General features: G+C 41.2%; 4 protein-coding genes and 2 long non-coding RNA genes across 7 annotated transcripts; 4 read left to right on the top strand and 2 right to left on the bottom strand.

Annotated features, from left to right (window-relative positions):
- Nucleotides 1-8635: 8635 nt before the first annotated feature.
- Nucleotides 8636-29482, top strand: LOC145452485 (prostaglandin E2 receptor EP2 subtype-like). The gene is made up of 9 exons (XM_080330666.1): nucleotides 8636-9521; nucleotides 9891-9995; nucleotides 15736-15873; nucleotides 17063-17224; nucleotides 18249-18346; nucleotides 19288-19426; nucleotides 23368-23490; nucleotides 24231-24355; nucleotides 29086-29482. The coding sequence occupies exons 1-9, from the start codon at nucleotides 9246-9248 to the stop codon at nucleotides 29354-29356; spliced, it is 1437 nt and encodes a 478-aa protein (XP_080186792.1). The 5' UTR covers nucleotides 8636-9245; the 3' UTR covers nucleotides 29357-29482.
- A 1371-nt stretch (nucleotides 29483-30853) lies between these two features.
- Nucleotides 30854-65844, bottom strand: LOC145452483 (zinc finger SWIM domain-containing protein 4-like). Its single transcript, XM_080330665.1, has 21 exons — nucleotides 65082-65844; nucleotides 50491-50545; nucleotides 47682-47838; nucleotides 47418-47610; nucleotides 45981-46102; nucleotides 45274-45436; nucleotides 45065-45214; nucleotides 44360-44527; nucleotides 43628-43762; nucleotides 42894-43004; nucleotides 42562-42774; nucleotides 42091-42205; nucleotides 40995-41209; nucleotides 38716-38879; nucleotides 38348-38458; nucleotides 35866-36022; nucleotides 34292-34427; nucleotides 34081-34223; nucleotides 33279-33401; nucleotides 33058-33209; nucleotides 30854-32635 (listed from the first exon to the last, which is right to left on the bottom strand). Exons 1-21 carry the CDS (start codon nucleotides 65683-65685, stop codon nucleotides 32510-32512), a joined length of 3513 nt encoding a protein of 1170 aa, XP_080186791.1. The 5' UTR covers nucleotides 65686-65844; the 3' UTR covers nucleotides 30854-32509.
- Nucleotides 65845-77942: 12098 nt separating this feature from the next.
- LOC145452272 (baculoviral IAP repeat-containing protein 8-like) lies at nucleotides 77943-105188 on the top strand. 2 transcript variants are annotated; one of them, XM_080330488.1, is made up of 7 exons: nucleotides 77943-80379; nucleotides 90764-90826; nucleotides 95897-96053; nucleotides 101566-101734; nucleotides 103479-103558; nucleotides 104167-104315; nucleotides 104426-105188. In XM_080330488.1, exons 1-7 carry the CDS (start codon nucleotides 80313-80315, stop codon nucleotides 104623-104625), a joined length of 885 nt encoding a protein of 294 aa, XP_080186614.1. In that variant the 5' UTR covers nucleotides 77943-80312; the 3' UTR covers nucleotides 104626-105188. The 2 variants fall into 2 exon arrangements, with proteins under 2 accessions (XP_080186614.1, XP_080186613.1); XM_080330487.1 differs by having other exon boundaries at nucleotides 77951-80379; nucleotides 101566-101746.
- Nucleotides 81573-85033, bottom strand: LOC145452378 (uncharacterized). The gene is made up of 2 exons (XR_013919330.1): nucleotides 84333-85033; nucleotides 81573-82306 (listed from the first exon to the last, which is right to left on the bottom strand). It is a non-coding gene; the product is annotated as an uncharacterized LOC145452378 (long non-coding RNA).
- On the top strand, nucleotides 86065-87528 carry LOC145452853 (uncharacterized). Its single transcript, XR_013919561.1, has 2 exons — nucleotides 86065-86639; nucleotides 87258-87528. It is a non-coding gene; the product is annotated as an uncharacterized LOC145452853 (long non-coding RNA).
- Nucleotides 105189-110602: 5414 nt separating the features above from the next.
- LOC145452479 (uncharacterized) lies at nucleotides 110603-113742 on the top strand. Its single transcript, XM_080330661.1, has one exon. It carries the CDS (start codon nucleotides 112424-112426, stop codon nucleotides 113516-113518), a length of 1095 nt encoding a protein of 364 aa, XP_080186787.1. The 5' UTR covers nucleotides 110603-112423; the 3' UTR covers nucleotides 113519-113742.
- Nucleotides 113743-121896: the final 8154 nt, after the last annotated feature.

Here is a 121896-nt window from a genome sequence, read left to right as displayed (position 1 = left end):
GCAAATGATCCTTATTCAACCAATCAATGAAATTGATATCGTTGTTTGATGTAAAAAATCTGGCAGGCGTACGTTGTCCACCTGGATTTTGTATATGTTTATTGTACAGAGGTGGTAAAAGTAGTCACGAAAGCTACTCAAGTAGAAGTACAAGTAGCGACGACAAAATCTACTCGAGTACGAGTAGAAGTACTTCTTCCATAAGCAACTTTAAACTACTTGAGGTAGAAGTAGAATTGAATGACTTTAAATCTACTCAAGTAAGTAAGTAGTTGTGAAAACGGTCGTAATTCGTTCGCATTGACTGTCGAAAGCTGCAAATGGAGCTACGCGGAAGGTAAAGAGAGCTTGATTCATTGATGCATCTCAGGAGATGTCAATTTTTGACAGAATAAGCAGTTGTCCACATCATGAGATGTAAATGATAGTATTGATATGGAAATGCGATACTAATCCTTTGTTTACTTGAACACCCTGTTTTGGAGAATATATCATGGCATGGCGCCCTCCCCCATATTATAAAGCCCCTATTTTAGTCGAAAAGCAATACGGAATAGTTGTGTCGGTATCCGGCTTTAACACTTCGCGCGATTAGTTTACGTAATTAAAAATATGGCAGATCGTAAAAATGCCGTATAGTGAATAGCTTTATTTTCGTAACATATAAGGCATTATTACACTTGCTTTTATACTTCAACATATGTGCTCCAGACAAAAGAACTGAAATTATATAATTAAAACCCAACGTATAATACTCGTAATTGAAAGAAAAATACAAATGTTACTTCTAAAAAGCGGAAACGTTAAAAGAAGTCCTCCAAGTCCACTTTTCCATATTAGGACATGTCATAGGCTGTGCTGCTAAGTATGATAGCTAATTGCTAGATTGTCCAACAGTAGTTTCAAACGTTATTGGGGGGGGGGGGCATATATGCTGTGATGAAATATTTGATATAGGCGACAGTGCGATGTGAACGGAACCACGCAACGTGGCATCTAAATTATATTCAGCGATACCTTCATTAAAGATATTTGTCACTCCATATCTACTATTCGCGAAGCGCAACGAAAAATCCAGGCATTACATGACTTTTATGAAAATTCAATGTTGGTACTACATGAAAACAGCTCCGAAGTTCCTTAGGTTATCTTTCTCATCGGGGGATTAAACTACTTCTACTTCTCCTTCTACTTCTAAATAAAAGATCTACTTGAGTAAGTACCAGGAGTAGAGGAAAACTACTTGAGTACTTCGAAAAAGTAGAAGTCCTTCGTTACTGACCACCTCTGTTATTGTATCATAAAAACCAAATCCGTGCGATTGGGGTGTTGGCTACTGCTGCATAACTTGTTAATGGGGTAATACCGGTAGCAGCGTTTTACACTCTGCTCAATATCAATGTAGCAATACTCCGACACCGAATGCATTGTCCTGTCTGGCCTAGACCGTTCAGGCGTAAGCTTATATTTCCTTGCAAGTCCTCGGTGAAATTGTTGGCGCAGCGACGGAAGATATTGATTTTATTGAATTATTATATCATTTGATTGCCCCAGCTGATACATTTGGCGACGATTAAAACTTCAATATGTACTTCAGCACTGTGGCATTATGTGGCCCGAGTCGTCGCCAGGTATCCCGTACATTTTTCAGGCTATCACTGTACCGAAATGTAGGATTGGAATTAGCAATATGACGTCACATGACGTCATGAGGTTCACGTTCGCGTTCACTCAGAACCTTTCAAAAAGGTTCGCGTTCACACGAACCTGAATCTTTCAGAGGTTCAAACCATCCCTTTTAGAAACAACGTTATTCGCAAACAACGAAATTGGCAGAAATGCGATGATGGGCCTAATTAATTCAGTTATAAACCACTAAAACACTAGTTTCAACAACAATGAACGTAGGCATATTTCTATGATACTACCCTTGTTTTATAGTCTTGATGCAGCCTTGGCCTCTCGTACTCGTGAGAAATAAAATATATTTAGCTGTGAACGCGGACGATGGATTATGATTCATTTTTTCAAATAATCCTGGGGCCGGGTATGGGGTGATTTTGACAAGGAGAAGCTCTACAACGGTGTGACCAAAGATATATTTGAATTGTATTCTACATGTAACTATATAAGAATATTCATGTACCACACACAAACGGTTTCGCATTGGCGTTTTCGCCTCTGCGAATAACAATGTTTTGGCCGATTGTTCCAATTATTCAGAATTAGGTGTGCTATTTTTCGCCTTGCCGATATGTGGCGTAAAAACTCAACACTGCTGTGCCGTCCGATGGTTATAATTAGGACTATGAACATGTCCGACATGTACTGTCTTGAGGGATTATTTACGTCAAATTAATCTCAACTTTCGTTAGAAATGTGCTGGATAATTCGAGTAAATTTGCATTTCTTCAGAATTGCTTCGCGGGCCTGATTTAATCGTCTCGTGGGCCAGATGCGCCCCGCTTGCTGTATGTTTGGCACCCCTGGTCTATTCAATTGAAAGTTGGCGCTTTCAGCGAAATTTTGTTGACAGAATAAATATGGCAGGCAATGCATTATCGTGTTGTTGTTTGAATTGGAAAATTCGATGTTGTTCGACCATGGAAGCTTTCCATTCAAAGGCTATGATACCCGTCTCGGAGAGAATGTGTTATTGTTGTCACCATGATCTCAATTCGGAATCATAACATTATGAGAGTATACTCTCCCCATGCATCACCTTTATGCATCATCATCTCGGATATGTAGACGGCAATATAGTTATGGAAGAAGGCTTCACAGCGGGACTATAGCCGCTGAATGATCGAGTCTAGTAGGCTAATCTTCGGAGGCCCACGTTGAATGTCATGAGTCCAATTCGGAGAATTCCAAATCAAAACTAGAGCGGTTTTGTATCAAAATATATTACTTTAGGTATTCCGTTCATTATTAACGGAAAAGGTGTTGAGTTATCGTCTTCCAACAAGTCAGACTAGAACGCCGGAACATAAAATAGCTTGTTTGGCGCTTGGCGCATTGTTTTACGAATTGTGCGCAAATGTCTTATATCTTTAGGCGTTTATGCGGACTTACTTCTTGGGCCCGTGTCATTCACTGTGCACTGTGCAGACATTAGACTCATCTTCCGGAACACCCCGACAGCGTATGATAGACTCCTCAGGTCTGGTATTTATGTTCCTACTGACTTATATCAGTAAAGGCGACTGGACGTGGAGAGTGGACAGAGGCCAGGGGATTGAATTGAATGAATTCGCGGGATGTACTGTACACTACCGTACTCGCTTTATTATTGTGTACTGTTGCCATACGTCCTCCCTTTTCAGAGTTTTGAAAAGGTCCTCCGAGGACGACTAAATATCCTCCTTTTTGGAAACTCGTCCTCCTTTACAGCTTTTACAGATGCGATAATCGACAGGTTCAACTGACAATCAGCTTAGGGCTGTTCAAAAATTACTTTTTTTCCCCGATTCAAGCCGGTCACCTCTTAAATCGTCAGGTTGCAGTAGAAAACCTTGCTCACCAAATTTCACTCGATTCCAACCAGTAATGGCCTCCGCAGATCCAATTAAAATTTTTAATTTATTATGGAAAATTAAAAAAAAAATTTTCCAAATTTTTCTGCCAACCCCATGAAATTGTGGAGCTGTCTTCAAAGACGTTGCAAAACAAATTTGAGTCAATTCCGACCAGTAGAAGCGGAGTTATGTGAGTTTTTCGTTGACAAATCGCGGATTATCCACCGATCAAGGATAATCCGGGGAATATCATCGAAAAACTCACATAACTCCGCTTCTACTGGTCGGAATTGACTCAAATTTGTTTTGCAACGTCTTTGAAGACAGCTCAACAATTTCATGGGATTGGCAGAAAAATTTGGAAAATTTTTTTTTTAATTTTCCATAATAAATTAAAAATTTTAATTGGATCTGCGGAGGCCATTACTGGTTGGAATCGAGTGAAATTTGGTGAGCAAGGTTTTCTACTGCAACCTGACGATTTAAGAGGTGACCGGCTTGAATCGGGGAAAAAAAGTTATTTTTGAACAACCCTAATTCAGCATATATGACGGGGACTACGGACGTTCGAGCGGGTCATTCGGGAGTCGAATGACAGTGACGACCTTTTTTCTACAAAATCCAAGTAAAAATTGATAAATCGGGAGTCGAGTAACAGCGATGGCCTTTTTTTAGTCAACTCAACAATTTTTTTTAGCAAAAATAGCAAAATCGACTTTTCTGATTTCGCAAAAGTGTCCTCCTTTCCCGATTCCAAAATATAGTAACCCTATAGTATTGTGCAGTTTCATTTTAAATATTTACCAAGTCGAACGAACTGTCTCACTGTCGGTAAATGTTCCCTTGGTTATAAAGTTCCCTTCACGTGAGCAGAGTCTGATTTGCCAAGTTACACTTGGAACTCTGGTGCACCCACACTCAACAGGTCAAACTTGATAGGCACTATGATTGAATTTTACATCGATGTCTACGAAACTGTATCGATTGCATGCGAGAGAGCTCACTACATATCAGTCTAGTGTAGCTGCGTTAGGCCTCAATCCAGAACGATGCAACGCGTCACAATACCATCCGTACATCAGCACATAACTAGCAATAAACATTAAAAACGCGTGCATGTTTTGTATGAAGCGATCGGGGTCGTGTTCACAGTAAATTCGCACATTGCTATCACTTGCTATAGTATACGACTATACGTAATGTCTACCGGCGAGACACGACACTCGATGGCCGGGCAGCAATTGAAAAAACGCCGTGTCGAAGGCCTGAAGTAGCGCGGGGAAATCCGCCTTGAGTGACAAACTGTTTCGAATCAGGTAGCGCGTAGTACAGCGCCGGCGATTCTGCGCCTCATATTTAGAATCCGTAAGCTTCCGGCCATTCGTGTTATGAAGTTGTAGTAGATGCAAACTGCCGCTAGGAAAATTCGAGTTTTGTGTAGCTGAAGCACAGTATTCCTGATTATGGGTGTAAGTCAACCTTTGGTCTCCGCTCAATTTAATAATTACGGATAGTCATACACACAAAACATGTAGACCAAGTTAGGATTTGAGAAGTTTTTCAGTTTAATGCTACGAACGCTTAGCTAATTTCGCCAGAGAAGTTGCGATAATCTATTCCAAGTGAAGATCTGGTATACAGTCAAGGCTCGTGCATGTAGTTCTGCTATCAGCAAGATTCAGTCTCGACCAGGTTTCTGGTATATCATCGGTGACTTTTAACTATGACATCAAAAATGGAATGCAATAAGAAAAGGGTCGTGTGTCTGACTTCATTCTAGGCGAGGTGGTGTTTAAAATTGGATAATGTTCGGTGACTGATGAATTCCCTCAATATTACTTAGACTTAGAGCTGTGTTCGTGTTTGTGGTCTAATCATTGACTTTGAGAGGTCGATTCTTTTGTAAGGAATAAATCGGAAGCGATACACACTGACAAGAAATAAGATGGTTTCTAACAAATATGTAGCTCATGGTGTTACAGTATAATAACATAGAGCCGAGGGGTTCATCAATGTCTTCTTTTTGCTGCATTTGTCGATATTTTATGAATCATATTGACGATATGACGGTAGTTTTTTTTCAAATAAAGTAAGTCTATCAATGCCATTATTCTTTGGTATTTGACTAACGATCGAAATGGATACTAAACTAATGAGTCAGACTACCTTATGACATGGAGCTAGTCGCTGATAACGACCATTGGCAAATATATTTGAGGAAGAGTTGAAATATATCCTCCTGAAAATAACCGAAATAACCAATATTTTTCATCCATTGTTTTGATTGCGAAAACCTAAACTCATTGAATTGAGAGGGTCGTGTTTGATTATTCTGTGAGGAATTCGTACGGGGCTTTGTAAGACATATCTTTGTCACTGTTATCTGCCATATATATTTACATATGACCACGGATGATTCAGTGTCCTGGTACCTACGACCTTATATTGAGTGAATGGCAGACTGGAGCAGCATTTCTCATACAAAAAAGACTTCGGAATCGAGTGGGAAAGAATCGATATGGTATTGTGTATTAAAGGCCATCTGTGCGATATATTCTGTTATTCTAAGTACGCACACGATAAAATTTATTTTATTGAGATGATGATAAATGATCGAACATCTGCAATAACTGACTGTTCGTTGCTAGCCGAGTGATGCATTGGTATAAGTGTTCATGTGGTATATCCACCGAGACCATGCAGCCGATTTTACTTCGATGAATTGGTGGTCGTTGAAGGCTCATCACTATATATAGCTCGTGTCGATAGTGTAAGGATTTTAGGTGAATCTGTGTGCCAGCTTTGTACTCGTAGTCCTGAGCGTAGACATATCTATTCTTCGATGCTGATTTCATGTCAAAGGCGGATATAATGTTGATGCTTAAGTATGTACTGAACTGAATTAGTCCGGGTCATTCGTAACTGCAGATCATCGAATCGATCCCTTTGAGATGGTATAAATATCGCAGTTAAACCGCGGGCTGCACATATTGTTTCTTTATCGTTTCGACACCTATCTCGTTCAGAATCAGTAACCATGATGGCGGGACTTATAGGTCAACTTGAATATCGGGATACACATAACAATCGTGAATAACACTGGGCAACAATTTTGAACGAAAAATTTGTTGACTTCGATTTTGCACTTGATTTAGGCTAATTTTGGCGTGCTGATTCCAAAATGCCACTGGTTTTCTTTTATCACGTTAAGTTTTTGCTCTACGACATATGCCCAAAATATGCAAATTTTCACGAATTTAGCCATATTACTTTTCCATACCATATAAAAATCCACACTTTTACCATATAATAAGTTACCTAGCCCAGAGATCAATTGAATTATTAAGAAAAAAGGTATTAGTATCGATCTAGGCCGATGCTTTCTCCCATTTTTGATTAGAGGATGCAACCATCTGAGGATATTTCACGCACATATTTGATGCAAACTACAGAATATGGCAAGAAAAATAAACATTACATTTACTATCAGCTATAGGTCCAATACCCCATTCAGCTTATCCCGTGTCACTTTAAACTGCTATAGCCTATGATCGATAATTTGGATCAAGATGAAGATCTTAGGGATAGCAGGCCTGATGATGTAGATTTTGAAATCGAAGATGATTCAGAATGTAGAGTAGTCCATCAACACAAGTTATTGATCTGACATAAGCTTTGGGACTTGAAATAGATATTTTCGGAACTTTTAACATCCTCACGAAGTGAAAAAAGATTACTTGGCAAGGTAAAGAAAGTATCTCACTTTCGATCAGGAGAATCAGCCTTTCCTTCGTCGGCCTACTTTCGGTAGCTTTTTGTATTGCCGTGACACTGGTATTGGCATGATACTGTCACCATGGATTACTGGAGGAGTTAGGAATCCCGATTTAGAACTCAAGTGAATGGCAAATGGCTATAGGTAGCTCAAAAAGGATCCTAAAGTGTGGCATTCTCCAAAATGCCAACGTCTTGGGTGCAGTAACAATTGCACACTCAGTTATTCTTCCTGAATAATACAGAAACATTGAGAACAATACAGAAACATAGAATTGTTTTTCAGACAATAAGGATGCACAGCACATGCAACCCTGATACACATGTGCCACTGCAATATGTTTATGTCGGACGGCAGACATTCAAAAAAAAAAGTAAAATATTTTAAGAATTTCCATGAAAACCTTGACATAGTCAGACATGGTCAAGGTGAAAATGTCCCCCAACATCTGAAGATGATGGGGATAAGATACCAGAGTAGATTGGAGCTTACATATATTAGCTGACTATTGCTCGAGTATCAAACTAGACAACCTACAGAATTATGGGTTATTAGCGTAAATTTGAACCCTGAAACTAGCACTTTATTTGTCCTGTACAAGCAATATGATTTTAAATCAACGAAATAAAGCAGTGCAAATGTTTATTTGAAGTCTAATGATTTACTTTCGACTGGTTTTAGTTTTTGAAAAGTTTTATACAATAAACACAAAATATTAAAAGTAGTGCTATTATGTGGGTTTTAGGCAATGTGGGGGTGCCTAACCCAAAAACGTGACGTGATAGACAAAAACGGAAGTCATTTTTGAATTCAGCGCCCAAAAGTTAGTCGAAATCAATTGTCTGACCAAAGTCAACAAAAATTGTGTTGACCAGTGTAATTGATGTAAAAACATGAATATTTTTCCGGTTATCGAATAACTTTAATAACGATATTCTTTCGCAAAGACGGCATATGCATATTTTAGTGATTGTGGTGTTTTTGTCCCTTCTTTTAGCCCATCGGAGCTAATATAAAATGCATCACAGCAAACAAAATTAGAAACTATTCCAAATTCCAAACTGGCACTTCTTCGCGGGCCGCATAATTGATTTCGGTGGGCCGCATCTGTGCCGCAGGTCGCACGGTATGCACTGCTTAGTGCATACCTCTGGTGTATACTGTGTATAGGTAGAGGTAGACTTTGCAGTCGGGTAAGTGATTTCATTATCACTGGTATGATAATGCCTGGTCGGGAAGTCAGAGTGTGGACGTTTTTCTGGCACAGATAGAGTTTACCGTGCGGGTCATATACTCACCCATAGGATTCTTTCCGAAATTCTTCTCTGGTACTCTATTCTATAAGGGAGTGTCGATTTATCACGCTTTATCCGCTTGGTTTACGACTATCCGAGCGGGGCCTACGGTAGCGTAGGCCCCGATCCGAGTAATATTTTAAGGTGTCTACATTTAGTCGAGTTTTCAAATCCGTATGTTTTTTTGCTCACTTGGTCATGACAGTTTCATTAAGACATTGGCTTCTAATAACTATGTTGCTAAAATTTATACAGCAAAAAACATATATAGCATTGTCGTATATATCGTACCGAAACTAATTTATTACGTTCCAGTTAGATCGCAACATTTACCTTCGAGATTACCCGGCCGAGTTTGGTCCCGATGCAACACCTGCTTTCGCTCTGTTGATAGATCTACGGAATTCATTGAACATAAAACCTGATAATCCCCCCTCCTGGGCAAATGTGTGAAAATAATAATAATCCATGTAATACAGCTTGTAAACACATTGGCTTATAAGATTCGTACGTCTATTGATGGTTTTATAAGTGATTGTTCAGTTGTTCACTTGCGTTTGATACATTTGTACGTTTCTTGAGTAAGAGAATGATTGTACGGAAGGATATACACAATAAATTTTCGACCTAGCTCCGACAGTTAACGGGGACACCATAATGCAGATCTCCTATTCTCCGCAGGTCATAATGCGATATAACTTAGCGACGCCGCAAGACACGTTGGTGTCGTCACAATACACAGACGTCATAGAACCTACAGCCACCGAGTATGGATCGCAGAACAAGTCATTCGACGAATGCAGGATTCGTAACGACGAGGGCAATCCGATGGTTAACATGACTATTCCGTTTACGACGTTCAGTATTTGCGTGGCAGGAAACTTATTCGCCATCATTTTTCTCTGGCGCAGTAACCAGAGATCTGATAAAAAGGTAAGCTCAAATGGAATGACTGCTCGTCAATTGATCTACATCATCTTGCCCTTACACATATTTTTTGGATCTGAATTGGAAGATAAGAACAATGTAAAATAAAGTGTCTTCACTATGACGAATATACCTATATGGTGACCACGATGGCTACGAAGTGGATGAATGCTTCAGGTGTAGGCATCGCATTATCCACGATATCCCATTCATATGTTATTCATCATCAGCTGGATTTCTCAACCGGATATGTTTGTAATCTCCAGTCCGGCAAGTTTTCTCATCCTTTCTACTCCAATTCAAGCCCTATCAAACTCAATTCGTTTCATATATCGTTAACTTCCGTTTCGAAAACACATACTTTTGGTATTCCAGCATCACATTTTCTACACCTTGATCATGACGCTGGCGTGCTGTGATTTCGTCAGTGTTATCGTAACTTCGCCGGTCACGTTCGTGGCGTATATGAGCGGGAGATGCGTAAGTATAACCAATAACCATAACCTCGCCCTGTTTGATTTTTTTAGTATCTGAAAGTTTTCCGTATCGCTTGACTAATATAATGATATCAGGTACAGATAGATATGTCTGTTGTGTTTGTGTGTGACAATGGTATGGAAACTGCCACATAATAGTCTATCACGATTAGAGTGCCCGTGAAATGTAACGTAAGAATTACTAATACCATACAAGAGCTTCTTGGAGGTACAGAACTTCAATATACAATTGACTGAATAGTATATTCATATTGAAATAAACCCGAATATACAATTGAATAGTACCTTCATGTTGAAAAACTCGGGTTCATTTCAATATGAATACGGTATACAATGGTACCATACAGTAAAATATAATATATATGGCTGTCAATGAGCAAATATTTTAGATTCTGGAATCTAGAATTGTAAACGATATACTCGCTGATTTTTGTCAGCGTAAACCCATTTTTAGGTTATACCTGTAAACGCCTAGACAATTGTTGCTTTCGTAGTTACGATTATAGGATAGCTTTCTGAAATCAACCTTAATCGGGCATATATACCGGGTTATTAAAATCAAGACTACAGGATAATGCTACTTTGAAATTAGGATGTAACTTTGTCAAATTATTGCTAAATCCATGACGTGCTGAAAAGCTGTGTTATACTGTCTAATTGTAACCACCATCTAATTCTGTAATCTTTTATCAGAATTGCCTACGTTGCGCTTCAAGCCATGTTTAATTAGCGAGACTGCTTTTCACCAAGTGTGTCGTCATAAAGTAAATGTCATCCGAAATTTGCCAGAGCAAAAAGAGCTCTTCCGCCGTCATTGTTTACTCTTATGGTCGTGCATGGCTGGGCGCTTCGATTCAAGTATACCCGAATCCGAATCGGGTACCAACTGTAATGATTCGGTTGGAGTAGTGTTGACGACATTGTCGAGTATCGAAGTCATGCGCTGCTTGACCGTAAAAGTTATTTTGTCAACAAAATACATCGTTTCGATACTGCGGGAGCCCTGAAACGCCAATCGGTAGTATATCACGACATACAAAACGCGTAGCACACGTTTCGTGTCCATGATCGCTGATACGACATTTCTGTGGTACAGTGATCGACTCGCAGCATTGTCATTATGCACTACGAAGAGATGGGAAAAAACACAAAATTATTGTTGATGTTGTGAAACTGGCATAATTGTCTTGATAGCTACATAAAAGATACATACATTTGAACATTCCGAATAGTACATCCTGATATGACGTCGTAAGAAATGGTACTCTATTGCTTGACTTGACTGAATCGAATCACTCATCATTCCAAATCATTTTGTAGTGTATATTCAGCTATATTTCGTGTATTGTCACCTCGGAAAACCCACCTAGACTATACGTTTACTTTCTTACACACGCGAAGTCGGAATAATCAATGTCTGCATATCCGATAGGAATTCAAATTCAATTTTTCATCCTTAGTGCGGCATAATCAGGTTTGTTTCGACAACGTATAGAGCCTGCTTTTGTCCGTGCAAATGGATTAGCGACATACTTTCTATATAGATTCCGAAGCTGAATGCGAATGACACTCAGGTTGCGTTCAATACGGAAATCGTTCAATTCTACAAGATTATAGCAATCGTAAATGTTCTATTCCGTGGTATTATAGGATTTGCGGCATTCGCGAGAGATCGCGTACCTGATAACTTTCTCAGTAAAAGTGACAGTGGGATAGGTGCTAATCTGGTGAGATTTTCCTTTTCATACAGTCCTGAAACTGACGATATGTGGTGTTCTCAAGGTGAAATACACAAAGCCGCTCTATTTTCATAGGGCACTAAAGTTGATATACCGCATTCACTCTCTCTCACCCATAATGATATCGCAGAATAAGCAGATATTTTCCGATTACTGCTACCCTTATGCATTTTCCAAATACCCTAAGTATGCATTGCATAATTTACTATACAAATCACTGTATAGCTTCACAGACGATATAATGATTCGTCCAAGCTGGTATATTGGCCTATCTACAGGGGACATTGATCAATTCATGTAGTTGGTAATTCAAACAGTACTCTATGATAGTATTGTAAACATACATTGTCAGTTATACAACAATAAATGAATAAGCAATCGGTATGTACAGAAATGCTCTGCTCACCCGTCTTCAAATTGATTTCAACAATTTGTCGTCGTGTGCCCACAGTGGTAAGCCAAGTGATAAAGTTTGGTTTCTCATAGAATCAGAAGGATCGGACTAGTTAATTCGTACTCTATAGAAAACCGTCTGGAAAATAGTTCTTTAAGTTCAATTCAGAGATTTCCATAAAGACATAGCCTGTTTATTGCTGATTCAATATCTTCTAACCCAATTCAAAATATCTTTTGAAGTCTGACTTATGGTTAGAAGTAGGTTTTGCGTTTGCCAAGTTGATCGACTTGAAATCAATGTATTCACAACTGGGTAGGTCTCTATCGCAAAATCCACCGGTACCCACCACCTAGGCATGTGGCGTCAGATTCGTTTTGAAATCGTCGACGTGACAAACAAGAACGAGTGCGAATCCGTGTTGTTGTCATTTCATCGCAAATGATGCGTTGAAACCATTATGTGTTGCTTCAAAGCGAGAAATCCACTTTAAATGCGCCCAATACGAGTATGTATCATTCATATGGGGGGCATGCATATACAATAGAATATACATACATGTGGCACACTAAACACTATATAGGTTTATATGTATATCACGAGTCAAAATGTGATGTAAGTAACCTCAACGCAATCTTTATTATTTTTGATGACGGTCTATGCGGCCTTTGACACCAGACGCTTAGAATGGAGTTGGATTAAGGATGTCTGCGTATTCAGCTGTGGTACGTGACAAAACAAATGGCTTTACGATAATCGAATTATCATACGATCGCGGCGCGTTACCACAATCGCATTGTTTTCAGCTTAGAATTCCCACGTTTTTTCGAATATCTCTCTTTTAATGTTACCTTAGTTTTTAATTATGGGCTCGCATGATGGAGAATACCACTCCATTACCAGTAGAGGGGTCAGGTAGTTTGTATTGGGCAATTTGTCACGTGACGTGCGGCGCATATGGCGCGATATATCTCAAACATCACATCCTGTCGACAACTATACTTGGCAAATGCGTGAAAAGACGGCTCACGAAACTAAGAGAGATATAGCACGCAGCTGAATATCGGCAGAAATCTATTCGTTGCTAGACTATATTTTTCAAACAGCAGATAACAAGGTGTCGGGAATGACTTCTTAAGTACTCGTGCATTCACTGTAAATCGTAAGGCAACACGTTTCAAAATAGGATACAAGTTATCACGATTGCTATCCTTTGGTATCAACGTGCATGATTGACTTCAACTGTATTACAGGTCCCAATTTCTGACTAACACGAGCATTACTTTATGGGTACGGTTGCCTTGTTTTGGTTCATGTCAAGAGCATTTGCAACCGCGTAACGAGCGATTCATGAACGTCAGATTATATATCTACAGCGAGTATTGTTGCTAAATGTGGGGTCGTGTGATATAGCTCACGCTCGCTGGTGTCTTATATGAAAATTTAAGATCTATAATCTGTAATAACAAATCATTTGCGGTACGATTATCCCAAATTAATCTAAATCGCGCTGTAGCATAATAGTGTATGGTTTTTAGTGCTTGTGACTTCTTACGTTGCGAAGTCATGGCTTACCCCAGTAGCAACTTGAAATTATGGAGATCATGGTGACTTTTACTCAACGAGACTTTAAGCCTGACACTTATGGGAACACCATGCAATGCGGAAAATCGTGACTAAAGGAAGTTCTGAATAGCAGATATGCCAACGCACGATGACACCTTTGGTAATCCGTAATTGAGCCCTGTAGTACAGGCAGGATTGACTTCCTGACTGGTATGACCGCGCGAAAACGACCCTGGTCTGTAAATACATCAGCACAGTTGCGAGTTACGACTTACATAGCTTAACTAAGAATGGAAAAAATGATTCGAGTACTCCTTTCCGCATAGAGTATTATTTTGAATGATTCTAGTCGAGTTGAGTGAGAGACCATGCTTTCGAGCCCTGAAATTATAAGCTCCTTCCCACCAAGAGTTATATTATCGAATGTAAACATGGAATGGCAACGACCGATTTTGTTTCTTCGTTCCGCTTCGCTGAGGCTGCAGACTGGATGGATTCACGTCTGCGATTATATGATTTCTGGCGTTCCAAAATATATCATACGGAGCGCAGAATTTAGTGAATTTGGTCTTGAGCGAAAGCTGCAGTCGCACTGATTACGAGAATATATAGTAAAATAGGATAATGCCCTGGAACCACCCTGAATTCGCCGTCCAAGTCTGTAATATCGGCATTGTCCGAACAATTCGGGAGCCGCAATGGGGCACTGTTCTGCGGTCATTCGAATGTTCTGAAAAGTGCATATTTCAGATGTTGAGGTTGATTTTTTAGCATGTTCCGGAGCGCTGATCCTATTTTAATTTATAGTTTCGGAATCAGTGCGACAATAGCTTTCGCTCAAAACCAAATTCAGTAAATTCTGCGGTCTGTAATCTGTATGATATAATTTGGAATGCCAGAAGTCCTACAGTCGCAGACGCAAATCAAGCCAAAATCTAGCCCCAGCGAAGCGGAACGAAGCTGCAATCGTTGCCATTCCATGTTTAGATTCGATAGTTATATCATGAACAAGAAATCTGGGTGTCTATACTTCTTCCCACCTTGAGCCTGGTAGCCCCCGATCGATCGTATCACAGCATCCAGATATGTAGCAATGCATACATTGCAGTATATTGTTGCATAAAGCTATATGCATAATGGTGCACATGACATTTTGTGAAGTCTTGATCATCCCATGCACAATTTCACATCCTTGTTATAAGGCGCAAGGAAATAGGTAAGGTCAAACAAACTCTAACAACTACCAATTTATCTTTAATGGTGAACAACTGGAGTAATTTCCTTCGTGGTTGTATAAAAGGTACATATTCGAACTTTCCACATCATCCAGACTCTTAGGACATCTCAATGAGCGGTACTCGGATATCCAGCATGGAATCGAATCACAAAAGTAGTCGAGTGTTGGAAATCATATCACTCGATATAAACGCTGGGTATTGAATGGAGGTAGTGAATGGATTTAACAACCCCATTGATATTGGATAGCACGGGGCAACTTTAAGAGGTCTACAAGTCATTATGGAATTTACGAATGTCAACAATGATATTAATTGTGGAGCGATTTGGGTTATGTTTGTAGCGTCGCGTTTCAATTATAATTATCATTAAGCTGTATTGCGGTCCCGAAAACGTCATGATGCTATGTAGTAGCAGTGGATTGCACCATATACGCATAACTTCATACAATTATCGTTGAATCCCATGAGTTTTCGACCTGTGGTTCCGATTTCAAACGCCTTTTCAATGAGTTTAATTTCGACATCATCATGACCAATTAGGGGTCCCCTATGTTGAATAATTCATCGAAATCGATCGCATTCCCTTGCGCAACACTGTCACCGCACCGATTAAGGGGTCAATAAGAAGCGTCCAGGATTAGATGAGCTACACAAGTCATGCATCCGCGCGCTGCGATACCAGCAAACACTCACCTCTAAGCAAGAGGTGTGATTCACTTAAAGTGTATATCATTCCTGGTTACAGGCCGATGACTACATTTCTACCATTTCCGGATTATTTTACAGCTGGTGGAACTGGGCGGAGTGTCACTGTGCCGTTACTCCGGTTTTGCGATGATGTTTTTCGGTATCGGATCGGTGGCGATTGTGTTTGCAATGTCGCTGGAAAGATTCATAGCGATAAGGTTCACAATGTTTTATCAGGTAAGCGTCATTCGTAATTACAGAATTGGTAAAAGTATAGCTTTGCCACTCAATTACTGTATACGTAGAAGTAACCATTTCCAAGACGCGGCAAAATCACTTCGACAGACCGCACACATTTAACAGTTAATCGCAGGTGACTATACTTTAGTGATTGCAAGATCCATCTTTGCGGCTGACGTATGACTAATAACGCTATACAAATAGCTGCAGTCTTCGAAAATATATTCAGAAGGTACCATGGTGGCTATTCAGCATGGGTTTTATGACGTATTCACTTATAGAAGTAATGGAAGCTTATTCCAAAACTAATTTCTTTTACTTTTCAAAATCAAAATTTACAATGTAAGCAGTTTTTCCAGAAAAAAAATGTTCAAGCAGAAGAGGGAGTATAGTCTAAACTAAAGGTTTACCACTGGAGTGCATACTGTAAGTGGGCGCAAAACCTACTTGAGTACCTTGAAAAAAGCAGAAGTAGGCTACTTCGTTACTGACCACCTCTGCGTAGTTTGCATCAAAAACGCAAACCGACCGAGTGCGGGTGCATGGGGCTCAAACCCTACCAAAAACCCTGAATCCGATCCCATTTGAGAAGTTCCCAAGAACTAATATCATTTACGCAACAATTATAATTGCCGATATGATGGTGTGGTACCGTGTGCTCATTTCAACTGCTCTGTCTGCTGGCCCGGATCAGGAATTACTTCGTCCGTTGGAACACGCACGTTGTGGAATTTGTCAGGCGAATTATATACAAAAAATGCGAAGGAATCTCTGTATTTTCTTTCTCCATTCGCGCACAGCCTACTGCCTTCGCGCATTTACACCTTAGATATGTGATTACTTGCATTTTTCTCATATTTCCCGAACAATAGGGTTACTGGTGCTAATTAAGAACCTTTGATGTTGCTTTTCTGTTTTTCGCTATTTTGATTTGTTTTCATGTACCCTCCTAAAATGAAATCCACCCGCACGGGTAAACTCAACCCGGATTAAGAATCAGTACATGGCGATTGGTGATGCATGGATAGAGAAACTGAAGTAACTAATTTGGTGAAGATTCCCCGATGTAAACCAGCAGCCAATACACAATACACAACATATATGACTCGGTGACATGATAATCTTGAAGCGCAGTAACACTCATGATTTTTGTTCGCAATCACGTGACCTATTCGCTTCTTTGCAGCGTTCTATGACGACACACAAGACGCGGATGTTCTTAACGATCATCATTGTCGCTCTGTTAACGTTGTCGGCCCTGCCGCTGTTAGGGTTCGGGGACGTCGCGCAGCAATTCCCGGGGTCTTGGTGCTTTCTTAACTGGAAATCGACCAATATCAAACATCAGGTTAGCTATATAGTAAATAGTTACGATAAACCCATGTACTTTTTTGGGATTTGTATTGGGTCGCATTTAATCGTGACAGACACACAGTACTAGATGAAGAAGGAAGAATCGTTTTACTACTTTTGATTAGACTTATATATATAGACGTAGTTAGGTGTGCTAATCCCTATAAGTGGCTAATTTGAAGATTGCTTTTATGTTTCTCCTCCGTCCTTCGTATTTTGAAAAGTACAGTCCATATAGTTCCGGGAATGATATGAACAACACAATTCGTATTTACTAATATCGTTCTTGTCATGTTTACAGGCCGTGGGAATGATACGATCATATATTCGATAATATATTAAATAACATATTGGATTTACTAAATCAACATTCAATTGAATAGTATATTCATATTGAAATGAACCCGAATATTTTCGGCTGACACTCGTCAGGGGTAATCGTCAGCAACTAGTAGAGAATTGGAAAGAACATTGTATATCAACAATCGTATCACAAAATATGACGTCACCAGCATGAAATTTCGTGAATGAGATAGCGTTCAATGTATTATTTTTAGGTGGTACACGAACTCCTTTTGTTGACAGAGTTTCAACATTCAAATCCAGCTGTATCGTCAAGGCGTCGTAAAAATCGCTCCGGTGACACTTCGCCGATGGCATTATTCTCCATTCTGATGCAAACAGGAATTATAAGTCGTCATGAATTTTTGAGCACGCCTCTCCGCCACCTTATAGAGATATATATAGTGTAAATACGCAAATTAGATTGATAGCACTTGACTTGGAAATTGTGTGTATGACCTCATTTGGAATTCATCCAAGAGAAAAACATATTTTAGTCATCGTAAGAGGAGAATTTTTTTTAAAAGCGTCAACAAATTAAACCTATACAGTGTAGTCAGTAAATAACCTCAACTCCGTTTCGGCTTGGAATATGATACGCCCTCAAAAATCATTTATTCAAGCTGCATTTTACTTCTGTGACGCAAGTAAATGCAAAAGTCTTGTTTTGCGTTTAGATTTTCAACTTTTTGGTGGCATTTTTGGGTATCACACTCATGCTGGGCACGATCGCATGCAACATCATTGTGGTGATTCGAGTCAGCACAACAAGACGGTTCGTTTGTAGTCTAGTTATATATTTATTGGTATATATATCCTAGCGTGAGAACATGCAGCACGTATGTAATCCCCTATACACATTCGCAATATGTTGTGTTGGTATATACGACACAGCTTTTTAACGAAGACTTGATTATATGACGTGATCGGAGTAGTATAGTTTTCAGAGCGCTTTGGGGGCGGCTGATACCGCATGTGTAACCGTGTGTAATCATCAAGAACTGCATTAATCTTTGCAATAGCGACCATGCGTTGTGTATTAGATTTTTTGTATCTGGGATTGGATGGCTATGATATGAATTTTGTGCAATATTAACGCCTCTTAATGGAACATTCACATGTGATATAATAACGTCTAGTTGGAGATCTCGAGCGGTTGATGACAATATTTTAAGCGAACCCCTTTACAAAATAATGTATATTACGTTATTTCGGGTGTGTTGGAAGATATTTACCCACTTATCTCGGGATATTTCTCTTCCCGACACGAGTTGGAGATTACGTCCTTGAAAACTACAAAGAAAACATTTTACGGAAATTGGTAATTGAATAAGCAGAATTTCCTTGTGAAACACGTCGAGATCATTCAAATTTCTACCTTGGACACGCCGCGTATATACACATTTCCCGCCAAAATTATTATTAACTCAATTTATTGTCACCTACACGCGGTTAGTTACGAGAAAGACCTGCGTCAGTGAAAAAAATAAACACAATCGGGACACGGTAAATTCTATTACCATCTACATCGTGTCTTGCTAATCATCCGCGATAAAATTTCTAATTAGATATGCCGCGCTCTTATACGTCATCCGTCCGGCCCGGGATTATGTGTTGAAGAAAGCGGATGTTTGTGTCTCTAATCATGAGAAACCGCCTGTGCGGTACGCAAACCATTCCGCGCCTTTCGATGAGAATGGGCTCTCCCGTTTACAGGCGGATGAGAAGCAAAAATTCCAGCCACGGCCTGCTTTCGAAAGGCAAGAAGAAAAAGATATCTCAGCAGGAGATTCAAATGATGGTGCTACTGGGTCTGATGACGTCCGTGTTTGTCGTGTGCTATCTTCCGCTATTGGTAAGTGAAGTCTTGAATGCCAGCAATGCTGCTGGTATGCGTTCGACTCGCAGCCGGTCGATATGTACGCAAGTAATTTAGCCTTAATCCCCCTTTAAACCACTTCAAGCGCTATGTTGAATTACGGTATTGCAGCTCAGCGGTAATGAGTTCGAAGCGACCGGCTGGTAACCTTCGTATGACAGTGTATCAAGCGGTTCTCAGCGAGGTCATTTTTTGGCGTATGGACATATGACTGACTTTAGCATACGGCATTTGGGCACGTGGGACCTCAGCGCATGGGTTGACGTTAGGGTTAGACTAGGGGTAGAATTAAAGTTGTGTTATGTTTCAGGTTCGCGATTACATTGGTTATCAGTAGGGCAATTTTTTTTTTGACATGTCAAAAAAAGTCGAAATTAGGTCAAAATTGTAGCGTTAGGTCAAAATTTGTCAAAATTGTTTACAAAGTCAAACATTTTTTGACCTCTGCATTTCGTTTGTATCGTAGATTTTGCGCTGTCGGTGAACTTATCATTTGATATTTTACAGCTTGTAGCCTACTTTATAGGCCTACCGTTGTAAACGGACCATCGTCTGCTCATTGTGAATCATAAATGGTCAAATTATTCAAATAGTGACATGGTTTTATGGTCAACGTACCGCAATATCCTAGCTGAAGCAAGACTGCTTGGACATTGCATGGTTCTTATATCTAGAAGCGCAAGCTGAAAAATTGTGATATAGACAACATTGTCAGAATGAAGCAACACGGTTTGTCACCAGCAGTGTGCACACAACTTGAGTGTGTCAGTCAACAAATGCTGCTGTTGAACGTTCTTTCTCCGTTCTTGGCAAGCTACGTAGTAAGGACAGACACTTTCTACCCGAGAATGTAGGAAAGGATCTTTCGTTGTACTACAACAAATTTTAATTATTTCCTCCAGAATACGTAATGTAACTACTGGAATTCTCCATAGGGCCAGATTTCGTTAAAATACTAGTTTTTCATGGAAAAATCTGTCAGTTTTTGAGCCAAAAACGTTTTTCAGGCCAATCTACTTTGTAAGGACAGACAGTTCCAACCAGAAATGAAGATAAGTAGTACAATTTTAGCATTATATGCGAAAACACCTAATTTGCATACGTGAGGTCAAAATTTGGTCAAATTTCAGTTTTTTTAGGTCAAAATCTTCCGTTTTTTAGGTAAAAAAAAATTGCCCTAGTTATCAGGCAATGACAATGCGTGGGGTTTGAAAGTCATCGATTGATCTTTGTGATCGTTTCCCGATTATTATGTACCAATATACTTGCAAAAGTATGTTTTCTGACCAAATCCGGTAACACCAACCGACGGATACGATTAGAATTCATGGTGTGCCCAAGAAATATACAAGATCAAATAGATTTTTAACACAACGACCGATTGGCATAAAATATACATTGTCCCCGGTTTATAATCAGCCCCGTTTTCTGTTATGCTGGCTGGGAATCACATCATGCGTTCCATTCGGAACATATGCCGTCCCGATAGTATTTCCACCATATTCGAGGGAGCATTATCATTCCACCATTTGTGGTTGAAAGCGTGAACCACCTTATACAGCGAAAATATCCAACATTTCGATTTATACCATTAAGCTAAGTACGGTAACACTGGTGCCCATGACTCCTCTTCTTAAAACACACGTTAAGTGCTATAGGCGTAGACACTAGACAGGATGAAACTATTTTGGGCATTTGAGGGCACACACCGACATGAACATTGATAGAATTTAGGGGGAAGGCCTCCTACCGGGGCCTACGATATTCATCGTAGGCCCCGGTCCTACTCTACTCCAATGCCCAATACCAGCGCCTTAGTAAGAACATCGGGTCATAACATCCCTTGGGGCATACAAAGCGTCTACCGGGCTCTATAGGATTATTTCCACGACCACTTCGATCCTCACGCCACCCTCACATATGTATTGACGTCATTACATCCAGCCGCCCATTTCTTCCACACTTCGCGAGTTCTATTGCAAGGGACCTAAGTGCGAAAACAAGTAGCCCATCTGTATAATTCATTGTTGATTCCATATATTACGAATTTACGTCGTCGGAAGCACTGTAAATCCGCGATAATTCTTCTGAGTGTTATGATCTCTTACGAATGTCAAGCACTGAAAAACAATTCTGTCAACACGATACACCATTGTATGTATGATTGTATGATGATCTAACTTCGTGACTGGCGTATGCCACCGGCGCCTTACATCATCCCGTGGGAGATCCGCAATTGCTCGCGTTTACTAACTATTTAAACGCGTTTAAATACTAAATCAACTTAAATAGCTTGTAATATTTGGACTATACAATTGCGTCAGCGCGTCATTCGCAGACTGTGTAATTCCTAAGGGTCATGCAAGGGTGTTGAATATTTTGCTGTCGGATGTTTCAATTTTGTTTCTGGCTATCTTTTTCGGTAAGCTCGCGATAAACTGCTTGACAAAGTTTGCATCCTTTTCCTGCCAACTTCAATCCGACTCTTTTATGATTATTGATCCATATCACCAGGAGAGGACTTTTCAGTATGGAAATTGAAGGACGTACAATTCGAATTATCAATTATCTCACTTATTTGCCAATGTTGGTGTTATCTATTGTGACTCAAATAAACGTTTGCGCTATGTTCGTGTCACAAAAACCGGACGAAAAGTCGACCTGATCAATACGATACACGTTGTATCTCACCCCTACCCGCCTTTAATGTGTTACGAAATTGGTAAAACCCTGTATTATGGTCAGTAATTGCCGGTATACGGGTATCCGCGTAGTGTGACAAACGAATCGCGTATTCCCAAGAGATCCAGTCAATTTCGTGCCTTAATTCAATTTGCGCCAGCGCGGTTTACATGAGCAACAGCTCTAAACATGCTTTGATATCCGCGTTAATAGACGAACTCGCAAATCTAGCAGCTGAAGTAAATCTAATGCGACGTTTTCAACTTACGGGACTGTAACGGAGCTCGGCGCCCATGTAAACATAATCAAACGGCGGTCGAAACGCAAAACAATGTCTGCGTGTACATGGCGACTGCTTTTAACTTCACATATACACGAAAGAATGTCTAACAGACTATTTAAAACTGTAGTTGAGATGATGAAGGTATTTTGGTAACAGTGTACACCTGCGATGCTTAGGTTCGCATAATCCATAGGGGCCATGCCAATCGTTCATCTTTCTGATTGACAGACACATCGGTGCTGGTAGAAATCGAAGCTAATGCAATGACCAATTGCGAAAAAGCAATGGCTACTACAGACTGATGTCTCGAAACGCCATAATGCGTGTAGCAACGAGATGAAATACAAGAAGTTTTCGACCGACTTTATACAACTTCATAACAGTCAATGTAAATTTGCTAGCAATTTCAACATTTTGAAATAAGGACTGATAATGCCCAACCGCCAACGGCTGTTTGAAGTTAAAAAGAAAATATGCTTACTTCATTGTAATTTCAACTATATTTTTCAATTTGTAAACACATTTCGCGCCTGGCGAATCCTCGCATTTCTGAACGATGGTCTCTGAAAGGCAACCGTGGAAGTCACACTAATATGCAATAATATTCATTATAACGTTTTCGTTGCGTGTGGAAATCATATTTTGATGCTCTTGCTCTTTTAACACACTGTTGATGCATAGTTCATTCAGTACACCAGTAAACTATGGTGATGTATTAGATGTGTGGTCAGATGTAGAACGTTATGGTAGATTATAGCCTAGTTACTAAAGATTAGGAATCGCTGTGATTTATAAAAACCCGGCGGTCTTTAGTAGGCTGAGTGACCCGCGTCGAAAACTTGTTGCAATTGTAGGACACACTGATCAAAATATTTGCCCACGTCTTCATTATACTGATAGCGTTTTTATTGTACCATGAAATTCACATAACTTGGAGATGCCTGCATTACAGTTGCGGATCGTAATTAACCAAGCAACGGCAATCGCGCACCCAGAGTCTGTTCATGCTAACCCGTCTCAGTGGGATCTGTTCGCTGTGAGGATGGCCAGCATCAATCCAATCATAGATCCATGGGTGAGAGCGATTTACTGGGAAATCGAACGTGCTCTTTACGTGTATAAGAGTTTGTGTTATCACTATAGTATGAATATCATTTCATCTGGATGTTTACCTGTATTAATTTCCTCATTCCAAGCAGATATTCTTATTAGTGATTTGCGGTGAGGTTCATTTTTGGCGAGACACTGACCCTTTAAAGTCCGGTATACAAATATATAAACCCAAAATGATAGCTGACTCCGCTAGCGAACTATTCCTTATCACATTCGCATGTCCACGATTGATAGTATAGGTACGGATGGAAAATGCAAAACATATATATCAGTAAGGGAATGTTTTCCGCTACACCATATGTTGGCCGTCGAAACTACACGATTTAATGTCATATTCCTTGACAATATTGAGATGGTTCTAGTTCTCTGACATTATTATTATTTATATTTTCGTCATGAGTGCGACAATAGCATTCGATTATTACCAGTTGTTATAAATTCTGAGCTGTTTAACAAGTGAGGCTTAGCCCGTCTGTGCCTCATCCATGGCCAACCCCTCCTTACGCGCTATTTTCTGAACAATAAATATGCAAATTCCAAGATTTTGTCTGAAAATTTCATTGAAATACATTTATAGAAAATACCGATACTTATTGGTTTACAATTACTGAAGGTTTTCCCAATTTCATTTTACTCATCCTGACGACAAGTGCGACACTGCCTCACTTGACTGCGATATACTGTATATTTCATGAATTGCAGGTGTATATTTTGTGTCGGCGGTCGGTGTTTTCAAAAGCCTTCCGCTTCCTGAAACTGGTGTTTCTGTGCCGGTTCCGGAAAGAAGAATTTCAGGAGCTTTGCCTGAGCAACAGAGATTTCAGAAGGTACAATTCGACACAGTTTATACACTTCCATCTAAAGCAGTGGTTCTCAACCTGAGGGGCGCGAAGAAGTGGTCAACTGAAATTTTTTGCGCGCTATGCGCGATTTACCTTCAATTCACGCGTGTTTCTCTCTATATATAGACCGAATTTCATATATTAGAATTCTCTCATCAACAGTCATAACCTTCTATGCCATCAAACAATCTGTTGGGGTTGCTAGCATCTCGGTTGGATTTTGTGATATGACGATAAGGGGGGCGCGAAATTCTTCACTATCATAAAGGGGGGCGTGTCTAAAAAAAGGTTGAGAACCACGGATCTAAAGTGTCATTGGTGCTATGATATATTCTCCTCAGTTGCTAAACTCTAATTAGATATAAAATTCGACCCTACCACACGATATTTCTCATTTTCAAAGTAGCCACCGCTTATTAACTGCTGAAGGTATGCGACCCCTTGGCCAAATCTACTTTATGAAATTACTAACTTGAGTACTTTTAATTCCTTCATTATCGGGGTAATCTCAAATTAGCTTGACATGCTTTGTAAATCGCTTCTTTAATGAGTATAACTTGACTGAGCTACTTTTACTTCTACTTGAGTAGCAATGTTGACTTCTTCGAACACTTTTGTATATGTCGCATAAACACAAATGTGCACGTCATGCAGTTTTCTTCACATATCCAGTTCCTGTGCTGTGCGGAATTTCGGGCGCTTATTACAAGACATTTTGTATATTCGAAGTGACGCATATCGTTTCAATTCCGCATACGCTCGAAAGGTCACATCGAGCGCATAATCGCTTAACCGATTGTGTCAAAACCTGGTTTTCGGTCGCCGAAATATTCCGGTAGCGTTTCCGTATAACCACAATGGTTCCGGCAATTAATCAGGATTGCTAGTCGATAGTCTGTTTAGCCCCTAGGCCTCATCGCCGTATTCTGAAACGCTATCTGATTTCGTTAATTTCCTCGCATTTTACGGTTGCAAGCTCTCTGCCAGATTGTAATTAAAAGCCTCTTTTCATTGCTGTGTGAAATGCCACTTCATACCGCGGGACCACCAAGGCGATTTGACTTCTACGCAATACCGCTTGAAATTAAACGCTGTATATATGTCATTTAACATTCATTTCGTCTGTAAACAACATTTAATAATACATCATGATTCTCGTGTGCGATAAAATCGTGCATATGACACACATCCAATGTAGTGCGGCCTTCGCAGTCGCGAAATTAGTTTGTTATGAATCATTGATTAGTTGTCTCTCGTGGTATTTGAGATATTCGAAACCGGTCGTTTGGATATTCTTGGGTTTAAGCCTATCGCTGTATCACCCAATTTGGGATGTGATATCCATCTTTGTTCGCGCCAATTGCTTATTGATTGCCGGCTTTCGGGAATTGAAGCGCTAAAAATATCTGGGCGACAAGAATTCGCGATTTGGGCTTGCAATGTGTCTAGGCTTGTAGATTTGCTACTTTCGAATGGCTCACCTCACCACTACTTTGAGATACCAATATGGTTCTTTTGTCTTCCATTCTCAACTGGTCTTTAAATATTTAAGTATTGTAATTGATTTAATTTACCAGTATTTTGAACGACCCCTGGAGCTTCCAGGTTGTCAGACTGTGGTCATCAACGAATTATTACCGCCATCTACCGATATCGTTTATTCGTATCAATATCTATCAATGGGTCTTCTCGTCTGGTCGAATATTCCAGTATGGCAGTATCATTCATTATATAACGTCCTCACACTATGGGGAATTTGGAAAGATCAAATACGTATCTTTCAGTGATCACAAAGAAAATATTACCAGTTGCAAATTAGGATTGCATAACAAACGGCGTTTGAATATTTTTTCAAACGTTGTATAATCATGCCATAATTGTGTAAATACTTTTGCGAAACCTGTAGCATAAGCCTACAGACGAGTTGGAGCCACTATAGTCGACGTATACGATATGGAGTGGCTGGAACCCTGGAAACCGTCTATATCAGTGGTTCCCAACCTTTTTCGACTCATCGCCCCCTTTTGAAGCTCCGCACCAATCATCGCCCACCAAATATTGGGAACCGAAAAACAGCACTTCGTCAGCCCCCCCAAAAAAGAAACGTTGGTATTTGGCCCCAGACCCCTGACCCCCCTCAGCCAGTGGGCTTTTTGTCGCTACATATCAGCTATACCCTATTCCCTGTACTGTTTGGTGAGTCACCGTATTTCGCCAAAACGCGTGAAGCGCGACAAATTTATATAATTCATGTATGAATCGGTAATATGGTGGATGTGGTATGTTGGAAAAGGTAGGGCCCCTAAATAATAATTAAACATCTTCGGGCGGAATCGTTGTTATATTGACTTCTTTACATGATGCTATTTCATGACCTCCTATATCTGCTATGTCAGAAGATATACAAATCGTCAAAACGTACCAAACTAAACGACGCACAGGATTTCATATTGGTATTTCTTTACTGGCAAGTAATTTTTTCCTTGCGGGATGGCATTTGTCCTGTAGCGTTAAGGTCGCCAGGACAGGAACATTCGACGCCAGCCATTGAGGCACCTATGGACAATTAAACATATTTGTATTGTATATATATCGAAGTTTTCGTTCAGCACAAGGGCATTCCTTTTCGGCCAAGGTCTTCTCGCTTCTGATCGTTCTGGCACACTTCTCGGAGTCGCATGTTTCATGGCCTCTAACTTCATACGTCTTGGTGCGTCGCGGCGCAGTAATGACCGACGCCGAAGTCTCCCATTTTAAATCATACGTATTTTTGTTGGGTGACGGGGCCCCCAACATCAAAATAAATGACAATATTAAATCGCGCGCAGCGCTAAAATTTTTTGAGAAAGTCGCATGAATTTCTAAAAAATTGCTCTATCATTCATGTTAATTCACCAAATAATTTTGGGCTTCCTTCGATTTCGGGCTTCCCATCCCCAATTGGGGGTTTGGGATGCAATAGTTACGGTCCCGACTCCAATATAGCCGCTTTAAAGCACCATCACCCCCATCGCCCCCTTCGTCCGTTTTCGCCCCCTTCGTTATTTTCGCCCCCCTAGACCGTCAAATCGCCCCCTGGGGGGCGATATCGCCCACGTTGGGAACCACTGGTCTATATGGTTCGACAGTTATAGCAAGTAGATATTGATAATAATCTGTACGGAATTGATGTTCTGATGATGATGACCGCCGACCGCAAAAATGCTGCGTAACGATTTAGTCCTGGTTAAATATAGTTATGGTCTGTTTATGACAGTGGTGGGAAGCCCTTTTCGTCAAAGGAGCCATTTTTACCCTATATTTTCTATTGTCAATGCCAATGTCTAATGCCAATTAAATATTCATGACGTCTTGGCTAGAAAAAGCACAATAAAAACATGTTTTAAACAAGGGCAATGTTTTCAACATGTTTGTTTTAAATTGATTTTTGTTACAAATGCAGCCCTAGTTGCAATACTCACCATATCAAGCATAATTTGATACTGGTATTTCGACCTGCGCTTTCTGAGGGTGTTTCGGGTTGATCGCTACTTCGTGCAGAAATCCCGTTTGCATTCGTGCACGCAGCTTTGTGATACATATTTTAGATGCTGTGCTACTTAAAATCAATTAAATAGTTTATTCATATTGAAATGAACCCGAATATTTTCGGCTGACACTCGTCAGGTGTAATCGTCAGCAACTAGTAGAGAATTGGAAAGAATATTGTATATCAACAATCGTATCACAAAATATGACGTCACCGGCATGAAAGAGAGAGCGTTCAATGTACTATTTTTAGGTGGTACACGAACTCCTTTTGTTGACAGAGTTTTGGTTGGTGTATTTTGATAAAAGTTGATTCCAAGGCACACAAATGGAATTGTGAGCGGCCTCGCCCGACGATTCGAAATCGGTCGTCTCGATAATTATTCGCACAAATCGGATTATCCAACAGATGTTTGCCGATGGCAGAATTAATGGCCTTTGATCGATCAGCATCAATCTTAAGTGGATGAGTTAAGGGTTAGCTTTTCACTGAGCGTGTTCTGATAAATCTTGGGACATGTTGGTTTATGCGGTCCTGCAGACGTCTTGACGTTCTTCCCACGTAGCCACAATCACAGTGGCACCTATATTCGTACACTACATTACTTTGTTGAAGTGCAGGAAGCATGTCTTTGCGTGTTGAAGGGAGCAGTTGTGTTGTTGTATAAATCACATTGGTTTTGACTGTGTCGTAACACTTACTGACAGCAGAAATCAATTGTTTTTCAAAGCGGGTGGAAATGGGGCCAATCCAAGGTAGATGGATATAAACATCCTTTATTGTTCGTGCGGTGGGCTCTGTTCGTTTTTCTGCGTTGAATTGCGTTAATTTCCTCTCCATGCCACGGCTGATGACGTGTTCAGGGTAACCGTTATCCAGTAAGATTTTTCGGATGTAGTCAAGTTCTAAAGTCAGATCTAGATTCCACGTCTTCCACGGATGGAGGAAAGTATCTAAACTGAAATCCTTGCCCATAATATATATTTACAGGCAAGACCATATAGTTTCAGTACGCGGATAAATATTATCTCACCCCTCGATTCGAATCATTAAAATTCATTTTTAAATTAGTATTGGAACCCTCGAGCCATTCAAATTACGACCTCAAATATAACAGGATCCATTGTATGTTCTCGCAAGAGTAAACTACCACACCCTTCAAGTATATCGTATTACATATCTGCAGACGCAAGAGCACCAGGCGTCATCGCATATCAAAATCTCTCACGTCAACCAACAGCAACGGTTCCCCGCCCAACGGCGACCGCACCGTTTCTCGGTCTCCCAATCAGGATTTGCACGTCATAAGAGAACATTCTAGTTCCGAAAGCTCTACCGCCAAGGAGGTGAACGGGAACCACATACGTTGGAAGGAAGAGTTGAGCGTATTCGGCACGGATTGTACAGCCGTGGATGCGGAGACGGCACCTGAGCAAAGTGACGCTCTTGAGCTGTAGCCCTTCCTTCTCGTGAATGTTTTGTTTTCTATTTCTCATTGCTGACGAATAGGCGTGTACGGCAGTATGCATTGTGACGTTATTTTGATTTGCTTTTGTGATTTTGTCCCGGTTTGACTTTTCAAACCAACTGCAGACGTTAGCGCGGGGCAGATCGGCAATTTCCCTAGTCTGACTCTGATCTTGTTTCTTCAAAACGGAAGCCGGCTCCGGTCAAAAATTTAAAAACTCCTACCAATGTCAACCCGGCTCTGTCTAAATCCCACGCGTTCCGGTCGTACGGAAAAAGTACGAATCAGGCTCCGATCAGGCTACTCGCAAAAATCAAAAATGTTGATGGTCGATTGTTATCAGTGGTGGAGCGAACAGCGGGCGAAATGCACGAATGCTCCCTGCGTGTCTTCGACTCCGGCATTACGACATCATTCGTTTTCAATCAGAATGGATTTTCATTTCGTCACATCATTGTTTAAAACATATCATCCCTGCCTTCAAAATTCGCCATGGCGAGGTTCGCAGGTTTTGACATATACAAACATATTTTTAGATAAATACTGCAGATAAATACTGGCGATGTTCTTGATAATGATAGCGCTATGATATCGAAACCTTTGTTGTGTCGCTCGCACTGTTTAGTGAAAATTTCATTGCCTGCTTTCGGGACGAAGTAGTAAATGCGGCACGCGCGCACTGTAATTATAACGGTCGAAAAATGGTGCATTTACCAGATTTCCACCATATCGTAGTCTGCGAACCGATCCCCCAGCACCCTCTGGTACAAGATTTGGCTTTCACGCCCATTGCAATGGGTGAAAACGAAAGATATACACACTCCATATGGAGATATATCCCAGGGTTGTATTGTTCGGCTTTTTAGGTGTTCTCTTGGGGGAGGGGTACACGGTACACGAGGACATAACCTACTCCACCATTGGGATATATATCCGTAGGAATCAATGTATTTGACTCGTTTACACCCGTTTGAATGGTTTGGAAATTAATTTTAGACCAGAAGGTGACGTTTACCCGATTTGCACCCTATCCGATTGTAGAAATCGCTGAAATACCCGATTTCCGTATACAGTGCGTGGTCTATTTACTTTGCCCAACATACCGATAGCGCTGAACCCAGGGATATATAGTTTCTAGATATCCCTGGCTGAACCCCATTTGATACGCCCGTGTTTTTATGAATCTGTTTAGTATATCAGAAGTTTTTTTTGATAAGGCATACCGGACTTGACAAAACCAATGACCTGCTACAACCCTGCTTTACCAAATACAAACTTTGGCCTCATGTGCCCGTTGTCAGGCTATCTATATCTCTCTCTGCCCCCAGACAGTCATTTACCATTTGCTCGCCCTTCCTATTGCGTTCACCAGTGTTTAATTATGATAGTATTACATGACTATTTTTACAAAGGGTACCTATACTGTGAATCTGTGATAGAATCTATATTGTTCTAAGCTTTCTCTTTCAAGTCTGAGTGACGTCTCTTGTGAAGAGATAATGGTTTTTATTGAAGAGAAAAAAATCTTGCTTGACAAAAAACACGGTATCATTCTACGAGGTTAGATATGCGTGTGGGGACGCGTTAATTCGAGAAAATGTAAACTCGCGAAAGCGAAAATATGAAGAAGAGCCGGTGGCGAGGTCATAAACGATGAAGAATATAATACAGCAACATGCACACAATGATAACATGAAGATAAAGGTTGGGCTACATTGTATAACCTACCGCACGGAACATATTGATCATGATCGCGTTTCAGACATTTTTTAACAAGCCGGGCGTGGTGACCGATGTACTGGTTGAAATTGTCTGGAGACATTGAGCCTTTTATGGAGATTTGTGCTATGGCGACCCCTAAATGCCGCCGTAGAGTAGTCGACCGCAAGGACCATTCCGAAGTGATTTGGTTCGCAGCATTCGAATGTAAAAAGCACTAGATTACCAAGCGATGAATCATGCTCCCTACGAACAAATTAACATGGTAAACATTGTGGCTTTTGACATTCGTGGCAGGGTACAATTTTCACCGGTAGCGGTGCTCTTTTTGGTTACTATGTAGATGTGAACCAGCCCACACATCATGGAACAAAAGATTATTGTGATCAGAAATACGTAAGCCAGGTTCAACGCATGTAACGAAAGCCTGCACTGATAGAAAGTACGAGCGGCAGAAATAGCTCGGACTCGGGTAGGGCCGTGCGCATAGGCGCTGGGTCTAATACGGTGATGTCTACTAGATTGAAGAAAAACGTCATATCACAAGCCTTGCTCAATTACACAGTATGACTTTACAAGCATATGTACAATGTACAGTTGCACGCGTATATGGTGTTCTGATGCGGGAAGGCACTCGCCATCAGATATTCGAATTCATAAACGTATAGGTAGGTCATGAAAACTCGTATACTTCAGATAATACCGGTAAACTTAATAAGTAATACATAACCGGCCTTCTACTAACGTAAGCGTGGATGCAAACAACGTGTATACTGTATGTGTATAGTCACTGATGACATATCAGTTATGTTTGATGGTCTCGTGTAGGTTTGGGCCTACACCTACACGAATGGTGCATTCAGTTCGGTGGACATAACAAGCGATTCGTTTACAACACATAGCTTAAAATGTTAGTGTGAAAATCGTAACGATATACTGGCAGCATGTAGCGTATAAAAGAGATGACTTAAGCGGGTATGGACACTCATTGGGTATAAATATATGATGGCACAGCCAGCGTATAAAGCAAAATAAATTGGCGCATCACGCGGTCGGAAAGTGGCGTATTGGGTTACATTTCCTTGTTATAACCACATTGCGAAAAGAGTGGATGAAAGCAAATATTCATTGGCGACAATTATCCACCGTCGAAATATCCTGCGATGTTTTTACCTAGAACGACATTGGAATCGACACGGGAATGATTGAGCAATGTTCACAGCGGATGCATACGACCGTGATATAAATGGCGCGGTACATCACACAAGTTATGATCGTTCGATTCGATCAGTATGTACTATGTATATAGTAACATCGCAAGTGCGGAGTGTATCACTCAAGGACAGTGATGGATTTGCTTATTTTCGAAACCGATAAATGGCGTCGCGGGTAGCTACGATGACAGCGACCGGTTTTTCTTTACTCAACCGAATCGCAGCGCCACCAGATTCAATAACTTCTTTTTTCCTTTGTACACCATTTTCAGGTTCTCCTTCAATTCGGCGAAACGCACGTGGCCGTTGGCGGACAGCAAAAACGTTTCTCTGGCCTGTAAACGGAAAATGTTTAATCGAAATCGCACGGGTTTGAAATGCTACGCATGTCTCCACTGAACCGTAACGGAAGATTGGAGACCTATCGTGGGGGTCGCCATAGTTGAGAGTGCACAATCCCGGACTAATTACATACATTATAGTCAAGTAAAAATAATATCAGGCTTTTCTATTCAAGTAGAGGTATAGCGAGGTGCATCTTTGGTCTGACTCGGTCGAGGATTGAGCCCACGGCCTATCGGTCAAGAAGCCAGAGCCTCCACCATTACGCTGTCTTGGAGTACGATACAATTTGTGAGCTTCCCGAGCTTTTAAGAAACTATCCCAAATTCAGATTGTAACACTCAAGTCCGGGGAATGTCCGGTGAAACGCGGACTGACGGCGACGGTACCACAGGGTATGAAGGGAGCCACCTACCTTGTTGAGAAAGTCGATGAATTCCGTGTAGTGCCGCGGACTGATGTGGCTGAGCTTTGCGTGGATCGTGAGCTGGTACGCGCTGATGGCAGCCTCCAACAACGGACGGAGGATAGGATTGTCGGCACGCAGGCTTCTTTCGCCGAAATGAACTAGAAATGTAGATAGTGTGGTTACTTCCTCTGAAAGATTGGGTGTTCACATTGTGCGCCGCGACTTACTGATATTGGTTGTATCTCGGGAATTGACGCCGGACGTGCACGTCCGCAGCACGTCCGACAACACCGAAGCGCATGTCACGTTTCTGCTCACTACCGACACCATCTGAGTAAGTTCGGATTGTCCTGAAAGAAGAAAACCCGTGAATTATTTTGTAGATATTTGACGAAGTAACAAGTAAATGTAAATCAGTTTGAAACATTCAGGGATGCCTAAATACATCAGTCACGGCTCATCGCGACAAGATTTTGGCTGAACAAAACGCGTACGAACGTCTCTAAATTTATATGGGGTGGCCTTCTGTTCATAAAGACTATTGCGTAGCAATACGCTTCCTATTACGCGATTGAACAAATGAAAATACCTCACTGTAGGCCTACATGTAAGTTACGCCAAAAACCATATCGGGTCACGCATCGTCTTATTTACATCCAAACAGAGATTGATTTTCGTGCGCATTTGTAAATTACCACCCTGGTCCACTCTAGTCAGTTTGCAATGTCTTGTGCAATAAGGAAAATGGATGATGTTGACATACAATGTTCTTTCCAATTCTCTACTAGTAGTTGACGATTACCCCGAACGAGTGTCAACCGAGGATATTCGGGTTTATTTCAATATAAATACATTATGCAATTGCATATTGAATTTCTGTACCTCCCAGAGTCAATGTGAAATTAGTAAGCTTATTGGTAAGTTCAATAGTGCGGTTTATCTTGTCACGATAAATCCATATGAATAAGTGCTATGAGCGCAAAGTCAATGTAATACAATAAATACATGAATCGCGTGCATAATACATACCTAATGATTGAGCGAGCTGCATCGCCCATAGAAGATCGCTCGTGATAGGATGGGCGTCATGGTTGAATGCTATCGTCACGTTCCGAGTAGCGGAATAGGCGATTGTGAATGCACGTTGTCTTAATCCTTTTTGGTTGAGGTATCTAAATTTGTCCACGTCAGACCGTTAGTCGATGTGCGGCAGTAAAAAGAACTTGGGGTGAAAACGTACCTTGCGATATGATATAATTGAGGAGAGTCGATGCGTCTTGCATTCGAGGCGTCCACAATAATTCGGTACGTATCGTGAAAGGCGGTAGGAAAGTTTTCGCACAATGTTAGGCAGCATAGAGCACATGATTGGGGGTCTGAAGACAGAGAGGGGAGATGAATAAGGACGAAACAGCAGTACAGCGCAATTATAAACGAAACTCGTGCATATTCAATTTTGTAACCAACTATTTATGCATGCACTGTAAATATATGGGTGGGAAAAGGCTCTTAACCGGATTTCCAACATTGCGTATGATGCAAATCAGGTAAACGGCACTTTCTGATATCACAACACGTAAACACTGCAACCATGGGATATATTTCTACACGGATTGCTGTATTTGACTTGTTTTCACCCATTGCAATGGGTTTGAAAGCAAAATTTGGTACAGGAAAGTGCCGATGGTCTGATTCGTACCCTGAGCCATGGTGCAAATCATGTAAGAACACCTAATTTTCACCCATGTGTGACACATTGTGTGTATGTTGAAAGTGGAGTCCTCTAGACTGATGTGTAGGCCGATCATCGTAATTACACGCACCTTTCCACTAGTGCTGGGCCATTAACAACCGTGTAGGCGTGTACTCCTAGTAGAAGTTCAAAATTTTCAAATAGCATCCACTGCAATTCGCTTTCTTATTCAATATGACTGTATATATAACTAATCTTCCATCACAAGTTGTCGCTAGATATGCGATTGTCCTTTTCCTTACAATGATGAACTTGGAAGAAGGGGTCACTTTGCTCGTGTTTAGTGGGGTAACGCCGGTTTTGCTATACAGATACTTGATCAAGGTAATTTCAACATCTATTGCATATTCCATTTGAACGGCTAGCCTGGTAAAGTGTGCATTTGAGGAACATTTTTGATTTACGCCAATCGACAATCCGGGATATCAGTCCGTTTTACTTGTACTTTATATCTAATACGCTTAAGGTAAGAGTAAAAGGGCGGTATAGCAATGAAACACGGTGAAAATGATAATCTGGCTTATGCCAGAGTCACAAAACCCGTTCACTGGATTTGTTGCTGATATATCTCACAAAAATGAATGCCACGATCTGATAACAAGCCGGTCATTTGTACATTTTGTACAAGATCCGCAAACGTACGCCTAGTTTGAAATTTCCGTTGCTCAATTTCAAAAGTAAAACCTATCGGTACAGTCCGTTGTTAGGCGTTGAGTTACTTGAAAAGGGAGGAAACAATAAATCAGCTTTTTATCATCAAAGATCTAGCCATTCAGAGCGAGTAATTCAATTTGCCATTCGGCTTTCAGAAAACTCTGAATACCTATTATACAGAAATAAATTGTCTCTATGGTAGTATGACAATACAAGATAAAATATTCTCTCCTGTTATTAATGTTCTCATACATGTACCACAAAAGTGCTTTGAAATTACATAAATTGAACAATACTGGACGAAAACAACATTATATGCCTATCCTTTCACTATTGCGGCCATTGTTGCTCAAATCAAAGAATCGGTGTGGCTCGTGTTAAGATAGAATTGTGTGGTAGCAGTATACCTTTTACGACGCATTGTATGGCCATTTGGCAGACACAGTGAAACAGTTCATCTCTTTGTCTCGGGTGGAGGTTCAGACGCATAGCGGTATTGGGCGACACCACACAGTTCGCCAGCATTGTTGTTGCTTCGACGGGAGTAAACAGCGTGTGCCAGATCTGGAAGAAAACACTCCGGGTATGAATTATCCATCCGAAATAGAGCATTATCGAACAAATGTTTGTTTTGAAGATACACAAAAACGATATCGCGGTCGCAGCGCATTCTCTGTGTGATAATGCGGATGTATTGTGAGGGTGGTATAAGCCTTTCTGTATGATTCAACCTTGGCGATCGCGGATGCGCACTTTTTAGGAAAGGCATTTCTACGGCGATTTTCCGTATTTTCACTGTATCGTGTATTGCGAATAATGTCTGCGCGAATTCTCGGTTCGAAATTCATTTGCTACTCCCATACCACAATTAACTGATGACGATTACCCCTGACGCGTTTCAGGCGAAACTAGTTTCACTTGAACATTAATATGCTGCTCAGTGCTCAACCATACCACACTGTAAACGTACTTAATCCGCCATGAAATAAAGTAAGATGTATTCCATGGGTGGAGCGGGTTATGTTTGTTGGTGGTATTTATGGCGTTTGTCGACTACTATAGTCATTTACACGAGGCCAATTTCTTTACTTTTTATTCCGCAGCTGCCGACTTGTAGCACGGCCAACTTCTAGGCTTTTATAAGACACAGCATACACGGATGGGTTGGCGAGGAGGAACCTACATAAACCTTCAACACTTACGTAGGACTTCTGGAGTCGACCTCGGTCGGACTCGAACCAGCAACCCATAGGAGTTTCAGCTGTGAATTATACCAATACGCTATCTCGCCACAGTGAAATGAAAACCAATACGACCGAAAACGGCGGCACGCGTAGACGGAACCCACAGCACCAAGGAGATATGTCTCCATAAGGCTTGATGTTTCTGACTCGCATTTATCCATTAGAATAGATGTGAAATCAGTTGGTACCAGAAATTGCCAATGGCCTGATTTGCAACCTACGTTATGGTGATAATGTATTTAATAGACACTCCATTTTATACCAATGTATTCACAAACGTTAACCACCAACTGTGGCTTATAATGTTATAAAACTAATTACGCAGCTTCTTAGATTCCCACCATATCGCGCGCGGAATCAATTCAGCTACAAAATTTACATTTCACACCGCTCCAGTCGCTGTGAAAAATAATAATCAAACACTCTTGTATGATGGCAGATGTCTACTGTAAGGTGGGTTCTGTGGTGGTAACACGCTAGCGGTGCATTCACGCCGAAGTGGACAGTATGACGCATATCACCAAAGGTGCGATAGGCTCTAGTATCCGTCAAAGTTTAACATTAAAAGGCCACGACGTCATGGATGCTGATAATACTTCTCTCTCGCAATTTCGGGTGTAAATATGCTTACCGCGGTCTTATACTATACTGTATGCGAAAACTAAAACAGATATATTAGGGAAAAGACTGAAAATGCGTGCCGTTAACAGTACCAAAGAGTGCAGAGCAAAAGCGTAACGCGCTTTGATGAAATCAGCAAATCCCTTCCATTATTCCGACTCAGACGGGTTCCCGAGGAAAACAATGCGCACAGCGGGTCGCGATTTCGCGATACTCCGATAAAACCCACCGTCCCTTACAAGTGCATCTCGCGCACAAAGGCCGTAATGCATCCCACAGCGCTGCGCCCGGATCGCGTAACAAAGCCGTCGAAAAGAACACAAGCGCGAAACGCGATCTATTTTCCATTATTGAAGCAGATATATTAGCACTGCGAGGGATAATATTTCTTTGTAGCGCGTGAAGACTTTATTGGCAAACTCGATTCGACAATTATCAACGCCCTTGTTCGAATGCAAGTGAGACTTCGCAAACTTAGAGCGGGATTAGATGACAATTAGGTACAAGCTACATTTAATCCGTCATATCAATTCCCATGACCAATACCAACAAGTGACGTAACAAGGGCGACTTTGTTAATAAAAATCACAGTTCGCAGTCAATGAAAGGCAAATGAGAAGATGTGACCGACTGGCAGATTTATCCTACGTTTCCAAAAACGAAGGATATACTGACATGATTTTGCAGCTATGTGCCGGAAAGGCAAAACATTATTAGCTGCATTCCTCTAGACCAGCGTAAATGATTCGCATAACCATACAATACGTTTGAATAATATTTTATTCGTATTGAAATAAACCCTAATATTTGAGGCCGACTCTCGTCAGGGTAATCGCCAGCAACTATAGTACAGAGAATCGGAATGAATATCGTATATCAACAGTCGTATTAGTTGACAATATATTATTCAATTGTATATTGAAGTTCTGTACCCCCGAGAAGCTCTTCATATAATGCCATGTAAAGGGAATATTTTAATACATAAAGACAGGCGTTGAGCGCCTTGCAATCCGTAACCACGCACCTTTATAATGGATATCAACGCATATCTGCCGATTTCGGTCGCGCAAGTCACAAGCCAGCCGACCATTTCGGTACGCCTCCAAGATCCTCCGTGTTTCGTCATCCTTAACACCTATCAACATAACATATACTAGATTAGTGTACTTGATTGATTCACCATAACTAGTGAGGATGGTGGAACTGTTTCCGCCTTTCCGGGGGGATTGCACCATTTAAGGTCTAAACGCAACGTATTGAACTACACCATGTTGAATTACGGCTTAGAACGTATTGGTGATTAGTTTACTCGCATTTTATCAGGAAACGACTATTTCCAGTAAATACAGGGCGTAGCTTAAGACATAGTACGCATATCACTGCTCTCTCTACCTGCATGCCCATCTGTAACGATACATTCAGCATTGACGAGTCCTGCGAGCCCAGCGGCGGTGTGGCGGCCTTGTAAGCATCGTGCGACAGTTGGAAGATGTACTGAGGATTGCATATCGTCCTCTCCACGCTCTCGACCACGTCTCGTAATAGTATCACTTCGCCTGCGGATTGAAAAGTGCGGGTATAAAATATTTATTCCACAGGTTGCTTTCGGCATCTTCAGACGGGTAAGAGGGGCGTGTGTTTGTCACAATGTCACATGCTGTGCCCGTGGTGACCTTCGACATCACAACGGGATTTGTCAGCAGTATTAAATTCCAACGCATATCGGGCTGTATTGCGCTATAAACCAATATGTGTCGCCGGTTTCCATGGTCGTGTAGAGTGCGAATCAGGCAAATGTCCCTTTCTGGTACAACATATCTGACATAGGAAGAAGAAGTGCCAACTGCCGACATAAGTTTCTAATTCGGAATTGTATTTAATTTCACGTTTTTGAAATTTGGGATATTCAAGATACGCGCCCAACTGTTTCAGGCTTAGATAACGGCCGAAGCTTTTACCATTGATTTATTTATTTATCTTTCCGATTCCGCGCGTACTCGACGCCGCGAGTGGACAGTGTTCGCCGGCTCTCGAGTGCGGTCGACTGGCTTTGATCGATAGCACTTATCGAAAACGACACGATGCAATCCGTGTTGCTACATGCCGGCTGGAATAGATTTCCGATCCAATTCATGTGGGGCATTTGCGAGCTATCAATAGACGCCATGGATTTAACACAATTATTGATACCAATTCCTAAGACGTTCTCATTCATTACAATATCAAACAGCTGAAAGGAAATCCCTTTTAAACCGCGTTGTACATTGAAGAGTTAAGGCATCTACTAGCATAGATTGTAAATAAAATGGACTATATGAGGTGTATTTTAAAGATTTCTATCATAACATGGGGTGCAACTCAAGTAATTCACCTTCTGTTCCGTATTTTAGCCTTCACACCCTTATGAATTAGTGTGAACGAGTCAAATGCACCAATTCTTACGAAGCTACTAGCACGTGGTAAGGTAGGTAATAGGGATGGTGTGAACCTCTGAAAGGTTCGGGTTCGTATGAACGCGAACCTTTTTGAAAGGTTCTGTGTGAACGCGAACATGAACATCGTGACGTCATATTGCTAATTCTAACCCTACATTTCAGTGAAGTGATAGCCTCGCAATACCTAGCGACGATTCGGGCCACGTAATGCCACAATGCTGAAATACCTATTGATGTTTTAAACGTCTACAGATGTATCAACTGGGGCAATCAATTGATATAATCATCCCAGAAAATCAATATCTTGCGTCCCTTTGCCACAATTTCGATGAAAACTTGCATGGGAATATAAGCTTACGCCTTGACGGTCAAGGTCAGACCGGACAATGTATTCGGCGTCCCGAGTATAGCTAAGTTGATATTGAGCAGAGTGTAAAACGGGTTTCCCTACTTGCTACCGATATTACCCCTTTAACAAGTTATACAGCAGTAGCCAACACCCCAATCCATGGAGTTGGTTTTTATGATACAATAAACATATGAAATCGAGATTGACCCCGTACGCCTGCTAGATTTTTTTACATCAGACAACGATATCAATTTCATTGATTGGTTGGATAAGAGTCATTCGCTGACTACCTACATGTAGTCTTTCGCTCTGTATGTTGTGTGATTGCGGGTCAAGCTCACAGCAGAGATGAGTCACTAAATATTCGCAAACGGAAAGCTCGATATTTCGAGCAAACAATTGTAACAAAGCAAGTAAAATGTTTGAGATTGTCAAGGTACATGCTCGTTTAGTGTTGATTTTTATGCTGCCAGCGCCATGCATATACCGGGCCCGCAGTTGAAATGCAATAAATTTCAATCAAAGATGCCATAATAAAGTGAAAATTGTAATAAATGAAAAAGCTTCATAGTGCAGAACCTACCAAGGTTCGTTTGTGAACGTGAACCTCTAAATATCTGAGGTTCGCACACAGAACGCGAACGTGAACCTCACGTTCACACCATCCCTATAGGTAACGTTTTTTGGGGTGGTAGACGATAACAGGTCCAACCCCACCCTATGCATGAGGCCCCATAAGAATGTGTGTCTATGGTTTGTATGCATCAATGTGGAAGAATGGCAATAGAGATTTACACTCGATTACTCAAGTGAAAGTCTGGATAATGCATCGGAGGAAAAGGAAAAGCTGTTATAGTGTCATACAATATTGCAAATCACCAGCTTACCTTTGGCCGTTTGTATCAGGCTTGAGGCAAGCGAGCATTGGTTCGCCTCCAATTTATCCGCGATGAAACACCTAGCAGACGTTCCCCTATTGAGGTTTTGGTCGATGGGTCGGTACGGATCCAGCCCGAAAGCGTTAGGCTGGTTGTAAGCGTCAGCGTAGTAGTTAGGCTCGCGGCGTTGGAAAACCGGGACTTGCATGGCTCGGACGCCGACCCTGCGGGAAATCGGTAATATAATATTTCACGCAAAGCCCGAGAAAATTGTGCGTAGGAGAATTCCGCCTGCTTGTACGCTAAAAACGATACGCGGCAATGCGGGGAAGGCAAACTACTCGCATTATTACTCAGTTGTGAACGAAGGCATCAGTTGGCCCGTTGTACACGTCATTAGATGTGTTTTCTTGGTATACGGGCGACTACCAGCATACGAATACCATATGCTGTTTCACGCCAGGCTTGTGTTAATAAAAAGACGAAGGATGCTTGCTTCCGGGGTTTGCCCTTCGTTAGTTACAGTTACTGTTGTCGATAAAAATCGTAAATCACCGACTCTGGATGCGTAAAACGCCAGTGTCGTGGAATTCATAATGAATAATTTGGAAATAGTGTTCCGAGCAATATAATGATTAATGGGGAGCTGCTGTTTCGAATATATCAATCTTGTGTACACGGTAAACGGAAATCGGGCATTCAGCCGCTTCCCGCCGTAACGCACGTTTAAAATTAGGTACGCAGCATTTTCTGACACAAATATTGATCTCACCCTCATTATAATGGGACAAAACGAGTCAAATCCACCAATTGGTATGGTGAGATATCCAAGGGGTGCAGCGTGTTCTGATTTCATGATACCATCCCAACATCATATACTGTAGACCTCCGTGATATCTCTTCATATGAATTGGTGTATTTAAGTCATTTTCACCCATTGAAAGGGTGGTGAAAGCTGCATTTGCTACCATGTGACCTGATGTCCACCCTAAGACAGGGTGGAAATTTAGTTTAGCCATATTTACCACCAGTGTATTTACAGCGTAAGTTACAAAAGCAGAATAGTAGCGATCTTCAAACGGAAGGTACATGATTCAGTAGTCACCTGAACGCTAACTTTCTGTCGTGCGGCAACAGGGAGTTGAAGAGATATTTGGCGAAATTGTGGAGAGGAACCGACTCCTGCTTTATCGGCTGACCCAGGCCGCTGGCGCACCCGCCTGTGAAATATAACCACGAAATAAGGAACAAGAATAAGAGGGAAACATGATAATCTAACATGGCCAACAAATCATGTAGAACATTTAATTTTCAACAAGACACTCGCAACGTTATCGATCTGAAACTTGAAAAGGACTTGACCAATTACTCGAAAAGCCAATTGGAAATATGATATTCATCGAATTTTATACACTGTTGTAATCCGATAGAGCCCTTGTAGAATTTCGCCAAACCTTTAACAATGTCGAGTCGGAGTGAAGAATTTCAGGAATGACATATAATTACGATATAGCTGTGACTGCATTATGCATTAGCGCACTCGGACTCTGCGGACGCATTAATATTGCATAATCACCTTCGACCAGCATTTTGCTGACGGCTTGAAGCACCAAGATCATGTCGGCGTTGAGTTGCAATTGATTGAGCCGCTTGATGAGGGCTGCCTCTCCGGCGATCATTTTTTCCTGGTTATGCGATCCGGCCGGCATCGACCGCTGTTGGCCGAGAGTCAGCAAGGCTACTTCGTACGCCGAGGTCACGTGATTACCGGTACTCTTTTCCGCGTTATCTAAATACATCCCGAATGCGAAAATATAGACATTGGATGCGCTGTCTTTAGACTGATGTTATCGTATTTTATCATTATCAGAGTATGCATCAGTTTAAACCCCCCGTAATATTACTTACCACTGTTGTTGTCCGTCGAGCTAAGCGTGTCGAATAGTATGTGTATCGGGTGCAGCGGATGTCCGATTAATCCTTGGGGAAGTGTCGCGTGCGATACTTCTGTGGTCAGCACTGGAATGTACAGAAAGGACTGTTATTACCTTCAAATGGTTCTCTAGTAAACATAGAATTATTCAGTATAATTAAGCACCCAAAGAGTGAGGTGTAATGTGTAAAGCTAAGCAAATTCGAGTATACCTCAGTGATTCGATTCAGAATCGGGTAAAGTATTACATAAATATAACTTGGTATTGTTCGACCATGCCAATTTTAGTTCAATTTGTGACAATGCTGTGGGTTTTTAGTACCCCCCAAATCGCTACCCACTACCCGATTAGCATCATTACAATTGATTCTCGAGCCCTACTTATATGGTACTCGTTATTTCCCACAGTGGATCGTTTCATTTACGGCGGTTTTACATTTGAAATCCATCATGGAACTAGAGGAGAGCTACTTGGATGTACAAAAATTCAATATATAATTGAATAGTATATTCGTATTGAAATGAACCGGAATATTTGGCTGACACTCGTTAGGAGTAATCATCAGCAACTACAATAGAGAATTGAAAAAAAAACATTGTATAGAGAAAATGAGGATAGGCCTTGACCCTGCGCGGTATTGCATATATGTATTGGGGTGAAATGAATACCGCTACATCTACACCTATCGAATTCCGTGCAGATGCGTACCTCGGGGTGATTGAAAGCACGCTGTCCATTTTTTCTTGATCGTCCTGGCGATGGCGGCGGCCAAAGCCACGGCCTCCGATTCGCATCCGTGAGAACGCAGCGCTTCCACTCTGGCGCAGGCGGTGGGCACGTACTCTGTCGAAAATATGGTATCATTAAATGGCTATCTTACAGTCATAGTGAAAACCAACAATCGCACATCAGACTATGGTCAGAGGTGGTCAAATTATTCAGCGAACATGCTCAAGCAGAAGTGGACGTAACGAGATAAATTACTACTCAATTACAAATAGGGATGGCAATTTCCAAGACTGCTTCAGGTGGAAGTACAAGATTCTGAAAAGTAATCAAGTAAGTATTGAAGGGTCGAAGACTACTTTCGTCTCCCTCGAAATTGCAAAATACATCTTCGTGATTAACTAAAACTGACTATTGAAACTACGGATATATGTACAATCATACAATATATATTTATTTAAGGTGATACAGGGATTATTCGAACCAATTTTAATGACGTTTTCACTCATATAATCGATTAAAACTTGTCACCATACTAATTTCTACTTTTCAGGACCCTAAGCAGAAAAAGTGAGTAAGTAGGCCTATGCCTACAAAACTGTTCAAGTAAAATTGGAGTAACTAGGCAAAACGCATACTTGAGGGCTCAAAAAAGTATAGTTACTTCATTACCGACGAGCTCTAATGGCAAACGGGATAATGTATCGAACTAACCATGCCACAACGGTTGCCCGTCGTAATCGTATAGAGCTACATCGTGGACTGGAACCGGTACGTGCTTGTCTCCAGATTCTGTATACGCTCCTCGCAGGATATTGGTCAAATGCGGGTCGTCCCATTTCATAGCGCCGGCGTCCACGGCGCGCGATAGCACAGTGCGACCTGTGAATTAAGGGAAAACTGCACATCAGCGGAAGCGCCCAGTAAACAGGAGTAGAGAAGTAGGCTGGAATTCTTACAATGCGAACAACTTTGATCTACCACGGATTTAGCGATACCGATTCTCACCATAGCGTAGGGTGCAAATAAGATAGAACGACACTGTCTGGTACAGCATTTTGCTTTTAAACCCATTCCTAATGATTGAAAAGAGTCAAATACACCAGTTCTTATTACGGGGATATGTCCCAGGGGTGGATTGGGTTCTATTTCGTGTACCACATCTGAAGGCGTTAATTGGGTAAGGTACATGGCAACATAACCCACTACATACACCCCTGGGATGTATCTCGACAGAGATTACCGTATTTTACCGGATCAGAAGGGGTCAATGCCTCATTTGTACCCTAAGTTATGGTGTTAATGTGGTAAATACATCTATTTTCCACCACCGTATTCGCAGTGTAGGATCAAGTCCAGCTGAATAGCATTGAAGGTATCTTGATAACTATATAAACCGTAAACACTGTAATTTCTTACCAGTCTGGTTGGGATGATTAGGCGATTCGCCTTCTCCCGATTCCTGTGGGCAGTGAGGTTGCGATTGCCAAGATTCTAATTTCTTCACGAATGATTGCCTTTCCGCCGACGAAATCTTAGGGTTGAGAACGACGCAGACCCATAATAAACCTAAACACGAGCACCGTGACGTACTTGAAAAACTCAGTTTACTTAGTATTGGTACTGACCTAACTGGTCCCACATCATCCTGCATAAGTCTTGAGCGTTAGATAATGATTGCGTAATTGATGATACGTGCACGTATGTGCTACAATAACGCATCAGCTCTTTGGTGATAAGTGTTAACAGTCTTGATCCGTTGCAGTCTCGCGCGCGTAACATTTCACGGACCTGCGGTACAATGTATATGGTAGAGTTCCATTTGCATATTGCCCGGTACTCTGGTTAGACTCTAGAGAGTTTTCCAACGTTACTTTACCATCGATCGGGTTATATACAGCGCTACTATATTGTGGTATGCGTTGCTTTAAAAGGTTGCGCATGGGTCCTTGGTAAGCTCGATATTGTTGATAGTGTCATAGAGTAACACATTGCATACGCTAGGAATAGCTAGATTAGGTACCGTCAATTTTTTCTGCTCATCTCCAAATTGATCTAAAACTAAATCGACCACCCAACGACATTGGATCAATGACACAAGGACACTGGCCAGCTGTTGTTTTTTCATTGTGACGGTGCTGTACAGTCACAATTGGTCACTATGGTAAGTCGCCGCAGACCTGTCGGTTTTGTTGCTGAATCTATTATTCTACCGATTGATTAAACAGTCCACTCTCGCATAATCTTATATAAGACACTGTCTACTCTACGCACACATAGTGGCAACTAGAAGCGTGGGTTCAACGATCAGAGAAATCACGGATAGACCACCCACCTTGGCTAAAAGACTTTGTAATTGCACAGCCCCTTGTTGATTGTTGGTATTTTGAAGGACAGAAGATATATGGCGGGCGGCCTCCTTATCCTCCAGCGACCAGCGATCGTCGTCAAGCAAACCTGGATGTATCAGTTCATGTAAAGTTGAATAATCGAAATAATGAAACCAGGCTTCGATTATCGGCTGAAACACAATCGCCAGGCGCTATTTTAAGCAGATAGGATATGACTAGCTCCAGATGTGGACAATTTTCGTCTTTCAAACTGATGATGAAGGATAACCCAAATTGACTCGCATATCTACGGCCCGGATATCATAACGTAAGATGGAACGCCCGAAAACCTTCAGGGATTTCAATTACGAAATCCCGATGGCGTATACCAAAGAGTGTGGTAAGTTTACTACACAGGCACGTTGGTGAAATCGTTACCGATACTGCAAGTATATGTTTTACGGCCAGTCGCCCACACGTGACCGTTAGCTACATTTTCGTCATTCTGTTTGTAAAGTTCACCACGTCGAAGAAATCATTTCATTTACTGTTTGCCCAGTATGATGTTAAATTGGCTACAAATATAGCGTCGCGAACGAGCATTCAAACATCATAAATATACAGTGCAAAGGTGGCGAACCGTCCGTATAAAACTAGGCAATGTCTGGGATTGTCCACTGCGAATTCAGTCACGAAGGCACACACGACAATAAAAACTGTCGCTGTATATTAGGCGCGATATCTGATTTGCCAGTGTAGTCTGCGAAAGATTTGTTGTTGGCCACACACGGAAAAACCCATGACACAGCGGTAACAGAGGATATATACCGCTGTTCTTCATAACTTTAAATGCTGTTTTGAGACAGCAATGATAGAAGGCACTGTAGAACTCTGTCACTGTCCGCATTAGAGGCGGCCAAATTGGTCAGTGCAATAAATTTCTACTCAATTGCAATCGCAATTTAATATTTACAAGTCAATTCTACTTCAATTGAATTAAAGGTCTGTAAAATACTCATGGAAGTAGTTTTCAAAATTAGATTCGGTCGCATACTTTTATCAGTTAATTGGAGTAGGCTACATTTGAAGGTGCTGCATACATCATCCTGGCTAACGGAAAATCGCGAATAACACAGTAAATGGGTGCAATATCCATGACAATTCATTCATCTGTCAAGATACAAGGTCGTTTCTTATGAAAATTCCACTCATAAATGTGACGAAACAACCAAAAACTACTTGATAGTTTTTCAAATTCAAACTGCGAAAAGTAAGTAACTTTGCTCTGTGAACATTTCGAAAAACATAGCCAATAAGGTCAGTGGTGTAACAGGGAGATATTTACTCAACTAACTTAAGTACTGCAAGAATATAGAAGTACTTCTTTGCTGACTACCTCTGGTCCGCACTATAAATGAAATCCTTGTAGCCTAAATTATTACCTGCCCCAGCCGTTGGGTCCGGCGCGCCCCTGACCGCGTTTATCTGCGACGTCGGGTCCACAAGCCAATCGGCCACTCTTTGCGCGGACGGAAGCACGCGGTTGTGGTGTGTCAGCAGGTATTGGGTCAGTTTCTGTAACTGGTCCCGATCCATCTGCTGCAGTGTCTCTGATATCGGAAGTCGTATCGTGACCTAAACACGAAGTCACGAGTTGAGGTGATGACCCGGTCTTCAAGATTGTAACCTGTTTCAACAAAGCTTACCAAATTAGGTTTTCGTATCCTGAATATCGCTAGCGCGGCCACGTGTTTGCAAAAGAAGATGTTCCCGCCTTTACAGTCACATGACGCTGACGTAATCTTGCACCGGTCGAAATTGATGGATACGTGTAGCGGAGTTATCACGTCTCCCTCGTCTTCGCTGAAATATCGAACGCGCATATTCATCGCTAGTGTCGCCAGGGGTGAGCAAAGTATTATTCAGCGTTCCTAGTCAAGTAAAAGTAGCAGTAATGCCGTAAATATCTACTCATTTACATGTAGAAATCGCGACTTCCAAGACATGTAGAAGTACTTCAAGCGGAGGTAGAAAATGAAAGGCATGTAAATTACTCAGTTAATGGTAGTTTCGAAATGTAGATAGATCGCCGGTTAGAATACTTTTCGCCGTTAATCGGTGGTGGCTGCTTTGGAAATTGCAAGATGCATATCCGGGACCAACGTAGAATCACTAATACCTGTACAAGCAGATAAAATCTTCGAAAGTATATTCAGTAGTTGTTATGATGGCTATTTTGGTTTGAATATGGTTCTTACAATGATTTCACCCGTAAAAGTGATGCAAGCGTATTCCAAAACTATACTTTTACTATTCACAATCCATAGCGTGAAAGTAAGTAGTTTTGCTTAAAAAACTGTCCAATTGTATGAGGTGTGACCAAGTGAATAAGTAGAGCAAGTACGAAAGGTAGTACTTCGTTACTGAGCACTTCTGCATTTCACTGCGGCGGATTTCAAGCCACGTATCACATCTTATTGGTGACTCCCGATAGGGCAGTACAGAGGGTACGCCATTCGGCTAACATATTAAAATGCCATCCACAATAATAAACAAGTGCGGTTTACGGTGAGTTAAATTAGGAGTTAAATCAGAATAGCATCCCTGTTGGCGGATTGGAGAAATCTGCTGTATCTGTCAATGACGCAGCACAACATGGGAAATGGGTTGACCGGGCAGAACGTTGAATTTGGGTAAATTGAACGCGTTTTCGGTGCCCGATCATTACGCCACGGCCGATGGTAGGCGGCGTGTATCATCAATATGGATGGGTGGGATTGACACTGACACCTCTGCCTGCATAGTACAGAGTCCACATACTTTTATAGTATAGATGAGAAGCATGGGGTTGGAGTTAGATTCGAAAAATATTTGGCCAGATTTCGATAGGATTCAGTCTTACGGTTTGTTTAAAGCTGGATTTGGACTTGGACAGGGAAACTTTCAATTTCTTTCAACATCTCATGAGACTTCGTTATAGAATTTAGACTGGATATGTTAAAAATTCGGATTTGAACACGCGCCTTAAAATATTTAATGGAGAATATTCCGTCATCATTACTATTCGCCCAGGCACGGCACGGGTTTGCTTAGCTCCGTTCATTTACACAAAATTAAAACTTATTTCGACAGGTGAGACTAGAGACATGCTTTCTCGCCACAGCATCAGGCGGGCTTAGGGCATCAAAGTGTTCACTGCGCAGTCGCATCAATCTTTGACAATCGTAAGTCTGAATCTCTGCTCAAAAGTCGAGCACCAAGCATCCGTTTTCGATGATTAATTAATAATCATTATTATTAAGCTGACATTATCAACCGATTCATATCAGATTTCCACATTTGCAGCAAGCAGTCGCTCAACGATCGACTCTAAACCGTAATAAACGAGCTTCCAGAATTAGGCCACACGCAGCCTGTGCCAGACGTCCGAAACAAAACTTGATCGTGAATGATCCATCACACCTAATATTAGAGTCTACCACGCGAAAGAGCTTTTTACGTAGAGATTACCGTAATTCAACACTTCGCGAATAACATCGGGATGAGATTTGTATGCGGCGGATCTGTTGTCATTACAAGAAATCCGTTTTTATGAGATCCAGCTTCGCACACCCTAATATATAGAGAGATATTGCTATCATCCGTAACGTAACGAGTGTGAAATGTATACGAGTGTACCGCGTGCAACTGCGCCTACGAATCGGAAATGAGCAACCGACATATTGGACGCAAATCCGAACAGCAATTCGCGTTAACGCACACAAAAATGGCTATTTTATTAGCGCATTCGTGTCTTTGTTCCTACAGTAGGTTAAATGCTACAGATTGCAATGAGTATATTCTTCAATATATTTTCATCCTTATTCATGCTGTATATAGCGCATCCGTTTTATTGAGGTGTCGCAACGTAACCAAGCATGTGTTCAGAAAATCGTGCAGGTATAGAATAGGGCGAAATACATCTATATCTATACTCGAGAAGTTAGGAGTGTCACAGAACAATACGCTAAATCCACAAATTGCAGCCCTGGCGACAGCCATGCATATTGTGCATGTGCATGCAGCAGGGTCTATGATTTGCATATTACTATGCAAATTTGCCTATTTACAATCTTCACGGCCTTTTTGAAATCCGCACCCTACGATTCCCCTGCCGTACCGAAAAAGAAAACTGTCGTTTCTACAATTTTATTGGCCAAGATTTACGTGTATATTGCCGAGTTCTTATGGTATCGGTGAAGTTCTTTGGTATAGTCTTCGTCTTCGTTGACCCAATGCTAGTTAAGATGATTCCCGATGACAGGGCCTTTCTACATAAATTAGTTGATAAACGGTTCAGTGCCCCCTGGATGAGACGCTGAAATACGCGCAAATCACCCTCCAAACACCGCGCGAGGGGCCATACGTTTTCATCATGTCGGCGTAAAAAAAAGCGGTTGGAGTAGCTATATTTCGAGAGTGCAGGTTTTCGGTAAAATAACGTCTAGAAAGATAAAGTATATAATCGCGGCTTACTTGATACCAGGTGGGTCCACTTCATCCCCATCAATGGAACCGCTCAGATGGAAACCTAAACAGAAAACAATCCGCATTTGATAAAAGCATATGCTTGGTTCAGAGAATTGACTTGTTACGCTACAAGCCGCATATTGGTGTTTGCAACCGACGTTAATGCACAGTTATATGCCACTGTTTGCTATTATCTAGCAAACGCCTTACAGGGCTGACACAACAAATATTAATATATGGACGACCAACTGAGCAGATGCAACACTCCAAATCCCTTCTTGGAAATGAATGAAGAACTCATTAGAAATATTTAAATATCAATATCTTTCGCATCGCATTCCGATATGCACGCATAAGTACACACAATAAACAATGATTCTTTCTATTAACGGCCACCATATTTGAGCAAATAACCACATATAACGGGTATATTTCAGGGTAAGTCATTGTGTTATTTTGTAGGTGTAATGAATCAGAAGTTATAGATAGAAAACGTTCAGCTTGTTTACTGCGGTCTGCGGTGACAAAATATTATTCTCACAGTTGTGTGACTCCTCGAGATTAACCGATATCCATAGATGTCTCCATAATTAAAACGACCACTGCATTAAACATCAAAAATTAGCTGTAGCTTTTGGGGCTGTGAAGTAGAGGAGAATAATTTTAACATCCACACAATATTGTGTGTAGTTGTCGGCCCAAAACGACCTGTGTCTTAGACAATGCGCTGCAAATGGACTATAATCCACAAGCCGGTATGTGGGAGACGAAAGTGCTAAAGTGAAATACATTGCTGTCTGATTGTTTGGCCGACGATAAATCGGCGTGAAGATGTTATCCAGGATCGTCGAAAGATTTGTGAGACGAAACGACAAGATTGGTGAAATTTTCGGAACGAAAAATATGAAAACTCCGCGTACAAATCATTCAATTCCAATCAACTGTGACAAAAGCGTTCATGCGCGCCTATATTTCTGTCTATACGACGTTTATGTTACGGGCAAATGGTAATCTTCAAACGCATCACCATGGGACAGTTGCCGTACATTTCGTAGTTTACATTGAAAAACACATTCATTTTCGTGTGCGCAAAACCGATTTCAATCCATCAGTCCCGAATTATTTATCGCCTGCGCGGTATGACTGACAGGTCAGATATATCTTATATAGTTAACGTATACGGAGAGTGTGCATATTTCCTGAGGAGTACATCAAGACAAAATTGTGGGACTGCGCATGCATGTTTCAAGTTGAATTTCCTGTATCACCAATTATTTGTTAATGGTCATTGGGCGATCCAGTAAGACCGAAGACTGTCCAAGCGTTCAAGTGTAAAGTTTGCTTCGTAAAAAGAAAAACCTCTGTATACAAGTTGGGATACTTCGTCCAAAGTCACACGCTCATAGATTGTGTATGGCCTTAGATAGTTTCGAACGGTACCTGCTTCTGATCCACCTCGTTGCACTGATGGCATTCGAATTATAAAAGATATCGCCGGCCATATACTGACACTCAGCGAAGATTCTGATCGATAAAGCATTCTCTATGGCTTTTCGAGTTTTAAAAGCAGGTGAAGGATTTCGGCTGTCTATTGTATCAAACCTGTCGAAGCATTTCGAGGTGCTTACTAACAAAAGGCGCAATCAACTTGACTGTAGTGATGTCGGTTGAGGTCGTGGCAGCCGTGTGGAAAAGGCATTCTTTCGAGGCATTCGAGTGAAGGTATTGATATTTTAAAATTGATATACTCCAGATTTCAACACAAAAGACGCAGAAGGAAATCGCTTCTACGGTGCCCTACTTAACGTTTTGTTTGAAATATCTGCTTTATTTATGGTCAAAAGTACAACGGTGCCAACGCCCAGGATATTTACCAGGAAAGGCCGCTAAGCTAATAATACCCCTGCGCGATGATTCAGAATTGCATTCGTGCATCCAACGACATATTCATGCCCCGCACACTGCTGCACAGGTATGTATGTTACCAATATCGTCATTTTTAACAAGAAAGTTTGTGATAAATATTACCAACCGCAACTCCTATTTCGGAAGGAACTTTTACGTTGTTTTCAGCACTAAATCCAGCATCTTCGTTGCAAAATCGAGAACCTGGGCATAGGATAACTTAACTTAACTTCATGAGTTATCCTAGGCCCCACAAGAACTAATAAATGGATACCGATATATCCTAACTACAGTTGGGATATTTTTGCAATTTCCTATAATGCCGCTAGAGCGGAGGTGTCTGTGCGAAAGGCATGGGACCATTATGCGCACAGTCCCGCATTCGTCGTCCTGTCACATATATCCGGTACTTTGATGAACCAGGAAACCGAATAAAGTGGGTTCATGTAAAATTTGTTCAGCCCTTTTGTCGCCGTTTCTAAAAGATTTGAGTCTGAAATGGATCGCATTCTCGAGAACATTTTGTGTCCTTTATTTGCCAGATTCCTTCAAAAAACTGGACAAAAGCGCGCTACGTTGAACGCTCTTGAATAGTTCAAGAACAGCCACAGTCAATAGTGTTCATTTTATCTCAGTGTAGGCTTACCTCCGCCTTAAGATATCAATTTTGCCTTAATAAAAGGCTTGTTAATCACACGATCCTACCACCGCATGGGCTGTATTGTCAGTTCCACGTCACTCCATGCAATTTCAGCAGGGCATAACCTTGACAAACGGGTCCGAATGCAGTGAACGGTAGCCATACCCCGTCCCATTGTCCGGGGCGACTATTCAAAACGAATCGCCATTGAATTCGCCAAAAGAATGTGTTGAAAAGAGAGCCGTGTTTCAGACAGAATCTTTGAAATATCGAGCTTGTAAAGGTCGCTTTACAAAACGGACAAGACAAGCAATACGCCCAATTCCGTTAATGTCGTCTTCACAGTCTAACTGTACATAGGTATTAATTGTTACTTATGTTTGGAGAAAATCGTTCAACACAGCGGACGTTCGCGATAACAAAGATCGCCATATGCTGTACAATAGATAACAGCGGTTATAAACTCAGCGAATCTACTTCGACAATAAATTGAAGTTTGCTTTCGTTGGCACAATTAAACAGGTCTATCAATAAACGAGCGCCCTGATTTTAAATTTCACCAATTGTAAAACATTGAATGAAGACTTGTTTACCTGAACGTCACGGCTCTAACGTGACCAAGCATCTCGAACAATACAAAGATCAGAATCGCGTCTGCAGTCGAGATTAACCTGGTCATGCAGACATTAGCCGGCGCCAAATCATATTTCTGGTCGCCTTAATCTTACATAGATACCCTAGCAACCATAGATATTCTTTTCTGACAAGTTGAATATTCAGGCACGTTCAAGACCCTGCAATGATTCCCGCCATAGAATGATGTCGACATCACTTTGACAGTTGATCATGAAATTCCCAAAATGTGAAAAGCGGGATCTTAAACCCCGAGTAGCAAGATACTGTCGCCATGCGAGAATCCCGCTGACATGGTGCATTTAGGCGCTGATTTTCACTACATATGTAGGTCGAACGTGGACTGATGTGTCATCAAGTCCTGATACAGTTAATTCAAATCCGGCAATATATATATATCCGAAAATCATTGGGCAAACTGGTCGAATAAAGTCAAATATGATGTAAAAGTGCGCAATATCGATTATGAAGGTATCGTTCGTTTTATGTGCATTGACTTGGAACAAAATATCATTTGCGTCACAATGGGTATTCGGATGTGAGCAATTTTTGACTGCGTCAGGTAAATGAGTAAGATACACAAAAACAACAACGCGTGCGTGCATCCTGCCTAAACAATCCTATTTGCATTACGGAAATGGTCCGGAACAATTGCGTCCGGTGACAGCGTATACCTATTGTATGCTGCGGTAACGCGATTTATATCCAAGCCACTGACGATGACACATGAACTAATCCTTCAGAACTTAACTCTTGGTTACTACAATACGATTACCGACTACAGCAGTAAATTCAGGGTAAAGGTTTGATTCACGGTGCGTTGATCCGTGAGATATGTTGAATATTGGTGACAGTGGGGTTGGCCGAACCGTCAACTCTGGCGATATCTTATAGTCAGCAGTTTCTGTTTTGTAAACACCTCATGTCTTGGAGAGGGACAAGCTTCATAAACGACTTCCTATCGATTACGAAGCATCAAGGAGGTAATAATAACCAAAGTTACACACATTGCTCAACTGTTTTGATTTTAAGCAGGCGTCAATAGTGTAAGAGAGTGTAAATTTTCCCTGACGCACATCCTTGGCAAACTGTTGTTTAGTGGAGAATAGAGTTAACCAAACAAACCACAAAGAAACTGAATCACTGCGCTCATAAACGACCAAACTTGGTGATATACGGGTGTGCTAGATTAATTGTCGAACATAATCACTGTGCTCCACTTGGAAATGCGTGGGTGATAAAACGGTGTTTAGTAGCGGAAAGCCTGTGAATAATGCCTTTTTGAATAGCAATTCCCGTGTCGGAGGCAGAAAAAGTAGATGATCCTTGCTACTCAAGATTTAAGATGAAAAAATGCTCGTGAAAATAATGATACATGCTAGACACCAAAACGCCAAGTGACTAACCAACGGGTGCACGCTGTCTTGCACCACAATGCGAGTTATAGCACTGGAGAGGTTATACGATCCACCCCGCCGGTGTTCTTTTACAGGATATGTTATCAAAATTTCTACGCCATTGCGCATTTTTATCCGGCCGTATATGATGCCGTGTATATACAAACGCGCGCCCCCTGATATGGCGTTAGTTTCCTTTATCGCAAAGCGGGACTTGTTGGTAAATGGACTCAATTATCTCTAATTATCCTCTCACTGAATGACATTTTTTAGAAGATGGCGAAATCGTTGCTGTTTGATGATTGAGCATTGCGCGTTGAATGAGAGGCAGTGTTAAACAAAAAAGTAGTTTTTGGCACTTTACGGTACTTTCATTTGGAAGAAACAACATATCACAACGTATCTGCAAGTCTGTGTGTAATCGAGTCAGGTTTAAACATTGTCGGCGCCCTTTAAGAAATCTCATTCCCTGTTTTCCTTTCACGTGCAACCAGATCTGACGGCTAAGATATATATCGTGTGGAAATATTCCAATTTATCGCTTCTTGACAGACAATGGGATGCCATCCACGCTGGATTCAGTTTCCCACACTGCTGGTATTGTTATGCATGGTGTAAAGTAAATCGCGAAAGTTCGGCGTACGAAGTAATCCTCTCCGCAAACCATCCATATCTCCTATTTTGGCGAGGGCTTCGGCATTCCTACGTGGTTAAGTGTAAGGCGGACAATAATGCGCTAATACCTTGATGTAATAAACCCGTCGCAGCACGACTCGCCGGTTCACAAAGGCTGGGCAATATGACGTCACGGTGCAATGAATGGGTCGGTCATCACCGAAATCTTATTCACAGCAAAATCCAAGAACCATGAAATTACCAGTATGATGTGATAATTGCGTAACGGTGGGTGAACTCGGCATATAGTATTGAAAACGGACTGAAAACTATGAAGATGGTAGCAATTAATTAAGAAGAATCGCCAATTACTAATTAGGTATCTGTCGTTGGGCAATAAGTTACCGAAATCTTGTAACACCATCAATTTTTTATTATGTTAGGCGTAATATTGTGAACTTAATATTTCAAAATGTGCCAATTTTGGTGCCTATTCAAGTGGGTGTTTTGAGACCATCCTTTGTAAGAATATTTCACAGGCTTAGCGAGATTGTAGCGAAGAATAATACTCTCAAATGTGTGTCTTGCTATTGAGATCAGAACAGGAGGTGTGGATGTAAAAAAAAGGTCCGATTCATGACAGATATCTTTTGAAATCCGATAGAGACGGAATTCCTGTCCATTTTTTTCTGATCCGATAAACAGCATATCTGCATACCGACATTCTTCGAGGTGGGGCTTACAGTTAGGGTGACTACGAAATTTACCAAGCCTGTCATAATAAAGTTTTATTTCGCACCACAATGCAACATCTCCCGATTGGTCAAACCGGGCTTTCAGCGATTCCAATCAACGCACCTCATCTGTATAATTAATAATTTTATCATCCGTGTTTCGTAGCGAAATGTTCAGGTCCCCATACCGTGGCAACAAGATGCCATATTAAAGGAGTGGACTGATCAATTGGTCTGAACTCCCCGAACGCGAAATGATATTTTCGATATTTCACAGAATGGTTTGATTTTTCTATTATGTGGTGTTTCGGCATTAATAGTCTTTTGATTGAAATATCTATGATATTTGCCAGGGAATATGCCAAACGACGACCCGGCGAATAGTGCGAAAACCCTTGGCAATTTATACGGAGTACAGATGATTGTTAATGGTGAGACATTTGCAATTGATATTTACCACTCTTGGCACATAGGGGAGTGACATACGCTACGTTTTAACTGTGTTGAATGAAATGATAGCATATACTGAAACACGGGCTATTGAGGCACGATATTCCTATGATCCAAACATACCACGGACGTATGCCGACGCGCTGCTCATGGACGTGGACCCCATACACGGGTCATCCCGGTTCATCGTACAGGTACACAAACCAGAGAATGGATACGCCAACGAAACAGAAAGCGAACGAAAGATTTGATTGATGCGTCAGGGCCGGTTACTATTGTGTTGAGCCACGTCACTTACGAATACGATTTGATGAGGTCATTTCTTTTGACGCTACCCGTCACATTCGTGCATCCTTACCCTACGACAAGGGGAAGAGGTGAGATATATCACGCAAAGTCAAACGGGTTTACGTGACACTGCTCGACTCCATAAGCATCGCAGATATGGATTGGTGCAGAGGTTTCTAAGCATTGTCGTTGGCTGGGTGTATCGCGGGACATCAAATCAAGAAAAATGTCTACGCGGGTCAAGAGCATAAACTTTGTCATACGCCGAAACCGGGAATAAGTAGGAATTTCGAAACGCAGATTTCAATAGCGTCCCAAAATACTAATGCGACGCTTATTGGCGTACTACACCTTGAAAACTATAAATGTTCTGGCATTAATAATGATCACTGATGAGGTCAATGCAATAATCGAGATTTTCAGACGAACATGCAGATTTTCAGATCGCAGGTTTTTACAATGGAAAAATAGAACGGGATGATCATTCATCTGGTAGATTACCGACGGATTGCATTTTATCAGCAGCATATCAGCAGGTCGATGATCAAAGCAGACCGATTTCACTTTACGATATCAGAGTATTAGCAGTATAAGGAGTTCGATAGAATACGCGGGCGGCTTATCGAACAAAGTCGACAGATTCATCAAACGGGATTGTTCAATGTTCCAGAGCGCGGTATTGGAACTCCCACCTATAAGTGAAGAGAGCCGATAACGGGTATAACGCGAGTTCATATCAATCCCAGAGCCGCACTCCGTGAATCATTCCAAGCCCAACCAACTAGAAAACCTGTCCTTTGTGATTTAACAATGCTCCCTAAAGGCCATTGACTAATCACTTTTTTCTGGTCAGAAGACCCAAATTTCATTTCCAAAGCAGCTTGAGACCGAGCGATTTCTTATTATTCCGACGGGCGTGAGAAAAGAGAGTCGCCATTTCTCGACAAAAGATCGGGGTTTTGAGTGTGTTTTGTGTTTAATTTCCCAAGTGCTATCATGCCGGTCTTTGTTAATCCAATTTCCAGTGACTGGTTTTCCTCAGAGACGCGCGGCCTTTGTTTGCGCCTCGCGTAATTTCATTTCTGGGCGCAATCCCGCGAGTTTTCGAAACGCCGAATGGAGACTAATGTCGGAACGCGGACCGATGACGTGTCCTCGCTGAGTTAATTACGAAAGTCGATAATGCGCGTGTATTAACTGAAAATGGTCTGACTTCCGGTGAACGTTCGCTACGGCGCTCTTCGAGGGAAACAGCTCTCTTGGCGTACCTTGTCAAATTCGAGCGCGAAGTCCTCAAAAGAAGCAAGTCACACATACGCTTTGACTGACGATCACATCGCTTTATGAATAATTTGACAGTTGTTGATATTATTGCAAATTGGGGGACATCTTATTATTGAACTGATGGATGAGTAATAATTGCAGTATTAGCGGCTATTACTATTGTTGTTAACATGATATTTGTATCGCCATCATAGCTATACGTATCGACTGTGCGTGAAAATCAACATCGTACGAGCATTTCTGACTATTATTAAAGGATGGCTTTGAAAGAGGATCACTGATAAAGAGGTAAAGAACCAAGTTAATGTCCTTACTCGAAACATGTGTGTTACTGCCTTATTGGGAAGCGGCACCATTTAGTGACCTTATAGTGTATGAGCTGCAATAAATTCCCAATGTCGAACATTTGTGGCTGTTGAAGATGGGTACGGGGAAAGGGTCACTTGGGAGCAGGTCGGCAACGCAAAAATTGTTGTATACCCCTGGTTTAGCCTGTCGAGTAGTCAATCTGTTCGAATACGTTATTAACTTATTATTAATATTTTTCTGTCTTGCTGGAACATATCTCGCAACGGATATCGATGGTTTGACTCTCCTTATTTGTAACCCGAGCTCTATTCAGTTACATGTACCTAATGAAATGCCAAGTTTCCCTTACGCATTTTGTTTGTCGTACATCCGAACAGTCTCCTGTTATCAATTATCCGAAACGACATACCCGATGCCCGTGACAAGTGATAAGGGCAATGTGTAAATATCTAACCGGGTTCGAAAGACGTATTGAAGCTCCTTACATATCGCAGTAATGTGCGACATGACATTATTGACAAGTATTTATCCGAGATCTTTTTTACATTCAATTTTGCATCTACTCAATTGAAACTAAAATAGGCTTAATGAAAGGCTTATAAGCGATGGATTATAGAGCCTTGGATTCGATGCTAAAGTCTGTCAATTTTATGAGACTTGAATGAATTCGATCATCGGAGTGGGAAATTCTTAGAATCTACGACACCCAATGCACCACAGACATATTCTCCGTACAGGTTTGATATCTTACCAATATGCCACCTGGAAACTTATGTTGTTTTGTCTGTTTTTCATAAGACCATGTGGTCACCAGAAGTGTCCAATCCACGACCGACATAGTTTCGTGGTTGCTGGTCAGGATGGATACTATCGATAACAGCTAACAATTCAAATTTTTTACATATGTATTAAACGAGTCCTTAGTACAGGAGTGGCCAACCTGCGGCCGTGAAAGGAAATTTGTACGGACTTCGACACGTATAGTTCTGTTAGTATGTGATGGCGGCCGTCGACATGCAAATTTAATTTGACTCACGAATTTTCGAGGTAATTTTAATTAATCTTGAAATTTTCTTCGCGCTGCGCGCGATTCAATGCCACTTCGTTTTTTGAGTTTACTATAGTACCGCCCTTTGCAATCCGAGGCCCACAGTACAGATGCGAAAAACAGAGAAAATGACGCGCCCCATATAGAAATGCCCACTTAGAATGGTGTGCTCCTCACGAAGGAAATTTGTTTTTGGTATACGTTTGGGCGATTCCAAAACCTTTCCACCATACCGACAATCCTGATGGGAGGTCAAGAAATAACAGCATGCAACTAATGACATGGATAATAACAATTGGCCCACCCGAAAATAAATCGTCATTTATAACTTGTCCTAAATTTTCGAAAACACTCCCTCTATGAACTATATACCGGTGAATCTGATCACATGGGCTGAAAAAGGATATATATTTGATAGTAATATGTGAAACTACTGATATAAATGACGAAATTAATTCGCGAATCTGCGATCATAACGGATCTTATTGCCTATTCATGACATGACCAATTGACCACTCGCGATTTCGGTGCGTGTAGTAACCCGATATGAAAAAGTAGCTTAGTCCTGAGTTCAGCGGTAAGAGACATGGACGACATGGGTATTTTAGGGCCAGTTAGTTCAACACTGCTATATGCCCTGCAATGCGGCCGTAGGCTACATCAGTAATCGAAATGCGGCCGTGAATAGCAGAAAGGTTGACCACCCCTGCCTTAGTGGAACATCAGTCGTGGGCGATAACACTAGTTGAATGCTGTCATTCCATACCCAATGAAACGCATGGGCGATAGAACAGTCGTGACCGACTCTAGACTTCATATAATTATTGAATTCCGTTACGTCCGCATGCATAAATAAATATACTCTTATGCCGAGTGTTAGTATGTCCGGAGTACTAATAAGACTTCATGACCTACCCTATATATTTTCTAAGAAAAAATTGCATCGCAACACCAGTCCATCGCTATTTTTTTCAGTAAATGCACTCGTGAAAAGTTCAAGCGTCAATTGATATGGGACAACGCTAAGCGTCACTGGTTCACAAACCCTCGTGAGCAGACACAAAAACTCTCACGTGTATTTGCCGAAAAGCGAGTCGCCATATCAGTAATCAAGTTGAAAAGTGATGTTTTCGGTTTGTCTCGCTGGCCTCCGACACATCGTTACGACTGAGAGGCATGTGCACGGTGACTAATCGTATAATTGTCGTTACGGTTTCATCGCATCTCAATGGAATCCCCCTCGAAAACGTATTCAATGACAGACATCTGGGTTTACACAAGAGAAGTTATTGTGCCCGTCTTAACACTGATAACGTCCGTGTACATTTACTGCTCTTATCGGAATTAACTCCCGGATAATAAGAGACCTTCTCCATTATGTGCATCTTGGAGTGAGGCGATGACAAATGGTATGGCATGGCATGGCATGACATGGCGCATAAGGACAGTGGTGCGGTTTCATGCGCTTATTGCAACATGAGAGAGAGAGAGTATTTATTTTCATCCAACCAAAATACATAACACACGGCAGTGGTGGTGGTACAGAAAATATGCATGCACACATTGCACAGTATTCGGTATTAGATAGGAATGATCGATAAGAACGTGAAGGTCATCTAGTCTGATCACACCAGCATCAAACAGGTACATTTTACTCTAAACATGTCTGTCCGTTTGAAAACCCCGGAACGCTGGGTTTGTGAATGTGGTTCTGCCGTGGTTGAACCCGATTTTAGAAATTTCAAATTAAAGACACGTATCCAATGACTTCATTTAAAAACTACTCCATGCACTGGATGGTATTTTTGGCAAGCGGGAGTCAGCACTGCAAGGAACGGGTGGCAATGTCGCAAGAAAATGTTGGTTAATTTATCATAATTATACAGCCCTGTGGTGTCACTCTTAGTGGGAAACCATACTGTGACTCAGTAGTGTACCTTGTATTTCCGACGGACTAGCAAGCCTTCCCAGATATTTTTTACGCCATATGTTAGAGTACGTTCGTCCATGCAACGATTTGCCTTTCGTATATATATTCGATGTGTGGCTGGATGGGTCACTTGGCCACCGTGGCTATAGATCTGATCCGCAGTATGGTATTGGGTAGTCGATTTTGAAGTGATAATCCAATCGTGGGAAGGTTTGTATATTACACAAGGCTGTTCTGCCGTAACCATAGAACTCCCAGTTTCCTGTTTGAGCAAGACAAGCAATACAACGTCCTTTCCTATTTCAAAGATGTGGTGTCGCGTTTTAGTGGACAGGTTAACAATTAAACCACCCCGGCGATCCACATTGGGCTCCATTGTCGCGTATTGTAAGCGGAAGAGGGTCAATATGTCGCGTTATTACATAGGATAGAAGTCAATACAACAAAAGTCACTTCATACAACACTCAGAAACCTGGTATCGAGCGGTATTGAGATTTAAACAAAAACTGCCTATTCGCAGGAGTGGGTCCACAATACATAAGTGGGTATAGAAAATGACTCGTCGCATGAATGCCTTGGAAAATGCCAGCAAACATAACATAAAAGCCGAATGGCCCTTCAGCCTGTTCCGACTCGGTGCCTGGACGTAATTGTATGGATCGCGCTTTGAGTGCATTCGAAATTAAAGATGTTTTACAGCACAGTCACAAAGGGACAGCCTCCTCCCTGGCTTTTAATGATTCCATTGAAGCGGTGCGCTTGTATACGCAGAGAAGCGCCGTAAAAGATCAGCACAAAAGGCCCCGATCCAAGGCGTCGATCGCGGAGAACCGAATGTGGCGGAATTACCTCCGATCCGGCGCAAAATAAGTCATCGCGAACGCGGAAGAATAAGGCATCTCCTGTCGAGTGTGAAATCCGAAAGAAAGGATCTTTCCACCGTGAATCAGTGGATATCCCGAGGCTCGCCGCGGAATAAAGCATTGAATGATCGCCTATACAGCCACTCATTCGCACAATAATAAGTCCCAGCGCAGCGGCTGAATCACAGCATTGTCTCCGGGATCCGCTATAATCATATATACCCAGAAAACGCTTTCATCTAACCACACACCATGCCCAGTTGATGGTACACATTATAGCCACATAACCGTTTCTCATTACTGGTGAGGATTTCATTATAGTACGATTCGTGGAACGAAGGCGTTATTTTGAAATATGACAATCGTCCAAGTTTAAGAAAGCCTCCGTGCTTGCGCTCTGCGTGCGCCACTTACATGGGCGGTGGACGTTCATCAATGTCCATTTTTGCATAGGGCTGACACGCACGGCGACCACGGTTTTAAGCTTTATTACCGACTTTCGGACAGTATTCCATATTTCAAACGACTCTACAGGAAATTTTCCGTGAAAGGGCCGAGACACGCCCGTTCACGATATGAAACCGTGCTTGTGAATGCATGTCCAAAAGGCACAGATTCAGACCCGTTACATCACGACTGTGACTAGTCACGGAGTTATGTGTCAGGGACCTGAATTGAAAAACGCTCGTGGCTTTGACACGATTCGAGAATCAGTTACTAGTGGCATCAAAGTCGTGCGACTAAATATAGAGTTGTATTTTTTCTACAAACGTGGTCTGATAAATATTGTCGCTATGTATAATTCATGCCAGTTCGCGAATTCGACCGACCCACGTATAAAGTACGTGAAAGGTTGTCGCTTTACAATGTAGATCCGGACTCATCGATCATATAACGCAGCTCGTGCATACGCCATCATCGCGACACTTTGACTGAAACCAGCCTCACAAAAACGTGTTGCGCTAATACTTGATGAGATGCATGATATCGGGTCATATTTTTCTATCATGACTCTGTCGGTGTTTGCATGACAGAGCCGTGAAGTGGCGAAATACGTGGAACACGGGACCTTCGTCAACGGACGCGCACATTCGTCCGCGAGACTGCGCATGACGAACGCAAATCCTATGTCCATCGATGAACAAATGGATGTCACGACGAAATTAATCGAACACTGGCCGTGGTTCTTTTCTGACTTCAAAATGTATATGGTTACATGATATCGATGAGTAGTATTTATGAAGGTAGTGTGTTCAATCACTCTGTAGACATCAACACTGACTACACTGTCATATACTTGCGCTCGCTGAGTATGCAGTGAGTGTGATACCATTTTATATAACTTGCATGGTTGCTACATCGGTAAACCGTAAAACCCAACATCACCTACACTCTGCACGAAAATCATGTAATCTATACCGTTGTCAACCCACAATAAAGTGTAAACAAGTATTCAGCACTTTCCGGTGACAAATTATGCTTTTACATTCTTTCCCGTTGGTGTACAGTACATGAGACCATTTCACATGGAGATATATCCCATGGGTGTAATGGGTTCTGCCATCGTGTACGATCCCACGTAGAAGGCATAAAAAGGTGGCACATTTAGCTTCATCAATTAATTACTTTGTGTATAAGCACCTATCTTCTATGCAGCAACGCTGCGCAAAATCTTTGTAAACCATGACAGAGAAGGATACTTTTAGTTGCGGCATTGATATACCGCAGTCGAAGACGAAGCCTTCAATCCTCCAGATTACGCTATTCCTGTTACGAATTGAAATGCTATCCCGACCGCCATTCGTCAAGTAACGCGAATCAATTTCATTCGGGTCGATGCAATTCATAGGTTTATCCAGATAAGAAATATTTTAGAGGCCGCAAAGGAAATCTACGGGATCGATCGAGTATCCAGCAAGCAGGCGTGATGGCAATTACTGTGGTGTTTGCTACGGACGCGACTCCTCTATATTATCCCCAACCGCGCACACTGATGGTTTACGGATCAGTACATTGTAAATAAAGACCTTGACAATCCATCCAGAAGCAAATCATCATTGGTTCAAGGAAAGACACGCAGTGTGCATATTTTCCATTACATTTAGTACGTATCTGAGCATCACCTCATGTCGATTCACTTCAAAGGACCGTTCAGATTAACATACATAGCACATATATTTCGCACCGCAATTCACAGCGGTGTGGAAATGATCAATGAAAGTGCTAAATTTATCATATTCATGTGGTTTTGGCCTTTGGGCAACATCACGCAATCCCCAAATCAGGACAACGAAGCAGTTCATTTATTCAGAATCGTGCACAGTCTGTAATAGCCTGTCATGAATTAAATGGGCTTTTGTGAAATCTGGTAAATTGCTAAGCAGAAAGAGTCACAATCTGTGTACCGGTATACTTTGTTATTAGAACCCTAAAAAATGTACTGTCCCTTTCCTTTCCAAATATGAATGCACAGTAGAAAAGGATTTACATGCATACGTACCGATCTGAAGGACATCTTTGACTTTTCCGGACTCCGCCATTGCGACCCCTTGTTCAAACGGGACTTCCATCCCATCCAATTCTGATGATGTCACAACTCCAAAAGTACTAAAGGGTCCGGTGTCCTCCTCGGTCGTGCGACTCTCTACGTCGGGTTGGACTCGGGAATTCGTGTTTTGGGTGGAGTTTGTGACTTCGGACGGTCTTTGCGACATAGACGCATTAGTAGGTGGCGTACTGTCGTCACAGGAAAGGGCGCTGTATCTTCGAATGTCGTTTTCGTACCGGGGAAACGACCAGTATATAAATTTTTGCATTACAGGTCCTGGCACCCTGGTACAGCGTTCTTCAACTAACTGAAATGGTGTGTTAGCAGCGCATATTTTAGCCGACAGATCCAACAACGATTCAGGACAGCACCGCTGACCGCCGTTGACACACGGCTTGCATTTATGTTCTTGGATGCAAGACCTGTTTCCCGGCCATGAAATGCCATCGCAGCTGGCGTCAAAATACCGATCAGAGTATCTCGGAGCTTTACGCGGCAAAATAGTACAGTTACGCCCGGCTGATGTATCGGCTATATCCGAAAAGAGACGTTTCATGATTGCACTAATCGTTGTCTATTTCATATGATTCTGCAAACAAAAAATCGTTCAGAATTATGCATGTGGAAGTAAATATAATCATTTCACAGTGCACATTTAGGTTACACGTGCTTTTCGGCACTGGCTAACTGCCATTTCTGAACCAGCTGGCTATTTTAAGACAATCTATTTTTTACTATGACCACAGCATCCTGATTCTTACATTCCATTCCCGAAGACTTGGGTTGAGCAAAGTTACTTGCACAATGATTGTTAAAACACTCGCCCGGGTTCACGTAATCGCCTGCGCGTTTTTTCTTCATTTCCATTCAGCATTATTAATATTTATTATTTCCAACGGCGCGACAACATGCCATTCATAAGCCGCTATCTCGTAGCGCCTCCGCCATGAGCGAAACATATGTCGAGAGTGACGAAGTGAGATAAACAGGAGACTAGCCGCGAGCGAGCGAGAGAAATGTTTTACAAATCAGCTGTGTGAAGGGGAAAACAGACCGAAAATAGCAATGCGTGCGCTTTACGTCTGGCGTGAGATGACGTAACGACGTAAAGAGCAACCGCGTACGCTACGTAGTACACAAGACATTCCAACTCAAATATAGTACGGTCTCCCATACCAAGAAAACAAGATATTGCAAACATGAATCGTATCGGTAAAATATACCATACATCGTGTTACTGCCTGGAAATGGTTACACCCCGCTGCTGTGTCCTAATGATTTGGATGACCAAATTTCAAGGGAGACATTAAGCTTACACAACCATATCGCTTCCTTTCCATCAGGAAAGATTACAGTACTTTCAAAAACGCAGTAAATCGTAGATGTATTGACTTTTTCACGATTTAATGGCGAAACGAAAGCTATCCGGAACCTTTGGGAATTCGTGACTTCATCCACCGGGAATGAAAATGAAACAAATCCATTACTTCACATACCGTACAGCAAGTCGGGCGAAGGGTAACAGCGATTTCTCGACTGGAGTCGACTCGAAACAAACTTACTTTATAACTTGAATGGAAGATATTCTTAGATCAATAGGCTGCGTAGGACGCCGAACGAAAATTACGCCGTTTGTGACTCGATTTATCGCGGAAATTGTGTCCGAAATCCAATATCTTATTGCAAGGGACTCGTATAGTGAGACTCAACATGAATTATGCTCATTGCTCACGCTCAGAAAATAAATGTATTCCTGGTTTGGGGTCAACGTAATGAGACCTCACCATAGCTATGATAAAGATAGACTATCGCCACCTACTGGCTGTAAAGAAAATGATACCGCGCTGATTTACAATCGTCAAATAACCAGAGATAGTATGTTCCCAAAATCCATGCCACACAGTCGTGATATTTTAGGTATTTTATTCCTGTTGCTGGCCGAGTTGTGCGATTGATAATTAGACTTCTTGACCAAGTCGTTTCGATTACTATCGTACGTTTCACAGTGCCGAGGTCTTCCACTAGTTTGAAATCAGCATAAATCAGCATATCCCTAGATTTATTAGAACTCGCGTATCTCGCTCGGTGAAAAGCTCACCCTGGACTCATCCCCTCAAGCTTGATAGGGAGCATTTTAAGGCCATAAGCAAGCATCTGTTGGATAATTCCGCTTGTTCTAAAAATTATCGAGACGACAGATTTTGGGTCGTCAGAGGGGGCCGTTCACACTTTCATTTCTGTGTCTTGGAGCCGACTTTTATCAAAATGCCCCAGCCAAGGCTGTGTCAACATAATGAGTACATTGAACGATCCCTTATTCGAAATTTCATGCTAATGACGTCATATTTTGTGATACGATTGTTGATATACAATGTTCTTTCCAATTCTCTACTAGTTGCTGACGATTACCCCTGATGAGTGTCAGCCGAGAATATTCGGGTTCATTCCAATATGAATATACTACTCAATTGTTTGGAATTGTAAAATAATGGACGGAGCGATAGAACACGTTCTGTCACATAAATTTGTTAGGTGGAGAACACCGGAATTTGCTGACTGCTAGACGAGATGCTTTATGCAAGAGATGACCAGGTGTTCTAAAATGTACGAAAACTACGGGACAGACGGACAGTGGAACGGGCGACTTATAAACTGTGTCATCATTTCAAAAATCCATGAATATCTCAAAGTGGTCATCATTTTTTTGTTTTTGTTTTTGTTTTGGGGTAATCATGGTGTTTGTCGACTACTATGGTCATTTACATCATGCCGATATTCTTCTTATTTTCCGTAACTGCCGACTTATAGCACGACCCACCTCTAGGCTTTTGTAAGACACCGCTGATGCGGTTGAGGTGGCCAGGAGGAGCCTAGGTAAACCTCCAACATTTAGGTCTCGGAATTCGGAAGTCGACCTCCGTCGGACTCGAACCCGCACCCATTGGTGTTGCAGCCGCTGATTATACCACTACGCTATCTCGCCACTTACGGTCATCATTTTGCCGTCGTATTGCTACAACGAGTTTTAGTAATCATTCGATATCTGTCTACTGATTGAAATAAAATGGATAATAGGTTTCATTGTCGATATTTTTTCGCATATGAAATCTTGCATTTAGACCGAGGTAGTAGCTAAATTGAAAGACTGTAGGCCTACTTGGTCGTTACGACATCATCCTATCTGTTCATTATCGCAGTGTGCATTGCGTTTCTTGAACGGATGAATATAATAGAACCTCTGATATTATGCTGACGAATTTTATAATGCGTGGTTTGGTAACGAAGCAGTTTCATAAAAAGACTTCAATCCTGCATAGGTTCGGATATACCTCTCACTGTGTGATACATCTCTCTCAACAAATACCGCACCTGCATAAGTCATCATTAGAAACAGGCCTGGCCACTTCTTAAAATCATTAAGGCTGAGACTCGACATAATCTGTTTCAGGACACATCACGATATCCCCAAAGCGTTGCACTATCGACGGTCGGATATAGCCAGGACTCCACTGGGAGTTGGTGGCAGAATAATAATCTCGGGAAAAAGTCATTCGGGTGGATCTTGAACGATGTGTGTCCGTACTTTTTTCGACAAACACAACGTTCCGTTCAAGCCGGAATCGATTGCATTATTCCTTGGGGCATACAAAAAGCTGATGCAAAATGATGTATTGTTTCGTTAACTAAATCACAAGCGCAGCTTCCGTCCTCAAGAGAGATCCCACGGTCTTAAGGAATGGTAGGAGAGGTCTCGGTCGACTATGACGTAAGCATGTCAAGGAAGTGCCAACTTAAATGCGGATACCATTCATTTGCAGTTCACTGCCACTGGGTCGGTGATTACGAACCATTTGTATTTCGATATCACTAACCTAGGAAAGGGTCACTGAGTTACTTCGGTCCGTTATAACTCAGAAAAATAATTTACGGTCGCTACTATACTCGCACGAATCCATCGCAATCAAGTCGTAGGCAACACAAGTTTTAGGAACCTCGCCGTATCCTGCGGTGGTCATTAGCGTAAAGTAGATAACACAACATTTCTCAGTGGTACATGTAGTTCCTCGTGGCTATATACGTTCATATGAATCTATGTATCTGAATATCAATTCAAAGTGATGTCCGAATAATGAATCTTGCCAACTGCACCGCAAGTCTAAGCGGTATCTGGCACTACCATGCAACTTCTCAATACCTCGAATGCGGGGTAATCGTACGCACTTCATGTTATTTACACCATTTGGTACTCGTGTGTCACTACTTATGCGCAATGCGCAAACTCTTGATGGTAGTTTAACCTCATTCCGTGAAATTATCTTTCAAATGTTATGCTTGTGCTGATCATATTATGAAATGCGAATCGCATGGCCTAAAAACGAAGTGCAGTGTGACAAGTGAATCACCAACCTTGCGCCGTTAATGATGAAGCAATTCCGACCGCGTTCCGCGTAGATTCTAAATAGCCATAAGAGCGCGAAATTCGATAGTGCCCTTCAATGCCCTTCTTCGAATCGACCGTGAATCGTTTGTGTAGCAAATGTTGATGAAGTAGCCGGAAAAATTGTACAATTACCATATACTATATCCCTTCAGCGCTGGAGTTATATTCAATACCCTTCGGGCTGTTTATACTCTCCAGGCGTATCGCAGTTTTCAATTTGCCGTGGCCTCATTTTTATGGCGGTGACAGTACTTTCCCTTGTGAACACGATACATAAACCAATGCATTAGTGTTCTTCCGGCTTCAGTGAAGTGAAGGTAAGATGTAGCGAGATGTAAGATTTTGGTGTCCAATGAATACCTCGATCACGTCTGCATTACACTCATTTGCACCTAAACGTGTGTATCGCTGACGCGATCATCTCAACTACCAGACCATTGGGTTAATTAGTATTGTAAAGTCATTCTGCCATTTTCGCTAGTCTACCATTCGTTCGAGCCCGTACTATTCGTATCGGCTTCATATTTATCACCCGTCATAGATTTTAGATGGGCTACTGCTCAAACAGCCAATGCTGTTGGAATCTACGTGGGACAGAGATGAAAAAAGCGACAGAAGAAGGGAGACACCCAAAAGATCAAGATCTCCAACACTGTTACGGTTGCTCGTCATTCGAGCATGCGACACAATGGAAAACGACAGTTTGCGTCACTTTGATATGTGGCTACACAATCCCAAAACTATCCCTAACCCCAGGTGGGAAGCGCCGTAGTGGTATAATCCACAACAACAACACCAATGGATGGTGTGTTCGAGTCCGACCGAGATCGACTCCAAAATTCATACCTAAGTGTTGGAGGTTTATCAAGGCTACTCCTCGCCATCTCATCCGCGCAAACGGTGTCTTAAAAAGTTTAGCAGTGGGCCCGGCTACAAGTCGGCTGTCGCTATAAATGGCTATTGTAGTCGACAAACACCATCAATATACCACGAATAAACAAAACCCTAACCCCAACCCTAACCATGGAACTAGCCTTTATCCTAACCCCAAACCTATAAACCTAACCCAATCCAAAATCTAAATTTTACCCGCATGCTCAAGCATCACATATGATATCGCATGTTTATAAATCCACGTATCCACTGTTATATCGGGCACTGGGTCGAGGTGGATGCTAAATTGAGAGACCATACTTGGAATTTTCGATAACATCTTGTCTATTCCGTACATTGCATTGTGACTTGTGCATCCCGCTGTACATTGTGTGATATGAGGGGATAGAAATATTAGAACCGCCGCAGTTATAATTATGATTATTATAACGATCTAACCGCAATTGGATAGCTTCAATTGGTGGGTAAGCTTTCTGGTTTTGTCAAATTTCCGGTCGCGCTTAAGGGACTCGACAATGACATCTAACTGATTTGAAAATTACAAATGCATTTTGTGCTGATCTCCGCGGCGGTACTAAACAATACTAGCTTGTCGCCGTTGTAACGACCGACTTCAAAGACACCTGGTGATCGAAGACCTTCTCTGGCAATTCTCGGCGCCGTGACATTGTTCTATTCGTCGATTACATATATTCGCTGAGGGTGAGTCGAAATCAAATTATCGCTGCAGGAATTGTTTATGTTAGCGTTATACCGCCTCAGTTCCCTGTGGTAGGGCTAATATTCAAATGTCACACGGCATTTGTCTCATGCGACAGTTTGGAGTTATTCGGACACTTCAAACGATACGGTTAACGGTCTGAAATTGCAAATAATAGGCCTATATATTATCATTCATTTTATGTCCATCGCGTAACGACTGTGGTTTGAATGACTAGGGCAAACGACATCGACTGTGGCTTCAATCCCCATTAATTACAACCTAACAAGCTGCATTGTGGTACATGTTTCTGTCCAAAGTCCTAGAGTTGAGAGAATTTCAATGGCTTGGGACTAGGGCTGGGCACAGCGATCCGAGTACTCGAGTCCGATTCGAGCATCAACAGTAATGTAATGACATTATTCGAGTAGTGAGAGTCGAATTGCTCGAGCAATGAAAATATAGCCCTTCACCATAAGATCTAATTTATTAGCGAGAAAAAGATACATATTTTCCGGCCATTGGGTTGGGACTTGAGAAATCGATTCGTGATATCACAATGCCCAAAACATGTAGCCCAGTGACTTCCAACGTGGGCGTTATCCCCCCTCCTCCCATCCAGTGGGTGAATTTGAGAAAAAAGGGAGATACCAAAGGGGGGTATAGGGGAGAACATGTTAGACCGTCCAGTGAGATATATTTAATTTACACGACCAAATATGCACGTGAAGGCTGCGTCCGAGACACGGAAAGACTTGTCTCTGTTTTCCCAGTAGATATCATAGCAAGCAGTGGTAGCGGGTCTTGAGAACAAAAAATAGCCTACCTCACGTAAATTCTCCGTATAGGCCAGTGCCTTCCAACGTTAACGATATCACCCCCTCCCTCCCAGCAGGCGATTTTGTGAAACAAGGGGGCGACTGGGAGGGGGGCGAAAATGTAAGAAAGTCCAGTGAGATGTATTTAATTGACACGGCCAAACATACGCGTGAAGGCGGCTTATTCTGCATATGACTCAGCGTATAATATAGACTATTGGACACCGGATTTATATGGCCTTTTTTGGTAAATTCACCAGAGTTGTGTGAATAAATTTCCCGTTTATTTGTTCTCTTCTACGGATCCGTAAATATGCGAGGGGATGAAAATTTGTGTCGAGATTGATAAGGGGCGATCAGACGAGAAAGTTTGGGAACCAATGAAATGTAGCCTATTGTAGCAAAAGCCACCCATACTTGTACAAACTTCTGAATTTCCAATGAGCGTAACTAGAGCTAGTACTAGAACTACCCTATTTTCAAAATCGTTACCTAGAACTACAACTACTCAATTTTCAAAATCAGCAACTAGAACTACTCAAAAACCGTTAGTTGACCATCAACTAACTAAATGGGTGGTTTGCACAAGTCTGCCTGACTAGCTTTACTGGTAGTGCTACAGATTACAACACATATATGATATGCGCACATGTGGTAGACTTTTGCTTTGTGATTCACTTAAAATTAGGGATTCACCGAAGGCTTGCAGATTACCGTACGGCGGACCTGCACATTTTACGGCCCGCGGGCCAACTACGGACTATACGCGGGAATTGCGGAGAAAAGTCTGAAGAAAAAGTAAAATCTGTACCAAAAGACCCTGCTTCATGTTGATTTACGAAATAATTTGAATTCATCTTCGAGCTTTTTCCATTTTGAAAACTTTTGTTTCACTTTTTGCAAGAAACATGGTTTTATAATAATGCACATTAAATCATTTAGCGTTTTTAGGACGCGTGCAAGGGATAGCCGCTCCCTGACGTAATATATATTAAAAATAAATTCGATATAACATGCATTAAATTAAGTCGGGATTATGACATAAGCGCACGACTGAGACTGCGAGAAGACGAATTCCGCCCGGGATATGTGGACCAAGTTGTAACATCCCATAAATTTTGGTGTCTTAATAGAAGGACGTGCCTAGGGGTTGGTGTGATTAAAAAGAGTTAACAATGTTTCTTTTTTACCATTGTTTTGAATAATTACGTAGGATAAATATTATTTTTGTACTTTAACTCTAAATTCTTAATTGCCTAATATAGTAACACATCCACCAAGAAGCTTGTGTTAACCAGGTAATTCATTATTTCAATTTATAAATAATTAAAAATTAATACACCGCCGAATATGGAAAAAACTTTTGACTTAGCTCGCCAACGTATTTCCTGCCTGTCATTTTCAGAAAAAATAGTTCTCCATCTGTGACGTAGGGGTTCCCAAGTCATCAAAGGTCAAGAACCGCACAGAACTGGATTTGGTTCTCCTAGTCAACACCAGTGTTGGGATGACTCGAGTCATGACTTGACTCGAGTCAGACTCGAGTCACCTTTTTCGTATGACTTGACTTGACTCGAGTCACTTTGCGAAAATGACTTGACTTGACTTGACTCGGCGCTTCAGAAATGCGGATTGACTCGTGACTCGGAGCAAAATTTACGAGTCAATTTCAAGTCATTAAGTAAAAAGAGTCGATTAAATCACGCTGTCTTATGTATATTCACTGTTCAGGTCGTTCGCAGATCGCGATACGCATGTGTCACTTGTGAGAGCAACCAGTATTCACTGATTGTACGTTTCACTGATCCTGCATTGTTACATCATAAATAAATTGAACGCAAACGAAACGACCACAGCTTACGTTGTCTTAGTAGCAGTGGATTAATCTAATAGCAACGTATCTTTGTTTCTAAGACGGCTCAGGGCTTGCTGCTTACATTGCGCAGTATACTCACCTTTACCAATATGATTTAAATCGAACAAATATAGTTTATTCGTTTATATTCTCACTGACGTGTAGATGGGTGGTTGTATTGTACCACATCAATTTGTTCAACTTCTCGATGCTTCGTATTCGATCCTCTATATTGACTGGTTGTATAACAGACCGTAGCATGTAGCTGTACACTCATTATTTTATTAGCAGTTCTGCGTATGCGTGTGCGATACAACACCTTTTTGCATGTACATTTAACTTTATATTTGTTATTTGATTCAAGATAAATGTCCAATTAATCTGTCCTTCACCCAGTTAGCAAAATGTAATGATTTTGATTCATCACTCATACTTCGAAAATTCAATTTGACTTGAATCATGACTTGACTCGTGACTTGACTCAAGTCACTTACAAAAAACGAGTGACTTGACTTGACTCGAGTCACCTTTGAAAATCGATTGACTTGACTTGACTCGAGTCAAAATGTGCAATGACTCGAGATGACTCGTGACTCGAAGGTAGTGACTTGATCCCAACACTGCTCAACACGTTAACAATCGTCAACGGTAATCGCCAGCAACTAGTAGAGAATTGAAAATAATATGGTGTATCAACATTCGTATCACAAAATATCACATCAGCGGAATGAAAATTATTTTAATTAAGACGAACAGATGACATTGTGGTACGATATTTAATATACAATGTTCTTTTCAATTCTCTACTAGTTGCTGACGATTATACCTGACGAGGTTCAGTCGGAAATATTCAGGTTCAGTTCAATATGAATCTTTTCATTACTCTTTTCGTGCTCTTCGTTCGTATTTCGCCAGGTCTTTAATGCGAAGACGACATGAAAACAGCGACGTATGTGGGAGGAGGAGCTTACATAATGGGGTAATGCCGTGACTCGAACCATGGCCTCCCTCGCCATCGGATTTACCGAACTCCGAATCATTACGCGAACTTCGTCATGATTAAGTAATGTTAACCTATGTATCTGCCATGATGTAACCAGTTCAAGTTCGATTTTATTCATAAAATTTCATCACTTCAAAACATAATAAGACTGCAATACAATGAATGATAGGAAGATGCCGAACGACCAGGAGTATTCTTTGAGATCAGACACTCACCTGGGCCTCGGCGATGTAAAGAGGAGGCCTGCACACTGAATGAAAGTAAAATGGGTTATTATAAAATGGAAAGCGATAAAATCTGGTGGCAAGTGACGGAAGGCGAGATCGATATGTCAGGTCGTTGTCTGCTATTATTATTATTATTATTATTTTATCTGTGGCTCAGGGCTTTTTGACTGCCAACTATAATTCTTACTACTGTAATCAACTTTCATAAAGTTTATAGATTATAAAAAAAATCGAAATAGGATCGTCTTACTTTTAGAGCCCGCATCTCCATTACACACACACACACACACACACACACACACACACATATACATACATACACACACACACACACACACACATGCACAGTTGCACACACACACACACACCCTTTCCGCAGCGAACTAAGCCCGGTGTCACCCGATTCGTAGATGTGGCCGTGTTAGGTATCGGCGAACTTATCCGTTTATGTTTGTCGGCTTATACCATGCACCAATAGCTACTTTAACTGCTGTGAAAATAAGTATGTATAAATTCACTGGGCGCGCGAATTTCTTTTCGAGTTTATGTATAAATTTGGTCGATGATATTGGTACTTCCATACATAGCATACACGTGATCAGAATTCATCCTGGAGCTGGTGGAAATGATGTGTTCAAAAATTTAGGACACAATGCCACACACTTAAGACTCTTAATGAAGTTTCGGGTGGCTCCGCATTACTTTGTGGAAGCATGTTGTTATTTCGTGACCTCCAATGAAGATTGTCGCTAGGCTACTTGAAAGATTTCAAATTCGTATTTCTTTACGGGATGATGTGCTTTCCTCTTTAGGTCGCATTCATACCGGGGAGCTCAGATTTCAAGGGCGGAACTATTCATTGCCGTCATTTCGGAACCGCGCAGTCATATCAATATCTACGGTTTCGGTGAACAGGTGTCGGTCAATTTGGATTCTAGGTGCTATCACCGTCGATATTTCTGGGAGCACACTTCACTTCGCGGAGTCGCAGGAGAACTTGTGGCGAGACAGCGTAGTGGTATCATCCACAGCGGCAACACCAATGTGTTGCGGGTTCGAGTCCGACCGAGGTCGACTCCAGAATTCCTACCCAAGTGTTGGAGGTTTATTTAGGCTCCTCCTCGCGATCTCATCTGCGCAAGCGGTGCCTTATAAAAAGCCGAGAAGTAGGTTGTGTGCTAGAAATCGACAGCTATACGGAATAAAAATGAAGAAAATCGGTCTGATGTAAACGACCATAGTATTCGACAAACACCATGAATACCACAAACAATAACCAGGGTTTCCAGGAAGATGTTGGTTGCGATGGTTGTCGTGATGAGAAAGGTCTACCTATTGCTTGTTAAGCATGCTTGGATGCGGATTGCTTGACTAGCCAAAAGCGAGTGCTGGAAAGGTGCTGAGCAGAATACTTTACAACTTGATATTTTCACCGCGTGGTGACGCAACAGGGTCTAAAAATGAGGCGTGTATGTCACTATATGTGTGCGAGAATTAACTGCATGAACTTTGATCAACCATCTTTGCGACACCGGCCGAGGTCGACTCCAAAATCCCTTCCCATGTGTCGGAGGCAATGATATATATATATCATTGGTCGGAGGTTTACCTTCGCTACTTCTCGCCATCTTATCCGCCTAAGTGGTGTCTTTAGAAGAAGTGGGCCGTACTGCAAGTCGGCAGATACGGAATCATCATGAATAATATCGACCTGGTGTATATGATCAGTTCATTGTAGTTGAATCAATGATGGTTTTGAAAATCCTGAAAAAATACTAAACCAGGCAGTGACGCATATCCCACTCACCTCCTGACGACCAGCATATTAAATCTAACGTATCTATATTGGATGGCCTATAAATAGATTGACAACTGGTTTTACCGCAAATCTCGCCGTCAAGAGGGTAGCAAGATCGATATTCGCTAGCTTGTAGCCAGCAAGAACCCATCCGCTGAAGAGCAAAACCAATGTCCGTCCCAAGCCCGGAGGATAAATGGCCAGGGTTGTAATAGGAAATATTTCATATGTAAAAACTCCAGGCATCATGATGTGGTTCATTGCGCACCGATTCGCTGTGCAACGATTTTGATACTTGGAAATTACGGAAGTCTCGTGTAGGCCGATCTGTTAATGTTTTACTCAAGTCATACCAGACAACCCTAGTTTTATACCAGGGGAATAACCATGTAGGTAGAAAAGTCTATATCAGAGGGGGGGCAACTTCTCCAGTCGGCGGGCCGGATATAGGAAAATTAAGAACTTGGCGGGCCGGATTGCTGAATCAATACGTTATTCGCCCAATTATCCACAAGGAATAAATCCTATTAAATGAATGTATTTTAACGACGGCAATGTAACTTCAAAGCCATTTCTCGCCCATAATGACGAAGACAATGTGGGGAAGCGGGTGGCGCAGTTGGTAAAACACTGCAGTCACGACACCAATGGTTGCTGGTTCAAGAGAGCCGAACTCTTGAAAGATGGCAGCAAAAGATCACGTTGAAGAAGCGAAAGCAAAAAAGACATCTGACCTTATTGAAATTCATGTACTGGGCGCAAATGAATATAATAGCGATAAGCGCCAGTGATGTCTTGATAAAACAAAACAAAACAAACAAACAAAACTAAGACAATGTGGATTTGAGAACAGCATTGTCATACAGGCACCACCATGTCTGTTTCTCACTGATCAATTGACACACGGTGCAATTCATAATTAATATTTCAAGGCGTTCGATAAGCCCGGTAACCCAAGTTTACCAAGATATCAATTCATTAGGGTTTAGTAGGTGACGAGATAGCGTGGTTGCTAGTTGTTCAAGTGATATTTCATCACTTTGTAAATACAGATTGTTTGAATTTGTTTCGGGACGAATAAGTAAAACTGTATAGGCCACCTACTGTTCACAGCAGAACTGGCAGTCCGCCGTTGAATGAATAGGCATCAGCTGTAGAGATATGGAACAGCAGTCTTATCTCACAGACCAAGAAGGAGAAGTATTTGCCTAAATGAAATAGATGTGTCTGCGACATGGAATTTTTAAAACTGGATACCGATATTGTTCGCAAGTTTTATCACGGTTTCTGGGGTTAGAAGGCTCCAATAACTGAAAGTTTAGTCACAAATGGTGATGGTCAGGACACAGTCTATAGTTCGAATAGTAAAGTCATTCTTTTTGGATATAGTAAACTTGGTAATTTTCCATTCTTCGTAGAAATATGAATATCCTATTTACATTGACATTCACTAAACACACTAGCTATATCATTTCTGATACGCAGTGTCAAGTCAAGTCATTTTAGCAAGTGGCTCTAGTCATGACTCTATATAGCCATCCCAACACTGTTAAAAATCTACTTAACAATTTTCACTGGAGGATCTGTAAATATTACACTGTTAGTGATGACTATATAGAGAGGTTTTTTTGACGAAGTAAAAATTTTATCGAAGTTGTAGTGTTTGTTTACGATGTCAAAAAGTTTTTGCAAACTGCATTTCGTTGGTGTTGTAGAAGGGCCTCTATGGCACGCACTTATTTCACGTAATCGACGAAAGTCAAGTTGTTGTCAGCAAGTATTTAATATACTCATTGGCGACATAGGAGTGGCAGGCAGTGAGAGAGTTACGGAAGTCTCATGTATATCTGTTAATGTTTTACTTTGGTCATACCCGACAACCTTAGCGTTATACCAGGGAAATAACCATGTAGGTAGAATAGCCTATATCTCGGTTGGCTTCCTTTGCAAAGTCTAAATATTTCACTATAGGGTCAAGGCGTGGCATCGTATCAGAAATGAGCGGATATCATGCTTTCGAAATGCTGCAGATTCCATTCAAATCACAAGTTTATCTTGAATTGATAACATATCCAAATCTTAGACAAGTCTTGCAGATCGTAGTCACCCTACCGAATGAAAATCCAGGATCTGAGACACTATCATTTGTCAAATACTTGGTGAATAGTACGGAGTTGCGTGACCCAGTGTGTTAAACCACACCGATGGAAGCGAATTAGACCCCAGCCCGGGCAGGTTTCTGCACATCGGAGGTTTATATGGTCGCCTCATCGCCGAATCCATAAGTGTAGTGTATGCGAAAGACCAGACGGAAATCGTAGTCATCCGTGATAAAATAATTCTTTCGTACCAGATAAAACAAATTGGATGGATTGGAAGTCCGTCGTATGTGTTATTGTTCTTCAAATACCTAGAACAATGGTTGTCAACTGAAGGCCCGCGAAACCTCTAAATTAGTAAATGGTTGATAACATAATTTTTATTTTTCTAAATTAGGAGAATCACAAGACAGTTTCGCTTCAAAACTGCTAAAACTTCAGGTCTCACATAAACAAAATGGCCGTCTGAAATGAAATATACCACTGTGCAAACTCAATTTAATTGCAAAATTGTCAATTGCCTACTGATATAAACATATGCTGCTGTTCGGAGATGTTTTGTTGGGATTTTGGGAAATAATCGTTTGCAAAAATTCAGTTTCTCATTTGATATACATAGCCGCTATTCCAGAATAACTTCAAAATGTGCTTCTAGACGGAAATGACTAGACTGGACCGTGAATGTTCATTAGGAATCCGATTCTTAATTTCGGTGCCATATATGGTGTGATTATGTCATCGCGTTGTTATTATATTCGCCACCACCTAATTTTCTGGTAATGGATTTTCGGCCCTCGTTTATATCAAATTGAATTTTCAGCACATGACGACTTATTTCGAGAAGTGTATCTGCAGAATTCGCTTTGAAATAATAAAAGTTTTCCGAAGTTCTACATAAATAGTATGATGGTATCACTGGCTTGCTGCAGTTAATATTTGCTTAAGACAGGTGACGGTTGCAGAATAATTGAGTTATATTTTAACTATACCTTAGTATTTGTGTGTGCCGGGGTCCGTGGGGGTCCATTACGGTCGAAAAGGGGTCCGCGGAGACAAGATGTTGAGAACCACTGACCCAGAACATAAAAAGTGTTGTCAGAAGTAAGATTCCAACTCACGCCTCCAGCTTCCATTATTATATTCTCCTATCAGCGCATTGTCGTCTTTTTTTGCTAACAACAAATGTAAGTATAATGGCATACCTCTCCCCTAGTTTCTTTATCTCTGTTAGTATTAGTGCCGTAGTTACGCGTCGGATATACTTCGTCAGTATACTGAATGTGCAACTTCCGTTCACCGGCAATCAGCACGTATATCTCGATTTCCGGCGAATCATTCATCCGTTATAATGCTGCCACTTGGAAACTATGGACATATCACAGACCGATCGGCTAACTGGAGATTTCCCGATCAAGGTATGAGTACCAACGCGCCCTCCTGCCTACACTAGGAACTTAGAATGGTCCAAGTGGGCATAGCAAGAACAAATGCTTGCTTCACTCAAAGTCCGGAATCAATAGTGACCTATTTATATATATATATGTATATATATTTACCTATTAGACTACTTTGGTGGACAGTCCTGTTTTGAAGCAGTTGGGCGACAGTTATCGCCAACAGAAGGAGACAAACTAGGCGTCTGAAAATAACTCGATTGGTTTTGGAATATCGATTCCGCGCTTTGTCACTGGTGATTTGCGGTTTATATCGCAGCGTTTAGAATATACACGAAATGTCCTCCAACTGCGGTCGCCCTAATTTTTCCCAACTTTTTCAATATCTAATAGACCACTTTAGTGGACATTTGTTACTTAGGGAGACAATTCGCCATTTTGAATTACCAGACCATGACCATTGCTGTTACTGAACTAAGGTGGACATTGACGTCGTATTATATGACAAGGTTCGGGAACCAGTTTCGTCAAAAGAGTCATTTACCAATGACAATCACTTTTGACGTCACTATTTGAAATCCACGACGTCATCCTTGTACGATACCGATGATCGCGATATATAATTCGCCGTTTGTTTGTTTTTTATTCATGGTGTTTTGACTAATTTCGTAGTTTTAGAGTATGCCTATATTCATTTTTTGATTCCGTATTCACCGACTTTTAGCACAGCCCACTCCTAGGCTTTTATAAATCACCGCTTACGCGGATCACAGGATGACGACGAGCCTAGATAAACCTCCAACACTTGGGTAGGAATTCTCGTGTCGTCCTCAGCCGGACTCGAACCAACAACCCATTGGTGTTGCAGCTGTGGATTATACCAATGACCATGCCATTTCACCACGCACATATTTGCGTTTGAAAACTGCTGTGAAAATACGGAACATGTGTCTTTATAAGAAGCTACAGTTGGCCATGCTGCAGATTAGATCACCAGTTTTTTACGGCTAGTATCCAAATCACTATGACATTCGTTGGCCAGCCGTGGCTACTCTGTCGCGATAGCAGATCCAAGTTCTAATTAGGTAATAAATATATTCGGTTTAATATAAGCAGCCCTAATATCCCTCGGAAGTATAACGTCTCATGGACCATACAGTCTACTAGCAGTTATGAGGCAATTTTTCCACTAAGGCACTGTACACTTTGTGATCCAATATTACCGAATAAAGACCACTTTAACATGTCTCTAAACCGATCTCAGACTCTCGCCATGTTATAGCCGCGTCAAATTGTAAGGAGTTACCGTATAAACTTCGCTCCAAATTCATGTTTCTCTTAAAAACCCTACAGCAGATCACATTGAATCTTGATTCGTGATAATCTTGGGCACTTGATAATTGCTAACTTCCATTTGTTTTAAGCCATACGCCAACTTGTTCACTGTTCAGTAATTCGGACCTCGAGCAATACGGCTACGCCCCATGGTGAGCCATGGGTGCATCCTCCAGCCAATGCTGAAAGCGGCCAAAAAATCGTTCGATTCTACCAATGTCAACCTGCTAAATCACACCAAGAAATGAAATAGTTCGAAGCATGCGATCGAAACCAATTTATCAAAACACATTCGCTACAAAATGCTGTGAAGAGAATGCAACGAAAATCATGAAACGAATTGTACATTTAAAATTGCCACCAGGTACTAAACGAAATTGCTCAATCGTAATCTACAGTCGTCAGTGCTAGAGATCACTGACGCTACGTGCTGAAAGTCTGATGTCATAGTCCATGACTATTCGTGCATTTGTGACATCCCCTTATGCAGTGCAGAGCGGCATCTTTTTCTCTCATTGAAGATTTTGGTTTTAACCATTTTTATCCTCTTGCATGTCCGGTAAACCTTTCAGGATGTCACTGCTTTCCACAAATTCTCCAATTTCTTTGTACCCTAAAAAGACACGAGCATATTTCATTAAATCTATAATTTGGGCTACTAGCTGCATATAACTATTGTAAGGTTCAATGGTATTTCAACGACGACGGTCAGAAGAAATCATATAACATCGAAGGTTGGCCTAGCTCGGAAGTAGGATCCAAAGAAATCGATATCTTCACTGCCATGATCAATAACTAATAAATGTATATTACGCGAACACACAGCATCAATTTACATTCCCCCTCGCCATCTCATCCCTGTAAGCGGCGTCTTATAAAAGCCCAGAAGTGGGCCCTGCTAAAAGTCGGCAATTATGGGGGGAATGATCATAGTAGTCGACAAACACCATGAATACCAAAAACGAACAAACCCATTCCACTCTACCTGGCAATACAATACAATACGATATTTTTTATCCCCCGCGGGATAAAACACATTCAAAACCTACATATAGCATTATAGCAATTTCGGCTTTTGTGAAAAATCTATCATGCGGTAGCCTAGATGGCAGGTCAGCGATGTACTTGATATACTCGACTATCATAACGAAATTACTATCCTGATCACCGAGTCACACCCTCAAAAATTGGTTCAGTGTAAGATGCAATCACCTGACCTTCAGCCTACCGCATAACTGATTTTTCACGAAAAACAGTATTGGTATGTGTACATTTTGATTGTTTCCTATATGGCAAAATTTCGGATTGTATATCTTCATGATGGCATCTAACATTGTATGAAGATTTAAAGGCTGTGACCCAATAATTAAAGTAGTAAGTACGTTATCAAAGTCGACCATATATTGGCGCGGGCTGATTTACTAGATGCTCGACTTTGACAGCGAAATTACTGCGCTAGTCATAAAGTCATAGTCTTGAAACTTGGTAAGATGACAGCATCAAAATATACCATACGAAATGATGTTCCCCAAATCGATATGAAACATAGTTAAAATCAACGAAGAGCAATAGCGACTTTGCCTTTAATTACTGTTGCAGACGGATCGACAATAACAAAGTCGTCAAAGGTTGGACTAGGTTCTATTACGGACTTGAAAAAATTCTATTGTTTGCGAATAACGGGTTTGATAGAGTATAACCGCATCATACATGGGCTGTATAATTGAGTATTCAAGTGCTCAACTGAGGCGTTGATTTTGAGGTAACATTTTTGATTGATGTAACTGGTCCGCCCCGCGAGCGATTTGAAGGTCTGAATCCGGCCGGCGAAGCAATTCGAGTTTGACACCCCTGGCTCATGGTACACGGTAGTAATAAGGGAGCGAACACATCACGTAATATCCTTGTCAACAAACCGTAAACATATTGCACAATGTACATTGTACGTGGATAACAACGCTATTTGATGAAATATACCATATCATCGATCATCGAAACATTGCGAAACATTACTCCTCATCAAATTGACTCAATTGATAATAGACATAATGATGAATGGTTCGTTTTCAAAACTTGGCGTCAGCATTGGAATTATTTCGGGCTCGAATCAATAATTTAAAACTTTGTATCATTGCTCTGTTCGAATAGTAAATTAACTGAAATGTGGTATAGACATTTGATAGTTGAGTAAAGAGTAGAGATAATACTTCCAGTTTCGACTTCAACATAGATATAGGCCTACTGTAGGCCTGCTTCAAGCGAAACAACTAATATTATGCTACTCGTATAAGAAGCCGTATGATCATATCAGTAAACTGAATCATTCATGATGGTACAGGGAAGAAACATACCAACACTATGCATAATTGTATACGCACATGACACACATTTTACATAAATTACGATGACCGAAACACATGGCGTATAGTCCCTATGTCTCAGAAAGCCCAACGAACGAGCCGTACCTTGATGTATTTGTCAAATGTAAATTTGCGATTATAATTTAATCGAAAGATTGTTATACCACCTTTCTGTTGTCCTTTAATACCCTCTAGACTATTTCCACTTGTTTAATAGATAATTAGGAACCACTGATATATTGAAATACATGTAATCATACGGAATTACATGGTACGTACCTTTGTCAGAAGAGACATATCTTCCGAGCTTTATTGGCTTAGGATCAAATGCTTCGTTGTCGCAGTCAGAGTCGGTTAGTATATCCATCATATAGTCAGACTAGTCAAACCTAATTCTAAACAGATACGTGTATGAATATTCTGCTTGATACCGAAGAGAACGCACCGCCTGAAATCCAGCAAAGCTAACCCAACATTCGCCTGTACTCGGAGACACGTCTAGATCTCGAATTCAAGGCCACTCAATTAGTGAGAGCGTCGCGAGAAAACGTAGTGATATGATCCACAGTTGCGATACCAGCCAGTTGCGGTTTCGAACCTCCTTAATTACCTTGGCGCATGATGAGATAATCATCATTGTAAACGAGGTATTGCATGCGACATTATGTGATTTATTAGGCTCCAGGCTCCACCTATGTCCGCAGGCCTGTGCTTCAAATCCCGCACTAATCATAAATGTACGTATGTGCTTGTGCACTCGTACTGTACATTTACAAGTAGAAATGTACGTGAGACAATAGCATTTCATTATGATATCTCTAGATATTACCATCCCGGCCACTTACAAAGGATTTGTCTCCGCCAAATCAACTAACGGTTTCGATTCGCCCATATGACTTCCTTTGGTAATAACCCTGCCCGATCAATTATAATTACAATTATCAACATGGCCAAAGCGCCAAACCCTGTATAAACTAATCCCAACCTATCTTCATTTCGAATTACGAACCTCCTTGATTACATTGGCGTTTAATGGGGTCATCATCATTGTAAACGAGGTATTGCATGGCATGCGACGTAATATGATTGAATAGGCTCCAGGCTCCGCCTATGCCTGCAGGCCTGTTCTTCAAGTCCCGCACTGATCATAAATGGACTGTACGTACGTACACTAGGGCTGTTCAAAAATAAAGTAAAATTTCGGATTCCAGCCATTGACTTATTAAATTGTCAGGTTACCCTAAGAACACTGCACACCAAAGTTGGTTCAATTCTAACAAGTAAAGGACTCCGCAGATCAAATTAAAAATTTTAATTTATTAGATGAAATTTTGAAAAAGAATTCAAATTTTTCTGCCAACCCCATGAAATTGTTTAGCTGTCTTCAAAGACGATGCAAACCAAATTTGACTCAATTCCGACCAGTAGAAGCGGAGTTATGGGAGTTTTTCGATTATAATCCTCGGATTATCCTGGATCGGTGGATCATCCGAGAAGTTCACGTTTTTCATAGGCGGGCGTTTCGAGGTTCCGTCTCGGTCGTTCACACCACTGGGCCATACGAGGTACCGCTGCGTTCGTCTTCGGGTCCCGCGTAGACCGATACCCGATACGATCGTATCGGACTTTCAGCCGACTCGGGATCGGCCTTCAAAAAACAGTGTATAGCGCTTTTTTCACAGTTTTTTTAATCACCGATTTCTCGCCAACCGAATATCGTAGCCGGATAAATTTGGTACCGGCAGACGCGTAATTCGATTACGATTCCAACGATACCCGGGAAATGGGGCTGAGACGCGTAGAAAAAAGTTTTCTTCCAAAAACCCGTGATAGTACGCCAATACGGGTTACGCAGTTGGTTTTTCGATCGGTCGGTATCAGAACATAGATCGAAATACCGATCGACAACCGCTGGTCTTAGGGGTTCGACAGAGTTATCCCCGTCTTCCTCTCGTCGAACTGAACGCGATGATATCCGATTCAACGGCTTGGGCACGGGGATGGCCCGGTATTGGTGTCTGAAAAGTCGGTTTTTGTCTCCCAAAGGCTACCGAATTCGCAGAATATACAGATCGATCAGTAGCTTAGGAATAGCCTACTTTTATCACAAAAAATTTAACATGCCGCCTTTCTTACAGAGATAGGCACAATTCACAATGTTGAATTAGGTCGATGACTTTTGTATTGTATACGTACGCACGACCAATTGCGTGCCATCAACTGGTAAGGTCTCATGTCCGCTGTCACCGAGTGATTGAAAGATTAGTTTCAGCGTATTAGCAGGTTATTGTAAATGGACGTTACTTTGGACGATGGACTAGCAGATGATGTAGAATGATGCAGAAGATGTATTAGCACCTCATGGCCCTAAAGTTTCATGACAAGTATATCAGCATGAATCCTTAACACGAATCTTATATGAAAACTTAAAGACGCAAACATGCGTGATGGAGTTACTTCCCAATCAGTGTTTTCATCGAACGATTCGTTCTGTGTATTGAAGAGTATTCTACATAGCTGCTGAATTCTGCGTACAATAGCGTACAAATTTGGATCGCCACGCTGACTCCTTTTCCATGACAAAAAGTGAGTATTCAGTATAGAATGCATTTCCCTTCTGTTGTAAGTATTATATTTCGTTAACTACGTCACGCGGAAGGGTAAGTACTGGACAGAACAGTCGCCAAACGGAGGCTGCGTCCTGTGATGTTTCCCTCACTAATTCAATTCGTGCCGTGGTAGATTTTCACTGCGTAACGTGCTTTCTGACAGATTATTAAACGTCTATGTGAGTAGCAACGGATTTAGAATCGTCCTTGAAAAGGTGTTCACAGAACTCAATTAGTAAAATGTTGACTTCACGCTCAATATATCTGGGAATAGGCCTACTTTTATCGCGTAACGTTAACTTTATATTGTTTCCCGATTAATTTCAAATAATTCAACTAGCTAGATACTTTCTAAATATTGATAAATCGTATATATACGCTGTGTGAGTGAGCACATAGTTACGATAACATCTGCCTTTTCGTTTCATTGATTCAAAATCAAGTGTGTGGCCTATGATAAAGCTCCATCTTGATGAAGCAACCTATCATGTTGCATTTTTGTTTTGAAATTTACTGGAGTTGTGTATAATCTTCAAACGTATGTACTGTGCATGGAGCTAACAATTTGGCATTAGATCGCTGCCTTGTTTTTCAGCCACTGCAAACAATCGAGACGTCAAGATAGCTGGGAAGACACTTTAATGAATTTGCCGTCAAGCAATTCTGATCAAAGTGCCTGCGGTCTCCCTAGTCTGCCATAATGATCAACGATGATGACGTGACGCTCTGATCACTTAAACATCAGACTGTCAATGTCAATATATGTATTGTTGCCTTGGCTTGAACGGACGGGGCCGTAATTGATAGCCGAATCTGACTGCTTCTTACCGTGTGTTAATATAAGGAAAATAGAATATCTGTACCCATGTTTTAGATAGTGCAACGCATATAATGTAAGATTATCGGCTGTAAGCCTAGATTATACCGAGCGTTGTAACCAGCGCATTGTGCGAAACCGACACTCTGGGTATTTACAACTGATACCACAATATGTCTGATAGCCAGTGATAGGTGTTTGAATGGACACTCTCTTGCCGCAGCATTGTGACGTTATGAAATGACAAAACAAGTCAACTTTGCAGTTGGCTGCTTTCCGAACCTATATCGCCACATTTCAGCCTGATCATCTGCAGAGTCATTTTATCCTTGTACGTGATGACGAATAAACGAGTTTGATTTTTCAAGCAACACTGCTGCATGGTATGAGCGGATGACATGAGCTACGTCAGTTGAATTTAATGTTAAAATTACGGTTGATTGATATCACGCGTTTTCAACCCAGATATGCGTTTCTGGTAAGATGATAGGGTGATTACAATCATTTAAGGAATTGCTACAAACTTACGAAGGTATGGAAAGCTGATTGAGGTCACATGGTCCGTTGGACCTTGCACATAATTTGAAAATTACGACGAGATATATTGTTATTATGCTAGTCGTTGCTGTTCTCCTCTCTCTAGCAACGAAATTATTGTGGGTGTGGAGAGGGATGATTACACCCGCGGCCATATTAGGTCACATTTTATATTCATCTGGTCCAGATTGACACGACATGAATATTCGGCGCCAGCAATTTAGGTACCCGGATCAAGACATTTTTATATCGAAGTTTACGGTCAACATAAGGGAAATCCTTTTCGGCTAATGTTTTCTTGCTGACGATCTTTTTGGCTCACTTTTCTGAGACCCATGTTGACCCACACTTTATATGTCTTTTACATCGTGGCGTGGTAATGGCCAACGCTCGCTTAGATGCCTACGTCTACAGATGATGCGCATTTTTTGTGGAGGAAGGGTGCCTAATAAACAAACATTTATCTACATGAAATCGCGTACAGCGCGAGAAAAATTAAAAACTTACGAAAATTTTCAAATAAATAGCGAATAATTAGTGTTCATTCACGAAATAATTTTGGCACCATTCGAGCTCGCCCTCCCCCAAGCGGGGTAGGAATATCTGGGTGTGGCAGGAATGGGGGAGATAGCGTAGCAGTGATGCGTGCGGCTTTTTGATCTGTAAATCGTTGGTTCAATCCCCGGGCGGGTCAGACCTAAGATTCGAAAACTGGTATCCACGGTATCCGATGGTTAAGATAAAAATAAGTTTGTTTGCTTTCTCTCTTTCTCTCTCTTGAGCATTAGTAAGATGAATCCTTTCTTATTTGCACGGTTAGAGCAACAACCCTCCTTGGTTTATCTGGGCTACTCCTCCGACAAAGACATGGATTTGCGAATGCCAGGAAAGCGAACACTGAATTGCTAGGACAAGCAACTGAAACACAGCTGAAGAGAAAAAAATGGAAGCCAATCACCTTCACGATTAGGCCGAGATGGATGCTATAGATTAATAATAACCGTGCTTGGTAGTTTTACCATTCTCTTCTCTGTTCAATATGTCGCAATGCATCTTTAGTACCGCATTGAACATTGTCTGGCTTGAGCGGAAACAATAATTTGAGCTAAATTAGAAATAAAAGTCGGGGGTTCGCTGAGGCTCGCGACGGTCCAAAAGGGGTCCGCAAAGACATGATAGGTTGAGAATAACTGACAAAAGGTATATGCCTTACGCTCGCAACTGACAGAGCATCTTAAAGCTGTCTTGACACAAGCAAATCAACGACCTATCAGCTCGATGTATTGGGTGCGGGAAATACTACAGAATATTTATCATGCTATAACCAATACATATATTTGATGGAGTTGTATTAAGGTAAAGCAGGGATTCTTTTTCACAATATGTATCAGGAGTGTTGAACAACAAAATTTAACGATGGTATAGTGCCCTTTCGCCTTTGCCAAGAGCTAATCAGGGCCCAAATAATAGGAGTCGTCATTTAAATCGTACGATTCGCGGTGTCTACCAAGATCGCAACTAGAACTTATGTCGAGTCATCACAATGGTAGTCAGCATTTTTTATGTCGTCATTTTTTAAAACAGTGTATAAAGTCTTAAAATCCCTATATATACTGGAATGGTCTAAACTGAGTAAATCCTAAACAAAAACTATCATGTATGCAAAGCGGTGTCATTTTATACACGCGAAAAGCGGACGAAAATCCCCCCTATTGATTGTCGACTTAATGCCACTTTTCAAAATACGGGGTTTATACAGGGGTCAAAATGTCGCCATTGTAACTCGAAATTCCTGCTACTTCATGACTTGATTTCTTTTGGAAGGGACAAATGAGGGACTAATAAGCGTGGTCCCAAACGGATTTGCTTAACAGACGATAGCAACCGAGGGAAAAATGTCGCCAAGAATTAGGGGGACACAAAATTGTCTCCCAATTTTTTTCGTCCCCCAACTGCTACAAAAATAAGTGCGATTGTCTCCCAAAGTAGCCTAATAGGTAAATATATATCTGTGTGTGTGGGGGGGGGGGGGGGTGTGTGAGAGAGTGTGGATATGGATGAGTATTGGCAATTTTTGTCTTCGATAAATTTGCCATCTATACTAGTTATCAATTGTCGTCGCTTTGCTCATGAAGGTACAATGCAGAATCTAGATACCTTTATTTAGGGTCGCATTTATCCAAACGTTGTTTTAAAACACTTTGTTGAAAACTTGTCTTAAACAGTGTTTTAAACAACGGCCTTTAAAAAATGTGTTTTTTTGAAATTGTAAAATTATGACATCATGGTGTAAATACTTTCTAAAAAAACATGTTGTATGAGCTTACGGACAATTACCCCCCGATATAGCCGACGTATATCGATATGGGATGGTTGGAACCCTCAGAATAGTCGGCTCAACATTAATAGTACAGATATTTCGCCAAAGAAGCTATATTTACCCTATATTTTCAATTGTCAAAGTCAATCCACAATAAAAACAATAAAAAACATGTTTTAAAATAGGGCATTGTTTTAAACATGTTTGTTTTAAATGCAACCCTACCTATATTACCTAGTATAGTCGAGTTAGGTGTAGCAGCCTAAATTATTGTCCTATGTCTATTGTTAGTGATGTGGTGTAATGCAATGCAATAATTCTTAGAACCTGAAATTTGAAATCTTTAATCTGTTTTCACTGTATATATATTGAGAATCAGATGTATCGGTAACGAAACAGTCATATCAATGCCTTCTCTTATCTCCAGGTGTGTACGAGAGGTACTCTGTTGAAAACCAAAACAGGGTGACTAAAGGTAAAGAACCACCAGGTCTGTATATAATTTCCCTAGATCGTTTAGACCTGGGCAGACAGTTTTCTTCATGTATAGATACCATAAATATAATGATTTATATTTTGTTACATAAATATATCTAGGTCCTATTTGCTTTCTAAAACGCAGTTAGAGACGAATTTAGCCTTGTTACAATCCGCGTGATGCAGTGCAAACAATCACTGGAACGCCCAGTAAATTATTATCTACATGTACCTGTATATCTTCTATAAACTTCCTCCTATCAATCCATCAAATTTATTTTGTTGTCGCATGAAAATAGACAAAAGTGCATCATATGAGAATCATCACGCGGGTGTGGAAACTATATGAATGAAAAATTTATCGTTCATTCCAAAAAAGCCACCACTATAAACGAAGGGAAAGACAAAATACTAGGGATGTTGTGAACCTCTGACAGGTTCAGGTTCGTGTGAACGCGAACCTTTTTGAAAGGTGAACCTCATGACGTCAGGCGACGTCATATTGCTATTTCCAACCCTACATTTCAGAGACGTTATAGCAGCCTATATCGATGTACACTTGTACAGTGTACAGTACACGATACCTAGCGTCGACCCGGGCCACATATTGCCGCAATTTGGTTTTTATGATCAAATGAACATATGAAGTCAAGACTCTCCCGCACGACTGCTAGATTTTTACAATGGACAGCGATATCAATTTCATTGGTTGGTCAAATAAGCATAATTCGCTGACTACCTACATGCAATGTATTTCGCTATTTATGTTGTGTGATTGCGGGTCAAGCTGCCAGCAGAGAGCCACTAAATATTCACAAACAGAAATATGGATATTTCGAGCAAACTTTTGTAACAAAGCAAGTAATATTTTTGAAATGGTTAAGGTGCATGCTCAATTAGTGTAGATTTTTTTTATGCCGCCGGCTCCATCCACAGAGTGGCACGCAGTTGAAATGCAATAAATTTCAACCACAGATGTTATGATGAAGTGAAAATTGTAATATATGAAAAAGGTTCGCAGTGCAGAGGTTCAGAAGAAGGTTCATTTGTGAACGTTAACCTCTAAATTTCCGAGGTTCACACACAGAACGCGAACGTGAGCCTCGAGTTCACACCATCCCAACAAAATACCATATGTATAATGTATATTTTATATTATAGTATATATGTCAGATTTATATCATATTATAGCCGAATTAGGAAATATGTCGCATGTTAATACTACATAAATTCAAGTATTATTAATATCGGTATAGTTACGTGTAATATATACCTCATTTGCAATGTAAGAGTAGATTCGTTGCTGGGTGACATCTAAAAAATAAGATATCCGGGCGTCCTCCGAGGACATTTTCAAAACAGTTAAAAAAAAGAGGACAAATCCTCTTAAAAGAGGACGTATGGAAACCATATTACATATGTTCTTCTTTCCTCTTTATGGTTTCTGAAAATGAGTTAGGTCTCCATTGTAGGCCCAAAAATTGTCAAATGCTCGGTTTGCTTTTGAATACGCTATAATAGGGGCGGTATACGATACTGTAACTGCACTAATTTGAAGTACTGTGTGCCAGTGCTGTAATGTGATGTGCTGTGCGAAGCAGAGTTGGATCAATTACATTATTTCAGTTCAATTACAATTACAATTACAATTACTTTCATGAATGTTTCAATTACATTACAATTACAATTACTCCATGCTAAAAATATCAAATTACAATTACAATTACAATTACTCCCTGCATGCTTCAATTACATTACAATTACAATTACAATTGCTGCTGTTGAGCATGTAATTGAATAATCATAAATTCAACCGTGCTCCTTGACAACCGTAGCGTCGTATTTAACAACAATTCAAGTCTAGTTCAGATTGTGTAGTAATAAATGCGTTTATGTGCGTACATAGTATGCTATGTAAGATGTCATTGTGACGTAATATAAGCGTGTTTTGTATGCTCGGTAATTATGGCTCCCGTAATTGGAAATGTAAAATGTTATTTACCTAATTTCCTATGGGCTAGGATTAAGGATAGGGTGCAGTATGTCGTTGAAAAAGTATTATAATATATGCACGTGTTGGATTTGCGTATATAGTATATAATTGAAGAAATAATCTTATTTTTATCGAGGGACGTAGGAATTAGGATGAGGAGTAAAAACAAAACCGTGCTTTGTCAGATAAGATGTTATATAACAGGGGTGGGCAAACTTTTGGGCCCGCGGGCCGCATTCAACATCTAAATACATTCGCGGGCCGCACTATATTAAATTGAGATTATTAGCCGAAAGGCAATATTGTTATTTAGTCATATAGCAGTGGTTCTTAAACTTTATTAGACATGCCCTCCTTTTATGATAGTGAAAAATTTCGCGCTCTCTTTATCGTGATATCACAAAATATCAAAGAGAGAAATCAGAATGCTAGCAATCCCAACGGATAGTTTGATGTCATTGAAGGTTATGGATGTTGGCGAGATAATTATCAAATATGAAATATGGAAAATAGACGGAGATACAACCATGAACATGATCGAGGCAAAGCGCGCGCAGCGCGAATTTTTTTAATTCGGATTCGGGCCTCTTCAGATGCTTCCACGCAGGGATGTAATGACTCGACTCTAGTCACGATTTTCCGATGACTTGACTTGACTCCAGTCATTTTCTCAAAATACGGAAATGACTTGACTCGCGTCAATCTGTGTATTGCCTCGACTTGGCCTTGAGTCATTGCGCATGACTCGAACCAAGTCATATGACTCGAGACTCAGACGGCCAAGACCGACATTTTATTGTAATTTCGTATAATAGTAACGTAACCACCCTATTGGTATTTCGTCTATGGCTACTAGTACTTGAAAATGCGACCAGAAACTGATAAAAATGAGGAAAATTATTATCTTATAATGCGAACCATTTGATATCACCAAACAGAGTTATAAAAGTGGATTTAACAAGACTTTAACTGGAAACTGCGCAGTCAACACAACGACTTGGACTCGGACTCGAACCTTTGCTCGATGACTTGGACTTGACTCGGTGGTGAATTGAAAATGACTCGACTTGACTCGATTCAAGACTATAAAAGTGAGATTGACTTGTGACTCGGAGCCTTGTTGCTTGGTTACAACCCTGCCCCCCCCCCCCAGTTTGAGAACCACTGTCATATAGTGACCGGAGAAATGTGGAGAAAATTTATCAGTGGATCGTCCTCATCAGTAACCAGTTTGTAAAGAAAAACAGTCGTGGACGGAGCATTCAACATCTAAATCCATTCGCCTGCCACACTATATAAAATTTGGATTGCAAATCAAATCGCGATATTGGTGTTTGCTTATATAGTGAGGACTGAGGATGTGTAAATTAGGTATATTTTTATTTAAAACCAACCGACCAACCAACCAACCATTGACTTGACGACATGGTACACGCGTCAGAAACATTGGTCAACATCAGTCAAGCTGTTGGTCAACCTCAATATAACCAATTTTCAAAACTAGTGATGAAGGTCGGTTGTCGCGATACTTAGAACTGGATGGAGATTTGAATCAGTGAGCAGTGATCTGTTTCTAGATTTGCTGATTCCACTTTTGGTTTACCTCCAGGACACACAATGCTAACCATGTTAGCTTCAAATATGCAATATTTAGATTTTTGAAATATAAATAGCCTATTCCTACACATACAGAGAACGAATCTACCTACCACACGTGCGAATCGTTTTTTCCAGGTACGACACTAAAAGTCATAAACTTGCTGGAGTGGATAATGTAAAGAAAATCATTCCCATTTTGACCTTCTGCAATGTTTAGCAATTGAAACCTTATAAATGCGTGGGCATTGAGGTCGGGCTGTCGCACCAGCAATACAATAATACTAGTCGGAATATAACTTATAATTATCATGGTGAAATATAATGAGAAAAAGTCTAATCGAGTCCCTGCAGAAATTATATTTTTGCTGCGCATTTTTTCAATATTTTGAATAAGATTCTTGAGCCTTTCGCGGGCCGCACAAAACGATGTCACGGGCCGCGTGCGGCCCGCGGGCCGTAGTTTGCCCACCCCTGTTATATAATATCCAGTGGTATGGTTAGTTAGCCAGACGAAATAACGATGCAGCATCGTGATCTGAAATCGTATTGTAGATTGCCAACCCACGGATAGATGCGCGAGATGTGAGTCACGGATGAATGCACCGACAAACGTACTGCAGAACCGGCTAAAAGCAGCAAACTTTGTAGTCCTAGAGCTGGCGATCCATGCGTCCAAATTTGATGCATCTGGTCTTCATCGTAAGCTATTGATGTACTAATTCCGAAAATACAAAATAAAATCTCGTCAGGGCAATGTAACTGCTCCAAAATAGCCGTTTAAGGCCGACTGTTCTAAAAAGTGAGAGCGCTGCAGCAGCATGACCACAACAATTGCCAATTACGCCCAGCGATTGTTCAGAACAATGCCAATTCCCAGACTTTCACGACTATTTTGGGATGGTACCATTAACTGGAAATATACTTTTATTGCGGAATCAGTGCGATACTAGCTTTCGATTAGGACCATACATATCAAATTTCGACACTTGAATCGCCAGCTATAAGAATATCAATTCTGCTGCTTTTAGCCGGCTCAGCAGTTCGCTTCTCGGCGTATTCAATCGTAAGTCACGTGTTGCGAATCCATCCGTTGGTTAGTAATCTAAAAATTGTATACAATGGCAGCCGAGGCCAGCATAGTGGTAAAAGAAAAAAAACTTCGCCCGCAAGGGCGCAGTTAAGGGCTTCCGCGAATGGATCCACCAAATTCCTTGTCGACATTTAAAGAGAATGCATTATAAGTCAATTATTTTATGTTGTGCTTGTCAGGTCTCAATAGCAATTTAATGTAATTGAAATTGTAATTGAGCAAAATTTTTGTCAAATTACAATTACAATTACAATTACACAAAATAAAAATGCTTCAATTACAATTACATTACAATTACATTGAAAAATGTAATTAATTACATTCAATTACAATTACAAATTACAATTGATCCAACTCTGGTGCGAAGTGCACTGTTTGGTTTAATGATTCATTTCCAACAGGCCAAATCTGCATGTATATACCACCTGGAGATGAAAGAGATGAAACATATCGACTCGCGACCTTTTCACGTTTTCCCATAACGCCCATCTCTATCTTCGATCTCGCTAGGGCGGGGTTCCTCTACACTGGATACGCAGATAGAGTGAAGTGTTTCAGGTACCGCTGACACCACCTCGTCAAGAGGCCATTATAAATATGTCCGGATTTGTACGTTTCATTTTGCAGTTTTGCGTTAGTTACTAAAGTAAAACAATCAAACAATCATTTACACTACAGGCGACAATATATAGTTTCATGATGTCCTTATGTCCATGCCTTCAGGTCTCATTATCTTCATGGGCTTAATTACGTTCCGAATCATCCGATGGATTGGAGTCGGTCAATCTCTGCAGCTGCAGGCGATTGATTGACCCGGTCGGTACACGAATTTGGATTTTATAAGTCTCTAGGACTTCGAAATCCAGGTTTTCCATGCGACATTTCACTGGCAGCAAAACAATTCTTATACAAATCTTATACAATTCTTATACAAATCTTATACAAATCTTATACATTAAAACAAGGCACTTTTTTAAAAAATGTTTTTTTCAAGCCATGACGTCACGAATATTCAATTTTGACCACATAGTGAATTGACATTGACAATTGAAAATATAAAGTAAATATATCTCCTTTTACGAAATATCTGTACTATCGCTGTTAAACCGACTATTATGAGGGTTTCAACCATCCCATATCGATATACGTCGGTATATCGGGCGGTAATTGTCCGTACACTCATACAACATGTTTTGTGGAAAGTATTTACACAATTAAGGCATAATTTTACAACTTGAAAAAACACAATTTTGTTTCTTAAAAAGCCCTTTGTTTAAAAAATTTTTAAAACATGATATAAAACATCGTTTGTTTTGCTTGCAACTCTAGTTGTAATGTATCGAAAAAATTTGGATTTTCGGAGTATTTCTTCAGAAAATCCAGGTTTAGTAGAATAATTGCTTTCGTTATATTCGGTCGGCCTCGTAGACCTCACATTTTCGTAGGCCCGACTATGCTCTGCATAATTTCACTGTCTCCCTCTCTCTCTCTCTCTCTCTCTCTCTCTGTGTCTGTCCCTCTCGATGTCTGTATCCGTCTCTCTTTCTCTTTCTTTTTTTTCTCTCTCTCTCTCTCTGTGTCTGTCCCTCTCGATGTCTGTATCCGTCTCTCTTTCTCTTTCTTTTTTTTTCTCTCTCTCTCTCTCTCTCCCAGATTATTAGAAATTTCGTGCTGGTGACGTCTTATTTTGTGATAAGAATGTTTCTATACAATTGAATTGTACATTCATATATTGAAATAAATCCGAATATTTTCGGCTGATACTTGTCAGAGGTAATCGTCATCAACTAGTAGAGAATTCGAAAGAACATCGTATATCAGCAATCGTATCACAAAACATGACGTCACCAGCATCAAATGTTGAATACGCAGGCGTCCAATATACTGTTTTTAGATGATACACGAACTCATTTGTTGACCCACCTTTGGCTGGAGTATTTTGATAAAAGTCGACTCCAAGGCACACAAATGTAATTGTGAACGACCCTTTCCGAGTATGCGAAATCTGTCGTCTCGACTATTTTTTTTACACAGGCGGGCTTATCCAACAACTGTTTGCCAATTGCAGAATTTGTGACCTTTGATTGTTCCGCACCAATCTTGAGCGGATGAGTTAAGGGTGAGCTTTTCACCGAGCGTGTTCTAATGAATCTCAGTGACATACTGATTTATGCGTTCCTGCAAGCGCTTTGACGTTCTTCCCACCTAGCCACAATCACAGTGACACAACTCATAAACTGCATTGCTTTGTTATAGTGCGGGAAGCACGTCTTTACGTGTTGCAGGGAGCAGTTGCGTTGTGAAAATCACGTTGGTCTTCACTGTGACGTAATACTTATTGACCGCTGAAATAAATTTTTGCGGCTTTTGCGGATGTTGTCAAGTTCTAAGTTCAGTTTATTACCCAAACATATCTTCAACGCTCTATTCACGAGGGGGCCTATGAGGTTGATATTTCTGCGTCTAGGTCTAAATGAATTTCAACGAAGGTATTGGCCAGTGAATGTCGGTTTCCTGAAGATGGATGTTTCAAATTTATTGGTATCATGCTTTTCGACTAAACGTCCAAAAATGACAATGAGTTATTTCGTTCTTTTGCAATTGTGAATTGCAGAGTCGGGTGAAGCGAGTTTAAGTAAATAAGAAATTGATCACAGTCCAACTAATTCCTGAATATGACAAAGTATTGTCTACGTATCGGCGGTACAACAATGGTTTGACGGACACACGCTGGTAGAGAAGCTCACCCTCATAATATACTACGAAAATGTTATATCAAATATCAATAGCCTCTTGCAGTGGAACGAGACTATTGATATTTGTGCCACCATCATTCCCGCGTAAAGTTTTCGTTGGACTTTTACAGGCCGCTACCTGTTCTGTTTAATTTAGCTTTAACGATGTTATCTATAAACAAATAGACGGCATATTTATTCTATGAGTTCTCCTTTGGGACCTATATTTTGGCTAACATTTTCATAGGATATTATGAGAGTGAGCTTCTCTCCCAACGTGTGTCCGTCAAGTCATTGCTGTACCACCCATATGTAGAGGATACTTTTGTCAAATTCAGGAATGAGTTGGATTGTGATCAATTTCTCATTCACTTAAACTCGCTTCACCCGGCTCTGCAATTCACTATTGAAAAAGAACGAAATAACTCATTGTTATTTTTGGACGTTTTAGTCGAAAAGCATGATAGAATAAATTTGAAACATCCATCTTCAGGAAGCCCACATTCACTGACCAATACCTTCGTTGGAGCCGTGTTTCTATGTGTCGGAGGTTTATCTGGGCTCCTCATCGCCGATCCCGCTGTAAATACAGCGCTTTGAAAAGCCTTGACGAAGAGAGAGCCGAACTCTGGAAAGATGGCAGCTAAAGACCAGAAAAAGGAAGCAAGACCGCAAAGGCATTGTGGTAATGCAATTACCCAGTTGGGCGCAAATAACCTTATAAGCGATAAGCGCCAATGTTGTGAATAAAAACAGACAAACAAACCTTCGTTGGAATTCATTTAGTCCTGGGGCCGGCAAACCATGGCACGCGTGCTATTTGTGGCACGCCAAATGATTTCTCGCAAACGACATATAGAGACAATGTTTTTCCAAAAAACGAAACAAAACTTTTCAAAATGTACAAAGCTCCTATTAGGTGATCCAAAATTATTTCGTAAATCAACATGAAACAGTTATTTAGGGCAGATTCTACTTATCTTGGAATTTTTCCATGCTTTGCGCAATGTATTGGAACCTGATACCTTCATTTTAACGTGGGAACCCCCAATGAACAAATATTTATGTATATAGAAAATGTTTTTAAAAATATGCATAATGTTCAAAATGAGTCAACCGTATTAGCAGTTAGGAAAGAACGTCAACCGAATATCTCGTGAAACCGTTTGGATGCGTTAGTCTAGGAGTGTTCACTGTACTGTACAGCCTACGGGAGCGCAATTATTATATGTACCGGCATTCCGGGTTGGACCTTTCCACGCTATAGAAGACACGTCCTGGACATAATGTTTAGGATAACATGCGACCATGCGACTCCCGTGCGGTGTATGCGTTGCCAAAATGATTGGCGACGATAAAACCATATGAAACAAAATAACCCTCATGCTGGCCAAAACGTTCGACATTGATATGCTCACTGTCAAGACGCTGAAGTGACCAGCGTCGGATAGTCCAACGCCCGCAGCTTGAGTCGCACGTATCAAATGAGACCCGCCGAGGAAAATAATGAGCCCAATGTCGAAATGCGAATTTGGAATCGTGTACGTATCTCGGAACGAGATATTCTTTTAGTTTCGTCTCATGTGCAAACGATAAAATATATCTGGAGCAACGGCAACCTTTATCGCTTAATCGCGACCTTTGCAGGCAAACCTAGTGTCAGACCAACCTTAATATGACACCAAACCGATATGAATGATAGAAGGGTGGGCAAATTTCTCATCATCATCAGACCATATCATCGTAACAACACTGATTGGCCTGTCACTCATTGGATATGATACCGAACACAGTTGACTTGGAAACGACCAAATCAACCACATAGGATCGATGATTGCACGACTGAAAAAAAAATCATGTAAATATTACGTATAGCCTACATGTAGTAAGCGATAGGTCGGGTGCGGTAGCGACCAAAATTTGTTACCTTCGCGACCAATAATTCAAGAATTACTGGAGTAACGGATGCCGTTACCAGCTGTAGAAAAGCGGTTGGTGGTATTCCTTGCTTCGAACGTTAAATATTAATAAATTGGATGTTTGGCAAGCAAGCTGGTAATAATTTGACATTTTTTGACATTTTTGCACGCTGCACACAAAAGGTTGCCGGCTCCTGATTTATTCCTAGACGCAGAAATATCAACCTCATAGGCACCCTCGTACATAGAGCGTAATAAACTGAACTTAGAACCTGACAACATCCGCCAAATCTTACTTGATAACAGTTACCCTGAACATGTCATCAACCGCGGCATAGAGAGGAAAGTAACGCAATTCAACGCAGAAAAGGCAACAGAGCAACCAAAGATGTTTACATCCATCTACCTTGGATAGGCCCTATTCCAACCCCCTTTGAAAATCAATTGATTTCAACGGTCAATAAGTGCTACGAAACATTGAAGACCAACGTGATTTTCACGACAACGCAACTGCTTCCTGCAACACGTAAAGACGCGCTTCCCGCACTTCAACAAAGCAATGTAGTTTACGAATTTAAGTGTCACTGTGATTGTGGCTACGTGGGAAGAACGTCAAAGCGCTTGCAGGAATGCATAAATCAGCCTGTCCCTAGATTCATTAAAACACGCTCGGTGAAAAGCTCCCCCTCAACTCATCCGCCCAAGATTGATGCGGCACAATCAAAGGCCATAAATTCTGCAACTGGCAAACACTTGTTGGATAGTCCCGCCTGTGCGAAAAATTATCGAGACGACAGATTTCGCATACTCGGAAAGCGTCGTTCACACTTTGATTTGTGTGCCTTGGAGTCGACTTTTATCAAAATACACCAAACAAGGCTGTGTCAACAAAAAGAGTTGGTGTATCATCTGAAAATAGTACATTGAACGCTCTCGTATTCGACATTTCATGCTGGTGACGTCATATCTTGTGATGCGGTTGTTGATATACGATGTTCTTTCGAATTCTCTACTAGTCGCTACGATTACCCTTGACGAGTGTCAGCCGAAAATATTCGGGTTCATTTCAATATAAATATACTATTCAATTATATATTGAAGTTCTGTACCTCCAAGAAGCTTTTCGGTTGTAGATATAAAATGTTCTTTCCACTTCCCGCATATTGCTCGCATCAGCGTAACTCAGCTTTCTAGATGTGTAGCTGCGTAATGACTCTAAGCACATAGTTCCTAGGTTTGTTTCCACTATACATACTTCTACATTTTACGTACAGAATACGGAATTCATACAAAGTATGAAAGTAGCAGTTCATTCTCCCCCGTTTTTATTCACTATTGTTTCGGCTGTGGCTAAGCGGTTATGCGCCTGCAATTTAACAAATATATAAAAATCGTGAAGCAACCTACATTTTACAGTTGTGGTGTCAACGTTAAAGGTTGGAAGACTAACGAATCACCTTTCGATTATGTGTGGCACGACATCGATTGTCGGATGGCTCAAGGACGAGATGATCGGAACCTCGAATCAGACTCTACGCGACTCCACTACAATCTGCAACAATACAGCGGAATATATCCGGGACAAGTCAGTAATACGGTTAGTAAATGGTCAGATCAGAGGTTTTTAAACTTTATATATAAACTTGGCAATCCCGCAACCGCCGCATATAAATCTGTAAGCTTTCGGCGAACCCTGAAAATATACATCTATCAAATTGCATATCTAATACATTACTATGGAACACTGGTACATAAAGTTGGCTGTACAACGATTCGTGTTAAAAGAACATAACCATTAGGTATGTAATGAATATTTTCTGCGAATCAACGTGCCGATACTGCTGTACAAGTCGGGTGTGTGTTTTGACCTCCAGCGAACCCCTATACACCGGCTTCAGTTTAGCTCCGATTAAGAACCATTGGTTACATTGATTCCCAACGTGGGCGATTTTGTGACAACACCAAAGGGGGCGAAAATGTTAGAACTTCCTGTAAGATATAGGGGAGATGTGGTACCGATAGATCAAGAATTGCAAAATGATCTCTGGCCCCCAAATCTTCAGCCGATTAGAGCATACCTTTTGCTGGCTCAACACTTTGATACAAGCTGTACCTACCAAATATAAATACACGAATATCAACCAATAGAAAGTATATTTACGGACGTTCAAAATTTGTCGCTCGAACGTATCATCGGTCCCCACCTGGTGGGTCGGAACTCGGAAGGAACACGACCTGGGAACCTTATGAACCTACCCTTAAAAACTTAAATGTTCCAACGATTCTTGCCGTGTAAAATAATCTAAGCTACAGCAAACCAAAAAAGATTGTTTGGCAGCAACCGCCGAGAAAATAGAATAAATATTACCTCAAATGTTGATGTTACGATTAAAGCACAAACTTACAAATTTGAGGGTGAATACACATTGCCAGTAAACCGATATTTTCACTTCCAAGTAGCTCATTATAGCGGTAAAACATCACAGGTAATTATTAAATACAGCGTCTATGGGTATAGGCGTGTTTCTGTTGTTTCATGACTAGTTAGATCAATTTTGTACTTGATTTGGCTTTGGTATCATTTGCCTCAACTGCAATAATTATGTATTTGAATTTTAAAAAATTCCACCAAAGCATGGTATTGGATAAAAAAATATGTGCCATTATATATAGCCTGATACAAGCCCTACGCTTCACTTTAAAATTATTGCAGGTGTGTTCGTGTTGAATGTTACAAAGTAAATGAATGCGTCAGTCGAAATTTATTTTACACCCCCAAAACAGAACACATCTGTCAGAGACCCAGCTACTCATGCCGGTCGAAGTTTTTTGCATGCGAGGAAAGATTCTGCCAGCATGAATCTGTAGACAAATTCATGGAGTGTAAGCATCGGATTATCATAGAGAATGTTTCAAGTATCTTCTGACCCACTGTCTCATCGGTACCACATCTCCCCCCTATTTTATTACCACGGCCAAAATTCACGTGAAGACTGCTTATTCTGCATATGACGCGAACGTTGACTAAAAATGGTCAACTCGATAGAAAGTACACACGGAAACCGGTTTTCCGAGCACCTACTTGGATACATGACTTTTCTTTAGTCAATTCACCAGCGATCAGAGTTAATTGAATAAATTTCTCGTACATATATATATATATATATAGATAGATATATATGTGTGTGTGTGTCCTCTTTTCCGAATAAGTAAATATTGGGGGGCGAAAATTTGTGACGAGCTTGATAAGGGGGCGATGAGTCGAAAAAGGTTGGGAACCGCTAGGTTAGATGATCATGATCATGTATTGCTAATGATTATGTTCGTAGGCTGGGACAACCAACAATGACTGCTATTATCGCGGGAGATCACCCGTTCTATTCGGCATCCACCTGGAAACGGACGAGAGGTCAGAACAGCGGTGACTGTAGCGTGATTCTAAGATTTTTGTAAACATTCGCAGACATTTCAAATTCACATGCGGTGTGACTACTGACTTGTTTACCAAGATTTTCGGCCTTCGAATTCCATCTTTTCACTCATTTATCTTATCTGACACGGTTCAGTTGATCGCAAATGAATTATATATTATCAGTACTGTAATCGCTTGATTCATCTTGTTGTGAATTGAAACCTGAGATGAATTTGGTGTTGGTAATTCGCGTATAGGCTGAGGGATAGCTCATGCATTGCAGTGAAATTTACACGAGATTTGTAACCCCGCGGAGAAGAGAGGAGTAGGGAACCCAGCCTTCATTCACACCCAGATATATTCGTGTATCAGATTATTATGCCTCCGCCTTGATTAGTTCGTCAAACTGTAGATAACCAAGATAAACGGGTTTATTTTAGTTATCTATAGTACATTCACATTACCAGATAGCTAATGCGTTTTGTTCAATATGTGGAATTGGTTTCCTTTCTCCACACGTCCAGTAATCCCCACCCAACCAGCGGAAAGTTAATCAGAAAAACATGAATCGGCTAACATTCATCGAAAACTTGTATTCACAAAAGGAACACAGCTCACGATGCGAATGACGCAACTGGAGATCTAGTCGATCACGATGACACTAACGTTGCAGCGCCGTTGTCACACTGTGGGCCACCTTCTGGAATTTCTGTCACTGGCCAGATGCAAGAGCCTCATGCTCATCTAGAAAGCGGTGAGAAAGAACTTTTCACATTTGAATATCGCTAATGCACGACTTCTAAAAGAATGCCCTCCATATGCACTTGGGTAATCGTCAAGTAATTCCTATTTATCCCCGTTTAGATGATATGAATCATCTTTCATCTGCGAGGGATTGGGATCTATACTTGTGTAAAGAATGCAAGCGACGCCAGAGGGAAGTTGTATTTCTTCCGTGTGCACATCTATGCATTTGTCAATCATGTGCTTCGGATGTTGACCACTGCACTATTTGCAAGTTACTAATTACTAAGAAAATCGTCATTCAAAAGACTGAAAGATAACTAATTGATATCGTGTTGCTTTTATCTCGCAGTTAATGCTATCATTGCTCAATGCTCAAGGTTGTTGACAGGGCCGTAACAGCCGAACACCAAACCAAACTAACATGAAATGTTTCACTATTTTATCATCCACCACCCTGCCCAAAACCTTACCAATACCGAATCTTTTCCATACTTCTTGCGTTAATCTATCACTAGCCACTGTCCGACAATCCTGTAAGTTCAATATTTTTTCAATTCTTCTGTATAGTCATAGACGTGTTTAACTCTCATAGTAAGCTTTGCAAAAGCTGTACACTTGCATTAGCTCCAGTCACGATGCCACCGTGATAGTCAGTACTCGCATTTTCCTTGTTACTTTGTTGTGTTAGAAACTTCGAAGACGATGACGCGTTTCTTGTTGTAGCGATATACGTTAATGATCGGCAAGTATTACCTATATGATTGTGCTTTTCTGTATAGCAATATGCAGCCTATTGCATAAATTGAGACGGATCAATTCTCAATATGTGTATATTCTTCCGTATGATGAATAATAAAGTATGCTTAACATGATGCCAGGATGAATGCACCTTACTGTGTCTATATCGTTCAATACAAAGTATCCGATAAGCGAGGATAATCACCGCAGCATTATTCTAATGTAATTGCGAGGAAAACCGGATTTAAATTTTCAGTCTTCCAATATAGCCAGCCCCAGATATTGCATTTCGATCATGTTATAAAAAGGTCTTGATTTTAAGTTACATTAGTATAAATTATAGAGCATTTTTTTGGAAATTTATGTAACTTTCTGAAAATTATTTCCTCATATCTTCATTTTTGAGAACTCTTCCCCATGATTTATAGAAATGGGTATTTCGGCGACGGCAATTACCGCCCCACAACGCACCAAGTTAAAGTTTTAGGCCATGTAGCATGCGACTACAAGAAGTGTGCCAGAACGATCGACAGCGAGAAAACCTTGGCCATAAAGGACTACCCCTATTCTTATCAAAACCTTCAATATATATATTTGTTTGTTTAATTGTGCATAGGCTACTAAAGGCCTGGCACCGAATGTTCCTGTTCTGGCAATCTGAGCCCCAAAAGACATGTGCCATTCCGCAAGAAAAAATTATTTGCCAGTGAATAAATACCAATTTGAAATCGTGTACGTCTTTTAGTTTTGTACGTTTGGTCGATTTCAATATCGTTTGGCATAGCAGACAGGAGGGCCCGAATTAATATCATGTAACGAAATCAATACCAACGGTCCGCCCGCCCGAGGATTTATGTTTATTATTTGCGGGCCCTACAGTTTGCAAGATACCTCACTCATCTCTACCGGTATATCGGATTACGTTAACAGAGGGGATGAAAAATTAATAGCAATATATATGCAACCCCCCCCCCCATCATATCGACGATTCAATCATGAATTAGTGAAACTTTTCGCACCTCGCGCGTCTAGCCGAAAGACGTTTACTCACTAAACAGTTCAATAAATCTCGCTAAGTCGTGTCACAACGAAGCCCCCAGAAGCCCTGTGTCTCAGCCTATGCGGGGGGAGGCGAGACCAACATTTTTGGGGGACTGACGAAGTGCTATTCCAGTCCTGAACCTATCTAACACCTCGGGATGGATTCTGGAGTCGATCTGACTCTGACTTGGAGTTACCTTTGTGATATCAATACATATATCTCGCCGTGTCGCATGGGGTTAATATAGAGAGGCATTGAATAACCCTGGTAAAGATCCAATGCTTGACGATGAGTAACTGGAATCTACCTAGGTCAGTTTCGCAGCTCGTACTCGCTGTCGTCGTAGCGGTGGGAGATAACCGTTACCGCTATACGACGCTACACATGCAGGTGATCAAAGTTGTCAGCATTGCTAGTGAAATGAGTGAAATAATGACAAAAATTTTTACTTCATTGGGGTAATGATTTTCAAGACATGTCGACGCTGTGTGCAAGGCCCTAAAACCCTCAATTAAGTAGTTTCCAAAAGTAAATTTGGCCGAGGAGCTGTATATAGGCTACTTTTCGCGGTTAATCTTAGGTGGCTACATTCGAAAACTGCAGGATGCAATTTAGATGATGAGTGATGAAACTACAAATAAGACCGATTTTCGAAAATTTATTCAGTTACCGATGCTATTTCACTTGGCTCATGTGAAGATCAAATGCCCTGAACATCCACTGTTTTTAGCAGAGAAAACTAAACTACTTTTTACTCACCAGCATAATCTGAAGTATAAAAAAGTAAGGTGCTGGTATGAAGTAATGGTGATCAGTAACTATGACCTTGTCAGCCAGGGCATGGTATTGCGAAACGCATCATATGATATTGCAATAAACTGACACAAATTACCGACTACTGTACCAAGAAACAAGATATTGAGGCATGTGACATTTACCCGGACTTCGTACCGGGGAATCACCGTGTAGTTGTTTGGGTAATCGTACTATAAGAGGCGTTGTCGGGGCGTTGTCGAGGCGTGACAGCTCAAATGAACATACCGAAGATACTATTTAGAAATCCTAAAATTCTAAAATCCCGTTCAAATTCACACCTTGAATTTATTTGATGTCACTTTCAAATGCATAGGATGCATATTGCATATAGTACCATAATGACTAAAATTAAAAATTAAAGTCGCATGGAACTACATAGTGCATCCCATACTACTCCATGTTCTAAATAAAAACCCTGGTCTGATTTCGTCACATATCACTTATCAGTATTCATATCGGATATCAATCCAATGTTATACTCGAGATAACAATTCATGCTCAATTGCCCATCTCTGTTCCCAGCTTAGATAATACCGCGTCACGTGGCTGCGTTCCAAGCAATAAGCACATATTGTTTTCTGCGTCACCTCAGTAATGCGATAGCAAACTGTACGCAAAACCAAAAATGTCCGCCTTTATCTACCTCAAAAGTATTGAATGCTGACCTATAATTTCCCATTCCTGTATTTCTAATTTTATCATACAAACGGAACTACGTTGAAGAAATAATGGTGTATTCACATTATAATTAGATATATAGATGTAGGATACACGATTCGGATAATATCATTATATCGTCTCCAATTCCAAGCTCGTCTATATTTGATCGGATCTCTGCCAAGCCTTTACCTTAAAAGAACAAAACGAAATCGTTGCGCCACACAACTTGAATAGATCTGATTGTATTCATCTGATGATGTATCGTAATATTGATACGATGTATGCATTGTAGGCTACTCATGCCGATTGCCGATCATGTTCGCGGGAAATTTTCAAGCCCAAGCCCCTTTATCGCTGCCCCTTAATCACTGCGGTTGCTGTACATTTCAAGGAAATGGCGAATAAAGGCAAATGCAAAGACCCCAAACTACAGATATCGGATGGATGGTCCTATGTCGCAGTGCACGTGTTGATGTTATACTTCTTTCTGATATCGACATGGAAGTCTTGTTGAGTTACTGACTTTGCAGGCTACTAATCTTTTTTTCAGGGTATTGGCTGTATATCATATACCTATGTATACATGAAGGGTAAAATCATTCTTTGATTCATTTCGAATTATAAATACTCATTTGATCACATCGGCTGCTGATCGGAATGGTTCACAAATTCTTACCGCGTAACTGTTTACCTAATTGTCGATGCGTCACTATGGCGCCAGGTCTGAAGTATACGTAGGTGTTGCTGAGGAGGTATTTTTGGTCCGTGGACATATTAGCATGCGACACAATAGCATGCGACACTTGGGCATGCGACACTTGAGCATGGCGACTTTTGGTCATGGCGACTCGTGGGCATGTAGACATATCAGCACAGGGACATATTAACATGAGGACATGTTAGCATGGGGACACATAAGTATAGGGACACACGAGCATGGATACACGTGAGCATCGGGACACATCAACATGGTGACAATTTAATAAGTGCCACTTGAGCATGGTGACACATGAGCATGCGATACATGAGCCTTGACGACACATGAGCATGGGTACACAAGAGCATGGGCACACATGCGCATATGGACACATGGGCATGGGGGCATAAGAGCAAAGGTGCACATGAGCATGGGGTCATGTACGCATGCGACACTTCAGCATGCGACACGTCTACATGCAGACACTTGAGCATGCGACACGTGGATATGCAGACACTTGAGCCTGCGACACTTGAGCATGCGACCCTTGAGCATGGGACAGTTGAGCATGGGACAGTTGAGCATGCGACAGTTGAGCATGCGACAGTTGAGCATGCGACAGTTGAGCATGCAATACTTGGGCATGCGACATTTGGGCATGGGACATTTGAGCATGCGACACAATAGCATGCGACACAATAGCAAGCGACTCTTGAGCATGCGACACTTGGCGACACTTGGGCATGCGACACTTGGGCATGCGACACTTGAGCATGCGACACTTGAGCATGCGACACTTGAGCATGCGACACTTGAGCATGCGACACTTGGGCATGTGGTCATGCTACACTTGGGCATGCGACACTTGAGCATGCGACACTTGGGCATGTGGTCATGCTACACTTGGGCATGCGACACTTGAGCATGCGACACTGGGGCATGTGGTCATGCTACACTTGGGCATGCGACACTTGAGCATGCGACACTTGGGCATGTGGTCATGCTACACTTGGGCATGCGACACTTGAGCATGCGACAGTTGGGCATGCGACATTTGGGCATGCGACAGTTGGGCATGTGACCATATATTAGCGCGTAACCAATTTGATTGCCGCGCGAGGAAAGTGGCAAATTGATTGAGTGGGTGGGTGCATGGTCTGTGACTATATGGATTTGTCTGAAAAGCTCCAAAGATCGGGGTGAAGCGATAAAGGTTGTCATTGCTCCACATATATTAGAATCGTTTACACCAGATGAACTAAAAGGATATATCCTTTCGTGAGACGAAAGCAATTCCAAATTCGCAATTCGACACGGGACTTATTATTTTATTTTGTGGGTCTCAATTTATACGTGAGGTTCAAGCTGCGAGCGCTGGTCTTTTCGGCGCCTGGACAGTGGTCATATCAATGTTGAACATTTTGGTCAACATGTGGTGGTTATTTTATTTCAAGGTTTTATCGCCGTCAGTACCTACAAGGAGTCGCGTGTTGCCCGAAACGTGGGTCTCGTGGTGTGAAAATGCCAAACGCCGAAATGCCAGTCGATCTCGAAATACGGCGTTTGAGCAAGCGTTTTTCGAGTCAAGCCGTGGGCAGACTCAAGGCCTTACTCATTCCCTTTTTTACGGTTTGGCCCTGAATATATTGCGGAAATTGCGCTGTGAGCATGTTTGGTGCCTGCATTCAGAATTTCAACTGTAATATGTAGCATCGTTATAAGATGGAAATCATGTTCTAGCGCCGTATGGCTTCATCGTTGGCTGCGTAGGCTTTTCCCAAATCGGCGGACATTTTTCACCAGAAAGGTATCCGATGGATTGGCAAAATCGGTTAATTCCTCTCAACGCTCTGTTTCATCACTTAATATAAAACGTAGCGATTATGTACAAACGAATGGACGATGACTAATGACTATCACTGAAAAACCACACACAAGCTGTTGTCTACAATAGCGATCCTCCAATCCTAACCAGAACCGAATCTTCGGCGATGCGGACAAATGCAATACACGATGGTAGATGACCTGGCGCTTTATGAATGTACGCAATGTTAGATCATCGCAATACAGTTGATAAAACCGTCCGTCCCTTTGTATGGCGGAAATATCAACAACGCGGTACCAATACCCATCATCAGTAATCCAATAAATAGCTTGTGCTTATGCCTTAAAACTTCAGGATGAAGTCTGGTGTTTCATTATTTGAAAATATTTGCTTTGGCTACTACAGTATGTCAAATAGTCATGTTATTGCTGAGCGGTGTTATTTCGTCTATACATCCAGCGTATAATTCTAATATAATGTGTTGACGTAATTGAAGGCAATATTAGGCAACCAACATCATACCCAGACCCGCGGATTGCCAGATAGCGAGCAATTAACAAAACCGCAGACGTCTGCAAGCAATCATCAAGCTGTCTAATCTATCGAGTAAAGACTCGAAACCGAACAACGCTCGAAATCCTACGCGAATACCAAATGATCTCTCGAATCTTGGAGTTGTATAGTTGTAGTGAAATTTGCTTTGATTAGCGTTCGGTTGGCGCTATTCATAGTTGGAGCAGTGTTGCCAATTTAGCGATTTTCGCGCTAGATCTAGCGATTTTTCATCCGGTTTAGCGCCAAAAATATGGATCTAACGCCTAGCGATAAATCTAGCGATTTTTGAAAAAGTATTTAGCGATTTTTTAGCGATTTTTTACCGAAAATAACCAATAAAGATCAGTTCTGGCTGACATAACATCAAGTTGTGCAACATTTCTCGCTCCATGAAAATACGTTCGGACGATTTTTCATGGTTGAGTGACTTTGGGTAGTAGTAGATACGCAATTCCTGGCGGTTACGCATGGGCAAAAAGTGTCTCTTCTTGCTGAGTAGCATAATTGGCAGTGCTACATCTGCCGACCTGAGCGCTGAAATTTAATATAATTGGCAATGATCGAAAGATAGTTGTCGCAGTGATTTCGAAAATACAAAATAAAATCTCGTCCGGACATTGGAACCATGCACCCCGAAACTGCCCTCAAAGTTTGAAAACCGGCATTGCTCCAACAATGGCACCGCCGCAACACAATGAACAAAACAATGACCAATTTCGTCCAGCGATTGTTCTGATCAATGCCGATTTTCAGACTTTGGGGGCTGTTTTGAGGTCGTTCCATTGTCTTGAGAAGAATTTAATTCGTATTTACGGAATCAGTGTGACACTAGCTTTCGTTTAACACCAGATTAATTACATTTCATACCCCGGGTTGGTCCTCGGATTATTTTATTAATGTCTCTACTTATAGTGGCTGGCAAACACGGTTCAAGTCGTGTTGTGTCGGGTCAAGTCGCATGTCGTGTTCAAGTACTCCAACACAGTTTAGAGAAGAAGTCAAGCGCATTTCCACGGTACATCGCATCGCGTATTTACGGACGCATCGATCAAGGCACGCTTATATAGTGAGCGGTTATGCCTGCAAACCTAGTCAGTGGTCACTGGTCACGTATAGCGATCATTGCGCAAAGCGATCTGCTATATCGAAATGCACTGCACGTTTTGTTCCGCTTAGAGATGACTATTACGTATTATGAACTAGAAATATGGTAAGTGACTTTGGCCCCAGACGAGTGAAATATAGCTGAGAAGAATGTATTGAAATATTTGTTCAATTTAACACCTTTAGTAATTAATGTAGATTTAGCGCTATTTTTTAGCGCTTTTTTCTCAATATTTAGCGATATCTAGCGATTTTTGACACCAGTTCTAGCGATTTTCTTCCATCCGGAGTTAGCAACACTGAGTTGGAGCAGCAACATGTCGGAATACCGAGTTTTTACTTCTACAAAAGGAAAACCAAAACTTGCGTACCATGGATATTCTTACCGCCGAAGCAATCAAAATATCAATTCTACCAACTGGCGATGTGATTTTAGAGGCTGTAAAGGCAGCATAGCGACTTCAAGAGACTACATAACTTGTCGTCAGGCGGTAAACGTATTACAACAGCATTGTCACGTTCCAGATCCTGCTAGAATAGAGGCACTATTGCTGAAAGATCAAATAAAGGTGGCTGCATCTGTTGCTAATGATGCTCCAAGGCGCATACTTGGTCAAATGCTAGCGGGAGTTTCCGAGGAAGCCGCCTCCAAGACACCACAGAGGAAGTCTCTCAAGGATGATTCAGAGACACAGGCATCGAAAAGGTGGATTTGAACCGGCGCCCTCGTCGAATGATTTTGTTATCCCGGAGAGATATAAAACGGTGTCACATGGCTCAGATGAAGTGGCATTTCTTCTACATGACGACTTCGACTTGACTGCAGAGGAGCAATGCAGTCCTCATAGAGCTATCGTATTTGCATCACGGTACATGCTTAACACACTGCAACAATCCTCCACATGGATGCTTGATGGTACATTCAAAGTTGCGCCTTCCCAGTTCTATCAGTTCTTCACCATTCATGCTGTACTTGATGACTATGTTGTTCCATGTGTTTACGCTCTTCTTCCCAACAAGAGGTCAGAGACATATAGAAGATTGTTCAAAATATTGAAAGCCAATCAGAATGGTCTTCAACCGCAGCACGCCGTGATCGATTTTGAAATAGCTTCCAAGAATGCACTGGAAGGCGAGTTCCCTGGGATCAAAGTTAGTGGTTGCTACTTTCATTTATGCCAGTCCATCTGGCGGAGTGTTCAGAGGTTCGGCATCAGTGAACAGTATACCTGCAACAACGACGTCCGCAAATACGTTAAAATGCTTTGTGCTCTAGCATTTCTACCTCTTGACGAAGTGGTCGCTGGATACGATGAACTGAATTTAAAGATACAAGAAGCAGAACTACCAGAAGGGTTGAGTCATCTTTATCAATACTTTGAAGATTGCTATATTGGCCGACAAAACGTCGGAACTGCTGATAGAAGTAAATCCAAATTTGAGATATCAATGTGGAATGTAAAGGATAGAACTGAATCCGGCATTCCAAGAACCAACAACAGGTTGGAGGGATGGCACAGCGGCATCCAAAGACATTTCGACTGTGACCATCCCTCGATTTGGAGATTTTTGCAAGCTTTGAAGCAGGAGGAGATGATGCAATACCTTCTGCTTCAACAACGGATCGCTGGCATGCCTGCACCACCTACCGAAAAGCGATATCGTGAGCTTAATCTCAGACTTGAACGACTTATTCAGTCATACAAAAATCAAAGTATGACGCGAATGGAATTTGTTCAGGGAGTAGCCTTCAACATCAGCCTATGTGTTTGAATTGAAATATGAACCGCTGGATAAAATATTTTGATTAGAGATCAGCAGATGTTTCGTTGTCAGTGATGATATTTTGGTCTTTTCAGCAAAAATTGAGAGAAGCGGCTTTACTGTGATGCATTTTCATTTGCACAAATTGATAGAAACGGCTTTACTGTGATGCATTTTCATTTGCACATTTCTTTTGTGTTAGACTGTGTCAAATATATGTTGGTATGACATAGTACTATCGTAGGTATTGAAGCAGAAATTGTCAGGAAAGCTCACAGTACACTTGTAGAGGGTCATACTTCCCATGTAATGGCTTAGGGCTACTGGAGAACAGTGTGACGAAGTAGGTCTGTATTTCTATGACATGCGGTGAGGTGAAGGTAGACTCTTTTAGTTCGATTCAAAACATTTAAACCTTGATCGAATTAAACCTTGTTATACTAGCTCTACTTAGCCAGGGTTAGGCGCGAAAGTCCTCTAAAACATTTACACACAACCTGCTGAACGGTATAGCCGCGAGTAGCCTGGGCTATGTATGGGAAGTTTCGTTCAGCCGAAACTTGATTACAGGTCACGCGGCGGTTTACCAATAGTAGTAGTTAGTTGAGCTATACCAAATAATGTAACAGTTATTGAGGATTGGAGACTTTAAGCCATCAGGCCTACTTACTGAAGCTTTCGCAGATGTGAAATGCGTTTAGAACAGTGGTTCCCAGCAACCTATTTGGATGTCGGAGCAGCTGTGTTTCAAACTTAGGAGTACCTATATGGAGCCGCATGAAAACACTCGCGAAGCGTATACTTATAAAGAAAATTTAATGGTATAGCTATAGCCTACCTCTGGATCTCACCGTCCAGCTAATTCAAAGGCATGTACGATGCACAATTGCACAGCACATATAGACTTCTATAGATGCTATATCGGTTGTTTTAGCATTGCTAGATAAAGACTTGCGAGTGCTATACATTGAAATATACTAAAAATGCATATCATCACTACAGTATACTATATATAACGTTATGTAATACCTCTTCATACATTCCAGCAGTTAATGCACAAGTTTGATTGGGATTATACGCTGAGTAATATTGGTAATATTGCAATTTATACTTGACTATCAGCCGATACTTTGATGCCAGTAAAATTGTGTCGAAAGTTACTCTTCACAGAGACAATCTGTAGAGGTCTATGACCATCAGAACTCAGAATATATCATTTTCTGACGGGTATAAATCCATGGTTTCGACGATATTCTGCAAAAATTCTCTTTCTCCGTTTTCAGAAGAGGCCTTTGGCAAACATCAGCAACTGTTTATAATATTTTAGTGGTATATTCAGTGGTCTATCAGAGCCGCAAGAAGGTTAGCCGGGTTAGGAATCACTGGTTTAGAATCTACTTTCAGCACAAACGCTATATCCAGTATCGTGGCGTCCCCGCATCGACAACAAACTTCATTCTGCATGGGTATGCACATGCACACTGCACAGTCTTGTGATGTGCAGGATTGAAATATACAGACTGCAATTTCCACTGATGTCATGTTTCACTAACCGCAGACGAAGGTAGCCGTGAAATCGAGTTATTTTATTTAATAATAAAAGCATTGTTGTGGTGCTTATAACAGCGTGGTTTTTTGCACCACGTGACAACAAATTCCATCACTAACACAAGCTAACTTGCTCAAGTGTCACATGCTAAAATGCGGCCCCCTCAAGTGTCGCATATGCCCAAGTGTCGCATGCCCAAGTGTCGCATGCCCAAGTGCCGCATGCCCAAGTGTCGCATGCCCAAGTGTCGCATGCCCAAGTGTCGCATGCCCAAGTGTCGCATGCCCAAGTGTCGCATGCCCAAGTGTCGCATGCCCAAGTGTCGCATGCCCAAGTGTCGCATGCCCAAGTGTCGCATGCCCAAGTGTCGCATGCCCAAGTGTCGCATGCCCAAGTGTCGCATGCCCAAGTGTCGCATGCCCAAGTGTCGCATGCCCAAGTGTCGCATGCCCAAGTGTCGCATGCCCAAGTGTCGCATGCCCAAGTGTCGCATGCCCAAGTGTCGCATGCCCAAGTGTCGCATGCCCAAGTGTCGCATGCTCAAGTGTCTGATGCCCAAGTGTCGCATGCCCAAGTGTCGCATGCTCAAGTGTCTGATGCCCAAGTGTCGCATGCACAAGTATCCGCATGCCCACTTGTCACCATGCTAATATGTCACCATGCTAATATGTCACCATGCGCAAGTGTTAACATGCTGAAGTGTCCCAATCGTTATGTGCCCCCATGCTCACGTGTTACCATGCCCATATGTAACCATGTTCATTAGTCCCCATGCTAATGTGTAACCATGCTCAAGTGTCGCACGCTAAACTGTCCCCATGCCCATGTGTCCCCTTGCTCATAGTTCACCATGCTCATATGTCCCCATGCGCATGTGTCCCCATGCTCATGTGTCCCTATGCTCATGTGTTACCATGCTAATGTGTCCCCATGCTGTAGTGTCGCATGCTCAACTGTCGTTTTGCATTGTGTCGCATGCTCATATGTCGGGCAACCGGTATTTTTATCACGAGTGCTGCGTATGCGATACTCTGCAGAGTTCAAGTAATATTTCGCAACTGTGTAAATACCGATCGTTTGAGTTTGTTTTGAGACAAAAGTACAAATACAGGCAAGTTCTTATATTGATCATCTAACCTGCTGTTAACACCAGAACTCGCGGTTTGCTATTGAATGAGTTTAGCGTCACCTGTAAAGATGTGGTTAAGTAGTCTCAGTTCATAGACCAAGATGCTTAAAGAAGTATTTACATAGCTTGGTAAATGTATCTGCCGCATGGAATATATACGTAAATATGCGTAACTTGCACGGGAAGGTTTGTTATAGTTAGTTATTTATTTACTCCTTAAAGTAGGAAATTAACAATGGTATTTTACGCAAGTTTTATCGCGGTTTCTGGGTGTAGAAACTGCAATAGCAGTGTGCTGTGGCATATAGCCTAGTTGTAATAGTAAAGTGATTCTTTTTGGATACAGAAAACTTCGTAATTTTTCGTTCTTCGTAGAAATATGAATATCCTATTAACACTGACATTCACTTAACATACTAGCTTAATCATTTGTCATCGCAGTAGATGACACCGAATACCACAAATAAATAAGTACAATCATTCATGAAACAGGCTCCCCGTCGGGTTGACTTATTGGTATACAGTCGTTATAGGGATGGTGCGAATGAGAACGTTGCATTCACGTTCGTGTTTATGGTGCGAAACTCGATATTTCAGAAGTTCGTGGTCACAAACGAACCTTGGGAAGCTTTGCACTGTGAAAATATTTGTGAAATAGCATAATTTTTGCACCACTCGTGGCATCTTTGAGCAAAATTCCCTACACCGTACCTTCCTATCAATATTCCCCCTAATTCTTCGCGTTGCTGCGCGCACTCACCAACTGCGTGGTCTCTTGGACAACAGTGCGTAACGACTAAAAAACGTCATCACTTCGTGTTTTTTTTTGCGCAGCTTAGATTTTCTGTGCGCAGAGACCGTGTCAGCACTGCGCAATTGCAATTGGGCGCAGCTTAGAGGGAGCATTGCTTGCAATTTCTTCCTATCTGCATGACGATGACTGCAGGAATGTGAATACCAAACTAAATAAAATTAGAATAGTCAAAAGTTTTATTTTTGCCACTTTTGCAACTTTTTTTAGAGCTTCCAACAGCTTCCCAGATATTCAGAATACTTCTTTTCTATCTTCCCTGGAAATTTTACTGTAACTTATATCAAATATCGCGCAAAATGTAAATGTGTGATTTAAAAACATGCTCTAAAACTATTTCTAGTATGGTTCTAATTTCTTTGATTTGCAAAACAAAGAGCTATGTGATGGATTAGCTGCATATTAATATTATCTATATGACACAATGGTATAGCTTCCCATGTCACGGTTGGTTTTGTTGAAGTCGCCATCACTGAGTTTTGCTGCAATGTCTTGGGTCAGGTTTGCAGACCTATTATGGGGTTTGGGGTGTGGTATTTTATTTGTTTTGGGCGAGGGTGGGTTATCACTGTGATGTTTTGCATTTTGTAGAAAATTGTTTCCACATTGCGTTATTGTCTTGCTCCGTACCGGCAAAAAATGTAATTTTCGGCGATCTCGCCAGGCCGTCCGTTGCATCGGAAAGTACAATACTTGACAGCTGTGCATGGTGCCGACAGACAGCAAAATGCTGTCATGTAGGTTTCAAACTTGAAGAACATAAAAGTGTATGCATGAATGATTGAATAGCGAAAGAAAGAAACGGAACAAGCAGACAGCTTGCAAATCTTGAACTGCTGGATTATACAGCGGAACCTTTCAAGTATCTCGTACTCCTACTTGAAACAAAACTATAATGCAACTTTTGTTAAAATTAAGTGCAGCTTTCCTGCGCTTTTATTGCAACAAAATCTTTCCTACTTATCAGCGATTCTGTTTTCATATCACGCTATGGTAGTTTTGATTTTGCAAAATTCTGATATTTCCAATGATTCTCGAGCTGTGGTATACCGGGAGAGAGGTGTAAGGTACCCAATCCTGCAAATCTGAACTAGGACATGGTAACATCATCTATATGATCATTGATCAACATGTCGCAATTAATATAGGCCAGTGTGACGTTGTCTTATTCGACTTATTGTTATATAACTGTCCTTGCAAACTGAGCCCAGCGGGCGGTGTAGAGTCGACCCGCAATTGAATATACCCAAGTAATTTTATATATATACTTTGAAAATTTTACGCGCCTGGTGCGGCTAGTGGGCAGCGCACTTGTTCGTCAATTTCATGTGGCCCTTTCGCCGAGAAAGTTGTCCACCCCTGGTCTATATAGATTACTAATTTCTCCGTAGGTTAATTATCTATAGTAATCTAGAGTCTGTCAGCAGTCAGTAACATCGGATGCAGTAACGAAGACATAGGTGCCGCCGTACCGGCTTGTGACGACATAATGACTGCTTGTCAATTGTTGATAACGTCATAGTCGCACTAGAACGCACTTTACTCCGTGCCATTGCTGTGTACACTGTACAGCAGGGGTGTCAAACTCAACTTGGGTCGCGGGCCGGATTCAAGAGTTTCAATCGCTCGCGGGCCGGACTAGTCGAATAATTCCATTATTTACCTAGAAATCCATATATTTGTTTCTAACTGGAATGCTTTATTATTATCAACGCTATGTAAATTTGTATTCTTAATTATATCATGGATCACGTAGGCCGGGGACTCTATTCGAGCAACACCGTTATTCGCAAACAATGGAATTGACAAAAATACAATAATTGACTGATCGAATACAGCTATAAGCCACTAAAACAGTGACGAGAATATAAGTTGGAATATTACAATGCTTATTCCCTTGTTTTAGTCGAGATGCCTCGTTGGCCATGCGTATTCCTAGTGAGGAATACAGGAGATTATAAATATGAATTTTTTTCAATATATTTTTTTATCACCAATTCACTAGGCTAATCTAGTTTCTTTGGAGACCGCGGCTGGTATATTTTGGGTCAGAGTAAGGTAAAATAGCATAGCGACCAAAGATATTTATATTCAATTATTCGTGTAGCTATATTATGTTCTCCATAAATTTTACAAGTAAAGGCTTTCCGCCTCTGTGAATAACTAATATTTGGTCCAGTTTTTCAGTAAACTCTGAATGAACTGAGTATGTACTTTTTTTTGTCATCTCGAAATGTAGTGTCAACGTCTTATTCCTAATGGTTACTTGACTGTGAACTTAAAACTGCAAACAGACGGTTATAATGTGACCTATGAGCACCCTCGACATTTGCTGTCTTAATGGATTTTATTCTTTACGTCGAATTATTTTTATTACTGAAAATCTCACCTTCTGTTATAAATCAGATGGATAATGCGATAATTTTTCAATATTCTCAGAATGGCCTCGCGGGCCGGATGAAATGGTCTGGCGGGCCGCATGCGGCCCGCGGACCGTATGTTTGACACTCTTGCTGTACAGCATTAAAATTCTGATGCGGCGTTTTGACACTGCCACTGTTCTTGTTAACATTAAGCCATGCAGCTCAATTAAATTTTCAAACGTGCGATTATTATTCAACTGTAACTGTAGTAAGAGCAATATGGGCGGCTATAACGACGTGATCAATAGAAATTCGATTTGTACCAAATGGCCAATGGTTTGACATACGATATTGGTGCACTCGTTACCAGTCCATCCGGTGTCGATCAAGTTTATCTGAATAATGAATATATTATTTTCCGATTGAAACAAATCGAATAATCGAATTAAACACTGTGCCATGCATATTGTGCCATGCCCATAACGAATTAAACTATGCAGTATACATATTGCACATTTACAAGTCACAGTGCGCAATAATCCGGGAATACTAGAGTATCAAGCAGACATCAAAAATGAATTTACGAATCAGATGATTACAAATTGGAAATCGCGTATCAAATCAGTAATTTGTCTCCAACATAAAATACCATGGGGTTTTGGGCTACTCTTCTGCCATCCACTATTTACGCTCGAAAATCCTTACTGGAGTGAATGACGATGATGCGCAGTAATGAATTCCAATTAGCATGCATAATTGCATACTCAATAACACTGTCCATTTAAACACTGTCCGATTAAAGAACTATCACGAAAGAATGAGTATTTGCTCATCCGATTCATAGCAAAGATAAGATAGAATTTCACCCTCGTGCTCGTCACATCGACATCTGCAACGAAATCACGTTTTTATCCTCTCTCCCATTTCGCGTAATACATAGTGATCATTATTTTCGAACCGTATACAATTGGCCAACAAGGTTGTGCTGATGATGAAATTGCGGGCATGCCGAATACCCACGATATTCACAGGCATATTTCACATACCGAGGTTCGGCACTCGTGTATGAAAATTGAACATTGAACATATGACTGCTCTGCTCCCCAGGAGCATGGTTAGTCGGGAAAGGTAGCGCCACAGAGGAAAATAATCTTAATTTCGCGAAGGCCTGCTGTTGATTTATGTGAAATCAGCAGATATGGTTGTTGCCTATGTTTGTTTGTTTTGGGGTATTCATGGTGTTTGTGTACTACTATGGTCATTTACACCAGGCCGATATTCTTCTCATTTTCCGTAACTGCCGACTTATAGCACGGCCCACCTCTAGGCTTTTGTAAGACACCGCTGACGCGGATGAGGTGGCGAGGAGGAGCCTCCGGCCTCCGGCTCCGGGCTCCGACTCCAAAGCCCTGCTGGCAACGATTATGTTCTGGCGATGTCTAACGCCAACTGCCCGCTTATAGCACGGTCAACTTTCTTTCCGGACTAGTGTTTCTAACCAGGGCTCGGACGAACCACAGGGGATCGCCAAACCGATCTCAGGTGTTCTCTGAGGTCAACCCCACTATCACAACAGCCGTATATAATTGATATTCTGGAAATAATCATTATCATCTGTTTGCGTTGCGTGAAAATGTTATTATAAGTCAGGGGTTCTTAGAGTATGGGTCGCAACCCAAACAAAACAACGCCAGAAGTTCGGTTGATCGACCAATGAGGATCCGAGACCAATGCAAGTAACAATATTATTGACCAAATTCATTCATTACCTTTGTAAAAATTCCGTCCTTCTCGCGGAACTATTTCCACAACATTAATATTATAGCATGACGTTATGTCAGTTCGTGACATACGCCTAGAAGTTATGTTAATCACCAAATAAGGGTCCAGGGCCATCTGTAATTTTATATCTTTAACAAGGGGGAGGATTCTAGCTATCAAATTTTTGCACCCCCCCTTTTTTTCTGGCTACGCCCTTGATGGTGACATATACCGCAGGCGGTCCGGGTTCAATTCCGCGACGGAGGTTAATTTGGACTCATCTTCCCCCTTGTCGCAGTGACAAAAAAGCCCATAAGACGATGGTACCCAATGAAGAACGTACTGAAAAAGAATGCGAATGGAAAAAGCACGAAAGATCGACTTGCGAAGCGCGAAGAAAAATTTCGAGTTGAATAATTATGTTAAAATATACTCCATGATACTCTCGAATTTATGCATATTCACGAAATAATTTTGGGCTCTCTTCGAGCTCGCCCTCCCCCCCCCCCCACTATCGGGTGGTTTGGAGGACGACACTTACGGGCCTGAATCAGCTTAGGCCGATGTGGATGCCAGATTAAGTGAACGCAACAGGTCGTTTCGACATCCTCCTATCCGTCCATTCCATGCCAATGTGTCTAGTGTATGGCATTGTACATTGAGTGTGTCTGGATCGGATAAAAATACAATCTGCCGATTTATTGATTGATTGCTCCCATCTCGCCACTTAATCCCCCGGTATTGTTGATTAAGTTTACAACTTTTCAGAATTGT

Source organism: Botryllus schlosseri, chromosome 12, assembly GCF_051294905.1.
Source record: "Botryllus schlosseri isolate E-star chromosome 12, Bs_hap1, whole genome shotgun sequence".
Classification (NCBI taxonomy): domain Eukaryota; kingdom Metazoa; phylum Chordata; class Ascidiacea; order Stolidobranchia; family Styelidae; genus Botryllus; species Botryllus schlosseri.
Note: the sequence above shows the minus strand (reverse complement) of the source record. Positions and strands in the feature narration are given on the sequence as shown.

What these genes read in the sequence shown, in the direction of transcription:
- LOC145452485 (XM_080330666.1), top strand. Translation starts at nt 9,246, where the DNA reads ATGCAGATCTCCTATTCTCCGCAGGTCATAATGCGATATAACTTAGCG. An exon ending in CGAGTCAGCACAACAAGACG is followed by an intron (nt 18,347 to 19,287) that starts GTTCGTTTGTAG and finishes TCCCGTTTACAG; the next exon opens with GCGGATGAGAAGCAAAAATT. An exon ending in ATCCAATCATAGATCCATGG is followed by an intron (nt 23,491 to 24,230) that starts GTGAGAGCGATT and finishes CATGAATTGCAG; the next exon opens with GTGTATATTTTGTGTCGGCG.
- LOC145452483 (XM_080330665.1), bottom strand. Translation starts at nt 65,685, where the DNA reads ATGAAACGTCTCTTTTCGGATATAGCCGATACATCAGCCGGGCGTAAC. An exon ending in TAATCATCCCAACCAGACTG is followed by an intron (nt 44,528 to 45,064) that starts GTAAGAAATTAC and finishes CTTAATTCACAG; the next exon opens with GTCGCACTGTGCTATCGCGC. An exon ending in TCATCGACTTTCTCAACAAG is followed by an intron (nt 32,636 to 33,057) that starts GTAGGTGGCTCC and finishes TTCCGTTTACAG; the next exon opens with GCCAGAGAAACGTTTTTGCT.
- LOC145452272 (XM_080330487.1), top strand. Translation starts at nt 80,313, where the DNA reads ATGCTGCCACTTGGAAACTATGGACATATCACAGACCGATCGGCTAAC. An exon ending in TAAAGGTAAAGAACCACCAG is followed by an intron (nt 90,827 to 95,896) that starts GTCTGTATATAA and finishes CATTTCCAACAG; the next exon opens with GCCAAATCTGCATGTATATA. An exon ending in TCATGCTCATCTAGAAAGCG is followed by an intron (nt 104,316 to 104,425) that starts GTGAGAAAGAAC and finishes ATCCCCGTTTAG; the next exon opens with ATGATATGAATCATCTTTCA.
- LOC145452479 (XM_080330661.1), top strand. Translation starts at nt 112,424, where the DNA reads ATGATTCAGAGACACAGGCATCGAAAAGGTGGATTTGAACCGGCGCCC.